Raw genomic sequence first — 144,179 nt, forward strand, 5'->3', positions numbered from 1 at the left:
AACAGCTAAGGCTGAGAACACAAACTACAGTATCAAACAAACTGACAAAAACTGACCTGACAAAATGAGACAAAGGGGAATTTAAATAGTGGTTTGGCCAAACCATGAAACAAACAAGGGGGAAACAAAATGAACACTAACTATAACTAAATACAAGTGAAGCCCCGATAACATTAAATCCCCCCCACACAGACACAGCCCATGGTTCCTTCCGACGAGGTGGCTGCAGTATATAGCTCTGCTCCACCCTTAGCCACGCCTTTTCCCCACATCAGGATGGTGCCAGGACACACCACACAGTAACTCAAACAAAAGAACCAAGGATTAATATAACAAAACAAATAATTTAATTGTCACCCTACACCACAGGTGTCAAACATACGGCCCCAGGGGCCAAATCTGGCCCGCCAAAGGGTCCAGTCTGGCCCTTGGCATGAATTTGTGAAATGTAAAAATTACACCAAGATGTTAACAATCCTTTTAGTTCAGGTTCCACATTCAGACCAATTCAATCTCCAGTGGGCAGGACCAGTAAAATACAATCATAATAACACATAAATAATGACAACTCCAAATTTTTCTCTTTGTAAATGTAAATATTTTCATCTATTTACACTAAATCAAAGTATAATTTCACAAAACTTTTGAATAATCTGAAAAAATATGAACAACCTGAAATGTCTTAAGAGAAGTAAGTACAATTTTAACAAGATTTTGCCTGTTACTAAATGTTTTGTGTATTTTTTAATATTATAATATAAATGTGTAAATGATAAACTGAGGAAGAATATTGTTAAAATTACACTTATTTTTTCAGTTTGTTAATGTTACTCATTGTTTGAAAGGATATTTGTAGATGTAAACTGTTTCATAATGTAAATTAACTTTTTTCGCTCTTAAATATAGAGGAAAGTTTGGAGTTGACATTATTTCTATATTATCTATATTATTATTTACTGGTTCGGCCCACTGCAGATGTAATTTAGCTGAATGTGGGACCTGAACTAAAATGAGTTTGACACCCCTGACCTACACTGTTAATATATGTGCACATATATTTACAATGTAAGATTAAAAAGTAAAGAAATACAAAATAAACTAAACTGTGCATGTTAAATGACTGACTGCAAATGAAAACCATGTGCTGCTAACCAAACTTATAAAAATAATATGATACGAAACTAACAAGGTGATGGTGTGTTTGTGAAGACATTATGATAATATTATAATAAATGGTGATAAATCACTTAGGAAAGGTTAAATAGAGAAAAAAAAAATCTTTTGATAACTGCCATAAAAGTAACACTGGGTCCTTATGGGTTAATAAAAAAATTGCATCACCTCTGAAATGTGAAAGGGTCAGTGAGTTCCTTATATTTTCTCTACATTCACTTATTTCTACACATTAAAGCAAAACCCTTAGGTATGTTTCATCACAAGTCTCTGAGCTATGAGACGCTTGTTGCTATGCATAAAACATACCCTCTTGTAATACTCATATGTAATGCAAACCACGTGAAATATGTCTCTATATTGTAGTTATATAATGCATATCATTGTGAGGCTTCAAACGCATGCAAACCTGTTCCTCTGAACGGAATATTTTCCCAGCGGTACCATAACAGCAGACGGCTTATTGAATTGAGAAATTCCCTGGAGAACAGTTGGTCTTCACTCCACAAGGTCATGTACATGAAGTGGTGGTCATGATTGTAATGTAAATGTTACTCCCTCATGTTCCACTGCTCCATAACAGCCTCAGAGTGCATTTAAAAAAAAAGCTGAAAAGGAAACACAGTGTTGTAGCAAGTATCTAATTATCAGCATCAGTAGTAGGTGTTACACAATCTGATATTTTAACAAAGGAAGTTGGGTTACGTATGTGTTATCCTGATCTAAAGGATGTACTCGTTCAGATGAATACACCTCACACACAGCTGTGCTCCCCCGTCTGGTTCGTGTGATTTGGGCAGACGGAGAGGCTAATGGACGTGCCAGGCCATTTCTATGACAACAGGAAGGAGCTGCCTTCATGAACCCTGCAGAGGGCATTCGAGCAGAGCCGCAGCTATAAATAGGATCAAGTAAACAAGAATGAATGGTGGGAAGAAAGAGAGGGAGATAGTGCATGTTTGTGGGAGTGTTAATTAATTTCAATGCATGATATGTAAATGTTTATGTAGACTAATAACCCAGGTGGAACAAGCATTACAGCAGGGGTGTCAAACATGTGGCCCGGGGGCCAAAACCAGCCCGCCAAAGATTCCAGTCCGGCCCGCGGGATGAATTTGGAAAATTTACACTTCAGATATTAACAATCAAGGATGTGGAACTCGTTTTAGTTCAGGTTCCACATACAGGACAATGTGATCTCAACTAAAATAATCGCATAATAACCTATAAATAATGACTCCAAATTTTCTTAGTTTATTGTGAAAAACATAATATTACATTACACCTATAAATAATGAAAACTCCATATTTTTCTCTTTGTTTTAGTGTAAAAACTTACATTAAATTATGAAAACATTAACATTTACAATCTATCCTTTAACAATAAAATCTAAAAAACCTGAAATTTTGTAAGTAAAACTTTAACATTATACTTCCTGTTATTAAGTATTTTGTGCCTTTGTAGAGACAATGCATGTATAAATGGCAAGTTGAGGTGTAATTATTGTTAAAATTGCACTTATTTTTCTCAAGAAATCTCATTTTTTTCAGGTTATTCACATCATTTTTGTTTTGATAGATTGTAAATGTACATATTTTCATAATTTTTTTATTTTGATTGCACTAAAAGAAAGAGAAAAATTTGGAGTTGTCATTATTTACAAGTTATTATGGTATTGTTTTACTGGTCGGGCCCACTTGAGAACAATTTGGGCTTAATGTGGCCCCTGAGCTAAAAGGAGTTGGACACCCCTGCTTTTCAGGATGTTCCTTTTCTTTCAGATGTAGAAGAAAAACAAGTCATTTTTAGAGTTACAAAAACACATTTTATGGCTCCTCTTGATCATTAATGTACATGGTTGCTCATAATGTTGGAATAATTAGTTTTCAGCCACATTTGTCTGTTAATTCCTGTTTCTACACATCAGTATTACCTTTGACCTGGTGCAATGATTACAAACTGAGTCCCAGTTACACTTTATCTGTCAAGAATAAATCACAGAGTCACAATCGTTTCATGAGAAGAGGCAAAAATATTCTATTCCAACTTGATGGGCAACAGTGAATTTGGACATTTGGTTCTTTTTTGCCATTTTGGAAAATACAAACACCATGCAAGATGTGTAAACCCCTGATGCTGACCTGTATCAATGCAGATCCATCAAACTGTTTTTCATGCATCAGTGCATTCAGTCATGATTTACACGATATTTCACTGATGTATATAATAATTTAGCATTTTCTATAAACCTGCTGTAAACAGAAACTTGTCAACTTGTTAATTCCAAGTTTATAGGCAGTAGCATATATACAGCTCTGTAAAAAATAAGAGACCACTGCAAAATTACCACTTTCTCCGATTTTACCACTTATAGGTATGTGTTTGAGTAAAATGAACATTTTTGTTTTATTCTCTAAACTATCGACAACATTTCTCCCAAATTCCAAATAAAAATGTTAATATTTAGAGCATGTATTTACAGAACACGACACATGGTCAAAATAAAAAATAGATGCAGGTGTTTTCAGACCTCCAATAATGCAAAGAAAACCAGTTCATATTCATTTCTAGACAACAAAATACTAATGTTGTAACTTGGGAAAAGTTGAGACATCAGTATTTGGTGGAATAACCCTGATTTTCAATGACAGCTTTCACATGTCTTGGCTCTCCTCCATTGCTGTTGGATGACTTTATGCAGCTCCTGGCAGAGAAATTCAAGAAGCTCAGTGATGTTCCATGGTTTATGACCATCCATCTTCTTCCAGAAGTTTTCAAAGTGGGTTCAGGTCTGGAAATTGGGCTGGCCATGACAGGGTCTTCATCTGGTGGTCCATCATCCACACCTTTATTGACCTAGCTGAGGCCAGGAGCATTGTCCTGATAGAAAAAAACAGTCCTCAGAGTTTGGGAACATTGTCAGAGCAGAAGTCCAGTAGTTTTCAAGAGTTATTTTTGGATTCCAGTTACTTTTGCAGTACTAACAGCACTGTTTTTGCCTATTCTGAGAAGATAGTGATGGTCACAGTAGTGGTGTTTATACTTCTCCTTAAATAAGACATGGATCAGGTGTTTATTCAGTAGAATAAGGTGTGTTTGTGTTGGAATTCAACAGACACAGAAATGGAATGGCTGTCATACATGCAGACATGCTGATTTCACTGGAAATTGCAGTGGTCTGTTGATAATTTCCAGAGCTGTATTTACGTAGACTCTGCCCCAAGAAGAGTCACTATTTTGGAGACTGATCTAACAATCTGGGTAGAACGTTAACATTACAGGACATTGTTCCTGTTTTTTTTATTATTATTATTATTATTATTATTATTATTATTATTATTATTATTATTATTATTATTACCTTTATCTAACCAGGAAAACCTCACTGAGATTAAAAATCTCTTTTCCAAGAGTGTCCTGGCCAAGATGGGCAGCATTGCATTAAATAGTTACAAAAAGATAGAAACTTTCATACACAAAAACAAAAATAAGTTTTCAATACATAAAAAACACACAAAATCAAGTCAAACCTTCCAAAGTCAACTTTGCTAAAAGTCCCCACGAGATGAAGATAAAGTGCGTCAGACAAAACATCTGTAGCCAGATGTCTCTGTCTCTAAGTCATACAACATCCTCTTGAAAGTGTCCAGCTAAACCAGATCGTTAAGTTTCAGGTCTTTTTGTAGGTTGTTCCAAGTCAATGGAGCTGCAAATCTGAAGGCCTTCTTCCCCTGTTCAGTTCTAACTTTAGGAACAGTTAAAAAGAAAAGATCCTGAGAACGAAGATTATAGGTGTCTGTGGTTCTCCGACTGGTGTTTAAGTTTAATTTTTAGAGTAATGTAACATACATACACTTTATTGTTCCTCTTGATCATTCAGCTAAAAAGTTTTGATTCTTTGGGTCGTGAACTGTTTACTTCTGCTTCTACATTAGATTTGTTCACGCCACTAAACAAGCTGGTTTCAGTCTGCAGCATGTCAGTGCACATATGTGTTGCATTCACAAGGCTGTGAAGGATACTGCCAGAACTGAGTGATTTCCTTCCCTGGGCCTTCTGAAGCTTCCTCTCCTTCTAATTAGAGCTCTGTTAATGTTTGATACTTAAACTGAGCATCTTGTACATAAAGTGTTTCACTGTATCACAAAGTGTAAAACATCCTACTTCTAGTTCATGTCAAATTCTTAGCCACACAGCCCTGCTGGACTGAAAATTGGGTTTCTAAATTTAGACAAACAATAGAGTGAGGATACACAGATAGTGTGCTACCTCAGTTGGGTAACATTTGCCTGTGTTTTTGACAGAAAATCACAAGGTAGAGCTGAGCAGCTGCTGTATGTATCCATGGCAACTTGATGACGGCACGGAGAGTATAAATTGAACTCAAAAAGAAACTTGATGCATTTCATAACTCCGTTGTGTTCTTAATAACATCTACACAATACAACAGCTGCATGTTTTCAAAAGCTGTAATAATGTATTTAAAAGCTCTGTACAATCTACTGCAAATCCATATTTTAGATATTCAGTTTAGTAGCTCACAAACTGTCCTATAATAAATGTAATAGCACCATAATTGCATTTTGATTAGATAGAAACGAATGAGGGTTTAATGAACCTCGTGGGGAAACAGATTTACTGCAGAAGCACAGTGACAGATTTAGAACAGAGTAGAAAAAATTACAATGTACTCGACTTATTACCAAATAACCCATGAAAGATATCAAAATATTACAAAAGAGACTGCACTGTGCTTTTAGTTATTTGATGTGTTTCACTTGTTTTTATCTGTTGTACTGTGTTTTTGGGGTGTGTTTTTTTTTTTTACTTTGTTTTACAGCCATGACAAAAGACAAATTTTAGTTTTTACTTGGAACAGACAAAGTTATCTATCTATCTATCTATCTATCTATCTATCTATCTATCTATCTATCTATCTATCTATCTATCTATCTATCTATCTATCTATCTATCTATCTATCTATCTATCTATCTATCTATCTATCTATCTATCTATCTATCTATCTATCTATCTATCTATCTATCTATCTATCTATCTATCTATCTATCTATCTCTCTATCTATCTCTATCTGTCTGTCTATCTGTCTGTCTGTCTGTCTGTCTGTCTGTCTGTCTGATACCAGTGTTGAATTAATGAGCCACATGTTTCACTGTATGAAACAGACTGGGGTCATTCTTTTATGTGTAAACATCAGGCTTGACTTTAAACACCGCGTTCTAATTAAATGTGACAAATAAATACATAAATGTAAAGGTGCAGACAAGCATACCGTAATACATGTAGGTTATTAAATATGTTAAATGCAAATCAGAATACCAGTGGCCACGGACTCCTGTCATTAGAAGCTGAGGGGTTTGATGGGATCAAGTGGAGATACTTCTGGATTTAATGGATTAAATTACCATTTACAGACCCACAGATAAAAATGTTCAACCTCTGTAGATCCATATGTCAAGGGAGCCCTGTACATCCTCTCTTCTTTATTTATTTATTTTTTGCCATTGAACCTTTAGCTAAGGCTATCCATCAGTCACCTGAGATTTCAGTTGTTTGTTCGGTGAAACTGAATATTTTTTCAGGTGATATTGTTTTATTTTTAACACACTTAGGTAAGTCCCTGTGAGGAATTGCCTTCTAGAGAAATCTGGAGAGTTGTCTGGCTACAGAATAAACAACAAAAAAGAAATGCTCTACTATTAATGAATAAAAACCAGAGACATAACCCACCAGTTCATTCACAATTTTCATTTACCCCATGAAGGTTTCACATATTTTGGAATTAACCCATAAAGAACTAGTGTTACTTTTGTGACAGTTCCAAATAATTATTTTTTGTCTATATTTAACTTTTCTTAAGTGATTTATCACCATTTATTATGACATTGTCCTCTATATTTAGCCTTTTTTCAGTGAACATCAGGTATTTTCCTATATTTAATTCACTGATCATGTAGATGTTCATTAAAACTCAGATTAAATTTGAGGAATATTATATCAGAAACAGAGAAAACTGAAGAAAATGTGAGTTTTTCAGTAAAATGTCATTAACTGAACATAAACCAAGTGTGTCCATCCACTGCCATTGATCCAACTCCATGGGTTTTACTGGTGAATCAATGTTATAGAAGATGATGGTGTTTCCACGTTCACTACGGAGCCTCTGAACGTCCAAATGGGTCATATCTGATGACCATGAAAAGATGACAAACTGTATTTTACAACAATTATTTACATGTATTGATAGGTTTACTGATTCAGAATGTATTAAACATTTCAGATCAGCAGATGGTTTTGGTCATCGGTGGCTGTTTGGGTCTTTATGGGTTAAAATGACACCTGACTGAACCTACCAACTTCCAACTGGAATTGGAAGTGGAATGCATTACTGATTTCAATGCTAGAATGAGGTAATATTATGAATGTGAAGTTACTGAATTATGCATCCTCACTTGAGCCATTATCGCTGATATCACTGGACAGTATCAGGCCCATATCTGATACAGATAGTTTAATCTATGCAGATATACACACAAACAGACAGTGTAATGTATGGCTAACTGAGAGGCTCATGCAGGTTTCACAGTGGTTGTCCTTGCTTGTATTTTTTCAAGTGTATGTGAAACATTGGTGTAGAGCACAGACGGCTCAATGTACAACACAAAGCAATTGATATTTGCGAGGTTTTTAACTATAACCCATGAATACGTTTGGCACAAGCACAGCTGCTTTGGAAGACAGTAATTACTCAATATTCTCATTAGTGTGCATCCCTGCTGCTGCATGCTGTATGAATTTTTTATTCCTGTGCTGCATTTAATATTTGACATTTAAGATTTCCACCACATAAAACAAACCATTAGGTATTTTCGCATTCACACACAGCGACATATCAGAGCAGTTGAGTTGTATTTCATCTCTTTATTATTAGAGAAGTTTCCAAATCCTTGTGTGAACTTGTGCCTGCAGACAAGGTTGAACTTGAATGTAAACACTGTAAACACAAATTCATCCCCGAACAAAAGTTTACTGCGCTTCTGTGATGAGTTGCCCTCCGTAGGCCTGATGGCTGTGCAGAGGCACGCTGGTTACCATAGGCTACCAGCCGACAGCAATCAGAGACTGATTAACAGCTGTGAGGTAGTGGGTAGAAGGGGAGGTAGGTAGGAGCAGAAACACTTAGTCATCTGGAGGACTGAGAAAGAACACAGCAGATGAAAGTTGGACATTTCCAGAAAGTTCTGGAAACAAAGAACACAGACAAAATATCTGTTCCAATATAAGAACATTTCACAGTATTCTCAAAAAACAATGAAGAAGAGGAGCTCACACCCAAAGTCTTTTGATGCATAGTTAACTAAAGATTTGTTTTTGTGTGAGCTTCATCTTTAAATACAATATTTCTATGGGTTTGACGAAGCCAAATTTAGGAATTTTTAAGACATTTTTCAAGGCATTTTTCATCAAATTTAAGCCTTACATAAATAAAATAAACAGTACAATAGGCCTTCTTGATACAGTCTTAATCATGTTACAGTTACATTTCTCCATAACTGTTGTTTCTCCTACTGACATTCATGTGGCTAAAGCTCATACCTGAACCCCTCCACCCATGAATGATCACTGGTGGCTCCACTCATTCCAATCTCTGTTATGCTAAACTGTACAAATCACAAATTTGACAAATTCTTCATAAAAATTTCCAAAGCATCACCATTTATTGTGTATGGGAGTTTTTAAGACATTTGAGTAGATTTAAGGTTTGAGATTTAAGGATTTATTTTAAAGTTTAAGGATAATTAAGGACTTCTTTTAGGAAAACCAAAATTAACCCTCCCTCTAATTTACTACTCTCTGGGGAAAAAGCTATAAAATCATCATATTTTGATATTTTTTCAATTTTTTTCTGCATAAATCTCTTAAACCACTTCAGCTCTGTTGAAAACAAGCAATGGCTCAATGTTTTGCAGGATTTTAACCCTTCAAATACATAATATTACTGTTGTTATTTATGAAAAACACTTACATTTCCGCTGATTAGAGTCTTCGATATTGTGAAAAGAGCAACAGCGTTGATTTTTTTCATTACTATATTTTTTTATATGAAAAATTTGGTTTCAGTGTAAGTCACACTGTCGCCCATAAAGTTGAAATAAAATATTTTTTCCTCCTTTCATGATTTACTCTTGATAGACACAGTGTAACTGAGACTCAGAATATAGTCATTGTACCTGGTCAAAGGTGATTAATGATGGGTAGAGACAGGAATAAAACAAGGAATGTGTCTGAAAACCAAATTATTATAACTTTATGTGCAAAAGTGTATCTAAAAAGAATCATTCTTGCAGAAATCAAAATGAGAGAAATGTATAAAAATGATGAATGGGTGTGTTAGGGTTAAAACTTTTTAATGAACACCCTGTTGAATTTCATTGAATTTAATTTCTTTCTTTATTTCAAACATGTAAAGAAACAAAATAAAATGAAGAAAAAAAAAAAAAAGACATAAACAAAATGACATTTAAATGAACAGAATCTATCTTCAAGTATGAGCAAGTCTGAATTTGTAAGTAAGTAAATTTTATTTATAGAGCACTTTTCACAGACAGTCACAAAGTGCTTTACGGTGCAAAATACAATTAAAATACAATTAAAATACCATTTAAAAAAATTCAATAAAGCTCAATTAAAATACAATAAATGCATAAAGTCCAATCAGTTTGTAGCAGCCCTGAGTCAGTGAGGAAATTAAAGTGCCTGAACAGAAGTGTCTTGAGATGTTTTTAAAAAGTCTCTACATGGTCGAAAAGGAGTAGGATAAGTATAAACTTATTTAATCCTACCCCTCAAATACTTACACACCTTTATTAATATAACTTAATTCATGACTCAGACAATACATTTTTCTTAATTTGACATTCAACCCAAAACTAATACTTAATACTATAATTGAATTATGCACAACAATATTATCATGGTAGTATATTCATACAAACAGACATCAACAGTTCAACAATTTTCTTCAGTAATTACATTTTATTTATCAATACTTCATTATCCATAAACAAACAGCCCTCATAGTCATTATTAAATAATGTACCTCACAAGAATCAATTCTTTATATCTTTTTAAAAAAAACTGAATTATGTTTGATATTTGTTTTATCTCCACACACTACAATAAACCTTAGTAAGTTAGATGTCACTGCTGATTATATAGCCTAACTAGCTGCTATGTCACTGCATTAGCATCCAAAACCCTACAGTATGCCATCTTAACCCTTTCATGCATGAACTGTGAGAACCTTAATCAAGATTTATTTTCCCCGAGTGTTTTTATTCCTCTTTAGGCATAAAAAAACCCCAATGCGATTGACACTTTTCTTATGAATCTATTTTTCATGGGGTTACAAAAATTTCCACTCAGCATGACACCATGCATTTAGTTTTTGAAGTAAAAAAAAAACATGTGTTTACTGATACATCATGTGAAAACTATGAAATAACAACACTTTTAATGCAGCTAATCTGATGTTTTCTCATATTTTAACATACTCTAATACTAGTCATTACTCACTTCATGGAGATAATATGCAAAAAAAAAAAAAAAACTTCATGTAAAAAAAAAAAAACAGAACTGTTTGATAATAATGATAAGCAACTGATTTACACTCAAACATGTTACTGCAGATCAGGTTTATCAAGAACAGCAAAGTTACAGTAATGGTGTGAATTGCAGTGTTTGGGATGGTGCATAAGTGTCCACTGTGTCGGCTGATATGGAACTAAAACAACAAAACCCATGAATATATAAGAGAACAGCTGTAGAATAGCTGTCCACTGTAGTGACCACTATGCATTTTTTATGTATTCATTTTATGTTTTTATGTATTCGTTTTATGTACGGAAGTCTGTGTCTGTAACTATTTAATGTACTGCTGCCCGTCTTGGCCAGGACACTCTTGAAAAAGAGATTTTTAATCTCAATGAGGTTTTTCTGGTTAAATAAAGTAAAATAATTTTTTTTAAAAATGCATGAAAGGGTTAATTACACTTTTGGTTAAAATAATTTTATTTTTTTATTGTATTTGTCTGTCTGTCATAAAACACTTTTCTTATATGTGGAACCATTTAGCTATTTGAATCTAACGTAAAATGCTTAAAATCTGCTAAATATTTTCTACAATACAGTGAAGTTCCTCCTCCCTTGTGTCTAATGGACTGTACCATGATGTGTCCCCCCCCTCCCCTGTCTCGTGCAGTGGGCCGCTCCCCCTTCTTTACCGCCCGCTTTGGTTGAAGCCAAAACAGAACATCATGGCGATTGATGGTAAGTAGGCCAATAACGTCTCTGCTTTTCTTGTAATTAACTTCAACTGGTAAATAATACATGTCACTGGTTAATTCAGTCCAATTTAAAGTGACAAGGGTTTGTGGTAAGCGGTGTTTGCTTTATGTGGAGGCAGTGAAAGTGTCTTTTATTTCTTTGAAGCGGTTTTTTTTCCTCCCTCTGAGTAAAAGAGACAGTGAAATGTTGAAGCGGCGTTCAGTCAGTGTTAGTGTCGGTGGTGCTGAAAGGACAGCTCCGATAGTTCAACACAGTCAAGTCAAACAGAAGAACTGAACCTTCTCTGCTGGGGTTCTGCTCTTTATTTTACCACAACTCTTGCTGTCATTTCGGTTTTACTGTTCGTTATGTTGCCTCGTATCATGCTGGTAGTTTACAACTTGGATTTTAGGGAGTAAACCTCAGACACACCGGGGTTTGAGGTCTGATTTTTGGCTTTTAAACAGACTACACCATTGCTGAAATGCAATAGTTTAGCTCTGAACCAGGACATTTACCACATATATGTAATTACCAACTGTTTCATCGTGCTTGATTTTAATTGGTGGGATTATTTTTTGCCTCTGGCCGTTCATGTCTTCAGCTGCAGTGAATGTGCACTGTTTACAGACAAGTGATTTTACTCTTCACCTTTCTCTGCATATGTAACTTTGCAGGTTGTAAGCAGCTTTGCTTCTTATTTTATCACAGTGAATATCATTTTTGCTTGCAGCTGTAAAGTGCATTATTTTAAATGTCACTGAATAAAGCACATTACACACTATAGCTCTATGATTAATGATCTGTTTTATAATAACACTGTAGCAGGCTTTTACGAAACAGAATGAAAAGCTTTATTCAGAAAAAAATTGTTATACCTGAACCTGAAAGTGAAACATTTTCACATCATTTCTTTGTAAACTAAAGCCAATATACACTCTTTTTTAACAAATATGTTAACATTTTTATGCTTATTTCCTTATAAAATTTAATTTGAAGCTAGCTCAAGTGCTTTTGTTTTTTTGAGTGAAATTGCTTTGGATTTCAATTGAATTAAATATTTAAGACATTTGTTTTCCTCCCAAAGTATGTTAAGGGTAAAAGTTATAAGTCCTTCCCAGTTTGTCCAGTTGGAGATGGCTGGAATGAAAATAGACCGTGAGAAATACAGGACAGCTGGGTTCACCTTTAGAATCCAGAGCGGTGAAGATACACTCTTCAATTCTTCTTGTAAACTAGGCAACTAGACCATCCACCAGCTCAGGGCCTCAGGGGTTTTCTAATCACATTTTATGTAATCGACATTAAGAAATTTGTTCACGGTGACTTGAATCGATGGATAATACTGAAGTCTGAACATACTTAACATGCATGGGCAATTTAGGTCACATGAGGAACACATGAAAAAGCAGACAACCCCAAGCAACCATGTGTAATCTACATGTACATCTTCCCTTTTGCAGTTTATCACACACTACATCTCGCCTGATTTAGATGCTTACTGCACCACACCCACTAACCTCAACTTCCCACTCCATTAGTCAGCAGAGCGCTGTTGCCCGAAACGCCATGATTATAACAGCCCCTGTCAGCAATATTTCATTGGTGCTAGTTGGCTCCGCTGAGATTTATACCACAGCTGTGGGTCTGACTGACACCTGCAGCATCCAGAGGCTGGGCTGACACAACAGCAGTGGGAGGCCGGCTGTGTTTCTGTCTGTACCTGTGATGTCTGGTTGGGTGAGCATCATGAGGTGGCACAACAGAGGGAGACATTCTAGAACAAATGCTGTATATTTTAGTTGTCTAATTAGCATTTGCAAGTAATTGTGCTGTTTAAATGATGCACGTAATTAGGTGATGCCTTTAAATACAGGGCAACTTGTCTTTTTGAGTTCGCGTTCTGTCACAGGCTCCATTAATGTCTCCAGTGACAGTCTATTAGTAATCACATCCATTTTTATTGCTATCATGCTTCATCTCTGAATCATTATCCTAAACCTCCCACAATCAAAGCATCAGGCTTTAAAAACCAAATATATCAGAGCTCCTTAAGCTTGTTAATTGGATATACCATAAGGCTGTCTGGGAAAGGATCAGTGTGTGACTGCCTAAGCTTGTGCACACAAAGGTTTTAGGTTGGAATAACTTGGATACAAATTTAAAAAACAGATAATAATAATAATTCTCTGTTGCACTATGTGTTAAATATATCCAGATTAGTGAAGATTGTTCATCAACCTGCATTTTCCTGTCCTTACTTTTGCGTAGTATGTGTGGCTGACTGAGCTCCATGCATCAGCTCCTGTGACAAGCCACAGACTGATCGACTCACAGCCCAAATGGATTTCATATATCCTGGTTAAACCCGGTTTTCGGGCCAGCAGATCGAAAACAGCCTGGCTCTCATGCTTGGTATTCTCTGTGTGTACGGTGTTTATGAAGCCTTGTTGAGTTCTCAGCTAGAGCCAAGTGCCGAGTGGGCAGCCCTGGGGGCGTCGAGCTGTGGAAATGTGTGTATTTTAATTACAACCACAAAAAAAAAAAAAAAGATGCTTTAACATCAAATACTGCTGCTATGTCTATCATGTCATTTGCATCTGGTGCCTTTTATCAACATGTTACTGTATAGAATATCTGACTCTGACCATTTCGTGTAAATCCTGTTGCTTCCTGTTAAGATGTTTTCCACCATATCTTTCTTCCCTTTCTTTCTCAATGACAAGACTGTTTGTTTTGGAGAGTTGGAAACAGGATATGAGGCGATAATAGCCAATAAGTCTCCAGACCATTTGTGCTAATGTGAGCAGTGAGGCAGTCAAGCTGGAATAGAGCAATATTTTACATGCACAGTAAATTAGTTTCCCGTGTGTGCTGTAAATCAAACAATATGATTTCACTGTCACACAGCCTAAGAGGTAGGGAGGCTTTTTGGCAGTCAAAGTTAAATAGTTGTTGCTAAGGTTGCTACAGTCAATATTTTTTTAATGCTACCAGTGCATGGCTTGACTGTAAATTACATGAAGCGATTAAGAATTAAAGGAGTGATATTTTGCCTTTTTTAAAAAAATGGAATTATTCATTTTAAAACATTTCCCTTTGGTCTACATAAACAGTCAATTCTGTACTTGGGTCTGAAGTCTTCATTAAATAAACTCCACAGGTCCATCTTAAACCCTATTTTTGAGTAATGACACCAGAAAGGTTGTTTTGAGCGCTGGTCCTTTAAATGCAAATGAGCCACTTCACGCCCCACCCCCTCCAGGCTGTTGACTGTGCTGTTCTGTCCCGTTCAACCACTTGTGTTTGTTAATACTACTACTACAAGCGCTGCTGCTGACAAACAATTATGGCGTACTCGGAGAGATGTTTGTCGGAAGTCTTGACCTTATATGTGCAAATGTCATGATGTAACTAGTTATAGATGTGACAAATTAAGCAGGAATTACAACGAGTTGTAGAAATCCACTTGATTTTTGCCAAAATAATATATTGATAGATTTGCAGCACCTGGAGGGTTCAAATTCAAACTTTTTGAACTATTACGGTCCCCAAATACACAAATAAATGTACCAAAGACTAATAAAAGTGGGTTTAGGTAAATATGACCCCTTTAAAACATACAGGACTTCTGAGTGCTTTTGCATCTTTATATATTACTTGTTTTCAAGTTTTATATTTAGTTTTTTCTACTGTTGCCATGTGTCTTGTTGTTAGCAAGAATACAAAAATAAAATATCAGCGCAAATATCATATAACTTGACAGCAGGAATGATAACATGAACTAATAATGGAGTCTGGATGGCTCGAAGACAGTCAACATTTCATATTACGCCCACATTATTTAACGTCTTACCTTGAATTTATTATTTAACACCAGAATAATCTGACATCCTGGTAGACATTGACTGAAGTTGTGGCTGTTTGTTTTTAGCCTCAGCTGTAGGCTCTGTGTGTTACACTGCTCCTCTGTGAATCAGTCCCTGTACTCTTCTGCCTCGGCTGCTGCACAGTTTGGCCTGTGGAGGTTTTGATGAGCGAGTAGATCTTGCTGTATGTGACTACTCACTGCACACACAGACACACAAACACCCAGATAGATTGTCCGCCACACAGAGCCATCAACAGATGATTAGATTAGATTTTTCTGCCACTGTCGTCCACTTAAAACAGTGAAGAATTTATCACTTGGATGATTTTTTTGTGCTGGTATTAATAAAACAGTCAGATCCTATCATCCATTTTAAAGCAGATAGAGTCTGAAAGAAACAACTAATGTGAAAATAACAATTCTGGAAGTTAAATTCAAGTTTAGTTTGTTTGGAGAACAACTTTAGAGATATTTACAAGTATTACAGGAAAAAAGATTGAACTAGTCATTGGTACTGACATATGAATTATATTTTCATCTTCATTTGACCAATCAGAAGAGGCTCCAGCTGTTTTTAATCGCAAGGTATCACTTAAGGCTGAGCAATATCAGTCCATCCATCTATCCATCCATCTGTGAGTTCATCCGTTCATCCATCCAACTATCCACCGGGCTGGGCAATATATCATATTACACTGAATAAGGTTTTGTTTTCTGAAAATCATGACGAAATCAAGATTATTCCCCTGGAGATTTTGCAACTTGTTTGGTTTTTGTAATTGTAACTTTTTCTTCAGCCAAATGTAGAATAAGGTTTTTGTAAAGACTGAGTTTTCAAGTTTAAGAATTGAAGTATTCAAGTTTTGTTTTCAATATATGTAGTCAGAAAACAGTTAATTTTATGTAGATTAAAATTTTTGGCCATATCGCCCAATTCTATGAACAATATTGTTGCACATCTTGCAGATCTTGGTCTATTCGCTGTTGATTAATGTGTTACTTTTCATGTGGAATTTTCCTACTCTAACCCAGGCACGTTTGGCTTTGTCAGTTCTAAAAATAAGGTATTAACTGCACTACTTTCAAAGTGTGTTTCCATTGCTCAGGGCTATGGATAGTGCTGCGAATATAGAGCAATGACTGGACGCAACTTCCCACAATTCTCAGTTTTCTGGTGCAGCAGTGAATGTTTTACACTTGCATTCAGAAGGAAAATGGTGATTGCTCTCTGAACTTGGAGTAGAACTGTAGGATAAGCTGGCTAATCTTTGACGTACTATATCCTCTAGGAGCTAATTGGCTTATGGTAGCTTATCCCAAAGTGACTCCCTCGTGCCATTCAGAAAGACAACACGAAAAATGTCTCACGAACAGCCTGATTAGCACCTCCCTCTGCCAAGAACCAATGAAGAGACCGAGTGATTTTAATGGAAATGGTTGTAGACAAGCAGCTGTTCTCATAAACCAATCCTAACTCATGTTGAGAGGAAATTAATAAATGTAACACTGTGATCCTCTGTTAGTGTTTAACAGCTGACGATGAGGAACACTGTATGTTTAGCCAAGGAACCCTCAGTCTAGTCCAGAAAAACAAAGCATTCTAAACAGCTTTTTCTGTTGCTTTCAGGTGACCATAAAATTCATCTAGTTTTATTTAGATTTTAAGAAAAACTCTGTAGGATGTGGTGAGTTGGAAACTTTGAAACAGGGCCAAGAGCAAAAGTTTGTTGGGTTCTTTTCTTGTCACAGCACATTCTCTTCGCTGACCTCAAACAACCAAATATCTCTGTCAGGTCAATTTCCTCAGCCCTGCTTTCTGTGTCAAGGCCTCAGTCCATTCATCTGTCCTAAACCCAGACATGTTTGTCTCTGCAGCCTGAATAGAAGGGGCAGGCAGAGGAGATTCCTCAAAGAAACTGGGACAAATCCTAAAATTGCTCCCAGCCTTGCCCCAGACTGTCTGCTGGAGGCAAGACAGTGAAGCAACAGTTCACCTTGGTTTAGTTTAGTTTACTTTAGTTTGCAGAAGTGGGACCTGCTCACCAGTGAAGCACTCGCCGGCTGCACATATTGATGACTGCAGTTGCTCCAAATTGATTTCTTTCAGCCTCAAGAGCAGAGCATGTGAACCACTACTTGTACTTTAAGTTTCAGCCAAGATACTCTCCCTTCCCCTGAACCATCTTGTTTGGTTTCAGTACATTATTTTCCCTAATGCAAAATAGTTACAGGTTAGTGTAAGCAGAGGTGTCAGAAGTATTCCCATTCATTTCTCAGGTAGAAGTATAGACACTAGGGTTTAAAAAGACTTCTGTAGAAGCTGAAGCATCAACTCAAGCTTTTTACTCAAGTAAAAGTGTAAAAGTACTGGTTTCAAAACTACTTAAAGTATAAAAGTCAATGTAAAGGGGAAAAAATGCCATTAGGACAAAATTTGCAAAAGCTTAGGTGGTGTCACAGGGGCCCTATAGTGCACTACCCCACCTCCCCAAAAAACATTTTTCTAAAGGTCATAATGACTATAATGTTATATTAAAATGTTAATGTTGAAACATTTGGGATGCACTAGGCTACCTGTTTAAGCCGCATATATGCCCATTGATAATGAACACATTTTAGTCCAATGCAAATGTATTGAAGAACCATATATGTGTACTACTGACCCCTTTAGCCCTATCGGCCTGCCCGTGGGCCGAAAAAATTATATTAATATTCATCTACTATAAAAAATATAATAAATCAGGACAATGGATGTTTTTTTCAACTTCTGCTCAAAGTTTAGACCCTAATGTTAATAAAAGTACATCAAAAGTGTATTTTAGTGCAAACGTTAATGTTCAAACATGATTTTTAATCTTTGTGGGGTGAAATATACGCTATTAAAAATCTCCGACACGAACAATTAATTATGCATATCATCGTCAATCCAGCCGAAATAAAACAGGCGAGGATAAAAAATTCTAATTTCTCTTTTAGTTTGTTACAGTTTACTCAGGCATAGTAATAGATACAATATTTTAGACAATGGGAATAGATTCTGTGAGGTCTCTAAATGTCCATAGACACCAAGAACATCCATATGAACCTTATTATTGTGAAGTAATTCTTCATTTACTTTGGGTATGTCTTTTCAGGCGTTTTTCCCCTGAAAATATGGTCAGGGTTTAACAAGTTAACATGTGTTTCATGGAGCTGAAGATATGATGACTAGTTGAATGTAAGTATTGAAATGGTGCAAAAAGTCAAACTTCAGAGGCATGTTATTAATCACCTTTATTGGAATGTAAATGTACATCCAAGCTTAGCTGCAGGAATCTGTGAGAGCAACGGATGTAAGAGAACAAAACTGGACAAGAGAATAGGTGTACCCAGGGCAGGCTTAGTAACAGTGACCCTCCTATGGTTGTCTGTGCAGTACAGTGGTTGGGACATTTGGCTCGAGTTCTCTTGAGTCTCTGCCACAGACATTTTCATACTAGACTACATACGTCTGCTGTGTTCTCACTGGGGTGTGATGGGATTTGTGTCATGTGTAGGTGTGATGGATCTCATAAAAACCAGTAGGATGTTGGAATGCTACTTCTCATCCAATCACAATCAAATTCACTCTATCCGGATGGCACGATTTATCTGGATAGTATTTTCTTATTTGAGCGATGATAAGCCAGAATGAAAACAAGCTGAAATGAAATAGAAGTAATGAGACTATTTTTAAAATGTAATGAGTAGAAAGTACAGAGAATTGCGTGAAAATGTAAGGAGTAGAAGTAAGAAGTCGGCTGAAAAATAATTACTCCAGTAAAGTATAGATAACCAAAATTTCTATCTAAGTAAGGTAACAAAGTATTTGTACTTTGTTACCTGACACCTCTGAGTGTAAGTATTTAGTTAGTTGTGAGACTTTCCATCAAGGTCAACTGGGTGTATTTTTGTACAATTACAGATCAGAGGATAGTGATAACATAGTTGCATGAGTTAACAGTGGACTTACTTTAGTCTACAAAGAAATAATGCTCAAAGTTGCATCATTATGAAGACCTACTAATGAATAATAACATAATGCATTGTAGTAGTAGCTACATAAGCTGTCTTTCACACTAATGTTGGAGGCCATGTAAGGATGGAAAATAATATAGCCTCATATTTTCATATTGTGTGCAGTTTGACCAGAAAATGAGCAGGAGTAATGGCATGAGAGCATCCCTCGGTGCATGAATCTGTTTTATTGTGCTTAGACACTTGAAAACTGGACAAATTAAAAACTGAAAGCTGAAAAATCATCTTTCATATTTTACATATTCTGCCTTTTGCCAGGCCACAGTTGTAAATAAGAGTGTTTTCTTAATTTGTCTTGCCTGGTTAAATAAAGGTTAAAAAAAACACTAAATGAAAAAACTTAATACTCAGCGCCTTTATTGATGTTGAAGCTGAAATGAGTTGAGTGTGTGCTCCCACTTAGTCTGATACACTTCATAATGTATTAATTTGCCCATTTAATGGTCTCATTTAACAGCCCTGTTATGTTTTGATAGAGCTCTTTAATTATTGCAAGACATTAGATATTATGTAGACATTATGTAACACATCCTGTAACTAGAATACGGTCTACTGTTTTGAAATACGACTAGTAGTAATGTTATAAAAACTACACAAAATAGGAAACTTTGGCATTGGTTTCAGCAATTTCCATCTTTCAGATGTTGAAAAAATAGGAGAGAAATCAAATGCAATGCAATATGAGCAACCAGTACTGTGTGCCTTATTCAAGAGCCGAAGAAAATGTTATTTTTGACGAGTATGGTGCGTACGGTGAGTGAAGGAGGAGTGAAAGAGCACGGGGAGCTTCCTCCCACACACAGCTGCTATATCGATCTGCTGGACAACACCAAGAACTCGTTTTTCAGCTTCTAGTTTGGTAAATATTGTCAGACAGCCTCATCAAGGAGAGGCAAAACTCATTTCAGTGACTGTGTTTACATGTGATAACCGCGATCAAGCATACAACGGTTCATAGACATTACTCTAATGAGCAATGGCCTCTTACGGTATGTACACAGGAGAACATTACACTGTATATACTAAATTTAAGTAGTGATGACTTCATATATTGTGAATGCAGTAGGTACTTCCTGAGAACTCACTCTCTTCAGAAACTCATATTCCAAATTCATAAATGCTCAAACACCATGTTATGCTGATTGACTGGAATAGCTTCTTTAAAACATACACCCATAAAGAACAGTATGCAACTATAAGGAGATATTCACTGAGGTTAACATAAAGTGTATGGATGGGACTCACTTGCTTCATCATTAGTACAGACAGGAATGACTGAGTACAGAAAACATGCTTCCAAATGTAACAATAACACAACAGCTATGACATTTATTGGTTGCAGTTAGATTGGTTTATACTAGCAATGTAATAACATACAAAGAGGTGACAGTTTACACAGTAACTTTGTGTTGTATTGTCTGCCTTTTTATAAAATTGACTTTTCTTATCTTTGAAGAGTTGAGACGTGTGAAAAAAGGTGTGAATTTTATTTTATTTTTTCACGATGAGGGCAGTAACTTGTTAATCAGACCTCAAAATTATTGTCTGACAATAGGAATAGATTATTATCATTTTATTACTATTGTAAAACCTGTATTAGGGTTGAAGGGCATGATATATATATATATATTTTTTGCATAATTGGTTAAAAAATCCATATTTACCATTCAGCATATTGTTATTTAAGGGGTCATTATTGAGGATACTGATGAGACGTGTTGACCACTCATGGGTGTTTTTTAGACAGGTAGTGGTTTAATAAGTGATTGACAGCTGCAATTACCAATCACTGGTCAGATTCACTTACAAGTGACTACATTGTGCTGCTTCATGGTGCAACGCTGACACATGGATGGCTATGGCTCAGTTGGTAGAGCGGGTGGTCCAATGACCAAAGGCTCAGTGGTTCGAATCCTGGCATGTTGAAGTGTCCTTGGGCAAGACACTGAGCCCTAAACTCCTCTCAGTAGGGCCTTGCATGACAGCAGCCACCCATTGGTATATTTTATATTTGAATATCGGTGTTTTTAGTTTTGGTTTTCCCTGTCTGGGAAAACCAAAATTAAAAAGACAGACAGCTGCCTGTCAGCCAGCTGAGCCCAATTAAGAAAAAAAAGAAAAAAAAAAAAAAAAAAAAAAAATTTTGGTTTTCCCCTGTAAGTCGCTTTGGAAAAAAGCATCTGCCAAATGCATAAATGTAATGTAATGTAAATGTGAGGCTTTGTAAAGCGCTTTGGGCCCTATGAAGGTGTGGAAAAGCACTATATAAGTGCAGATCATTTGCTTCCCTTTTTCGTAGTCGCAACAAACAGGATCAGTTCTTCCACATTTTGTCATTTGTTTCTTGTAAAGTGAGGGGAGAGCTGCAGAAGGAAGGTGTGCATTCTGACTTGACCTTTTTAAGATGGGACAAATAATCTCAATAAATGGTGTCATTTTTTTTTTTTTTTTTTTCGGTGTGTGTCCATAGATGATAAAACACATTTCTAAACTATATATATGTCCCCAGATGCATCTGTGCACACTCCTAGTATGAAGTTGTCTTTCCTCAGGTCTTGCATGACTGACTATATCATTACAGTGACATGAAAGAAAGGTCATGCTTCTCAACAGCCATTACACCACTATGACGCCATGTGTTTCAGTGCTTTTAGCCATTAGCGCATTGATGAAGAACTGAACAAATCTTTGAGGAGCCGTAGTTGAAAGCAGCCTGCGCTATTTGTACCTCAACCTGTAGGCACATCCCAAAGGCTGCGGCAGAGCTCAGAGACTCGGAGGCCTTCAGAAGTGTGAGTAATAGTACTGAATTACAGCGACTGTCTGGGAGCATGTCTGGCGGAAATAAAGCATACTGTAAGCTCCGTCTGAATAGCAACGCCAAGGTATTTCACGCTTGAAAGGACAAAATTCAGCGGTGAGCCCATTCTTCTTAGATACCCTCCTTACATCCAGAATGTGCTCATGGATATGGATCACTGAACTGTATTGTATTCACGCTGTAGTCACATCACACTGACATCTCCTCCTCATCTGCATTTTATGTGAGCTCCTGCTTTACTATCAGCAAGTTGCATTCATGTGCACGGTGCTCCTAACAATGACACAACGATGCACAAAAAGACAGAACATTTTCTTGTGTTTTGTGTGGATTTTAACCCATAAAGACCCAGACATCCACCGTCGACCAAAAGCATCAACTGTTGATCCACTAATCCTATCAATCCATGTAAGTAATTGGTGTAAAATGCAGTTTGTCATCTTTTCATGGTCATCAGATATGACCAATTTGGACGTTCACAGGCTCCGTAGTTACCGTGGAAACACCGTCATCTTCTATAAACATTGATTCACCAGTAAAACCCATGGAGTTTGATCAATGACAGTGGATGGACACACTGGGTTTAAGTTCAGTTAATGACATATTTTACTGAAAAAGTCACTATTTCTTCATTTTTTTCTGTTTTGATACAATAACCTTTGAATTTACTGTGAGGTTTTATGAACATCTACATGATCAGTCGATTAAATATAGAAAATAGATTATTTCCACTGGAAAAATTGCAAAATTCAGAGGATGATATTATAATAAATGGTGATAAATCACTTAGGAAAGGTTAAATAGAGAGAAAAATTCATTTGGAAACTGGCACAGAAGTCACACTGGGTCCTTATGGGTTAAATGCTAAACACAAGACAATTCTGTAAAAGTAAAACCTCTTAAAACAGAACATTAAAATACATGAATATATCATTGTTTTTTTGTTTTTTTTTTAATACATCCATAAAAAGAACAGTACGCTAACTATGAGAAGATATTCATTAAATAAAGTTCATAAAGTGTATGGATGAGAGTCACTTGCTTCATTAGTACAGATGCGAAATGTAACACAGTAACACAACAGCAATGAAATTTATTGTTTGCAATGACATTGGTTTGAGTAAATTTCTGTTATTGTCTGTCAATTCATTTTTATAATATTGACTTTGTTGATCTTTGGAGAGTTGAGAAGTAGGAAATTTGTGGGTTTTTTTTTCAGGATGAGGACACTAGCTTGTTAATCAGACCACAAAATCATCATGTGACAGTGCAAACAGTCTATTACACTGGTCAACAACAAATTTATTGTTTAAGTTTTTTGAGCTGACTTAGGATAATTCTGGTGTGCTGAATCCAAAAATCACATTAATTTTGCTCAATCAGGTCAACTTTCTGAACTATGCTACATATTAGCTTTTTAACATTTTTGCTTACATTTATGGGCATTTTCACATCATATGATACAAAATTCTTTCATATTTCTTGCAGTAAACGAGTTCTGAAGATTTTACTTTTGCCAATTTGTGATTAATGTTTTTTTTAATATTACAGGTGAATGAAATGGCTTCGACTAGAAGATCTTGCAAAAATAAGCCTGACGTATTCTGCTACATCTGTGGTGAATACACTATTGTACCTAACAGGAATCAAGTGATCAAATGATTTTTTTTCACTTAAAACCTATTTTGGGTGAGAACTATATACAAAAATCAACTGATAAAGTCACAAAAATGTAATCAATTTTGTGAGAAGATCAAATTAATTTCAAAATCAAATTAGCACAAAAACCTGACCTGATTGAAAAAAACAGATGTCATTTTTGGATTTAGCGGTGCAAAATGGTCCTAATTCAGTTGAAAAAACCAAGACAACTTGCAAAAAACATTTTTTTGTAACCCAGTGTTATCAATTTTCTAGTATTATCACAACTATAGCAAAACACAGCACAGTAACGTCAAGACAAGACAATAAGACTATTCTGCAAAAGAATAACCTCAACCATAGTGTAAGACTTTATTATTTTGGTGAAATTTTTCAAAATTTTTTATTGTTTTTTATTATTTTTTATTAATAAAGGTAAATGAAGTTACCATATTTGGCTCCTTACCCATAAGTGGCAAAAAAAATTCCAAGAAATATATATAAAAATCCAAGAAAAACACATCTAAGGTGAAAGGAACATGTATTTTAGAACATTAGAACATCACTTTTAGAGCATTACAACAACATAAGTGCTGATCCAGACCCCTGTCCACATCCACATTATTCCTTTGAACATCATTCCTTACATTAGTACCATTACTTCATGGTACCTAACAAAGCAGGTACACTCACTGTTCATGCAGAGGTGGACCTTACAGACCCTGTAGACCACATCGGACCTGAGATTGTTGACTCACTGTTCTCACCGTAACTATTGCTGTCACTGTCTTGTAATGTATTCAGAAATTACCAAAAATAGTCACTTGCCCGATAAAGGGTTAATATTTTGTTCGGATCAAATAATGAAAAAGCTTACAGAACCTTAACATACCTTCATGTACTGTTGTATTGTATAATGTGTGATTACACCTACGTTTCCCTTAGGGACTGGGTTCATATAGCCAACTAATATTTCTCTTTTCCTTTTCACTTCCTCTATGTTTGTACAAAAGGACCTAAAGTTCAGAAAAAGACTTGTTAAAGCTGAATAACGTGGAACTTCAGAAGTGATAGTTAAAATTCACCAGAGTCTCAGTGTAATCCATATGTGCATCCGGTCGGTGTTAGCACACACTTCTGCATCAATCCTGCAATGCTTCTCTGCCCACGAAGGATGAGCAGTCATGCAGGACACGCACATCTGTCGTTGGCTACTGTTTAATCATTTGGGAACCTTGTACAGGCTGAGCAGATGAATACCTACAGCTTTGTAGTTATTGTCCATTAGTGCCTCGCTGATGGCTGGATAAAGAAAAAAAAAAAGGCATCATGAAACATCAGTCTGTTTGAATATGTTCACAAGGGCTTCAGTGCCACAACAAAGCACTGTTTGTTTAAATCAAAGAAAGAAAAAATAGAAATGGCTTATAAACTGAACTCTTACATCACACTGTTGCCATCCTGTGTCTGTCTGTGTTGTATTTCTGTGTCGTTTTTGTTCCTCCCGTGGGTTTTGTCTGAATGTGAAAGCGTATTTAAGTGTTTTTCCACTATGTCTGTCGTTGCGTTCCCTCCATCACAGCGTGGCTCATTGAAACTGCATTGTCTTTCCAGGTGGCGAACGTAACTGTGGAGTACATGAGCTGATCTGCGTCAGAAAAGGTAGGGCAGATCAAAGCTCTGGGAGGTTGACCTTTAACCCCACACTTCACCTAACCTCCCGCTCCACCTTCCCATCAGCATTTGTCACCATTTAACTGTCATGTTGTAAAATGTGTCCTTGTTCTGTTGTCGCGTTTGTGTTCCCTTCGCTGTTGTTGTCGTGTGGTGTTTTATGTGATGTGTGAACATTTTGAATTTATGAGCCAAAAATATTCTCTCAAGTCAAACTAACAAATATGTTTGGTCGTGTACTATATTTATTAGATTGTTACGCTGTTGCCAAAAAGATTTAAATTCTTATTTTCTTCGTTTGGTATGACTTTTGTAATGTTTAGGATTTTTTGTGCACATTTTAGTGTTAGACTAATCTAACCATTTTTAAAAAAAATTAATCAATACTAAAAGTGCAATATTTACTATCTTACTTTATTGTAAATTTAATAATAACATTTATATTAATTCATTTTTCAACATTTTTAGTGCAACCTCATAATTTTGACATTGAATTTCCAAAAATGGCAGACAATATAAAACTACTTTTTCACATTATATGGTTCGCTGCTCATAAAGAAGTATGTGTGTTCTTAGAACTTAATGTGTCAGGAATATTTTAATGCTGAAACTGAAACCGAACAAGAGAGAAATCCCACCCCTCGCACGTATTGTAGCTTATTTTGGCATCGATCCAGCTGATGTCATCAGGTCTATGTGTGTGGTGATGTCAGCATATCAATTGCCTCTATATATGTGCCAAGTTTGAAGTAAATTGAAACAAAATTGATGTTTTTATAGACATTTGAAACTTCACCCATGATAAGTAAATGTGAGAAAAAAAAGACTAAAAAAATCATTAAAAATTTGATCTTTGACCTACTTTTCCTAAAATTTAACCACATCTGTTCTGGGTCACTGGTCATCTATAAGCCCAATTTGGTATGAATTCAACCAATAGTTTTGCTGCTACACACATTTGAATTTTTGCCCATTATAAGTAAATGGGATTTTTTTTTTTTTTAATTCATAAAAAAATTGATATTTGACTTGCTTTTCCCAAAATGTAAAGAGATCTTTTCTGGGTCACTGGCAATCTTTAAACCCAACTTGGTATGAATTCAACCGGTAGCTTTGCTGCTAGAGTGTTAACAAATAAAGAAACAAAGAAACAAACCGAACCAAAAACAAAATAAGAGAAAATAAGACAAAAGAATGAAGCAGAACATAACTATGGAAACCAGCAACACTTCAACACTTCACAGTAAATGATGAGAAAAACATTCACTCTACTTCTATGTACATAGTGTACATACTAAAGGTCATAGTGGAGGCAGTACTGCTATGTTTGATAAAAATAAGCTCTTAAAAATCAGACACATTAGAATAATAATACTCCTCATGGTCAGTTGCGTCACTCTGTTCCTCCTCTTGTTATGACATTATTCATACTCTGGATAGAAATGATGCTCTTTAAAAAAAAACAACAACCAAAAAGTGGACTCAGAGAACACTTATCACAGCATCTAATAATTGGGTTTAACTTGTTTGTGTGTGTGTTCATGAATGTGATGTCATTGTTGCTGATTAATTCCAGTGTGTGTGTGTGTGTGTGTGTGTGTGTGTGTTCAGGTTTGTAGGTACAGTGCTGTGCTTCAGGCCATTGTCTTCACATGTGTGGGAGTGTGTATGGGAGTGCTGCTGAGAGTGCTTATGGACTGTCTGTGGAGTGTGTGGGTGTCTGTGATTTTGAGGTGGTTTGTGCTTTTTAAAATTCAACACAGCAACTGTTTCCACACGGACAGTACCTAATAAAGACAGCTTTACAACAGCAGACAAATACAAACATATTTATCTTTGTTAAGGGACAAAATGAAATCACCTCCTGTCATACATCTTCCTTTGTTTTATTCATTAACCTTTCAATTAAACGTGACTGATAGTTGTCGAGACCTGGCATCAGCTTAACATCCTTAGGCTACCCATCAATTCACAGACTGTACCTGAGTCCGGTCGCCAAGGCAACAGGGTCAGCTGAGCAGCCAGGACGTCCTTTTCCCCAGCAACATCCCTTTTTCCCCTCCTGGGCCGTCTCTGTGTCTCCAAGGCATGATGGGATATGTAGTTTCCTCCTCAAGTGTATTATCTGGACATGAGAATTTTTACAGGAAACAAGAAAAATATCACATTTTTGTAATTTAAAATAATTTCATTCTTAAATTGTTCTCATTGTGCAATTTATTTTCATTTTTTATTTTTTGACTTTAACACAGGTATCAGTTTCATGTATCTTATATCCAGTTATGTAAGAGTGACAGATATTTTTGATCTTATTAGATTAGTTAACGTCTACTTTCTCATACAGTGTGGTAACATCTGTATCACTCTCATCCTTTATGAGTTAGCTGCCAAACCCTCCAGATGCCTGTTAATTTCCCATCATATTGCTCTTCATCACCTGCAAAACACCCTGTTTTCCACTGTAATAGCAGTAACATATCCAGTCAGATTCTGTTCTTGCTGAAAATGTTCATCCAAAAAATATTAGATTTAGAAACTAAATTGTCAGTAAAGCAGGCAAAACTTTCTTATTTATCATATTTTTCTTCGGTTTGGTTCTTATCTTATGTCCTTTTCACTAAAGAAGTTAACAAAAGCATCACATCTTTACTGTTCTTGGTTCTACTTGAGTGGTTCTACTCTCTGTGTGTTATTGTTGAGCATTGTGAGTCATCATTTAGTCCCTTTCACATTACCTAAGTGTTTTTTCAGCAGTGGACTACTACTGGACTGTTAATGGTAATAAGAAACTGAACTGTGCATATAGTCGAAGAAAAAATGATTAGATCATCAAAAGTCGTCAAAAAATGTTTACGCAATCAAGCACTGATTCCTGTGTGTACCATGTGACTAAAACTGAGAGAAAAGAAAACATGGAATGTCTAAAAGCACTGTTTTTGTCAGTACAATGCCATAGATATTGATGTAAGAACTGAAGTGATTTTGGTTATTATCAAGAAAACATGGAAAATGGATAGATATCAGCTCTGAAATTAAACTCTTATCAGCTAGTTTTGTTGTTATCATTTTATTTGTGAAAACAAATGTACCTTTAGTTGTACCAGGCATTAAAATGAACAAGAAATTGAAGAAAACAAGGGTGGTCTAATAATTTTGTGTGACTGTATGTCCCAAGGAGGAGAATACCAGCAATCGGATCTTTTTATTTTATTTGTCCTTTATTTATCCATGAGGGTCCCATTGAGATGCAAAAGGAAGTCCTGGTCAAAATGGCAGCAACAAATAGTTTCACATAAAAAACTAAACATATAAAACACACTAAATATATAAATGTAACATAAAACGATGGTAAGACGATAGACCATCTTAAGTGATGTCCATAACTTACACCCCTCTGCAGAGGTTTGTATGAAGAAACATGGTTGTTTGTAACACTTGAAAGTCTTTAACCCATAAAGACCCAGTGGTACTTTAGTGGCACTTTCCAACTGAATTTTTCTCTGTATTTAACCTTTCTTAAGTGATTTATCACCATTTATTGCAATGTTATCCTCTTCAATTTGAGTTTTTTCATTGTAATTCATGTATTTTCTTATTTTTGATTCACTGATTGTGCAAATTCAAAGGTTATTATATCAAAACATAGAAAACTGAAGAAAAAGTGACTTTTTCAGTAAAATATATCATTAACTGAACATAAACCCAGTGTCTCCATCCACTGTCACTGATCCAACTTAATGGGTTTCACTGGTGAATGAATGTTATAGAAGACGACGGTATTTCCACGGTAACTAGGGAGCCTCTGAACATCCAAATGGGTCATATCTGATGACCATGAAAAGATGACAAACTGCATTTTACATCAATTATTTACATGTATTGATAGAATTAGTTGATCAACAGGTATTAAACAGTTACATCAGTTGATGGTTTTGGTCGCCAGTGGATGTTTTGTCTTTAAGGGTTAAAGGTATTTAAAGATAAGAATATTTCAAGTAGATTTCTGTTTTGGAATTTATCACATGCCCATGGTGCATAAAAAACATTTTAACTGAGGTTCCAGTTCACCCTGGGAAAATTCAGAAGAATTCAAGCAGTTGATCTAGTGCTTTAGTTACTAGAATGAGAGGCTTGAGATGTAAGTAGGTAGTTTACCTTTGCAATAAAATGCAACATATACATATTCTCCTTTCATTTAGAGACAACTGTTCCATAGATTCATATGAAATACAGTGGTGAGTGCATGAACCAGCATTAGTTACAAAAAGGGACGTGCAGCATGATACATAGAGTCTAGTTTATAAAGTACGAATGAAGCTTCATGCATGTAGTAAGTAAGTAAAGTTTATTTATAAACTGCTTTTCACATATAAAAATCACAAAGTGCTGTACATAAAATGGGTGCAATAAAACAACATAAGAATAACTTCATAAAATTAATAAAAAGCATAAATCCACCGACCAAAAGCTTTCCTAAATAAAAACGACTTCAGCTGCTTTTTAAAAAACTCCACAGAGTCAACCACATGGAGGGACAGGGGCAGGTTGTTCCAGAGTCTGGGGGCTACAGCCTGAAAGGACAGGTCTCTCCAGGTTTTAAAACGAGTCTTTGGCATCTTCATGATGCTCTGGCTTGAAGACCTAAGGGTACACCCTGAGGAGCAGGGGTGCAACAAGTCAGCAGTATACTGGGGGTCCTGACCATGCTACACCCGGAAAGTCAGGATGTGATGTAAATCACATCGCTGTAGTCGAATACAGACAAAAATGAGAACTCCAAAGCAAAACAATTAAAAAAACAGACTTGGCGACAGCTTTTTCAACAGATTGTCAGTGTGGATATTAAAAACAAGCTTGTCTCTTTACATGCATCATTTAAATAGTTTTATCATTTGTATTATCAGTATCTTTGAAGGAAGTAAAGGAGATGAATGTAGTCTGAACACAGAGTTTGTTTGCAGAGTGAAAAGTGAAACTGTGTGTACTTTTCTGGTGTTGGATATTTTTCTCCCCGTTGGAGCCTTTTAGGGAATTATACAGAACAGGATTCCGTTCCATCTGTGCTGTGAATAATTCAGTCACCAGTGAGAGGCCAGTACAGTGTGATCAGACAGGCATTCCCTGAGGACAACTGCTGCTCCCACCTCACCACATGACCAAACATTGGCGGCTTCGAGCCCTTTAACAGACTGAGTACCACACAGACAAGTTTCACTGAGCACAAAACTTGCATTTTCAAACACGAGGTTGAAATAATGTCTCAGAGCAGATTATGTAACATCCTTTTGTTGATTTTCTTGGTGTGAATAATAAGTAACACTTTGTGAAGTGATCTTAAGTCGTCTGCTTTTTAAAACTGGCTGGTCTTTGTTTTTTTGTGCATTTGTGTGTTTTTGTTGCAGATTAGATTTATCTAGTCCTTCCAAAGACATAGGCCCAATCCCAATTCACCCCTTACCCCTCCCTCTTAGCCCTTGAACTTGGCACTACACCTTGAAACGGAGCTGCAAGGGCTAGGGGTTGAAACATTCCCCTATGAAATGGGACAACCCTTCACGACCTGTTATGTCATCGGCAGTCCTCGATGCCGCTATTAACAGATGCGACAACTATGTTTCCAAAAGTATTCACCATGCTGTCAGTAGCTGTAACCATCTCTGTTGCATGGGCTTTGGTCGTCTTTTTGCAGCTATCAACTATAAACTGCAGAAATGCGATCTATAACACACTGAAACAGCATTAAACGGTCAATCAAATGATTAAGTTGTTTACGAAGAAAACACGTACATTTGCGTGTTTCTTTCATCACACTGCTGCACTTTTTACTGTGTTTACCTCCATCTTGCTGCTGATTCGAACAGAATTATGGGAAATTTCTCAAACCCCTCCATTCATAGTGTGGTCCTGAAAAATCTCCGTTTCGAGGTCTATACAGTCCACCGCCTTAGCCCTTCCCCTCTGTCTAATTGAGAATCGGGACACTACCCCTTCTCGTGTACGCGCAAAACAGAGGGATAGAGGTAAGGGGGGGGGCCAAGGGATGAATTGGGATTCAACCATTGTGTAATTAGAAAGACAATCAGAAAGTACAGACCAAGGCCAGAAGATAGACAAGACAAAAAGTGATGTGATAATTATAAGAAATCACATGTATCAATGGACCGTAAAATGAGATGACTTTTCAGTGTGACCTTCCATCACAGATGAGCTCAATAACGAACATCTAACCCAACAAAACTGACTTTACACATAGAGCTTATTTTATCACTGTGAATGAGTATTAAATGTAGCCCCTAAACATCTATTGTTGCTTTTACCCTCTGTCTCCACACTCACGATCCTTACATTGTAAAGAAAGTATAATACAGTCATGGAAAAAATTATTAGACCACCAGTTTCTTGTTCATTTTAATGCCTGGTACAACTAAAGGTACATTTATTTGGACAAATATAATGATAACAACAAAACATAGCTCATAAGAGTTTAATTTCAGAGCTGATATCTAGACATTTTTCATGTTTCCTTGATAACCTAAATCACTTTAGTTCTTACATCAATAGCTATGGCATTGTACCGACAAAAACAGTGCTTTTAGGCATTCCATGTTTTCTATTCTGTCTGTTTTAGTCACATGATACACACAGGAGTTAGTACTAGATTGCAAAACCATTGTTTTTGATGACTTTTGATGGTCTAATCATTTTTTCTGCAACTGTATAAGCAAAGTGAATGTGGTGTTTTTTTTAATCAGGAGACATTTTTTTCTATCCAAGTCCCTCTTATTCCTTGTATATGCAGTCTGGTTTGTAATATATAAACCTCACCTTATACCATGAATACTAAGAAACAAAAAAAAAGCAGAGATTTCAGTTTTTAATCCATAACACACACCAGTGGATGACTCACTTTGTCCACTCTGACTGCATCCACAATGAAATACAGTCATTTAAATACAAAGCGGCTCATGCTGTTCCAGTGAAATTATTTCATTTTCCACTTATTCACAAAGACATTTCTTTAAGGTTTAATAAGAGGCTTTTAACTGCAATTACTCAGGAAATGGTTGTGCCTTAATGCCATTGATGCCATTCCCTCCCTAAGTATAGAGGACGACTGCTTTATTAGACTGTAAAAATTAATCCTTCCTACTAAGTGAAGAATAATTTCAGTAGACAGCACAGTGCAACGTCAGGTCTTTGTACAACATCTATTTCGTGACGGCTGTTTTTTTTTTTTTTTTTTTTTTTTTTTAAATGCTATACCGCCTTCACTGCCATCGTTTTAAATGGCATCAGACACACAAGTCTCCTCCGACTACATCCAATGATCAAATGACACCTCTGAGGTTGTGTTTGAAGGTCATACATGAGGTAGAAGGTCATATGGGTCGTCTTTAATTTGTTAAAACATCCTTCATACTGTATCAATCAAAGAGGTTCATCATGGCTTAACGAATCCCGCCTGCATGCCTAATGATGTTTTTCAAACCAAAAGGAGTCAGTGTCGTGTTTAATGAGATCTGACTCGCTGGTGTGTCTGGAGTCTGGTGTGATGCTGCACCTGAACCTGTTGCTATGGCAACTATATTATCGCTGTAGAGGCACAACCTCTGTCTTCATGCGCTCACTGTCATTCAGTTGTTTTCTGGCTTGCCTCCGTCTTCCACATGTGTTTTAAACAGAGGTTTGTCAGAAAAATAATGAGTCTAGGTTTTATTTATTATATCATGTTGAAATAAAAAGAACATATTTAATTTTTAATTTAATTTAATTTAATTTTTAATTTTGACAGTAATAACCACTAAAAAAATTGTTGCTCACACTGCTAGGGGAAACTAATGAAACATTAAGCCCAGTCATAAAAAAAGTTGCATGAAATATGGCTCAACTGCATTTAGCTTTGATTACAGGACAAATTTGTAGTGGCGTCATTTATGCCACAAAGTGCTTATGCAATTTCATCATAAAGTCACAAAATGTATTAAGATTTCTTCTTATTCTTTATAATTCTCAATATGTAAGATCTTGTATTGATGATAGGAAATTAAGACAACTCCATAAAGCCTTCCTTAGCATTTCACACTGATTCCAAATGGGTTTAAGTCTGGTCTCATGCTTCCCGAACCACTCTTTCACAACTTGATCCTGACAAATCCTGGTTTTGTCATGTTGGAATATTCCTGTGTCATCAGGGAGGAAAAAGTACACCGATGTCCAGTCATAACACTGCCCCCATAGGTTTGTACTGTAGGCACTAGGCATGATGGGTAAACCCTTCTTCTGCCCCTCTTCTCACCCTGAACAATCTGGACTCATTAGACCAGTGACTTTTTTGCACTGAAATACAGTCCAATCATTATGCTTTCATTCTCTTAATAACTTGCTGCAGTTGAAACATCACGACGATTGTACTAAAAATGGAAAACTCTTACCTTTTTGCTTGGACAAAACCAGTTGATGTATGTTTCCTGTTGTAATTATTTCAGTTAACAAAATAGTCTTGATCTTTTCTCAACCCATAAAGACCCAAACATCCACCGTCGACCAAAAGCATCTACTGATCTAAACTGTTGATGCACTAATCCTATCAATCCATGTCAATAACTGGTGTAAAATACAGATTTTTTCATGGTCATCAAATATGACCCATTTGGATGTTCAGAGGCTCTGTAGTTACCATGGAAACACCATCATCTTCTACAACACTGATTCACCAGTAAAACCCATGGAGTTAGATCAGTGACGGTAGATGGACACACTGGGTTTATGTTCAGTTAATGATATATTTCATTGAAAAAGTCATCTTTTTTTCAGTTTTTTTTCATTTTTTTCTGTTTTGATACAATAATCTTTGAGTTTACTCTGAACTTTTATGAACATCCACATGATCAATCAATTAAACTTAACAAAACAGATTATTTTCACTGGAAAAAATGCAAGATTCAGAGGATAGTAGTATAATAAATGGTGATAAATCACTTAGGAAAGGTTAAATTGTGAGAAAAATTCATTGGGGAACTGCCACAAAAGTCCCACTGGGTCCTTATGGGTTAATGTTGAAAGTGCTAAATAATGACAACACCTTCAATGTGATCCTGTGTGTCTCAGTCTCTCCTGAGGTTCTGGGGTTTCTGACAGCGATCGGCCTCTTCATCATCCTCATGACCCTCCTCTTCTGGTACCTCAACAACAAGTTGGCACTAGAGAACCCAGGGAGCCTTCAGTGCCTTGATGACTTCAGGAAAAACACAGAGCTGCAAGGTGAGACTCAATCTACTCACTTTACTTGACTCTCTTTATAACCTGCCGTACCGACACAGTACTTCATATTAGCGCCCACTGGAACTTTATCAACAGGATTCTTGAGAGGTCACCTATTAGTACCGGCTCACAGAAAGCTTGTCACTTTGTCCGGCCACTTGTGAAAATTATGGAGCCACACCACTGACGGCAGCATGAGGCCTGACCTCAGCATGGAGGTGTTTTCCACTGGCTCTGGCCTTTTTCAACACACAAGGGGTTTACTGTTGGTGACAGATGTAGGCCTGTTTACTTGTCATCTGTCCACAGGGCTTCAGAAGTTTAAAGGTTGGTGGCCCCAGGGAGTCTGCACAGGGAGTTGGCTTTACCCTGAGAAGCCACCGGGTAAACACCCTGTTAAAAACAAAAGAGAAGTGGAATAACGTGGTGAGGTGCAGGTGGCAGTGGTTGTTTTTGGCATCTGGGTGTTTTCCTGTTTATATCACCTTTACAGTGACTGAGGAGACTTATTAAGTTTGTTTATTGTTTATTTTTAAGTCCAGATTTCAGGCAGTCTCCCTTTTAATATGACACTGACAGATATTAAAAGACTCAATATTGTATATTTTAGAGGTGGGGGACCTCACATGACTTCACTTAGGTCAGACTTAAGTCAACTTTTGGGACTTGAGACTAGGGATGTAACGATTACCAGTATAACAATAAACTGCGGTCAAATTTATGACCGTTAGTATTACTGTTTAAATTCTAATTATCATTGAAACCGTGTTCGATTAACACACTTTGAAAACTCACGGTGGTACTGCTCATTTCCTGGAGAAACAGCGGCACTCCAGGTGTGCATGTGCAGTTTGCAATGTTTGGCCTGTGAAAACATGGCTGAAGGCACCTGCATGGACAGCACTCCAGAGAGCCAGGGGTAGTGGGCTCCCGCACGGACCGGGCCCGAGCACACCTCCGTCCCATGCATCTCTCTCTCTGTCTCATTGCGACATTCAGAATGATTTGATATGGACAATTGTCAAACAAGCTCCACTATGACCTGTCCAACTACTTTTTTTCCCACTCAAAAAAACACTCAGGAATTGAAAGGAGAGTTGATAAGGAATTGGACTGGTGAGCACAATCAACAATGGCATTGATATTGATAAAATCCTATCAATTCCCACCCCTAGTGCAGTTATCTCTTATGGCCATAAGGTGCCATCTTTAATGCACATTTGTATGTTTAATGTTTACATGTTAATATTTTAATGTTTCTGCCAACAGATAGTACATTGTGCATGTTATTTTATTTTATTTATTTATTTATTTTCAAAAATACAACTTGGTTAAATTATTTCAGTGTGTGTATAAGAACTTTTTGAACATTTTGAGCACATTTCAACAATACTGCGATAATAATGATAACGGCGATAACCGTGATAGTTTTGGTCACAATAACCGTGATATGAAATTTTCATATTGTTACATCTCTACATTTATTACAGATTCAGCTGCTATTCTTGTGGTAGATAACTCGGCAAGTCATTCTGCTCAGAAAGACATGGGGAAGTCACATTTGACTTTTGAAGCATGTTTGTGTGATTTGTAATGCAATATGAGTTTGTCGTGAAGAAATTTCCAGCTGAAATAAGAGACAGAGGAGAAATTAAGCAGAATACAGCAGGTCTATTAGTAATATATTAATGGATGGATAATACCAGTATTATCAGTATGGAATATGTTTTCATGGCTGGATGTAACAGTAATGTTAGCAGTGATGGAAAAAGTATTTACAGCACTTTTGTTTACTTCAGTACAAGTACTAGTATGACACTATGAATATACTCCACTACAAATAACAGTAATGTATTGTAAGTGTTCTTCAATAGAAATAGGCTACATACTAAGTATAATGTGTTAAATGAATCTAAAGTATAAGAAGGCAAAGTGTTTATTGTATAGTAGAGTAGTCCCTGAGTAAAAATAGGGACAGTGTCTGTGAATGTCTTAGTCCAATTTTAGTTTTGATGTAGTTGTTTCTGTGAATAAACACTGAAACAATCATTTCTATTTTCACTTCAGAGCTGTTTACACAAAGGGGTCTATGTTTTCATTTGATTGTGTAGTCACTGTTGTTCATTCAAGAGGTTTGTAAAGGATGATCATCAGATGTTTATATGACATTCCTCATCATTTTATTGACCCCATCCATGGTTTTACTTATCTTATTTGTCTTTTAGCAGGGACAACTTGATTTTCACCACACAAATTTAGCATTACTTTAGACCTAAAGGTTAAGACTGAAGACACTCGTTACTTGCACATGTACAACTTACTCCATCACTGATATACTGAATATTAATGGTCCAAGCAGTTCTAAACAGTATGGAGAGTTTTTTCCTCCAGTATGACTACAACAGCACAGCTTCACTGTCTTAAAGCTCTGCTGCCCCCTGCTGTAAGAAACATGTACCTACATCTGATCAACTAATTACCTCAGTGTAAAGCTAGACCACTACATGTAACAATAACCTCAAATTCCTAGTTAGTTAGTATATTTGCACCGGATTACTGTAGATTTATCTTTAACAAGCATTTATTCAGTAATTCATTTCTATTTAATGGCTATATGAAAAATTTAGGATGAAATATTTACTGATAATCTTTGCTGTTACAAAGCAGGGCACTGTGTTGCATAATGTATCTGATCATGGATGAAGCACCATGGAAACATGGTTGGTTAGAAGACTCTTTATTTAATCTTTAGGAGTCTGTACCATCAAGCAAAACTTAATTCAGCTCATATGAATCAATGTTCTCACTTATCTGTTGACAAGGACCAAACATACTGTGTTGGATCACTGGGGGGGCAATATCTAGAAACAAAAAAATAGAAACAGATTCCAAGATCCTGCAAGATAAATATCCAATGAGGAACAACTGATCTTTCAAGATCTTTCAAAATATTTTCTTTTGATATTTATTTACAGTAAAACAATTAAAATAAATAGCTTTTTCAAATTATTTTATATTTTTTGTGTTAAGACTATTTTAAGACTAGATTTAAGAATAGGTGGAAGTACAGCTGGGTGATAAGACCATAGTTATCATTTTTGACATATATTTTTACATTGTGATATTCATATCTGTCATGTATTTCATTTTTCTTTTGTATTCAGGACTTTTCTACATTTTCAGTTTCAGTCTTAACTCATGTGTCTTACTCATATATATTTTGATGTTGAACAAACATTTTATGTTTAGAATTGTTCTGAATGTTCTACCTCTAGGGCTTACATTTTTTTCTGTTCGATGTCATGTTCTGACTACGAACAGGAGGTTAAAAGAAGAAATAACTGTCTTGTATGTTGTATTTGTCTCAAATAAGAACTTGTTTTTTATTATTCTGAAACAGCATGTGCTTTAGGTGAGTATAATTTAACCTCCTGAGACCCAGTTAACATATATTAAATTAACATTCAATAATATTAAATAATTGCCTTGATTGGAAACAATATGATGCAACAATTTTATTTGTTTATTTATTTATTATTAATGGAAGGTCCTTTGCAGTGAACAACTTTTTCTTTTTTTAAGTAAAGCTGTAAAACTTTTGTCTACTACAGAGGACTCAGGAGGATACGAGATAAACCAAAAATCAGATTTACATTGTCTTTGTCTTTTTTTGTTTGTTTGTTTGTTTGTTTGTTTGTTCTATTATTGAAGAGCAGTTTAAAACTATAAATAAATATCTGGTTTCTTCAGTTTTCACTCAAGATTAAAAATGAGCCTTTAACCCTTTCATGCATAGTGGTCACTACAGTGGACAGTTACTCTACAGCTTTACTCTTGTATATTCATGGGTTTTGTTGTTTTAGTTCCATATCAACCAACACAGTGGACACTTATGCATCATCTCATAAACTGCAATTCATACCATTATTGTAACTTTGCTGTTCTTGGTTGGTTCTTGAGTGAAAATCAATTGTTAATATTTATTTTTTGCATATTATCTCCATGAAGTGAGTAATAACTAGTATTAGAATATGTTAAAATGTGAGAAAACATCAGATTAGCTGCATTAAACATGGTTTCATTTCACTGTTTTCATATCACTTTATGATATTGGGTTTTAAATACATGTTTCTTTGCTTCAAGAATAAAATTCATGGTGTAGCTGAGTGGACATTTTTGTAACTCCATGAAAAACAGGTTGATTTAAAAAAAAAAATTCAATCACATTGGGGTTTTTTTCATGTCTAAAGAGGAATAAAAACACTCAGGAAAAAAAATCTTGATTAAGGTTCTCATAATTCATGCATGAAAGGGTTAAACTGGAAAGAAAAACTGATTTGACATTTACTATGTTTATCAAGCTCAACTGATATGAAGATTGATTATCATGAGAACATTTTTTTCTTCTTATTGTTTGGAGACAACTTTTGACCATATAAACGACTTTGGTCTAAACCTACAGCTTGGGGGTCAGTAGATCAGTGTCACTCTACTCCATTTGAATGAACCTGTCACTCTTTGCCCCTCTTTCAGAAAAAGCCTACTCTGACGCTGACCTGCAGGGCTCATCATCGGACAGTGAGGATGAACTGATGGGTCAATATCAAGAAGCCGTCAGCCGCTCCCAGGGCCTTCGAGGAGGCGCCAAGTCAGCCTCCGCCCCCAAACACATCGGTGGTTTCAGCTGGGAAAGCCGTCAGAAGTACAGCCCCCTGACTAATGATTATGATGGATACAGCAGTGAAGCCTCAGCTGACGACGGTGAGTCCTTTATCTGTGAATCAGAAACCATTCGTAGGATGCTTCTCTGTGACTGTTTTGTATTGAGATGCGGCAGCAGTGTTCAGCACTAATTCTGTCTTAAAGATGTGCTTATCTACACAATACCTCAGTTAAAGTAAATAAATTAGCACACTCACTCCCTCTTCGTATGCTGGAGTCAAATGCACAGACTCTTCTACACCTCCCTACCAACAAACACAAGTAGGCCACAACACACAGCATACACACTGTCAGTTAATCCAGAGAGGTGATCAAAGCGAAGCTGCCGTTCAGCGCACTCTCCGTGGGAGGGTTGTGAAACAGTCAACTGTCTGTATAACGTGCACAGCCGCAGCCCAGCACTTCCCTTCTTCTTTTTGTTCCCTTTTATTTATATTTTTTGATGCATCTCTGTTTCCCATCTGCCAGACTCACCATCACAAGGCGTTTACTGTGACGGACAGAAAGCAATTTCTTTTTTTTCTTTTTTTTTTTCCATTTCAACAAGATGGAGTCAGAGGAGAACATCAGCTCTGGCCTATTTAGATGAGCTTTTGTATTCATCAGTGACATTGATGTTGAAGTGTGCAGCGGGGATTGGACATTATGAAGTGCCATGTATATATCAGCAACACCTTAGATGTGTAATAAGCATAATTGCCCATTTACTTCTGCTAATTTTTGTATTTTTTTAAATTATTATTTATTATATTAGATGCATTTGCACATTAAATAATAATAACATGATTGAGAAACTGAGAGGGTAAGTGAGTCTTAGTTTTATGTCTGTGTTCATTTTTGTATTAAATGAAGGAACAACAAGCGTCTTAGCTATGTTAGTTATTGTAGCATGAAATCTGAAACTGCAACAAAATGAAATAAGGAAATTGAGTCAATTAGTCAGGGAAAACATGATCAGGATTGAAGCCCAGATACTTGCTGCTGGTTGTCAAGAAGTGGTGTTTAAGTGGCACCTGTTTGTTTCTTTAACTAACACGTGGCGATATCCAGCAGAATTGTCACAGGGCTTTTTTTTCTGTTTGTGATGTGATGTTTGTGATATGTCTGAATTTGGCATCTTCAGGTGGGAATCAGTCATGTTTATGTCTGTCAGTGTTATTCAAAGACAAACACAGTCTCATCTCTGCCAGGGTCCTAAATTGGTGAATCATGTCTGAACCAGCTTTGTATTATATAAGACAGTGGTTTCCAAGGCTGAGTGTCTAGCACAGTCTTTTTAATGCAATGTTTGAATGTGTAGCTGAGGGATAAATAGTGCATGACAAGTTTCTGACTCCACTGGTAAAGAAAAATCACACTGTAAAAGGTTGTTGTTATGCAAGTGCTGCAAAAGCTGCATGTGTCTCCATCACCACTAGATGGTCTCTAATACTTGGAAGATTCTGGGTCTTCATTAAGGATGGTAACAGAGGAGAGGGATGAAAGACTTCATAGATTCCACTTTCATATATTCATATTTTAGACACATTTCTATTTTTGCTTTTTATTTATATTACCAGCGTCTCTGGCATTGCATCTTTTTTCAGTGATTATTTCCATGTTTGCACATGGAGGACATATTTGCTGTTGAAGGAGATGCACATCAGCGGTGTAATCTTATCTCTTTCTGCTTTTTGAGGCTTGCAGGATAAGAACTAATCAGTGATTATTAGCTGACAATAAAGTGACTCTGACACAAAAAGAGTATGAGCTCTATGATAAATTACTGATCAGCTGTTGTCCACTAAGCGCTAATTTTTCCAGAAAATCCCCAGATTATCTCCCAGTTAGCTTTGTGCTTGTCACCTGCAACATGGAGGATCATATTCAGCTCATACAGAATGACTGTATATGAAATCTTATATATTAAAACACCTGGCACTGGATTAATTTAACATAAATCCATGTTTAGCAGAAGATTTTACCGCTTTGCAGCAGGTGAACTCTTTTTTATTTCAGTGCTGCTAATTCTGTCTCAGAATATTTATTGTCTGTGTTTATTTAACATTATCAGTTCTTTCATATAAAAAAATACAAATGCAACACACATCACCTTGAAGAAACCTTGAAAAAGGGTCTTTTTATGTAAAATGCTTGAAGATATGAGCCTATTTACAAATCTCTTTTGACCTCTAACCAGACGACAAAGATTAACTTCGTCTACGGCATAGCTTCTTTTTGTCTGTGACCATAAAATTATGTTATGCTCCACGGACGCATCAATTGAGTCATGTGTGCCTGGCAGCAAAAACTTGAAATTTCCTTGGTTTATTTATAAGACAAGATTTTAGCTATGGAAGCGGTTGTGTTTGTTTTTGTATGATCCAAATACCCTTGAAGGTTTTAAAGGATTATATAGAAAATTCAGGGTTCTTAGCTCCCTATTTATTATTATTAAAAAAAAAAATTATGGTGCTAAGAAAGTTATTTATGTGAGGTGAAATTTGTATTGAGGTTTCTCTGAAACATTATGGTTCATTAAAGTAATGTATTTCAACCTGTATTCTTGTATTTCCATAAAGTAATGCAATGAATAGAGGAAGAGCAGTTTCCTCATACTAGTATTGACATAAGTTCACTTTTCCCACTTCAAAAGTAGACATTTGTAATTTTCATTATATGACAGAAGACCATTTCCATTTATAGACAGAGTGCATTTAATTGTATCACAAGCAGCCTTAAAATTTCTGAAACACTTGTGCTATTTTCTCTTGTGTTTGTGAGTATGAGCATGCTTTGTCCTCAGGACATATATTTATTATACATGAGTAGGATTGTGCAGAGGCTGCAGAATCACTGAGGTTGGGTGCCCTGGTGCCTCTCCACAGCCTCCCAAAATAGGAAGTAAGCATTAAGAAGCAGAAGATCTGAAGTCCAAAACCTCAGATGTAGGCACACTGTCATGACCGCTTGATGAGGATGTCACAAAAAAAAAGAAGGAAAAAAAAGAAGCTGACGAACCTAAATCACTGATATAAAAACACTAAGGTGGTGATGATCACATTGTAGGAGCTTCATGATCTGTTTAAAGATCATTAAAGAAATGTTGTTTCGCAGAGTGAACATGAACAGGTCATTCACAGACTGAATGAAAGAAAGTCACATTAAGAAATTGACGCAGCAATGAGTCACATTTCTTGAAACCTAGTAAATCTATACATACTGTGGATTTATTAGAGGTTTTGCTGGATCTCATCAACACATTATTATTCTTTGTCTTGTGTTGTCAGATTTTTATCACCTGGATTGAAAAAGTCACATGTCTTTTATTCTTCTTCTCACGTGCTGATTATTTCGGTGTAGGTGTGATCAAGGCACAGGTGTGTTTTTGTCTATTTTTGTCAGCGTGTCTTATTTGTTTTATAAGACCTTTAAATGCACTCACTCAGCAGGCTTTGTATAGGTGTTTAACATGATTACCTTTACACAGCTGATAAAACTGGACTGATAGTCATGATGCTTGAATATGCATGAATAATAAAATATTCAGAGAAAGGTGAGCTACAGCGTTGACAGATATACTATGATTTACCCTCTGTATGATGTATGATCAATAATGCCAAATGTACAATACTTTGATTGTACTTGGTATTAGCCAATGTAATCAGTTTTGTTTATCTAAAATGGATTAATTTCCCAAAATGGACTGTAACAGAACAGTAAATTATAGATCCTACGCTTGGTTTTACACGTGTCTTCTCACAGTATGTGTTTGGAGTCGAGCAGGCGTGTTGTGATAATGAACATGACACATAAGCATGATTATTGTTGTGTTAAATTCTCTTAAATGATCATATATTTGAGGTCATTTGTACACTGAATACAGCATTCATGGGCCAGGCTAATATTTAGAGTACAAAATTCTATTTATGACTCAAGTGCAATCATTTTCCTTATAATACAGACTTCTAGTGCGGTGATTTAACATTTCTCATCTGGTACAACTGGTCAGTTCGTTGTTTAGTTCTGTTTTGTCATGAACAAGACAATAAAATGCCGCTCCTCATTTGCCACCTGAAATATTTATACCTGAGCTTCACAGCTAAGATTCACAAAGCACAAACTGTTTCCACACTTAAATAGGTACAAGAAGGCAAAACAAGGCGACTGCCAGTACAGAGGGGTTGAAGGAAGGGTGGGTTAGATGAGGGGGAGGAATGGTAACCATTCCAATTAGCGGGCTGGAGAAAAGAGTAGTGCTTTTACACAGCAGCTTCCATCAAATCAACCGCCCCCGGCTCAGCAGGAAAAAAGCTGCTCAGAATGGATTTGCTCCTTTTATCAAGCCCTCCATGACACTTAGTTAAGACTCCTTTGCCTCCATCCTGCCACTGATATGTGCCACTTTGAGGTGGCGTCTCACTGACATTATTAAGAGTGAAAGTTTCAAGAACTTGGGAGAGAGCTGGAACAATGAGTTGGAGTGGATTACGTCATCATAGTGTTGGCTTTTCCAAAAGTTAGGAGACAGCAAAGAGGAGGATTTTTTTCCAAGTTATTTTCCTCTTCATCTTTTGTTTTCTCTCTTTTCTTTTTTTTTGTTTTGCAAGAGACGGGGTTTAAAGCACTCCTCGCCAGTGTCCCTATGGGAGTATTAGCATCGGCTGCTCAATTTTTGTGAATCCAAATTGGACAAGGGAGGCAGATTTGAGAAAGCAGCTGACAACACTATTCAAGGTTCTTTGTAAGTGCCACAGAGGCGCACAGTATAGCCTTATTCTTTGCCTTCCAGGCAACTGAATCATTTAGAAAGGTGAGAGGCATGAAATCTGTGGCAGATTAAGAAGTATTCAGTACAGCCCTTAAATGGTGCATATCTGATGTTTTATTTAGGTCGTACATTCCTTTCACATTATGCTCATAAGGACGGGCAAAGTAAGTTTCATTTGTCAAAGGGAGAATAAAATCTGCAAAAGATTTATAGGAACAGTAGAAGTTTTAATAGAAAATAAAAAGGTAAATCACTGCGTGGTATTGAGGTGTAGATACCGTTTAATCACTGACTATCAGTTAATAAAATATTGAATCAAATCATATAAAGCTGTGCAGAAGTTCACATGAATTAAGACATTCTGGCTATATCAGCCTTTAGTTGTGAATGCTCTACAGTGCTTCAGTTTAACCTTTGCTGTGGTGTTACAGGGGTTGGACAAAATAATGGAAACACCTTCACCTCAAGATGATAATGCCCCAATCCATACAGCTAGAATTGTTAAAGAATGGCATGAGGAACATTCTAATGAAGTTGAGCATCTCGTATGGCCGGCACAGTCCCCAGACCTCAACATTATTGAGCATTTATGGTCAGTTTTAGAGATTCAAGTAAGACGTCGATTTCCACCGCCATCGTCTCTAAAAGAGTTGGAGGGTATTCTAACTGAAGAATGGCTTAAAATTCCTTTGGAAACAATTCACAAGTTGTATGAATCAATACCTTGGAGAATTGAGGCTGAGAATTGCCGCAAAAGGCGGACCTACACCATATTAAATTATATTTTGTTGATGTTTTAAGGTGTTTCCATTATTTTGTCCAATTCCTGTATATGTTAATTCTGTAAAGTGCTTAACACATAGGGGAATGGCTTGTTCTCCTATTGTCATGCACTGTTTCTAAAAAAGCTTTAAAATATGTCAGCGGGTAAGTCAGCCTTCTCCTGAACAAAATACTGAAAACTGAATTAATGTATTCCCTGACAAGTAATTTAATGCTGTCTTTCCAACAGCCTATTAGTCAAATATGCAGATGCTGTTTAATTAAAAAAAAAAAAAAAAGTCATGGTGCTGTTATTTGTAGGTTTGCACAGTTAATTGTATTCTTCCCAGATGTATTATTCATATTTGTTCTTAGTTTTTACTTCAGCGGTTATTACCGGCTTTGGGTCTTATGTAATTGTAAAATAAATATTATTGTCATGTCTACAGTACACCTGCTGTGAAAGTGTCACAGAGCACTAAGCTACATACAACTATTACTGCACGTAATGTGTTGTTCAAAGTGTAGTGTATTCAGTTTAAGCAGAACAAACAGACAGCTCTTAAAAGTCCACAGCTATGCCTTAAGTAGTGTGGCTTTTTTTGTCACTGCAGAGCTCTGTTCATATTATTGTTGGGATGTTTCATTGTGATTTAAACTGATGGGATATAATGAAAACCACAGATTCAACCTGTGGATCTTGGACGTCATAGAGTCTTACTTCCAGTATTTAACCCATGAAGACCCAGTGCTACTTTTGTGGTAGTTTCCAAATGATTTTCTCTCCCTATTTAACCTTTCTTAAACAATTTATCACAATTTATCACAATATTGTTCTCTGTATTTTGTATTTTCACTGTAAATCATGTGTATTTCCTTTATTTAATTTAGATGTTCATGGAAACAGAGTAAATTCAAAGGCTATCATATCAACACATAAAAAACTAAAGAAAAAGGGACTTTTTCAGCAAACTTAATCCAGGTGTCTTCGTCCACTATCACTGATCAATCTCCATGGGTTTTACTGGTGAATCACTGTTGTAGAAGATGACGGTGTTTCCACATTGACTATGGAGCCTCTGAATGTCTTATCTGAAAATACTATTTATTATGTGACTTGCTTTACATCTGACAAAAACAACATAAAATTCCTCTCTGAAATCCACATGTAGGTGCTTAGCTAAACAAATTTCAAGAGAGACTGAAATAATTTATGAGAAGACAGAGTAGTCAAAAAGATTTTCTGGCCTGATACAGCTGGGTCTCCATTACACAGAAATAGAAAACTGGTAATAAATGTCACAAAAACTGTCAAAGATCACAAAAAAGTTTTTAAACTCACATGACACGGTTTTTGAGATGTTTCAATATTGAAGTATTGCGCAGAAGTGTAATGGAAACACATTTTGCGCATTTTCACTAGTAACAGACATGACAAATCCGGTGCCACGTGAGGTTCGATAACATAACAGTTCATTAAATGTTGCCCAGGTCATTCGGAAATTCTGGATCCACAACTCATTGGTGAATTCTGTACAATTCTCTCCCATAAATCCATTATGTGTGGCTACTGCCATATATAAGGACTTTGCTTTGGGATGATCAGGTGCGCCTGCAGAGTGAAATGGTGAGGTGCAAGAACTGCGACATATGGCGAGATGGGTAGACAGAACTTTACTAAAATCACGCTCCAGAAGCCAAACACTTTTCAATGGAAACACCTACAAGTAGTAATTATACTTTGTCGAAATTGTAGAAATATCGCTTTTATTTTGCAGAAAACTGTAATGGAAACCCAGCTACTGATAACTGAGGGCATTCTTGGGAGTAACACAAAAACATCCACACAACAAAGCACAGGCTGGGCCACAGAGTTTTTACATAAAAGGTCACATTCACACAAAAATACAATAACAGCAGCTTTCCCAAGAGGTGTCACTGAAATCTGATGACCATGAAAAAATGACAAGCTGTATTTTATTCCAGTTATGTACATGTATTGATAGGATTAGTGGATCAACAGGTATTAAACCATGTTAATCAGTCGATGCTTTTGATCACCAGTGGATGTTTGGGTCTTTATGGGTTAACTTGTCTGCATGTTATAGACAAATGTGTTCATAATAATTACAGATCATTGTATCCTTTCTTCCTTCCAACCAGCCAACTGCATCCAGCGGATGAGACGAACACCGCCACTGGATGAGCTCCAGCCTCCGCCCTATCAGGATGAGAACGGCTCCCCTCGGATGTCCTGCACACTCTCAGACCTGGGCGATGCCAAGTGTGATCTGTCCCACACCAGCGGCAGTCCTCACCTCTCTTTTGGCAAGTGCCCCAGTGAGGGCAGCGAAGGCCCGGAGACTGAGAGTTACCTCAACAAGGGCTACGAGGAGGATGTACCGAGTGACAGCACCGCCGTTCTCAGCCCAGAGGTAAAGCTCCACTGATAGAAGATGTCTGTTTTTAACGATGGAACGCTCACATTGAACTTCTGGTTGTTTCCTTTAGGACATGTCAGCCCGTGGATCAGCAGCACAGCTTCCAAAAGGATACGAACCTGATCCCATCGCAAAATACGGCACCTTGGATGTGGTGTTCAACTATGACTCAGAGGAGCAGCAGCTGGCGGTGACCATCATGGCAGTAACTGACCTTCCTCTGGTAAAACGCACCGGTAACATCTCCTGGCAGGTCCACCTGGTGCTGCTGCCCACCAAGAAGCAGAGGGCCAAGACGGGGGTCCAGAGAGGCCCATGCCCCATCTTCACCGAGACTTTCCGCTTCAGCCACGTGGAGTCAGAGATGATCAGCAACTACGCCATCCGACTGCGCCTTTATAGTATGAGGCGGATGAAGAAGGAGAAAGTGCTCGGGGAGAAGGTGTTCTACCTCACCAAGCTCAACCTCCAGGGCAAGATGTCCGTGCCCATCATATTAGACCCATGTTGCACACTCCCGGTAAGAAGAATCAAAGCAGACGCTAACTTTCAATCACTTTCCCAGAACTTCACCACATGCTCTTCCATATTGATTGATTTTTCATGTGATTATGGATCTATTTCAGAAGAAGAGCATTTTTTTTAGCTTGAGGTACTTGTTTATTGTTTTGCTGCATTGTTTGTTGGTTGAAAGCACAGGTGTCAAACATGTGGCCCAGGGGCCAAATCTGGCCCACCACAGCATTCAATCTGGCCCCTGGGATGAATTTGTGAAATGCAAAAATTACACCGAAGATGTTAACAATCAAGGATGTTAAAATCATTTTAGGTCATTTCAATCTAAAAATGATCAGACCAGTAAAATACTATCATAATAACCTATAAATTCTGAAAACTATACATTTTTCTCTTTGTGTTAGTGTAAAAAAAGTTACATTACACAAGAATATTTACATTTATAGACTAGCATTTTATAAAAAAAAAAAAAAGTGAATATCTGAAATCTCTTAAGAGAAGTGTGTGGAATTTTAATAATATTCTCCCTGTTATTAAATGTTTTGTGTATTTGTAGATCCACTGTGATCGCTAAGTTGTGATTCACATGTATAAACGATAAACTAAGGCATAATATTGTTAACATTGCACTTATTTTTGTTAGGAATTTTCAGGTTGCTCATACACTAGAAACAAAAAGTTAAGGATATTTTAAATTTTTGTGCTATTTTTTTCAGTTGGGATTCTTGCACAGTGCTTCTTACTTTTTTGTGTGTGAATTGAATTGAAACACATTTTTTTAGTGACCATAGTTTTATTTACAAATGGCAAAAATGACGAAAAAAAAAGAAGACCCAAAAAAAATGAAATATCCTTAACTTTTTGTTTGTAGTGTATTTGTTCATGTTATGTTCTAGAAAAAATTCGTAGATGTAAACATTTTCATTACGGAATTTTACTTTTTTCACTCAAAAGTTCTTATCCTGTTATTTATATTATTTTACTGGTCCGGCCCATTTTATATCATATCGGGCTGTGTGTGGCCCCTGAACTAAAACGAGTTTGACACCCCTGGTTTAAAGGAACAGTAAACTAGTTTAATATGGATGCTACTGATTAACTTAAAGCCTTATAAAGCAGAAAAAAGGCGTATGTTCTTAAAATGATCGTCTCTCTAAAAACAAGTTCAATAAGTCTTCAGTTGTGGTGTTTCTGGTCTTATTTTCCAGTTTATTATGTGGTAACAATAGTAGTGGTTGTATAAATGAATGCTTTTAATGGCTTATTTTCATTGGCGCATTTATTATGTCAGTTAGTTCATTCAGTGAGTCAACCTTTATTTTGACTTTTTTTCAGTGGGGTTCAGTAAAATATACAATACCCAAAGCACAATGAAATATTAATGTAATAAAAGGCAATATAAAAACACAGAGGAACCCTGAAAATATTTGAAATCATTAAAACACAAAACAACTGAGTTGACCAAAGAGCAAAGGACAGACATATAATGTAATAAATTTAAAGATTAAAAAAGTTGGTAAAAGTTGCTACACAGTGTCCTTCCCTTTACAAGTGTTTGCTCTATGGTTTTTGCTAATACAAAGCTACCTCTACTGTTAGAAACTATCACAGTAATAAGAATTAATAAAATGAATCTTTTATTTCATATGGTGAATTTTTGATATGTCGCCGGCAGAAGTGTTATTTCAAAGAACACTGAGTGCGACTTTTTTGTTCCTACCAGTGAACAGTTTCATAAATGGCTGCTAACGTTTTCAGGGTGGTGAGTCCCAGGTCAGCCTCTCAGATATGACATGCAGTGAAAGCGCCTCATCATTCCAGTCCGTCAGTCAGGCTTCCACACCAGAGATCCTGGTGGGTTTGGTGTACAACGCCACCACAGGGCGGCTGTCGGTGGAGGTCATCAAAGGCATCCATTTCAAAAACCTGGCTGCCAACAAGCCACCCAGTAAGTACCCTAAAACGTTTTGTCAGTGGGTGTGAACAGAGCGCTGAGCAGTGGAAAAGATTTTTATGATTCTGTGTCCAGAGTTTTCACTCAGGCAGTCTGTAAGGATCTCTCTTATCTTCTTTTCTCTCAATATTACATGATAAAATTTAGAATATTAGATTTCTATAATTGATGCTCAAAATTGTTGCATTTACAATGTGAAAAGCCCTACTTTTTATGTGTCAGTTCTATATCTCAAAGTGTCTAGTGTTGTGTTTTCTGAAATTAAAAACACATCGATATAATGAATGAAGCTTGAATTACCAAAAAATATTGTCCTCAGTTTAAACCTTGCATGCATAAAACCGTAATATTTGCAATAATTACTCCAAATGAGCCCTTTTCGGTCTAAATATAGTACTACAAAACCAAAATTACTACATGGATTGCCTGAGTAATTATTAATATATTTAAATATTAATATCCAACTCAATAAGTTTTCCTAAATCAAATATTTATGATCAAAGTTGAGTTTAAGCTATGGACAGTCAATTGTAATATATGTATCACACTCCAATGATTAATCAATTAATCGACTTGAATCGATTAAAACAATTATTTGGCTACAATTTTCCTGAATTGAAGCTTTGTTTTCCTTAATTTCGCTGCCGCTACACATTGGTTTTGCTGTGTTGTTTTACACAGACGCTTACGGTGATGCACATGACACCAGGATCAACACAAACAACATGGACAAAGCTCAGAAGAGGCAGAAAATATCTATATGTCCACTTTTCACCATCATAACATTCACTTACTCCTTTGAACTTTTAAACTTTCACATAAACATTAAAAATATAATATATACATAAATTAGTACTGAGGTGGACATATTATTTATTTTCATATTTAATATTTAATATTTATATTAGATAGATAGATAGATAGATAGATAGATAGATAGATAGATAGATAGATAGATAGATAGATAGATAGATAGATAGATAGATAGATAGATAGATAGATAACTTTGTCTGTTCCAAATAGATAGATAGATAGATAGATAGATAGATAGATAGATAGATAGATAGATAGATAGATAGATAGATAGATAGATAGATAGATAGATAGATAGATATTTTTTATATATCCTTTTACTTCTGGAATAAAAATCAAGTTGTCATTTTCAGACATGCTTTTTTACGCTTTTATTATTTGTTTCTGTCTATTCAAATTATAGTTGAATCGAATTGAATCGAATAAAATAATCAAAATTGGTCGATTACAAAAATAATCGATAGCTGCAGCTCTAATCCAATCGGACGCATTTAAGTCTTTTTTTAGTAGAAATAATCACATTCAGTTTTATAATAATTCATGCATGAAAGGGTTAATGGAAAGACATGTTACAACTGAGCCCCAGAGAAACACTGCACAGCTTGTAACCTGTGAAGCAGAGATAGTCGGATCTATCTCAGCTGCATTACCTGCTTTTCAGTTCTCCTCTGGTCCGATCCCTGGCGTCCTTCATTTCCTGTTCAGTTTCCTCCTCCTCCTCAGTCAGTTTCCAGGGATCTGAGCAGCAAGTTCAAACAAACACTGCCTCTTGTTGAACTTTGTGCGATGTTGTTGGCCTTCTGACCCTGTTTCTCTTTCCTCGTCTCTTCTGTTACGTCTGCAAGTGTAATTCTCTCACCCTACTACCTTTTGACATCTTGGTCCGTTGTTTTTCTTACTGCTGTCCAACCCTTGTTGTCAGATGGGCTGTTCTGTTGTCTAAAACACTTGATAGGCGGACAGGTTTATATTATCCGAGGTGAGTGTCTGTCCCTGATGCAAAGTGAGGTGCTTTTCATACTACCTTCATGGATGCAGCTTCTGAAATAGAACACATTTCCTCACAATTATGTGCGTATAATGCTTACAACAAAGAGAATAAATTTAAGAAAAATCACTGATGAAATCTTTCATGAAGAATAAGAAGAATTTGACTGTAAAAAAATATATATACAAGCAGAAAAACCACCAGTAGGAGTGTATCATCATCTAATTCTGATTGGGTTTGTGTTGCTTTAATAAAACCTGATTTGATTACGTGCAGTGATTACACGTCTCTATTTACCTTTTTACCATCCCCAAATGTTTACTTTATAATATTCACACTCATCCATGAAGACGACTGCTTGTGTACGTCTGGTTGTGCATGCAGCCCTGTTTCCACCTCCTAGCTCCCACTACCTGCATCGTGTCTCTCTTGTGTTTGTGCCCATGATGCCTAAAAGTCTTTCATGTTTTCACTCAGATGCACTTTTCATGCTAACTCAATCCGGTTTGCTTGGTGGCTGATGGCCAGCTCAGAGAAAATGTTGTGCGTCAGTGACTGCTGGCTTCATTTAAACACTTTGGCATGCCTTGGGTGTAATTTTACATTTTTCTGCTCTGCTCAGAGAGAACATGAAACAGCACACAGCACTTCTCTTGTTAGAGCAGAGAATAAATATTCATGCAAAAGACACACTGCACTGCCCTCTCATTAATTGATGTGTTCATGTATTCATGAGTGTATGTAACTAATGAGTAGCTGCCAGATTTTCATATTGTCTGTACTTTATTGAGCAGCATATCCACATATTGCACAGATTCCACTTAGAAAATAGTCACATCTGTTAACACCCCAAAAAAATCTTTGTGCAAAATCCTTATGAAGGCCTTGATTGACTTTGTGTGTTTCACAAAGAGGAAGGAGCGCGGTGAAAGATGCAGAGCAATTTCAAAGCTCCTTTTCTATCATTTCAAAACAGTGCCGAGCCTACGAGTCAAGTTAATCATCAGTCGCAGCCCCTCTCATTCAGTAACAATACCAAAGAGCCATGCATCACCGCTACTGACCACTTAAGACATCCACAGCTCTACAGAGCCCATTCAGCAGCAGTCAAAAAAGAAATCAAGGCTATTTTTTTCACTGTGCTTTTATGTCAAAGAGAGCAACTGAATGTGTGATTCAAGGCGGTGAGCTAGGCGTTGGAAGGCAGCTGGCACTCGACAGCATGAAAGCCTCGGCAATTCATTCCTTATACTCCTTCTCAGACAGGAACATAATACACAGCATTATTGTGGAGTACGGTTGTAGACGAGGGGCGAAACACTCTCAAAGACCCATTGTGATTGCCAGTCTTGCCTCGTTTACTTTCAGCTGGATTTGTGGCTTCAGTTTATGATTCCTGTGTGGAAATGAAGAGTGAATAAGAAAACTGTGAATGCTAAATCACTTGATAATGGCAATCACAGTTTCCTTTCTTTCATTCCTGGCTGTTTGGGGTTTGATGAATGAGATTTATTGGGAGTGATGGGGATTTTTTTTTTCTTTTTTGGAAAAAGTATCTGCTCCTCTCTAGATTTAAGGTCTTTAATACTAAAATAAAATAGTAGGTCTAAGGACTATGTTTTCTTTTGATTATAAATATCTCAAACACTTTAGGTTTCACTTTCTTATCTGTCATAATGTCATGTCATAGTCAATAAGGATTAAGCTTCAGTCATTCCGTTTATGTTTTGAACAGCGTCATCTCTGTCCTTTTGCTTTGATTCTTGCGTCTCCTCCAGAATAAGTGACTCATGTTTAGGACAGAGCACATTTTTTGGGACACTGCCCCGGGCTCTGAAAGTCTGCGCACATTTCATGTCATGACACTGACATTATGGCAAAGTCATAGAAAAAATAGCAACTCCTGGAGGGATTTCCTGATGAGGCACATTAATTTTAGCAGCATCGTCTGTTTTGAAGAGGCTTCTCATCCTTTACGCACAGGAAGATGCATTACTAACTTTTTAGTCCATTTTTATCTTCAGAGTTATCATCTACTTCAGGTTCGACATAGTTGCATAGCAACAAGACTAAAGAAACACTCTTTGAGTTCTTGCTCTCTGTTATCAGGAACGCTCACTGTTGTGCTTTGTGTTTGATCAGACGAAAACCGCATCCTATGTGGTCGTAATCTTACACATCTGCTGCAGTAACATTACATTACAAGAACAACTGCTTTGTTGGAAAATAGGCAGCGGTAGAAGAGGCACGCCTGAAGCAGGTGGTAATGTTTTAATAAAACCAGAATAAATTGGAGATGCATAAGGATTTTGCACATCTGATCCATTAATGATCACATCTGCTGGAATGTTTGATTATGTTAAAACTCCATAAATGATTTAGCATCATATATTGAGAGTTTAAAAAGACTCCATCATTTCCCCTGTAACTGTGTGCTGCACCTGTTTTCTGTCCAGATACGTATGTTAAACTCACCTTACTCAACTCCATGGGTCACGAGATGTCCAAGTGTAAGACGTCCATCTGCCGAGGTCAGCCCAACCCGACCTACAAAGAGACGTTTATCTTCCAGGTAGCCCTTTTCCAGCTCTCAGACGTCACGCTCATCCTGTCCGTTTACAACAAGCGCAGCATGAAGCGTAAGGAGATGATTGGCTGGATTTCACTCGGCCTCAACAGTTCGGGAGAGGAGGAGCTCACCCACTGGACTCAGATGAAAGAGTCTAAAGGACAGCAGGTTTGCCGCTGGCACAGTTTGCTGGAGTCCTAACACTGACAGAAGAGTAAGTCAGGAAAGTGTGTGATGGGCAGTTGTCATCCTAGATGGGCAAGAAATGGATAAAAGCAGCTGGGATGAGGTCATGTGACAGACTGAGACCAGGGTCAATGAGTTCATGAAGAACTAGAAGCATGTGTCTGCACTCTGACATAGCATAGGCATTTTTGAATCATACGTCTAAAATTACTGGCAGCCTCGACTAGTCTAGTGACGCTCTTTGTTTTTTCGCAGACCTGGTTGAGCCATACCCTGATCAAGAAGGTTTACCAACTTCATTGAAGTCTTATCCAATATTATTATGTATCCGCAGCTCCAGGTCGCACAGTTGATGTCAGGGTTATTCCTGTTGTAAATCCCAGGAAACACAGCACTTCTTTTTTCATTTTCTTACAGCATAGAACAAGTTTGTCATGAATTTAGCAAAAAACAAAAAACAAAAACAAAAACAAAAAAGCAATCCCCTTTTTAACAGCTCTTAGAATACCTTTGTGTGGGGGATATTTTAATCTAAATTTGGATGATAGCCCACAATTTTCTTCATCACTTCATCTCTGCTCAATGCTAACGACATTGTTCCTGTTTTGTATTCACCAATCACTGTTGTCCTAGAAACATGAAATGCATCACACTCTGCTGAAAACATCATAATAGGTTTCATACACTGCTTATATTTTAGGTTTCAACATGTTGCAAAACATCAAGTAACACATTTTTTTTAAACAGAAATAGGCTTTGCCAAAGTTTTTACCACATTGCAGTGATCTGCTGTGTTCAGATGTGTGCAGGTCTTTGTATACGGATGGTGAAATAGTCATTGTTAAAGGCCAGTTTGAAGGAAAACCTAGAGAGATTGGTTTGGATACTTGAGCTGGAACTGTTAACAAATCCTTCACTGTTTACGCTGCTAAGGTAGAACTTCTCAAAATAACTAAACAGAACAAAACAACAAGATAAATTCCAATGACATTGACAGATGACAGTGACGGTTGATGTTAGGGTGAATTCCTGTTGTTGTAAGTTTAAAATGTTCAAGCTATATTTGGAAGGCTCCAGTTTGCCAAAGCACCGAAAGACTGAGGTGTGTTACATATAGAAATGTGTAGTAGTTACTGTGGTGGTTTGTGGTCTTCAGTTTTTATCCACTGTTCACAAATCACACAGAATGTCCGATGCATTCAAGTGCGGTTCTTCAGCAGTAACTCACAGGTGAAAATGTACATGTCACCTTTATGGCCCCGCCCCTTTTTACCTGCTCTGGTGCTACATGTGCTGTGGCTGCACACAGGATTCCTTGCCTTATGGTTTGGTCGGTTTGTAAATTTTCTTTAAAGTTCAAAAACAGACCCGGACACACCCTCAGAGCACACAGACCCACACCCATAAATACAGCAAGCACACACAGCCCAGCACCGCTCGACCTCACAGAGGGAAATGTCAACTGTAATAAATGAAACCTTTTCATTTTCATGTATTAACAAACGTACAGAATGTTGACGGGGGGTGGGGGGGTGGGGGTGGGGTCTTTTTGCTACTGTGGCCACTTTATCGTTTAATTTCATATACAGACAACAGAAAAAACATATACTCTTTACTGTGCCTGTGGTTGTAGTGAAAGCTAACTTTGTGAAGTGTTTACCAAGTGGAAATGTGTGTGTGTGTGTGTGTGTGTGTGTGTGTGTGTGTGTGTGTGTGTGTGTGTGTGTGTGGGGTGACTGGAGAGGTACAGTAAAGGGAGCGTGGGGGGCTGTGATATAGGTAGTTATTGCTTTTCTTTAGTTGAGCGTGACAGTTTCTACATTTAATTACTCGTATTTAGAAAAAACAGAAACCCACTTTTTGATTGTCTGCCATATACTTTATATACAGTAAATGTTTCATATCTATTTTTGTAACAAAGGTGACAAAAATTGTGTTATGAGTAACAGCGACTCCGATATTAACCCTCCCTAAGAGCAATACTATTCTGGATTGCTACTCTCTGTTTAATTGATTATTTTAACATATTTGTCTGGAGAAAATAACACTTTTATGTCTTGTTATTTAGCTCTGCACCCCGTTACACCCCTTTTCTGGATTCAGAGGGTTGTAACAGAGGCCAGTGGCTCTCATCTCTAAACAAACTGTCAAGATTTTTCAGCTGATGCTTTTTAACCATGTGAAGAGAAGCACAGGCTTTACAGCACAACAGGGAAACACACCGTGTGAAAGACGGCTCTACAGTCTAATCATTGTTGGAGGAAGTTTCATAAAGTACTGTTCGTTTCTCTGATTACAAATTACCTCATTGAGGTTTTTATTCCTATAAGTCCTTACAACATTTGGCACATTTGTGTAGTTTTCAGCTTCACTAAATAAATTACTGTGCTGTTTATTTGACTGCCTGCAAACAGAAGATGTACAGGAATATAAATAGCTTTAACATATGATAATTTATAAGTGTCAAGTAGTCGCCACGCTCCATAGTTATCACTATCTTAAAGTCTGAGCCTGTTGAATTTCTCATCGAGTGATAAATGTAAAAAAAAAAAAAAAAAAAAAAAAAAAAAAAGAATGTGTGACATGCTCCTCACAGCCTCTAAACTTGATATAAATGATGCTAGAATGAAATAGTGAGTGAAAAATAGCAAAGCAGCACAAATGCTGTGATTCGATTAATGTGACACTTGCATACACTGCATAGTTAAAAAATTAATTAATTAATTAATGCCTGTAGCAACAAGTGGCGCCAGGCACAACAAACCCCGCCCCTTGCACGTATTGTAGCTTATTTTGGCATCGATCCAACTGATGTCATCATGTTTGTGTGTGCTGATGCCAGCATATCAATTGCCTCTATATATGTGCCAAGTCTGAAGTAAATTGAAACAAAATTGATGTTTTCATAGACATTAGAAATTTCAGCTATTACAATAGGAAAAGAAAAAAGATTTTAAAAATTCATGATAACTTAGAACTTTGACTGACTTTTCCCAAAATGTAACCACATCTGTTCTATATCACTGGTAATCTGTAAACCCAATTTGGCATGAATTCAACCAATAGTTTTGCTGCTAGTGTTAAAAAACAAACAAACAAACAAACCAAACCAAAAACAACACCGCTTGCTTCCCCTTTGGGGGCCGGGGTAAAAATGTTTAATAACCTAATTTAAGCCAGTAGCACTATGTGATATGTCCAATAGTGTTATCACAATAAAAAGGTTCATTCAATATGATAATATCAAGATAAATAATCATTACTTCTTTCAAATTTCAGTGTTAATTTTTGGTTTTGGATGAAAGTTGAAAAAGCCCAATCAGGAGTTTTGTTTTCAAATAATTCACAAAGATGTAAAATGACAAAAATGACGTATAAGACGTAAAGGTTATTGTTTTAAATTCGTCAGAACTTAAACTTGCCAAACTACAAAACATTTTAGAAACATAGAAGCAGAATGTTCATACAGTTCCGATGACAAAATATGCGAGAAAAAACATGAAAAACACAGTAAAACAAGAGGCAGCATAAACCAAATAAACCCAAAAGATCACAGTAAATTCTAAATTACTGTAAATTTATGTATCACAATACGAAAATATATTACAGTAATCATAGTTTAACATTTTATTGTGCAATTCCATGCTTGAGATCCATAAATTTCACATAAAAAATTGGTGGTAAGAAAGTGAATAATATAAATTTAAGTTACACAGATCATCTCCAAATGTCAAACTTTGAGTCATCATGTTCCTCAAACTGGAACTGGAAGCACTAAAATTCAAGTCGTATTCATAAATCTACAAATCTAAACATGTGGATGACATGGAATGGATCAAACCTTTGTTGTATCAACAGGTAAGAAACAAGAAACTCAGAAAAAATGTCTCAAAACTTACACAAAAACTTAAATTTACCTTTCATGTTCAGTCTTTCTGTGACTTTCAGCTGCTTGTAACCTCTATTTCAAGCTGTTTCCATCTTTTGCGTCTTTCACAAGATGTGTTCCCACTCAACGAAATCATGTCTTTATGCTTTACAGTTTCTGTTACTTTCATTTTAATGACATTTATCTAATTTCCTGGTTGTTATTACTATTATTGCTGAATTGCATTTGTTTTTCTTTTGTTTTATGAACTACCTATGCCACAGACGGCATTGGTGCCTTACTGTTTTTTCACTCAGCAACCTTGTGTCAAAGTGTCTTAATGTACTAGTAAATGTACTTTTCCTCTGTATTTTAGGCTGAGATTTATTTGTAAAATGTCTTACAAATTGATTTATGATAGAAAGAATTTATATGTGCTGATATTATTGTTTAAAAAAGACCAAAAGGAGAAAAAAATCTTGTCTTGGAGTAGTTTCTTTTACTGCTCATTACGCCTGTGCCTTTGTGTGTTTCACCGACACCTTAAATTCTAGCTGATATGAAGCTGTTTTATTTCTTCTTGTCAAGACACAGAGATTTTTTTTTTTTTGTTGTTATAACTTGCATGTTGAACTGTGAAGAACTGAGGTATTGGTATATTTTTATCCAAATATTTTAATTTAAACTAACCCTGCATTGCTATAAAACAGCCAACAGGTGGCGCAATTATTGCACATCACTGACAAATTAGATTTTTCTTCTAAACATTTGCCTTTTATTTAAAATGATTAATTTGTGCAGATTAAAACTGCAAAGATGTAGCCTGAGGGCAGATTACCTACAGTGTTAATAGGGAGTGTTTGGAGTAGCCACTTACTGTAAGTGCTAGAGGTGTGGGATGTGTTACTGAATAGGAAATGACACAAACATTTAATGTTGTCAGTTATGACATCAGCTGTATCACATCCTACATGTGAATCTGGCAGCAGCTCATTTATCACACACACTCTGATATTAACATTCAGGTCTTTGTTGTTTTTTTGTTTTGTTTTGGGTTTTTTGCATCTCACCAGAGACTTTGCTGTGGTGTAGAGCTGAATTGATGTCTCGGATTTATGTGATCTGGACAGAAACCTGAATCTTTGTTTGCCAGTTTTAGCTTTTGCAAAAAATAAATAAATAAACAAACAAACAAAAAAAATAGAAAGAAAAAACAGACAGAAAACAAGAACAGAGGAAGACTTTTTACAATTACCGAGGTTCTCCAGCACATTCCTTTGCTGAACACAGAACAAAACGCTTAGGGGGAGAAATGCTGGAAAATAAGATTCAGTGGCTGCTGCTGAATCAAAGGGGAAATGCATAACAGATGATTGGGGCTTGCTCCCTCCCCTCTTTGTCGGTCACATCCCTGCAGAGCAGATCTCCAACACACAACCAGTCTAAAATAAGTGTGAAAATAACAGAACGCCTTCAAGGGCTGTGGGAAATATCACACTCACTTCAATGCACATTTACATCGCAAATAAAGTGGTGCTGATGTGACATTGAGGTGAGCACAAAAGTGGTGGAAAAAGGTAAATTGAGATGCTGAGTAGCTAATATGCTTTTGAAATATAAACCTGGTGAAGTTGAATACAATAGAGTAGAATAGAACAGAACAGAAAAGAGGCAACTTTATTCATCTCCATGGGGCAAATGTGTCCAGCAGCCTGTGTAAAATCCTAAAATCCACAATCACAACAATACAACAAGTATGTACTGGTATATGGCTTCTTTATAATAATAAATATGCAACTAAAAACCTGTAGGGAATTAGGGATGGGTAATATGTTGAATTAATTTGATTAGTCAAGGTTTTGCTTTGTGAAATTCATGAAAAATACCCAAAATGCAAATCAAGATTAATGGATCAGAGAATTTTTTTACTCAACTAAAACTCAAAATGCAACCTGTAGGCTTTTAGTAATATATTAATCTGGAATGTGGTTCTCCAGTCATATATGGCATATAGTTTTATTAAAGATGATGTTTTGTCTTCAGTTCATATACCCAGATGATTAAAATCATAAATCATGTATGACGTTGAAAAAAAAAAGAGATAGATACATTTTTTTTTGACCAGAGGAATAAAAGCAGGTCAGTTATTAGTCAAAGAAAAATATGAGCAAATACACACAATTTTGTGGTTACTTTGACAGTCTGTTATGATGATGATTATTACCATTATTGTTATTATTATGTACTGTTAGGTTGTCAGTTGGACAAAACAAACCATGCAAATGGTAATAGGTTATTTACTAAAGCTTCTTTTAACATTTGTATACTATAACTTATTAATGGAAGTAACTGAATTTCAGAATCAGAATCATCTTTATTCGCCAAGTGTGCAAACACAAAGTTCTTCTCTGGTATTTGTTGTCTTTCTTGTAAGATATATTTACAATGTATAATAAAAAATGTAAGGAAAGTAAAATAAGAAAAAACAATATCCTCCTGAGGCCCAGTAAGTAATAAGTAACATGCTTAGGTTTTTCTTTTTTCTTTTTTACATTGCATAATTGTCTTGATTGGAAACAGCATGATGCAACAGTTTTTCATTTTATTTATTTATTTATTTATTTTTAATGGAACGTCCTTTGCAATGGACAGGAGAAAATATACATATAAGCTATACTCTATGTCCTATACATAAAAACATAGTAGCAACCTATATAGAATTATTGTGGGTTTTTTTCTTCTTTTTTCTGGATAACAATACACCGTAATTTACCTCATACTAGAAGTCATATCAACTTGCCACTTCAAGTACTATCCAAAAGGAGTAGGAACCCAAAAGCTGATAACTCAAAACCACCGATGTAACTATCAAGTTGTGTTGGTACGTGAAAATTCCGAGCGGTCCGTGAACTCCTCAGCAGTAGTTGACTGGAAGGGATGGAGCTGCGTCGCTGGTGTTGTTTTCACCGCCACACATTCACATGAACTGTCAACCCAGCCGGAACAACCCAAGCCGCTCCGAGCAGAGCCGTGTGCATGGGAAACCACCCCGAATGGACTACCGCACACCCGAGACAAGCTCACCAAAGCCCTCGGTTGATTTTGTTGTTTTTATTCCTGTCCACAAAGGGAGAAGATAAACAACAGCTGCCTACCTTTTTTTTTTTTTTTTTTTTTTTTTTTTTTTGAAGAGAAGGCGCGTGGGGATGCTGCCTCGCGCGGGTCTAGTGAGAGAAACGCGCGCGCTCCGTGATTAGTATTTAGACAAGTAGCTAATGAACTAGTAATTACATAAGTAGCGTCTAAACCGCCTGTGTGGTCTGCCTGTCTGCTACTAGTCTAGTCTAAATTTAGACCCGGGACGAAACCAGCGGAGGACGCCGTGGTATTTATTTAGCGGGAGTTTTTCTTTTTTCCTTTTTTTCCTTTTTTTTTTTTCTCCTTTTTTTTAGTTTTTTTTTTTTTTTTTTTTTTTTTTTTTGTTTAATCAGTGCACCTTGGATTTCAGAGGCTATCACAAAGCAAGTGTGGAGGCGAGGACGAGGTCAAAACAATTCGAGTCAGGTAAGGTAGCATGGTTTATCTAAAAATAGAAAACACAAACAAATAATAATAAAAATAGTATCAAGCAGAATTTTGTTATAAAAGAACTCAGTTTTTTCTTTTATAGACATTTATTTATTGTATAATTCGTGACTATACTATTAATCCTTTCTATAACAGCCTACAGCTATTTTGCACTAATCTTACACTACTGTCCCATTTGGAATGTTACCACCTATAAAATTCCTTTTTTAAAAAAAAAAAAAAAAAAAAAAAATCAATGAGGTTACTAGTTGATGCTTTGTTTCATTAAAGCATTAGTGTTTAATTATGTTTTTTTTTTTTTTTTTTAATATAAGAAACTTCCATTAATTTTGCTCAATAGGTCAAGTTAAGTTTTCTCAGAGAGTTTGATGAACATTAGCTTAACTTCTAGTAGACTGATTGGATCTAATACTGAAGGATTAATGAGAATCATAGCAGTGAATAGCTCACTACTGTGACATGACAGAGACCCTGGTCTAACACATTATGCAGGCTGACATAACCAGCCACCCTCCTGGCATCCATCCAGCTTCACTTCATTATTTTGTAGGAACTGCTCTTGGCTGCAAATCCTGAAGTGGCGGTTGCCTGTATTACCACTGCCGTCTGAAAGCAATAAGGTTTAGGCGATTTAGCTGAATTCTGAGCTTCTGTTGTAATTCCTCCCTTGATGTCATTTTTGTGGTTTCTTAGACTTAGTGTCACTGCGTCGACTCGCTCAGAGTGGACTGCTAACACCCTTTCAACCCCAGGAAGGATTTGAAGAATGCAAAATTAGCAAGTCTTACAGAGTGGGGCGATAAATAAACATCATCTCCTGTCTGAGTCTCTCCTCTTCTTTTTTTCTGCTGTTTTGGTGAAAGAAAGGCTTCAAGCACAGTGGGCTGGTAATAGGGTTGGATGCGCTTCACCTCCACTCACTGCCAACAACATTCGGAGTTACTTGCCAGGAATTCCACCTTTGCTATTTGTTTCCCTTGGAGGGGAAAGTGTGTTATATGGATATAGTGAGGCATGCAACAGGGAGGAACATCAGGCTCAGATTAAACTCACAGACCAGAGAAGAGGGGCTGTAAACAAGAGGAAGCACTCTGGCTTTGCAGCATGGTGGACTGGTTCCTGGCATCTATTTGGGGAAGTCCGATGCCAGATTCCTTCTTTTTGCCGCCTGCCAAAGCCCTCCACCCCTCCGTCTTTATCAAAAGCTCTCGCTGCGTTTCCCCTCTTCCAGTTCTGTCGCGGCGCTATCAATCATATCTTGCTCTCAGCAGACTCTTCAGCTCATTAAGAATGTGAACCTGTAGGTAGCCTGCAGCCCCCCTAGCCATTCATCTCCCTCAGCAGGGTGCAGAGACTCACATCTGGAGCAGCATTTCAAAACATGGCTCTTAGCAGAGCTGTAAAGAGATTCAATACATTTTTAAAGGCCGCCTTTCAACAGACGTGGAGCCAGCCATAAAATTTACACTACTTAAAGCGTGTTGTTCATACACAGACCTGTAATCATTTGTAACAGGCGGAGAAAAAAAACACAGAAAAGCAGGTTTAGGAGATAAGATGCGTCATAGGACAAAGCAAAGTCAGGTCCTTTGAAAGACACAAATGCTAATAGTATGTCACTGGTGATGACAGTTGGAAAGAAAAAGGCCGGCCTCACATCTCATTCCCTTTGTCTCTGGCTTTCTTTGCTCTGTTTTGTGTAAAAGGCCTCGGCCAAGACAAGTTGAGCCGCTTTAGTGTGTGTGCACATGACCGTGTACTTCAGTGTATGGGGACTGCAAGGGTGTAGCCCCAGACTTCTTTTTTCCCCTCAGGCACCGTTTCCCCATGATGAATACGCTTTTGTGCTGAAGAAAGACACACAGCGAAGGTGGGCAATGTGAGAGGCAGGAGGACACACATTTGTTTCTAAGGGAGAGTAAATATATAGGAAGGTGTGACATGACGTGTATTTATAGCAACAACCTTATGACTTCACCTCCTCTGAAAATACAAATGACACCTTAAAGATTCCTTCCAGCATTTTACAGGGCAGTGAATGAAATTCTACACAAGTGAATTCCATTTATTTTACACTATAAAAAATTTATGCAACTGCCAGAAGGTCAGATACAGTTGAACATTTACAATAGCATGTTGTATGTGTGAGTGTGGAGGATTTCAGTCACCACTGGCTTAAAAGATACTCTCCATTTTCAGAGTTCTATATTAAAAGTCTTTTAAATGTATTTGTATGCAGTGTATGTGAACAAGCTGGCACTGTTTAATGTATGTTCATGTCGTGAAAGGTAGATTCTGTCTGTTGAATAATACATAGAAGTGTCCCAGGCCTCCTGCTGGTTGTTTTAAATGCAGTACGTAACATAATATTGCTCCAATGTGACAAACAAGGATATTTCCTATAAACACATACCGATGCCCTTCTCTGTCTTTAATGTGCTGCATCCCCCTCTGGGAACATGCCATTGACTTACCCACAGAGCTATGGCCTGTTAACCCTCACAGCCAAAACAAGCCATCCCCAGATAGTCCGTAATGCAGCCCCGTACAGCTGCCCTGTCACAACACATGTGTCACCATTCAGCAAGACGAGTGCTGGGCAAAACCCCGAGGGTCCTGAACCCAGCTTAGTCACGCCACTGCGGCCATGACGGCCCTCCACCAACCGCAAGCTGCGCTGATGCCTCCTGACAGGCTGCAAGCTGGCACAAACACAATCTAAGATGCAACATTAAAAAGGAAAACAGAGGAAGTGACTCCCAGTTGGACGTTGTTTTTGGGTAACCTTTAAAACTTTAATCAGTCTCATTCATAACTGTGATTCATACATCCTCAAAATAAGTTATGTGTGGACGGATTTTTCTGGATTCGAAACAAAGAGTGTAATCAGCAGTACCGATAAGGACCGCACACACTCCACTTTTAGCATCTTATTTATATGACTTTAAGGGACATGTTGACACGTTATTATAATGAGTGTCATTTACAGTAATGTGAGCACAGGTTCATAATAACTGCCTTGAATCACGGTGCACAAATTAGCGTTTTCAGTTCAGAATCTGGGCCTTTTTGTCTGATTTGATCACAGTACTGTTCTTACAGTTTCTCTGTCACTCTGGTCCACTGTACAAGCAGGGGGCTAATTGCTTGCTCTTTCAAAGCCTCAATTTTGATTCATGGTGCACTGTGCCATGTTGTTGCTTCTCTGAAGGAGAACTTGATGTCATGAAAGCTATTATCTATTCCCTATCTGTTCTCTCTGGCTGTGTACTTCACCCTCTCACGGCACTACTCGCACACTCTCCACCCCCTCGCCAACAGGCATATTGATAACTTGGCTTAGGGTTCTCAGCTATGATAATCACCTTAAAATGATGTTCAGATTAAAACTAACATTAAGGCTGTTAGATGCATTTGGATTTTTTTTTTTTATTTTCAGTGTAGCAGCCTTAGTCTGTAGCCTTCTGTCTCTTTTCTGACAGTAATATTAATCTAAAAGGACTTACACAAGGACACACTGCTTTGTTTTAGTAAGTAAAGACAGATTTGACTTAAATGAAAAGCTAAATAATTATGTCAGTGAAAGATTTTTTTATTCATAAATTCTGATGTGAAAAGGTCAGAAAAAGGTCAGAGGCCTTTTTGTCTTGTTGAGTCTGATTAACATCCCTTTTCACAAAAATGTTCTGTCTAATTTCTTACAGTAGACAAAAATATGCACATTGAAAAAGCTTCAAGTAGAGAATGTGTGGCATTTTTTGATTAAGTAAATGGAACTTTAATCAGTTTTACATTTAAAACTGACTTTAAAACAGTTATTTCATCAGTTTATCAATAATTTAAAGAAACATGGATCTCTAATCTTGTAATATTTTTTCATGTCATTTGAAGAGGATAAAAACATTTTTTGTGTGACCATCTACAGCCTGGATAATCACTATGATTGAACATTTTTGTGCTTTACTGTTTGTATATCAGCACTGTTTTTACATCTGTACACAACTAAACATCTTGAATTAATTGTATTTGCCTGACTGAACCCTCCTCAAATCAGCTTCAAAGGGTGTTTTGTGCGTCCTCTGCAGTTACATGCAGATTTAGTGTTTTCACAGTGTCCCTGTAGAATTCACTGTGTGTCAGTGTGATGCAGGTGACCACGTAGACTCGTATGAGTACAACAGGTACTCCACATGTGACAAATTTCACAGCCCGGGCCCTGTCAAATCATATCAACATTTGGCTTCTCTGTGTGTGAGAAGGGGCAGCAGGCAACAAAGTAAAATAGAAATGCAGGGGTGCCAGGGAAGCAGTGCCACCACTCGAGTTTTCCCTTTTCCAGCGGGATTCAAAGTACCTACCGTGAGATCATAGAGCTCTGAGGAAGCTTGCTGCAGGAGCTCCTGTCAACTCAACCACAAGCAGCTCTGTCAGGGTTACGCCCACTTATCCCTCACCGTGGAGATGTATCGCTAAGATTTGGTCCACCCCACAAACTGTCACTCTGCATACACACACACACACACACGTGCACACACACACAAACACCTGCCTGTATTTGTACAGGGATAAGTACTGACATATTCAAGGGTTGACACTGACAAGAGCTGACATTGTCAAGAGTGACTTATAAAAAGGATATTTTCTCTCTATGCACAAGGTTACTGTCAACTTTTCTTCCCTAGTGCTTTATACATATGTAATACATTTCAATTCCCTTTTCTGCCAATCCCTGCACTCAAATTGGCCACTACATGTTAACTGTCAAGCCAGTGAAATGAGCTGTAATGCACAGACTACAGACATTTTAAGTGGCATTGCATCTTTCTAATGCAAGGCTATATAATAAATAGAATATTGAAATGAACTGCATGATCTGACAAAAAAACATGTAAAATATATAGTTGTGGTTTTATTTGTTAAGTGACTCACATTCCACACTTCAAAACATATTGAATTGCATTAGCTAAGGCATATTTCATTAGGCTTTGACAACTATTAATGAAGATGACAGCTAATTGTCTAGGTGTGACCTTGTTATTCTCAAATTAAGCCTTAAGAAAATTCATTTAAAATAGTCAAATATGTTGTAGGAAATTGAATTTAAACATTTATTCAGGCCAAACAAATGTTAGATGGAAAAAGAAGAGAGTTGTTACATTATTCATCTTTCTAAAAATATAGCCGTCAACAAATTGTGATAGAAAGGATGTGTTAAATTAATGTCCAGCTAAATGTATAAAAACAAAACTACAACATTTCATAGTAATTATTTTGGCCAGAAATGCCCCCAAAGTGATTCTTTTTTTATTTCTAAAATTTTAAGATTGTGAGAAGAATAAACATGAATTTCGTGTGGGTATGAACCTTACTAGCCTGTGTGTTGTTAATGCAGTGGGTGTGGACCTGCCTCATTTATAGTAATGGAATGTGGCAGTACAAAATCTCTCCAACATGTTACGTCCTCTGCAGAATCTAAATTATTTGTAAAGCCGTGACACATTGCTCGGTTGTGCGCTCTGAAGACCCTCTCAGGCGGTCTAGGATCTACATTGATGTGAAAACCACAGATATGAGCTCTTTTCACTGCTATCTGTTCCCCTGTGGCTCGGAAATACTTTGTAAAAACCTGGCAAAACGAACAGGGAGTAAACACACGTACACACCGAGCGATACACTGAAGCACATGTTGGATCGATTAGCATTTTTGAGGCCGCAGAGAAAAATACTTTGAGAGCACAAAGTACAAAGTTTATTAGAGGCATGTTTCATACTCCCCAGAGTCGCAGAACAAATGAAATCTACCCACAGTTTTGGCTTTAATATAACATTTTTCTTTCAAAAACTTTTTAATTAAATGTATGGTGAGGGCCAGTAATTGGAACTTGGAAACAATCAAAAGAGTCAACTGAAGATAACAAACAGAAAAGCTGAAAGTTTCCTCGAAGGAGACACCATTTACTGTCAACCTGTTTATTTTACAGATTGATTTTTGACACAGATGGTGGTTTTAAAGAGCAGAAGGTAGTTGTTTACTCATCTCAACATTATAAATGCTAATAAAACCTACTGTGAATTTTTTGCTGCAGTTGCAACCAGAATGTGAAATCAAAATCTGCTGGCAGCAGTACAGACTTTGCATTGAAGGATTCAGCAGGGGTTTGCATGTGCAGAGAAATGGGTTTGTTTAGTAGAACAGGAAATTGTACTTGAGTCTTGTACTGTGGATCACCTTTTTATAGAATAAAATAGTGGTGGTTGTGCTGTCCAAATAACAACAGTGCTAATATGATACTATTTAGGTTGTATAATGTTTTTACATTATATTTTATTAGAATTCTTAATCACTTGTTTTTAACATAAAGCATAAAAAAGTTGAATTTAAGGACTGTGTGTGCACTTTCACCATTTTATTGATCAAAACACACAGGTTAATAAAGTACAATTTGTGTCATTGTAGAGTCCCATGAATGCACCATGATATGCAAAGGGTTTGTGTTTGGTCATATGTTTATAAAGGTATTTGGTCTGTTAGCGTGGCACTTTTCTGGATGATGTTACAGTTGATTTTCCATAGCTACAGTTTATAAACAGTAACTTATGTCACAGTTGTGTCTTGGCTATAACTCACCAGGTCTTGATATTGTCCAGTGAAGATTACATGTACTGCAGCTGTGTCAGACAAAACATTACACGCACACACTGATGATGCAACTGAGTGAAACAGCTGTTACATGATTGGCTGTGAACAAATGTTCTTTATGTGCTTTCAGGGAAGTTTACATTCAGTACTTGAAGTGAAATATCAGTTTTTTATTGTTAATGATACAATGATACAATATCAGTTGCACATAGTATTGCTGCCTTGTACTGCCCTAAGCCTACCTCATTACAGAGCTGCAAGACACAACCTGACATACACTAAATAAATAGAAATATAGGAAATACACATTACACCTACAGCTTGTAGGACTTGTTAATTCTGTTGAGTTTAAGTTCAAAGCTGATTTTTCTTCCTGAGTGAGAGTTTTAGAAACCAGACTGTTACTTGTGATTAAAAATGATCATTTATGTTCAGAATGTGGCAAATATTAGGGCAGGTAGAACATTTAAAACAATTTTTGTGGTAAGAAAACAAACTCTGAAGAATTTATTAGAAGACAATATAAGTTAAATTAACTGTTAAGACAAAAAAAAAAAAATTATCATAACGTTTTTCACAATATGGAATTATATTATATTTGTCATTATGGTTTTGTACCCAATTAGCAAGGAAAATAAATACTTTTGCCTATATATTGTATGTAGACACAAAAAATAGATTAAAATTGTGAATCATAGGCAAATCTTTCGGCCACATCATCCAGTGTTACTCTTAAATCCACTGGAGACCATGCTACAGTATATATTGGTAGATAACATTTGAGGTGGTTAAACAACATTACCATTCTTAAACTCACACTGCTCTTTGTGAATGACGAACCGATTGTAAAAACCCATTTGCGTGTACAATGTAAGCACTTATATACAGTTGTAAACAACCTCAGATGTTCATCCAGAATATGTATGATAAGCCCAGTCTTACATTAATGGTGTGCCAGAGCATCTCAGTTGACTGTCATGGCCTGAGTTGACTTTCCTTTCAAAATATTTCAGGACACTACAAGCTGTGCATGTCTGAGTGTGTGCGCCTGTCTATCTCAGCACTGGAGGGAGTGAGTCAATCACAGCAGCAGAAATCATCCCTGCGGGCGATCTGTCTCCACTCATGACAAGGCTCCTAAGGCACTTATCTTTCCTTCCCCTGACTTATTTCATCTATCCATTCATCCATCCCTCCCTCCCTCTCCCTGTATGTAAGCCCTGCCTCTATCTCCCCATCCTCTCTTCGTGTTCTCTATCACTCTCTGTCTCCCTCCCACGGTTTGTCTAGTGCCCTGGCACTGCAATTAACTTCTCATCATCAAAGGGTGTAATGAAAAAGAAGGCGAAGATAGCGAGTCAGACAGAGGTAGTGAAACTGTGAGAGAGGGAAGATAAGAAGGATGAAGCCAGAGGAGCGGTGACTGAACAGAGGTGAAGCCGTGTCTCAAACACACATTCACACACACTCACAGATTCTTCTTTCTTTCCTCAAATACACACTCTGTTCGTCACAATCACACACGCTCACACACACAGCCTGTACTTGTTCTCAATCACTCTCACATTCCTGCGACGTGCAGACAGAAACAGAGAAAGGGAGAAAGAGAGGGATGATATCCCCTCAGGAGATTTTTCTCTCCTCGTTCCTTGTTTTTATTTCTCTCCGTTTCTCTCTTCCTCTTTCACAGACACACACACTTGTTCGCACTGTCTCCCCTCCCTTCCTCCTTCCTCCTTCCTCCTCCTCCTCGTTTTCTTTGAAGAACAAGAAGTATTGCTGTACATGCAGGGAAGCTGCTCTGTCGGTATTCTCATTGTTTTTTTGTTTTTTTCTTCACCCCCCCGGTTCAGAGAGCTGTCAACTGTGACCGCCACTGAAAGGATGTCAGCGAGAGAGAGAGGGAGAGAGAGAGTGAGATTGAGACTGGGGGATGAAAGAGATGATAAAGGAGGGGTGGGCTGTCGAGATGGAGGTCCCTAAGGAGGGCACGGGGAGTGATGGCATGCTTGTTTCTTTGTGCCCGAGCAAACGTAGCAACAGCAGCAGTGAGAGGAGGTGATGCAGAGGAAAGTAGCTAAGGGTAAAAAAGCAGCTCAGGGGGAAATGAGCAGGGCAGAGCTGCTAATTAACCATGGCACTAGTGCTCAATAGTAGTGACATAATTGGCCCTTGTTGGTGGTCCATGGTGGGGGGTGCTCAGTAGTAGAGTTTATGTTTGACCAACATGTTAACAGTCCTTGATAAAACGCTACATTGTGATGAAGCTGCTGCCTTAACTTTGTAGGTTTCAATGGACAAGGAGACAGAAACTTGTAATATGCCCAGGCAATGACATCAAAAGACACTGGCCAGTGGTGGAACTAGACTAATCATTTGTGTCTCTTTTTTTTTTGTTGTTGTAAAATTCAAATCAGCGATTTCCCAGTGTGATATGGTCCTTGTCTACCACAGTTGGCCTGAAGCAAGTACAGAGATGTGTCTCCTCTGCTGCATATGGAGTCAGCATCTGCTTCTTTTCACCCATCAGACGTAAAAGACTGCAGAGGTTGACGCTTACACATCCCGCCTCCTCTGCACGGACTCTCAGCCACCCAGTAGTAGTCACTACTGCAGCAATAAAAATGTTATCCATCACCTTCCCACCCTTGAGCATTGTTCCTACGGTTTTAAATTACTTAAAAAACTATAGGACAAATACATTTAATCATAATTTTTCCACAATGAAGAGATAAAGACACGTATTTAATGAATATAATCTATGGTCTTAAAGGAGAGCGAACTGACTGCTTATTTTTATTGCAGCTCTTTCCCTCTGAACAGGGAAAAAGTCAGGCATCCAATTACAAGGTCTGGTCCAGTGTTGTGCATAATGATGAGTCCTGCAAAGTGTAATTATTATAGGCTACTATAATTAGTGTGCAAGAATCATTGGTGAAACAGAACACTGCCATTCTTTATAGACTGCATATGGACAGTGCTTACAATTCACTTTTGTGAAATGAACATCAGACTTGCAGTTGAATTTGCCTCTACAATTACCATCTATTTCTAATTACTATCTTGGTGATAAACCTTATCCCTCTTTGATGATATGATCACATATAGTGTGCAATTACAGTATAATTGTCAATTATCTTTATGCTGTGATCACCCACCCAGTATTGACAATGATGCAAATTATGAACATAATACGTTCATAAAACACATTATGTTTCTTTAAAGTATTGGGGATTTTTGTATCAATACGATCAAATACTGTGATTTATTAAGCCTGTAATTTAGCATACACTTATATACACGTATATTTCAGTGTTACGCCTAACTTTGGAGGATTTGGAGGGTCTGCCTGTAAAAAAAATACATTTATCAATAAACATAATGGCAATTTATTTGAAACTATTAGAATTATTTCTGTACAAAATTGGAACAAATAGCGCAGTTAGTAAATAAACAACACCCTGAAAGCCCCACTGGGACCCAACTGCAACCAGTAGATCTGGGAAAACGCATTTAGTTTGATTCAGGTGGTGCCCAAAATGGGTCTGATGCTGCCCCTAAGTCTTATAATGGTCTGAAAAGACTATTTTAGCCTGTCTCCTTGAATGTTTAGGAGCAACCTTACACCCAACAACCACTGACATTATGGCTATAAGGTGCAATTTCACTGGTATGTTCTTACTTTAGGATTAAAAAATAATGAAAAAGAAGAAGTTGTACTGGACCATTCATATTAAAGTTATTAATTCCCCCCAAAAGTATTAAATGCGCTGAATGTAATGGCAGACTATGTAATCCATAACTCCCTGTGGCTGGATAGATAAGTCAGGTTAGAGCGACACTGTCTAAGGTGACGTTCCAATAGCTTTAGGTGTGTCTGATTAGTCAGTTAAAAGCAAACACTAGAAAAGCAGCGCACAGAAATGAAACTGTTCAGCCAAGCAAAGCAGGGAGCTTATTGAAGCGGACATTTTAATCAGCTACCCAACAGGGGTGAGGCTGAGATGGTGTCGCCTCAGTTTGGTCTGTCAAGAAGGGTTGCAGGCAATGATATTTGTTCACAGGGGCAGGTAATGGAGGCGGGGATAGGAGATGCTTTGAGGAGGAAAGGTGGTGACAAGAAAGTCCGGTTAGTGATGCTTGAAACAGCTGGTTGTGCATTCTGCATGAAGGGGAGGAATCGCAGTGAACCAAATGACAGCTATTCTCTGTGATCAAAAGGACGGTGCAGTTTCTCACCTCAACATAACTTATCTCTGCTTATTGAGGAAATATACTATAGGTTCACACAAACTCAGAACATTTCTGGCAGACTTTGGGTCTGTTGGACCACATACAGTCATCACAGTAGGCCTCTGTTTTGGTACAAAGAAACCCAGTAGTAGTCCTGTTGTAATGTGCCAAGCCTCACATTCCTCCTGATCTATAGGACTAGAAAACAAAAGCTGATACTTCTTCATATGTCATGTACACATTATTTGGAAACTGACAAAAACATGTTAACTGACATCACTCGAGTGCTGTGCCTGCTGGATACCTTTTGTCAAGTTATTTGCCTTGTGCACAGGACCCCCTGGCACAGTGCACGTCTCCTTTGCTTTCTAGATTACCATGCTGTTGACACAGCTTCCCAATGCAATTCAATGTGTGGGATCCATTTCACTGAACAAATTGGTGTCAAACATCTAAGTAACTCTCCTACCAACTAATCAATAGGGAATTCATGGTGTGAGTGGGTGTCATCTCTCCATCTGTGTCCTACTTGTTACAGTACCAAGCATATCACAGAGATGCCAGCCATCTGCCAATTTTTAGTGCACCATTATTGTCGTTCAGATTTGTCATGCAGCTCGGCTTGCACAGAAGCTGGATACTCCTCCACTTAACACCAACATATTTGCTTGCAACATAGATAATCATCTTGTTAACATTCAACACTTTATTGGAGGAAATATGAATAATGCTTGTGAGATTTTTGTGTTTGTAACAAATACACATGACTGATTGTTGCAACCTCCATTTTTACCTTCTGTTTCTTCTTAATTTAATATCTTCACATTTTAAAGTCATGTGTAACAATAATAATAATAATACCTTTCCATGTATAAATTTGCTTGATTGATGGACTTTTGTTTTGCTATTTCAGACCTGAATCAAAGAGAGAGATGACCCTCGTTTTGTCCATGAATCCTTTTCTGGACCCAGAGGGAGACCCTCCACTCTCCACATACCAGCCCATATGGGAATCAGAACGTTGCAAAAAGACCTGCCTGTCAAACCCTGCCCTTCCATGCAGCTCTGAAGAACAATTTACACGGGGTACAGACATATGCACAGATGTTCATTTAGTCTTTTAGACTGTCAATTCAATGTGTACACATCAGGCAAAATGTAAGATCTGACGTTACAGCAGGTGCTAATGGTGTAGTGCTATCAGCTAATGAGCAGGGTAGCAGGATGACAGTATGTGCAAGAGAACATAATGCCAACCTGTTAAACTTCTTTCCATCCATCACTGATAATTAAGGATTGAAGAAAAGGAAGAACCTGCTGTTCCCTAGGGATAAACAGCCTTTTCAGTTTACCTAAGATACTTTAGGCTGAGGTCAAGCAGGACAACGCTGGATTATATTCATTTATTAGTGTCTGCTATGCTTTTTAAACACGTTTGTTTATCAGTCCCCTCTCTGTATCTCTGTAGAGTTGAATAAAAATGCAATTGAACAAATTAAGTTTAGCGCAAATATTGTGCTTCATTAGGCAGAAAATCATGCAAAGCTGTAGTGTTTTTAAGTTTCTCTTCCATAAACAGTATGCTTTTTGTTTTTTGGAAAATGATATTGTCTAAGATGGCAGTTGATTTATGGTAATATTTTTCCTCTCTGTAGAACCCCTCTGTAGGCGGGTTCCTGACCATGTCTCAGTGTCAAGGATTGCATACTTTAAGAGAAAGTTTGTTGAAGATGATGATGACCCACCCTTCAGTTTCAGGACTTACTGCCAGACTGTAAGTATTGATACTCCAGTCCAACAAACAGCACTGTGTATCCCAGTATATAGTAACATCATGAGAGGAGTCAGACTTACAACAATAAGACCGTTTTGTGGATGAATTAATTAGTGTGATTGTTTTTATGATAAAAATATTGAGTCACCCTTTAAAGCCTATTTGCTTTCACAGTGGGTACCTCAAGGGTTTGTTTTCATCAGAAACACTGAAAAGTTATAAAACCTTTTATTTTTAAGTAATGAATTATTTTGGAGTCTGGGTTGAACTACGTGACTGAGGTTTTATGAATCAAATGGTTTAATGTCCCACAGGTTGCACCAGTTTTGGAAGAGCGTGCCCATGTGCTGCGTCTCTCCCTTGAGAAGATGCGATTTATTGATGACCCTGAGGCCTTTCTCCGGCGCTCTGTCCTTGTTAACAACCTGCTTCGGCGTTTGCGAGCTGAGATCCTGCTCCAGAGTACCGACTGGTGTTTCCCACCCAATCCAGCCTTCACCACCGGCCCCTGCGTTCTCCCACCCTCCTCAAATCCAGCTCACCAGGCACTCCATGGTGCAGTACCAACGAGGATCTGCTTAGCACCCCAGGCTGGACCACCCTTACGGAAGCGTTTCCGAATGGTCCGTGGAGGACAGGGAGATCTGCGTCCTGAATGTGCCCAGACATGTTGTTGCATCTACGCAGCAGCAGCTGCTGCAGCTGCAGGACACTACCTCCACCTCCCATTCTCCATGTACGATGCAGCACTCTCAACCTGCCCATCCACACCACACTCCTCCTCGTTTTTTCAGTTAGCTAGCCATAGTAAGCTAGGGCTGTCAGTGGCTGTAGAGGATCACGATGATGAGGATGAAGATGTTGAGGAGGAGGAGGAAAATGATGAAGAGGAAGAGAGAGAAGAAGAAGATGAAGAAGATGATGATGAAACACATCATCAAGCTGGGCCTTCCCTTGATGAAGTAATGGGTACATCAAGCCAGAAAAGCAGGACTAGGACCTTGCTGGGTCAGAAACATACTCACACAAGGACAGAGGAGGACAGCTGCATGACAGAGAGGGTAGACGAGGAGGAGGACGGAGAGCAGGATGAAGATGAGGAGGAGGAGGATGAAGAGGAGCAAGTCACAAGACCTTGTCAGTGGGACTCGAGTGCCACAGAAAGGGAGCTCCACAAGGTTAGCTATTGGCACCGTAGAGGTCACAGACAATGATGGTGCTCTCTGAAACATTACTTTTACTCCATTTGTACTAGAACGGCATTGAAAATGTAACTGATTGAAGATCCTCATCATCCTGAAGTTCTGACCTATATTGCATTAGTCTAGTTTCACAACACATACTTGCACTTAAAAGCCAGGTGTGTGTACGTGACACAAGTGCACTCAACAGTATGTAGCAGAAAACCATCCTTATGAGGGAGCAGTGCTGTGCTCTGAGCACCGCTGAGTTTTGACAGTTTGGATGAAGGGACATTGACAGTCATCAGCCTGTCTCCTGACAGTTACCCTTTGTTTTTTCAATCAAAATGAAAAACAAAGCTTATTAAATTGGTTACTGAAGTCATTTGTTTTTCTTGTACCTAACTGCACACACTAGTATTTTCTGTCAGTGTACAAAATATATCATTGATATTAGGTTTACTGTTCACTACTTATACACAATATCAGTCAAAATATCTGTTGTAATCATTTTTTCATTTTATGGTGTACAAGCCCTGAAATACAAGCACAAGTGCAGAGGCAGTACATCAACGTTTCTGTATAAACATGTACTGCTTAGGGGATGCTTTTCTCTCAGCTGTTTTTGTTATCAGTTGGCATTTAAATAACCTCACAAACCTGATTCCATAAAGATTTGTTGGAATAAATTAAACATGATGAGCTGGAGCCAGGAGTGTGGAACAGGAGCTTATGAATATCAGTCATCAAACCAAATACCCCATCAAAGGGCATGCTCAGTAAGTGACCAATGCAATAGTGAAGCCAAGATCAGCCGGTGCCTCTGCAATGTCCCCCAAAGTCTCAAAACTCAACTTGCTGAGTAAGCGTGTGTTGAGCAGTTGTACATAAGTACATAGGGAGGGTCACATTCACACTATCACAAGGCCTTGCTTAGTGGGACAGCATTTGTGCATGAGGAGCAGAAATGGAACAACACAGCGATGTTTTCCTGCTCATGGAAACTGTTGTGTGCACTTGAATCCCATGCACACACCACTTTGTCATGTTCACAGGTTTGGAAAATAGACTAAAACCACAGACTTACTGTGAAGCCACGTGAGCTTTATTTGAGCTGTTCCAGGTGGCACACAGGCAAACCTTCAGACTCCATCTCCAATACTAGTGTTACGGTCAAATAAAAAATAAACAGGTCTTGACCTCTGTTAACACTGGAAATATTTTTCAAATACTAATAAAGGTCACATATAATGGGATCTTAAATCTGAAAGGTGGATTGAAGCTTGCTATTGCACTGTCTCCAAGACCTTTTTCAAGCCCCACAGCACAAAACTAAGAGTCTAAAATAGGGCTTTACATTGGTGCAACGGTCTAATTTCAGGACCCTAAACAGGCCTATGAAATTAAGTTACGGATATAGGAGTGTGTGCTTTTGTGTGTGTTTGTATGTGTTATGCAAGATATGATGTAGCATTAAAAAAACTTGATTCAAAGCAGTTTTGTAAGGGGTTACACATAAGTTGATTTTGATGCTGTCTCAGGCAATGATAAGTGAGCGTGCTGCTGTGGCGGCACCGTGTATATTCATCAAATGACTTCAAGAAAAAACAATCATAAACATTGGAAATGTTAAATCTGTTTCCCTAAAGAAACATTTTCAAGTGCCTTAGTTTTTTTTTATAGATAAATGTATATTGTGTGTCATTGTAATTGTTCTTGTTACTAAGTAGCTATGTTGCATTCCAAGTGACTGCATTTGACTAAAAAAGGACACAAGGCATGTAGTTAAATGCAAGGATTCTTTTAAAATGTTCTTAAAAGTTAGACTTGTAAGGCAAACTAAAGTCCACACCCAAAATGTGTTTAGTTTGTTTTGACTTAAATGCATGTTTTTTTAGCACTACCTGTCTTGACAATGCACAATCTTAAAGCCAATCGTTAAGGACGGCTACAATGGCCTTGAAATGCAGTTTAAACCTCATTTCTATTACATACATTCAACCAACAGAGGCTGTTAATGGTTTGGTCGGTCTGTCCATTGATGTAGCTTTGCCAAAACCTGAACAACAAATCAAACAAACACAGCATTGTCAGTTGTTTAGCCACTCAATTGCTTAAAACAGGGTTTCCTATTAACATGTTTCAGCAACAAGCAATAGATATGCTAATTTGAATCAATACACTGACTTTTATTTAGCAGCTTTTTCGCTATAAAAGACCGGCTGGCAAAGGACATCACAAAATATATATAAATAGGCGCAGTCATAGACGCAGCTTTATATTTGGCAGGACAGAGTGTTAGTAAGCTAATCTCATTGACTGCTAGTGAGAACGAGCTCTTTATTTAGCATCTTTCATGTGAATACGCATCAGACAAAAATGCCAAGATGAACCTTGCAATGTAAACATATGCCAAAACTGAGCCACACAAAGCAAAAAAAAAAAAAAAAAATCATACTGTTTTGTGTGTGTGTATAAATTGTGAATTCCATTTTTTTTTGTCTCTCATGCTCTATTTGCTTATGACCAGCCTCTATAAATCCACATTTGGTCTCCCTGTTGTAACTTCTGACACTGAAAGCATCTATAAACCAATGCAGCCAAGATAATATACATTAGTTTTACATCACTGTCTGTACTGTTGAGCATTTATGAGGGAGTATTTTATTTGACATACTGCCTTTCGATGAGTATTTGAGCTAATCAAGGACAGATACGGTACCAAACCAGATATTTTTCACAGATCTGGGCCTGTGTGTCATGATGGCATGATAAAGTGGTTTCTTGTGTGTCATTGTGTCTTGTTCGGCACCTCTGAAGAATAGGGTTCTCACATACTGAATGCACACGCAAACCAAAGTTGTTAAAAAAATGGAGAGAGTATATCAGTCAGTAGATGACAGTGTTTTCACCTCATGGTCTCAGATGGTTTGTTAGGTAGATTACTTCTGCCTTGCCACTCGTTCTATATCTTTATTCTGATGCCCAGAAATATCAGATAGCATCTCAAATGGTATGGCATCGGAGACATTTACAGGGTACCAGCCTGTTTAATTTCATTTCTCTCTAAATGATGAAACTGTTGTGATTATAAGTGGTCTTTTTTTTTTTTTTTTTTAATGAAAGAATCTGACAAAGCAGGATTTGTTTCTGAATAAAGAACATGTAACTGCATTGTCTGTTATTAAAAACAACTAAAGAGCAAGTCAGCTCTGATTATTTTGTGTGATGTTTCGTGACAAGTGTAAAGATCAGTAAAAGAAACGTACAAAAAAAATACTGCTTGTTTATGTCTTTTTGTACCTTCCTTGCACTTTTCAGACGCAGTACGGCGTGTGTGTGTTAATATGTGTGTGAATTCCTGCTTATTGTCTTGCTTCCCGTCTTGTCTGCTGCTCAGCGAAGTGCAGCACCGCAGTGTATTGCACTTGCCAAATGTCTCTCAGGTGTCACTTTGCTGCTCAATTCTTGTTAATCTCTTTGACATTACGTTCAGAGCAGTCACCTCCACACTCCTCCCTGCACTGCTTGTCATATCTATTGTCCCTGCAATATTGTCTTGGTACAGCATACATCACACACACACACACATATGTATATATATATATATATATATATATATATATATACACACACACACACACAGACCTTTCCTCCCATGTTATACACCGGTGAGATAAGCCAACGACAATAAAAACGAGGGACAATTCTAAAAGATGCACTTCTCTTGTGATTACTTGTTATTGTGACTGTAATGCATCTAGTGTCATAATGCAGTCATCCACTGGTATTACTGGGCTTTAACTTAAATGTGCCTTTGATCCAGTAATAGCACTCAGTATGTGCACCCTAATTACTGGATTATTTCTAATACTGTGCAGATTTTGCATGACATTGCTACGGATTGCTTGAAAGCAGCTAACCCATTGTAGTGCTTACTGTAGGGCTTGTGTTTGTGTGGGCATATGTGTGTGTGTGTGTGTGTGTGTGTGTGTGTGTGTGTGTGTGTGTGTGTGCCAGGAGGATGTAACAGTGTGAAGTGGGGAGGTTAAATCACGGGTCTGAACATCTTGACAGCTCTGTTGCGAGGTGAGGATGGAAGATCATCTTTTTACGACACTTCAGCCGCAGGGGTGTGTGTATCCTGCCGCTACGCCTGCCCCCATCGTTCTGTGCTTCCACTTCAGATCCCTCTGTATCATTTTACTACTTACTATGAGCGAGCTGTGTATCATGCATCATGTGTCAGAACTGTACACAAAGTAGGAATAAAAATAGAACAAAAGAAGGTCTAATTCACACACTGCCACACTATGGTGCTCAGTTTATATTAATTATGAATATGAATTGTTACATACAACGAATAAACATGACCATTATAGTCATACATGATCTGTAATTATATGATCAGAAACCACAAAGGGCATGTTAGACACTGGAGCAGCTATTGTGTGTGTGTGTGTGTGTGTGTGTGTGTGTGTGTGTGTGTGTGTGTGTGCGTGTGTGTGTGTGTGTGTGCATGTCTGCATACATAACACAATGCTCTTTCTGTCTCTGTCTGTCCCTTCACCCCTTTTTCCCCTCATGCCTTAGGCAAAGATGGGGACTTGCCAAATAAAACACACACACCCACGCAACCACACACACACACATACACACATCACCAGGCGAGTGCTGAGGAGAGCGGAGCTGTCATTTGTCAACAAGGAACTTTGGCAGCTCACCGTTGCCATGGGAACTGTCTGTTGCCGAGGACTGGTTTTGCATCACAAGGTCCTCAAATTGGCTCCAAAGCCTCGGAGGTCCCACCCCTCCTCCACCCGGCTCACCTCACAGCTTCAAACATATTGTCAAGATTTTCTTTTCTCTTTCTCTCTGTTCTGCTGTCATTCCACCTCAGATGCACAATTCCTGTATTCGCTGTCCAGTCAAGTTTCCTCATTAGCAGCTGTTTGATTTGCAAGAAAAAGACAGATACACACATCTTCAACCAATACAAGAGTAATGATTTGGCCTTTGCCAGTGCTTATTATGCCAACATGTCCTGTAACTCAACCCCGACAAGTCGATCCCCATAGGATCAATTTGATTCAGCTTATATAACAAGCACCGCTCTCTGACTGTTGTTGATGTTTCTGGGTCTCTCCCTTCAGCATAATGCGCCTGTATTTTCAGTGCAGAAAGAGGCTGTTGGTATTTGATAAACACTTGCAGTGTGTGTAGGATGTCCCCAGCCCTTGACTGTGAAGCATCCACCCATTCCCCCTCAGTCAGGATTTCACGGCACTAAGACAAAGTGTCCCATGAATGGCATCAATAAATTTAAAGCTAAGGACGCCTGTGTTTGTAGACTGAACTCACTGCTATATCTCTGTAGGCCTTTCCTATCTCATGAAGCAATTTGGACATACTGAACAAACATTTAGTTAAGTTTCCAGATGCCTTTGGTGAATACTTTCCAGCTCTACTATGAGGATGAGGATTTGGGAGTTTAGACAAGACTGGGATTTCATATATTTACTATATGAAATGATCTATGCATTCACTTTGGAAATGTGTTAATTTTTCATTTAACGCTAATGCCAGGTTACAAATTCATCTTTAGTGATAATTATCGAGGTGTAGCGACACCTTATGAAGATGATTATGCTAAACTTTACACCTGCTAAACACACACATTACCATGATGCTACTAAGGTCAAAACACCACTACACCTATAAATAACGACCCATAGAGCTGGTAGCTTGAAATGAATCATCAGCAATGCAATGGTGGTGCAGTGGTGGAGCAAGAAGGTCTAAGGTTTGATTCCAGCACCAACCAGCATAGTTGGATGTTCTCAACACGTCTGTGCAGATTCTTTTGGCGTATTTCAGCTTCAGTGGTTGTTTGGTTGGATGTGTCAGCCCTACAATGAACATTATATGTGTAGGGTGCAGAGGTGTCAAAAGTATTCCCATTCATTACTTAGGTAGAAGTGTAGATACTTGGGTTTAAAAAGACTTCTGTAGAAGTAGAAGTATCAATTCAAGCTTTTTACTCAAGTAAAAGTACTGGTTTCAAAACTACTTAAAGTATAAAAGTAAAGGTAAGGGGAAAAAATGCCATTAGGACAAAAGCTTAGGCGGCGCCACAGGGGCCTATACTGCACTACCCCACCTCCTCAAGAACATTTTTCTAAAGGCCATAATGACTATAATGTTATATTTAACCCTTTCAGGCATAGCAGTCACTCCAGTGGACAGTTATTCTACAGCTGTTCTCTTGTATATTCATGAGTTTTGTTGTTTTAGCTCCGTATCAGCCAACACAGTGAACACTAATGCATCATCCCATACACTGACATTCAGACCATTACCGTAACTTTCCTGTTCTTTTATCTAAATCAATTGCTAATTGTTGTTAGACTGTAATTTACAGAGGTTTTTTTTTTCTTTTTTGCATATTATCTGAGTGAGTAATAACTACTATTATAGTATGTTCAAATGTGAGAAAACAGATTAGCAGCATTAACCTCCTGAGACCCAGGAAAGCAAAAATTTTAGCTTTTTTCCATTAAACAATTGTCTTGTGTGGAAACTGCATAATGCAACAGTTTTTTGTTTGTTTTTTTTTTCAAAATACATTTTATTTATTTATTTATTTATTTATTTATTTATGGAATGTCCTTTGTAATGGACAACAATTTTTAAGTGAAACTGTCACACTTTTGTCCCCTACAGAGGACAAAAATGCATTGCTGGGTCTCAGGAGGATAAAAATGTTTTTATTTCATAGTTTTCACACAGTATGTCAGTAAATGCATGTTTCTTTACTTCAAAAATTTAACGCATGGTGTTCAGCTGAGTGGAAATTTTGGTAATACCAGAAAAATATGTTCTAAAATAAATAAATAAATAAATCAATCAATCACATTGTTTTTTTTATGCCTGAAGAGGAATAAAAACACTCAGGAAAAAAAAAATCTTGATTAAGGTTCTCATAATTCATGCATGAAAGGGTTAAAATGTTAATGTGGAAACATTTGGGATGCACTAGTCTACCTGTTTCAGCCGCATATGTATATGCCCATTGAAAATTAACACATTTTAGTCCAATGCAAATGTATTAAAGAACCATATATGTGTACTACTGAGCATTAACATGTGTTTCATGGAGCTGAAGATATGATGACTAGGTGAATATAAGTACTGAAATGGTGCAAAAAGTCAGGTGCGATGGATCACATACAAACCAATAAGAAGTCGGAATGGTATATGTTTATACTTCTGGTCCAACCACAATCAAATTCACTCGATCCAGATGGCACCATTTATCTGGATTGTTTTTTGTTTTTGTTTTTTTATTTGAACTATGACAAGCCAGAATGAAAACAAGCTGAAATGAAAGAGGAGTAATGAGGCTCTTTTGAAAATGTGAGGAGTAGAAAGTATAGAGAATTATGTGAAGATGTAAGGAGTAGAAGTAAAAAGTCGGCTGAAAAATAATTACTCCAGTAAAGTATAGATAACCAAAATTTCTACCTAAGTAAGGTGACAAAGTATTTGTACTTTGTTACTTGACCCCTTTGCTAGGGTGTACCCTGCCTTCACCTGTTGGTAACAAAGGCTCCAGCTTTCCTTATGAGGACTAAGCGGTTTAGAAAATGGATGGATAATACAAATGCAGCAACACAAGCTCAACCACTGGCCAAACGTGAAAAAGTCCACGATGTCAATTTATGGACCATGAAAGAAAGCGTTAATACCTAACCATTATCGCTGACCATCTAGAAAAGCCATAGAATGAACCTGTAACACACCAGGGGTATTTTAAAGCCTGTGTAATTATCTAAAACGCTTTGAAAGCATATGAAAGCCTGTGTATAGCAATCTGTAGGTCTGCTATTACACCACAGGACACTGTTGGCGACAACCTGAAGGAGCACTTATTATCCTTGCAAAACAGTTTAGAAACCTACCAAAATCTGTTCAAAATCTCTGTTTCCAGAGGACATGGTCTGGTTTTATTAGGTCACTGGTGACAGCATCAAATATACCTCATATAGCACTTCATTATGTATTTGTTTTATTTAACTTTTATTTAGCCAGGAAAAAGCTCATTGAGATTAAAAATCTCTTTTTTAAGAGTGTCCTGATCAAGACAGCAGCAGCAGCAGAAGTTATATAAAATAGAAATCACAGCCATACAGCCGCACAAAAAATGTACATAAATCACAATAAAAGTCTGTTTTAAAACCATAAATAAAACACTAAGCTAAGAACATACATGTAAAACACCATCAATAATTTAAAAGGTACTAAAAATATAACAACAATGTTCCTTAAAAGCATCTCAGATGTACCTGGATGATTTAGAAGAACTCAAGTGTGCAAAGAGAGATAAATGTTTACTGAGATTACTCTTAGTAGTAAGTAAGAACGCCCGGACCAGAAAATGGCTGAAAAGAGACGTACCTACTATAAATGACTGGACTGATGTAGTTTAAAGTATGTATGTTATGGAGAGAATCATATTTAAACTGAGATGTGAAATTGATATCTCCGCTGAAAATTGGTTAAAATGGCTCACTTATGTTTCAACTGCAAGACCTGATTTTGTATAATAACAACATAACGTACCGTAAAAAAGAAAATTAATATGGGTATATGAGCATATTGATGTACGTGTGGACCAAAGGTTACCTGAATGTTGGATTCTCCCCCTGCTGTTTGTTCTATTACTGTTTATTTGTGTTATGTTTTTTCTCAAAATAACAATAAAAAGTAAATAAATTAAAAAAAAAAAAGCATCTCAAAGCAGAACCTGATTCAGTCAATTAAAAAAACACGTACATCTGGATTTCTCCTTTTCTCATTGATTTAGAATGACTTTGAATGTATTTAAACAGACCAGTTCCTTCAGTTTTAGCTCCTTCTGTAGGCTGAACATTTAAATGCTGTCTTTCCCAGTTCTGTTTTGACATTTGAAACTCCGAAGACTTAACTCGACTTATTAATGCCTCCGCAAAAGCTTACAAACATGACCCCAAATCTTTCCAAAATGTCTTTTTCAGAGCTCATACTTACTCCTGCTTCACTAGATGCCATCAGATATCTCACAATTAACCTTCAATGTCTTAACAATTGTCTAAAGTGCTCGGAAAACCAAAAAATTGTCAAAAATGACCATTTTCTGAGCACATTTTTTTGCTCATTTAAGAAAAAAAAAAAAAGGCTAATTCACTCCCTGTGGCAGTTTTCGCTCTTCGTTAGTCCTTAAATATAAATAGATTTTTAATCAGTCTTTATCAGCAGTGCTTTGCAAAGTAATTAAGCGAGTAAGCAAGGATACAGGCGGATCAGTGGGAATAAAGGATACCTGTAAATAAAGAAACAGGCCCAGTATAAGGCTGGACCCAACAAAAATGTTCACGTTCCTGTCAAGGGCCTGATTCACTGTCGTTGTTTGAGCATGTAGCGGCAATGAGGCTTGACGGACCTGAGAGAAAGAATGAGGTTAAATGCTGGAGCTGAGGAGAGAACAGCCCGAGAGCATCCACACCATGTCCTCTTTTAACCTTGTTCTATATCTGTCCTACCGCATCCCCTTTTTTACGCCACAGCAAACTGTACAACCCCTGGGATCAGCTGCTACACTATCTCTCCACCTATGGTCCACCGTCCTACTTCTTCCTGCAGTTATGTCCTTTTCCACCCGTCACCAGGATCTGACTGTAACATAGATACATGATCAGGGACAACGGAATGAGTGCGAAAACAGAAGGTCGAGTCGATGAAGATTAGAAGGTTTCCATCAGAGGTTTCATCGGTCCTTCTGTATGACTTTCAAATGTCATCCTTTTTTTTTTCCCTCCCCTTTTTTCCTCTTTGGATGCATTTGTCATTTGAGGCATGCCAGGTCATCTGTGTCTTATTAATGCCACTCTCCTGGTCTCTCAGCTTGTTGTCTCCAACACAAAGTGAGGGTTGACTGGGAATGCAGCAATTGTGTTGTGAAGCGCATGAGTGGTGCAGCCAGGCTGAAAGATGATGCACACAGAAGGATCTCAGAAGGACATCTTAACCACATACAAACATTAATGAATTGTAAGCAACATTTAATATAGATGCTGTTCACTGGTTAATTAATTGTTAAGCATCTCTTATTATGTAAGATCACCCTTTTAAACAGTTCTAAACAGCCAGCACCCAAAAGCATCTACTGATCTAAAATATCTAATAACTTCTGAACCACTAATCTTATCAAAACATGTAAATAATTCTGGTAAAATGCAGTTTCACAGCTTTTCATCGTTGTCAGATATGATCCATTTGGACGTTCAGAGGCTACGTCATGAACATGGAAACATTGTCATCTTCTGCCACATTCATTCACCAATAAAACCCATGGAGTTTAACAAATGACAGTAGTTTGACACTTATTACCCCTCCCCCCGGAGGGGAGGCAAGGGGTATTGTTTTTGGTTCAGTTAGTTAGTTTGTTTGTTCACACTCTAGCAGCAAAACTTTCAGTTGAATTCATGCCAAATTGGGTAATCTATAAGATTGCCAGTGACCCAGAATAGATCTGATTACATTTTAGGAAAAGTAGGTCAAAGATAAATTTTTTTATGAATTTTTAAAAATGTTTTTTCTTCTCCCATTTACTTATAATGGGTGAAATTTCAAATGTCTATAAAAACATCAATTTTGTTTCAATTTGCTTCAAACTTTCCACATATATAGACATCAGCACAGACATGATGACATCAGCTGGACTGATGCCAAAATAAGCTACAATAAGTGCGAGGGGCGGGGTTTGTTGTGCCTAACACCACTTGTTTTTATGCTCATTTATTTACTGATATAATTTGAAGAAAAAGACACTTTTTCTTCAGTTTTCTATATATTTGATATAATAACCTTTGAATTTACTCGGTGCTTTTACGAATATCTACATGGTCAGGAAAATAAATACAGGAAAGTACCTGATTTTATCCACAAAAAAAAAAAAAGCAAAATACAGAGAACAATATTAGAATAAATTGAGATAAACGGTGAAATGTCGAGAAAAATTCATTTGGAAGATATGAAAAAACAAAAATGGTTCTTGTTGTGTAAGGGTTAATACATAACTGTGATGATATGTTTGGGTGATATAATAAACGCAAGAAAAGTCTTGTAATAGGATGTTTTTTTTTCTTATTTTTGACTGCTCAAAGAGCAGTAAAGTTAAAGTTTTCTCCAGACAAACCAAGAAACTTGCTTGTGGCTATTTATCTGCCTCTTGCAGATTTTTTTCTAATCAAAACTGGTCATTCTTAGTCTGGTGCTTGTTAACTAACCAACTAAAACCCCTCCGGTCGGTGGCTTGCAGAGCACAGATACATATTTGTGAGGCATTCTCATGTCTCTGTGTAATTCAGACAATAATGAAACCAGCGCTTTCACATGTTGTAATAACTCAGCTTGTTTGTCAGTTTTATTTACGGCTAAAAAAGTTCACAAAGAGATTTCTCACGTACGATTTGAAAATTTCACACACAATTCATCCAAGTCACTACTGACAGTATCCAGATAAGTAAATAAAGTCGATCTCTCAGACTGCCAGCCCTCGTCATATTAAAGCTGTGACTCAGATTGTCCTCTGAGTCATTTCTACTTCTTCCCTCGGCCTCGAATAACCTGAAACACCAGACTTTAATTGGCACGCAGGCTAAACTCTTATTACTGGCCTTTTTTTCTCTTGAGTTTTTGTGGTTAGAGTTTTGTTAAGAATTATGGTTCCCAGTGTAACCAATTAAAGTGCAGACAAACAAGGGACAGGTCAAAGGTCCACGCTCTTTAACCCATCAAGACCCAGTGCTACTTTTGTGGCAGTTCCAAAATATTTTTCTCTTCATATTTAACTTTTCTTTGGTCATTTATCACCATTTGGCACACACTGAGAGGCCATAGCACAGGAGGTACAGTGTGTCGTCCAATAACCGAAGGGTTGGCAGTTCAAATCCTGCTCTGCCCTAGTGTGTGCCTTTGTGTCCTTGGGCAAGACACTTCACGCTGGCCATGCTTCCATCAGCTACAAACATACTTTACCACCACCAGAATGTGAGAGCAAATGAATAGTAGATCAGTAATGTAAAGTGCTTTGGGTTCCTTGAAAAGAGCTATTGAAATGTAATCCATTATTATAATTTATTATAATATTATCCTCTGTATTTTGAATTTTTTCAGTGAAGATCAGGTATTTTCTATATTTAATTCACTGATGGTGTAGCTGTTCATAAAACCTCAGATTAAAGTTGAGGGTTATGTCAGAAATAGAAAAAAAAATGAAGAAGTGACTTTTTCAGTAAAATCTATCATAAACTGAACATAAACCCAGTGTGTCCATCCACTGTTACTGATCCGACTCCATGGGTTTTACTGGTGAATCAGTGTTATAGAGGATGACTTTGTTTCCTCGATCACTACAGAGCCTCTGAACGTCCAAATGGGTCATATCTGATGACCATGAAAAGACGATGAACTGCATTTTACACCAATTACTTCAACGTATTTGTAGTTTTAGTGGTTCAGAAGTTATGAAACAGTTTAGATCAGTAGATAGTTTTGGTCACCAGTGGATGTTTGGGTCTTTATTGGTTAAAACACCCGTGAATCTGGATGGAAACACATGTCGAGTAGAGATAACTTCATGTCAAATATAGAATACATTTGCAGCTTTCTTCTTTAAGTGGGAAACATGAAAATAGATTTATTATAAAGGCCAATCATCTCATTCTACTGGTACATGTGTGTACACTCCTACACAAATGGAGTTTTTCTCCATCTGATTTCAGTTCTCCCCAACACCGTACACTTTGAAGTAAAGGGCAGGAAGTATTTAGCATTTGCTGTTATCACTATTATCACCCCCACTCATGAATAGGCTTTGAATTTATAGTGAATAAACCTCCTACATATGAATTTACCACTGAAAGTATTTGGAAAGAAAAGAAGATGAGGAGATTAAAAACAGCTCTAACATGATTTTCCAGTGGCTTCATAAAATGCATAAATAAATGGTTGTACATGCAAAAAAAAGAGGCTTTGTTGACAACAACCTCTGCAAATTCAATACAAATGCAGTTTGGTTTAAACTGTATTTCTGGGTTTTCTGGGGACGCAAATCATGTTTTTAATTTCATCAGGATGAAAACGTCTGATCTTCCCCAACTGAGTACCTTCCCACAGTCCAAACAAACACAAATTGGCCAATTTGATGGTGAAGGAAGACCAACTTTTCCCCACAATACTACATTTTTGGATTATAGTTGATGAAACCAAAACAAAGAAACCCAGTGCGAAACTTTGTCTTTGTAGTATAACTGCGTAGCAACCACAGAGTTTGAGGAAAATTATTTAATGAAAGTAATTTTTGTAGTAATGTTATATACAAAATATAGTATGACAGTCAGACATTTATTTACTTAGAATTTTCATTATGTCTCTAACATTTTGGATAACACTGGTCAACAGTTTTAAAGATATTATCTGCCTCTTCTTACATACTTTAATAAAATGAATGAGAAAATAAATGGCAAATGTGCTGGTTACCCCGCCCCCCGAAAGGGAGATAAGGGTTATTGTTTTTGGTTCCATTTGTTTGTTTGTTTGTTTGTTTGTTTGTTAACACTGTAGCAGCAAAACTGTTGGCTGAATTCATACCAAATTTGGTTTATAGATTGCCAGTGACCCAGAAAAGATGTGATTAGATTTTGGGAAAAGTAGGTCAAAGTTCAAATTTTTAAAGAATTTTTTACATCTTTTTTTTCCTCCCATTTACTATGGCCCAGTCTGGATTAGGCATTTATAATGGGCGAGATTTCACATGTCTACAAAAACATCAGTTTTGTTTCAATTTACTTCAAAGTTGGCACATATGTAGAGATATGCCGACATCAGCAAATGCATAGACATTATGACATCAGCTGGATCGATGCCAAAATAAGCTCCGATACATGTGAGGGGCGGGGTTTGTTACTTGTTAGCTGATGTTTTCAATGTATATGATTTTCCACATATACAGTATATTGACTTTATATTTAAACCTACCTTCCAGTAGAAGCAACCTGTAAAGTGAATGTGTTCTAATGTGCAGACACTATTTTGAAGTAGATCTTTCAGCTCTGAGTTAAAAATTCTTTTCCATTCTTTCATTTATTTTCAGAATTTCACATTTTGACCCAAGAATGTCTGTGAAACTGCAGCATTTCTGACTAAAATATATATTTTTTTGTGACTCATTCTTGGTAAAGTTTAACTCCTATTATTCTGGAGGCATTTTATGTGTAGACTAATATAACTCATGACCTCTCCTTGCTCTGTTATGTGTCTGAATGAATCAAAAGCTTTGCAAACTTTACATTTCTCTTATAAATACAGCTACAGTATGTAGTCTGTATGGCTACATCATTTATTTAGCAACTTCTTAACTTCTCTAATGTAATATTTAACTTTATTTCATCAACTGTTTATGACTATGAAGTAAAAAACAAACTCTGAGACAAACTGCTTTGCTGTATGTGTGAGTATTTCTTTTTTTAATTTAAGGGGAGTTCACCGTTTTCAACCACTTGACTCACTCTAATGTTTTAAAGACTCAGAGTTGAGGCTTCACCTAAATCCTTCCTCAACATTAAAACTCTGGAAACCCTGAGCTTCTGCAGGAGTGGGCCTGCCAAGAGGAAAACCTCACTCTATGAAAGTTTTATGTGATGATGGCCACACATTTGTGATTTTCTATTTGTGTGTGTGTGAGCACAATATGGTAGTCGGTCGTATATACTGCACAGCGTGTCATTAGAGGAACTCACCATGTGGTTACAGTTAGGACAATAAACCTGGTTTTACTGATGTATAGAAATGATTAGACCCCCACACACAAGAGAAATCTCCCCCCTCTTTGGACTTTACTGCTCTCTTTGGGACCCACAAAGCCTCTGAACAATAGCCTTAGTGTACTCTGGACTGTCAGTGAAATCACCACCGCAGCTGTCTCACAGTTACACCTTCCACAAAAAAAAAAAAAAAAAAAAAAATCACACTAAGTTCTTTTCTATATGCACACAGGTATGTTTGGATATGTATGTGTGTCGGCTATTTCTCCGAGAACTGAAGACACATTCTTTGAGCGGTGGGCGGCCCAGAGGAAGCAGAGGGTCTTTCAGATGCTATGACGAGGTAGTTGTTTAACTTGGATAGGCCGACTGTTATTTCTGTCGAACCTGTGGCGAGCTGGCAGCCCTGTCTGAAATGAACCTGGAGGACCGCTGGGAGGAAAACCAAGCAGAGGGCATGAATGGGAAGCCGGGTGGAGAGGCAAACAGACAGACAGACAGACAGACAGAAGGGGAGTGGGACCTCACACACCAAAAAAATTTTTAGAGTCTAACTGAAGAATAACAAACCAAACAGGGTGTTGTAAAGAGGCCTCGCTGTCATGACGCTGCCAAAAGGTGTTAGTGTATGACCCCGACTGCTCCTCTCCAAAGAACAGCCCCTTTGACAAATCTCCGGGTTACACACACTGTGCATTTGTTTTGTACTCGTGTGTGGAAATGTGTCTTCATGATGCCCTGTGTGTTCACATAAAAGGGCTGTGTGTTGGAGTTTCAGACACAGTAAAGGCCACAGTTTAAGGAGTTACTACCAAAGATCCTTCCAAGAAAATAAAAAGAAAAAAAAATCTGCAAAGCTCAGACACAGATACTCCCACACACACCTGTAGATACAGATTCTTGAATGGATAACCCAGCTTCTACTGCACAAGTGGACTCCAGAGAACAGATTCTGAACTACAGTAACCTACGAAGACAAAGCCTGTCCACTTATCCGCCTGCTCTAAAATCTGAACTCACCACTGACTGATTTACAGCTTAAATATGTTGTACCTCTGTCTGTACCTTCGTATGTGTGTGTGAGTGTGTGTGTTTGTGAAACTGAGAAGAGGAACTCTGTCATTTATTTGTTTAGGACCCAAAACAAGCTAAGCGTTGTCCAGTGGTGGGCTTTCAGCCAGAGTGCTTCCTTCACTCGCCAGGCTTTATTGTTCATCAGGCCCTCTCTGCGCAGCGGGAGGATGTTGTCTGTTTCTTGATTCTCTTACCGGCCCCTCTCAACACGCACACACACACACATACACACACACACACACGTACACACACATACACATACAGAGAGCAGACAAACACACACCATTCATGTGGGAAAGAATGGCCCAGTCTGGATTAGGCTATTCCCCTGCGTAACACTAGACAAGGCATTCAATATCTCCAGCCTTTTCTGTCCAAACACTGTCTTGGCACAGCCTGAGCTGAGGACTGGAAAATCCCAGAGCTGCTGTTGAGTTTTTGGTGTGACCCACTCTTTTATTATAATGACTCTATAAATGCTTACAGACCCTAAACTTGGCCTGTCCTGATGAGGGATTTCTAGAAAGCCCTGTCACACAAACACAGACATCATGTACACATGACAGTATACATACTTACAAACAGTTTAACCCTTTATCGGGCAAGGGACTATTTTTGGTCATTTCCACATACGTTATAAGACAGTTACAGTGAGGACAGGGAGGCAACAATCTCAGGTCCAATGTGGTCTACAGGGTCTGCATGAACAGTGAGTGTACCTGCTTTGTTAGGTACCATGAAGTAATGGTACTAATGTAAGGAATGATGTTCAAAGGGAGAATGTGGATGTGGACAGGGGTCTGGAGCTGCACTTATGTTGGTCTAATGTTCTAAAATACATGCTCCTTTCACCTTACATGTGTTTTTCTTGTATTTTTTACATATACTTTTTGGATTTTTTTTTTTGCCACTTATGGGTAAGGGAACCAAATATGGTAATTTCATTAACCTTGATTTTCTACTTAATAAAGGTTTTTAAAAATTTCACAAAAGTAATAAAGTCCTCCAATAACACACTATGGCTGAAATGTTGAATTTAGGAGTATTTCTATGAGTGCCCTGTAAAGGCTTAAATATAAGTGTGGAGTTAAAACTGCGACACACACAAACTACACGTAGTAAAATCTATTATTTTACTACGTCCATCAGGAGCTGAACAGTGGCCGCTGGGAAACAGACAGCTGGGAATCTATAGTCTTGTTCCACTCCTTCTATACACACACATACTCTCACAGGGGAATTGAAAAATGAGAGCTAGACTCTTAGTACTAAAGAATCACATGACACACACACACACACACACACATAAAAACATCATTTCTCATGCGCCCTGGAAAGAAAACCATCATCGACGTGGGAGGAAGGAGTGAAAAGAGGAGAGATGGACTGGAGGAAGGCAGTTCAGTGGGTTTACAGAAGGCTATCAGCATGTGCAGACTTTTGTTTCTGTGAGCGCTGTGAGGCTAATAGAGGGCTGTAAAGCACTTACAGGCCCTCACCTTGAAGCTTGTTCGCAGCCACTTACCTTTTTGAGGTACGTGGCTATTTGAACCAGCTTTGAAAACCCAGAGGAAGACGAATAAACCAAAAGAGAAGTGAGCTCTCTCCCTCCTCTCCCCCCCTCCCTCCCTCACCTTCCTCTTACATCTGGAAAATCATCATCTGGCAACTCACAGTGGAAGCATCTGAAGCCGGTTAGATACCGTCTGACTGTTTTCTTTTCTTTTCTCCCCACCATTCTCTCTTCTCTTTTTCTCTTTCAGCACCTCTGGAATCCTCCTGTACATTTTCCCACTTGCACTTCAACAGTTTCACTTATTTGCATACTTTCTCAGGCTTGTTCTTAGATTCTTTTTCCACTTTTGGCAAAGACATATATGTTTTATTACTTCTTCTCACTTCCCAACCTGTTCTCTCAATAACCTTTTCTAATTATAGAACGGTATCCACATGACTGTTTTTCTTCTCTCTAATTAAACTAAGATGGAAAAGTTTATTTTTAGGCTCTCGGCAATAAAACCAGACCTATGACAGTTTATTTGATGCCTGACTTTTACTTTACTCAGTTTATCTAGTACATGAGTGTCAAGCCCGCAGGCTAAAACCAGCCCACCAAAAGGTCTAATCCAGCCCACAGGATGAATCTGTGACATGCCAAAATTACACTGAAGATATTAACAATCATTTTAGTTCAGGGGCCACGTTCAGGCCAATTCAATCTCAAGTGGGTCAGACCAAAATCTATATCATAATCCTGGAAGGTCTCAGAGCGTGTGTGTGTGTGTGTGTGTGTGTGTGTGTGTTTGTGTGTGTGTGTGTGTGTGTGTGTGTGTGTGTGTGGGTGTGTGTGTGTGTGTGTGTGTCTGCACAGTTGTGAGAAATTGGGATGTTTGTAACTGGCCAATTTGGTACCTACAGTTGAGGAATACTCCCATCTCCACATTAAATATCTCAGCAAGTTGATAGGACCAATATTTTGGGAGATATTAGTCATTTTGGAATACAATAGCCTTACAATTACGTTGCTCAGAAAGCACCGAAAGCACAGTACCACGCTGTATGATGGGAAATGAAGTTAAAAATAGGAATGACGCATTTACTGACTTCAGTCCCTAAATATCAGTATTAATATGACTCATGGTTCCCCACGGGTCAACGCGCTAGTATCATCATAAAAACCTATGAAAACTCACAACAAACTCTTTGTTTTAGCGTAAAAAATGGAAAATTACATCAAAATGATTACATTTACAAACTGTCCTTTAACAATAAAATGTGAATAACCTGAACAAATATGAACAACCTGAAATGTCTTAAGAAAAATAAGTGTCATTTTATCAATATTCTGCCTGTTACTAAATGTTTTGGGTATTTGTAGATCCACTGTGATCTATAAGCTGTAATGAACATGTAATAAAACTTTAGGTTGCTCATGGTTGTTCAGGTTATTCACATTTTTAAAGGATGGTTTGTAGATTTAAACATTTTCATAATGTAATTTGATTTTTTCAGTCTGAAATCTACAAAAAAATTTGGAGTTTACATTGTATGTTATTATGCTATTAATAACAGCTGAGGCATAATATTGTTAAATTGCACTAATTTTTCTTAATAAACTTCAGGTTGCTCATGGTTGTTCAGGTTATTCACATTTTTTTAGGGACAGTTTGTAGATTTAAACATTTTCATAATGTAATTTGACTTTTTTTTAATGCAAAAACCTACAGAAAAATTTGGAGTTGACATTATTTATATATTCTTATGCTATTATTTTACTGATACTTCACATCATATTGGACTGAATGTGACCCCTGAACTAAAATGAATTTGACACCCCTTATCTGTTATATAAATCCTGTAGAATCAGTCTGTGTCAGGTGTCAAACATCATCTGATTCACTCAGTAAAAGTCAGAATTTTCCATTTACCTTAAAAAACTGCAGTAAAAATGTGGTGTTTCTTCTTATTCAGAAACTTGACATTTTAGACTCCCAAATGACTTTTTTCCCCACATCTAAGCTTTTAAGCGAAAATTAAGACATACGTGCTGCTATGAAGCCTTTGAATGTCTAGCACAGATGTATGTGGTACCACTGGAGCACAGAGGAACTCCACTTTACCTGACTATTTAATGACTACAGGCAGGATCGGTGGTTATTGAACACCGCTGTGAAATAAGCCACAGACAGTCTGAGCCTTTGAGGTATTAACTACACATACCTGTATAAACCCATTTGTCATTTAGAGCACAGGTGTCAAACATGCGGCCCGGGGGCCAAATCCGGCCCGCCAAAGGGTCCAATGTGGCCCCTGGGATGAATTTATAAAATGCAAAAATACACAAACAATATTAACAATCAATGGTGTTAAAACCATTTTAGGTCACTTCAATCTAAAGTGGGTCAGACCAGTAAAATACTATCATAATAACCTATAAATAATGAAAACTGCAAATAGTCCTCTTTGTTTTAGTGTAAAAAAAAAAGGAAAATTACACAAAAATGGTTATATTTACAGACTGGCCTTTTACAAAAATGTCTGAAATGTGGAATTTAATAATATTCTGCCTGTTACTAAATGTTTTGTGTATTTGTAGCTCCACTGTGATCTGTAACTTGTGATTCACATGTATAAATGATGAATTAAGGTGTAAAATTGTTAACGATGCATTTGTTCATATTTGTTTATGTTATGTTCAACTACAGTTCATAGATGTAAACATTTTCAGTACAGAATTTTACTTTTTTCAACCAAAAACATACAGAAATCACTGGAGTTGACATTATTTACCAGTTCTTATCCTATGATTTATATTATTTTACTGGTCTGGCCCACTTTAGATCATATTAGGCTGAATGTGGCCCCTGAACTAAAATGAGTTTGACACCCCTGACTTAGAGGAAAGGACGGAAAGGAGGGTAGTATCAAATACTGGATGGTAAATAATATTGACAGTTGTATTGGTTTCATGTCAGGTGATGTAAGAGAAAAAGGCCGAAAAGCTGCATTCTTCCGAGACAGTAATTTAATACTTACCTCTTCAGTCTTAACAGTGTGTCATTTTGGAAACAATTTCACCACTGAGGTATTTCATGGGTTTGAAGTGTAACAACTGACTATTGTGTCCTGTTAACCAAATATGTACTTGAATTTATCCAGACCTCCAAGAGCTTTACGATTTACAAGTGTGGTTATGGAAGATTAACTCCAAACAAACTGCTGTTGCTTCACTTTAGTGCAGGAGAGGATTTTTTTCTTTCTTCCAAAAATGACCAACCGTATGCAGAGAGTTTGCAGAAACAAAATTTAAAACGGCTGGATGAATGGCATATCGTGTGGAAACAACAGTGGCAAGAATGTCACAAATAAGTTCATGAGGGGGCGTATTGAAGAGCAGAACTTCTACTTCTTATCATATTCAGAAGTGAATTTAAGGTGGAAATGCCTCAAGTTATACTTCAACTAAAGGCTATGAGCTCCAAGAAAACTTAGAAATCAAAGGAAAGCATTTTGTTTTAAATACAATCTAAATTCATCGTAAAAATAGCACAACGTCTAGAGAGTTAACCTCATTCTTTTTTCTCTCTCTTAAAAGTACTGGAGTAAAATCATTATTCATCATAATTACTCATCTCCTCTTTTCCAGCCAATGTGTCTCTCTGGGCTCTGTCTGTTTTTGTTTGATTTGGCCAATGATGTGCTGCGAAAGCGATCCTCCCCAGTAAAGCCAGTCATGGTTGACCACTTTGACTCTCCTAACTAGAGCAAAGCAAAAGCAGAGCAGCCACATCTGGCAAACGGCTCTCACATCTGGTTTGTGTATTAGCGCCTCGCATGGCTGTCTACCACCGAGTCTGATAGTGTAACTGTGAGACGTGAGATGAGCTGAGCTGCAGTCACCCTGGGGAGACAGAGGAGGAGGATAGTGAGGGAGTTCATGCTCAGAGGTCACACACTCAAAGCAGGAAATGTCACTCACAGACAAAATGTCAGACAGGGAAAGTGCTATGTTTAAGAGCGTTTGGCAAAGTGGGCAGATTTCTAGTACTTTTTTTTTTTTTTTGCATTTTAATGTGTCACTGTCTGGAGGCTCCAGGCTTTTATAACATAACAAAGGGTTGAAAACTCTGCAAAAACACACATCACCTTAGGGTGCACTGTTAAATGAGTAGTTTTGGAAGTTATCACAATGAACAAAATGTCCACGACTTTCAGTTTTGCAAGTAAAATAAGTGAATCCAGGTTTATTATCAGTGAACTGCAAAGCTTTTGTGATCAAATATGTTGAGCAGAAGGAAAACAAGATGCAGTGAAGTTGGTTCACATCTGTCTTTACTGTGTTGGAAGTCAGAAAGTGTGATGTCGCCCTCTTGTGTTTAATCTGTCAGCTACACTCAGCCGGCGTTCACAGGTATTTAAGAGTTTGTAATGTAATCATGTGTTAATTACTTAGAAAAAATTAAGAAAAAAGCCCAAACGTTCCAGACTCTGTGGTCTAATTGACAAATAAATGCTGTAAAAAAAGACAACAACAACAACAACAAAAAACAACATAATTGAGAAGTTCTCTAAATATTCAGCTGTTTTCTAATGATTATATGATCAAACTCTACAAGTCCAAATGTCTGACAAAATACAACGGACACACACACACAAAAAAAAAACACAAGCATCAAAATTTAAACTGTTGTATTTTTCATGCAAAAAAAAAAAAAAGAAAAAAAAAAAAAATTCCAGATCTCTCAAACGTCAAATTTGATCATGTTTTGTACATTTTTAAAACAGTTGCGACATAAGATTTGAAATAGCTTTATCTCTCTACACATTGTAAATCAAACACACACCCTTTCTGGCTGAACCTATTGCTCATATCAAACTAATACCAAACTACCGTGTACCGTACGTTTTGTTCTGCAAAAGGCACTGGCGCATTATTCCTATGCACCATGTGGTTTTGTTCAGGCAAACAGCAGGGGATAAAATGTGATAAAAATGTGGCTTTACCCTGGTAAAGCTCCACTCACAGTTCTATGAAAAACACACTTTTTAATTTGGTATCAAAGCTTGAAAAAAACAAACTGATTTATACAGGAAAATAACGTCTGTTACGTTCCTCTTGTTATTTGAGTAAACTCAGTTATTTAAGACGATGCACAACATGTCTATACATAACTGAATAATTACACTTTATGTTTACATTTTAAGTACTTTGTTAGAAAAACAAAAGAATAAAAAAACACAATGTTTTTGGTGAATAACATTTTTTAAGAGAACTAAGTATGATGACTTCTTATGAAATGTTTAGATTTCTTTTTTTTTTTTTAACAAGATGCAAGAACAACTTTCCAGTTCACTGAATAAATGAGGGGTACTAAAACATTAGTAACACATGATGTAGTTTACTGCTTCAGTCTTTCACACTGTAGGCTCTGATGGTGAGGATCAGAAAATAAAATGTCTGTTTTTGGTTCATATGATGTAAACTTTACGTTACCTTTATGAAACCTTAAGTGAGTGGAACAAAATCTGAACTGCTAAAAGAACAAATGATCCAAATCCAAAAAAAAGCCTTGGTTTCTTTGTTGGCTTTAGTGGATTTATGGTGTTGTTTCTTAGTTTCAGATCAGAGTTCGGTGTCAGTGAGGTCTGGAGCTGATAGTCAAGGACACCTTGGGATGGAGGACGTTTGATCCTGGGTTTTTCTATGGTTCACAGATTTACAGGCAGATTAAGACTTCCTTTTGGGCCCTGTGTGATGCTACACACAGATTGAACTAATACACACCACTGTTAAATTGTCAGGTGACCCGTGGAGGGGCTACCACACTGAACCAGAATGAGAACAGGCCATAGACACAATATGCCACCCCACAAATGATTATCTGTGTTTTTAAGACTCTTGTGGTAAATTTACAAAATAGAACTGTCAGTTTTGTACATAACAGGTAATGAAGTGAACAGCAAGTGGGATAAACAGCACCATTTTAGGAAGAAAAAAAACCCAAAAAACACCAAACGTTCATGAAAACAACACAATACAGACAGGATAAAAGCAAGGTGAAGACAGACACAACAATGACACAAAAGTAGCACACAGCGTAATAAGAAGGCATCAGAAATGAGCAAAATGCTGGTCCGTTATATTATGAATCTGTTTTGAAAAATAAGACGCTTCATTCATCTTATGTAGTAAATAGATCTGTTCTATGTCGACGAATGATCTCTAGTATAATTTTAGGTTTAAGGAACGCTGTGATTTTGGTCATATTTTGCACTAAATGAATCATAATAACTCTAAAAGTATCTTTCAAAATTCTGAATTTTACTTAAAGTTTGATGTATTTTTATTTGATTATTAAAGCTCTGACAGAAAATATAAAATTAAACTATAGTTTTGCCCAAATCTAGATGACTGTAAGAGCATTTTGGGGTTGCTGAGTGCAGAGAACATTTTTAAAAATTATTATCTTTTTTTTTTTTTGATGGCATGTGTGTATCTTTGGTTGGCAGTGCTCTCAGGCTGTCTTCTTGCAGACGTGGATGAAGTAACATGGAGCCTTGGTCTGGCCGGGGACGTACGTCTGGAAATCTCCGTAGACGCTGTGTTCCAATTTGCCACCGAAGGCCTCGTTCAGCAGAGATTTGAAGCTCTCCAGACGGTGAGGATAGTAGGACAGACGGAATTTACTGTGGAATACAAACAGAGGCACATTAGAATTCCTCCAGTCGGTAAAAATACGGGTGTGTTGTGTCTAACACGGCCAGTGACCTTGACTGTAAGAGGCAGAGGAGTGTCTTCACAGGGAAAAGAAAATAAATCACAAGACTGTGAGATGAGCAGAGAGTTTAAAATGCAAAAATATTCAGTAAAGTACATTTATAGAACCTAGCGCAAAGATTGACACAACACTATTGTTTTTATACCCTGATGAGTCACATGAATATGCATGTTTGTGACACCTGCAAAACCTGATAATTTGTTGACACTGAATAATGAATTGACACGATTCCTCGTACTAAAAAGATCTAAATGTTTCCAGTTTAATGTCTCTATTTTTTTCCAAAGCCTGTTACATATATAAACCTCATTCTCCTAGTATCAGCTAGTGTTGCAGAAAATGGTCCTTTTGTAGCTTTAACTATAATAAGGACAGTATATGGCTTTGCTGCACTAAACTCTCAGTAAAAGGCGTAATGCTGGAATTTCTAGTAATTGATAAAAAAAAAAAAAAAAAAAAAAAACACCGAAAAAAACCCAAAACAAAACGTACTAATAAAAAATATATGGTGAGTTGAGTTGTCGGTTAATCTAAATTGCTCATAGGTGTGAATGTGAGAGTGATTGGTTGTTTGTCTCTATATGTCAGCCCTGTCATGAACTGGTGACATGTCCAGGGTGTACCCCGCCTTCAACCATAAGTAGCTGGGATAGGCTCCAGCGACCCCCGTGACCCTAGTGAGGATAAAGTGGGTTCAGAAAATGAATGACTGAATGAATGGTGAGTTGAGAGAGACAATCCCAATCCATAAAAGACATGACAAACTCTGAAGGTGAAACTGAAGCAGTGTGGTACTGTTTATCTTTCAAATGTTCATTGTGGTCAGTTTCAGATGCTGCAGCTCTTTCATAATTCATAGTTTGAGTTTTTGTTTTTTCAGTATTAATTGTCAGCCTTGTAAATCCAAGCTGGACTGACTGTACATATCCTGACCGAAGAAAATAAAATTCTCACTTTGTGCAGTGATCTACACCTGGCTTTTCTGCCTCCATCCATAATAACATACATTATATAGCCTAAATGTTATCTAAAATTAATGATTATTTGCAACATAGTATAGCAAACTATTACATGATCAAAAACAAATTAATTTTAGCAAAAAAAAAAAAAAAAAAAAAAAAAGAAAAGTCTCAGTTTTGAATGTCTGGGGTCGCCAGAAATTTGTGACGTTAAAATGGGGTCACGAGCCAAAAAAGGTTGGGAACCACTGGAGTAATGTGTGCCTACTTGTGACTTATTACTCACCGTGACTGACTAACTTACCTGACTTCAGGAAGGTTTTGGAGGGTTGCCTGGGGCACATGGATGGTGTAGTCCAGAGTGATCATATGAGGCTTACTGTTTACCCACAACACTGAAGTGGAGATGTCCTGAGTTAGATCGCTCTGCAACATAACACAATATAATCATGAGGCGTCCTGGCGACTACAGAATCCTTCTCCCATATCATCCCCACAAATGACCAAATGTGAGCAAAACTGAAGTCTGACTAGGAGTGACTGAACAAAAGCGGGAAGTTGCTCATACTGTTGGAGTAAATAGTTGGACCACAAGAGCAGACTGGGATTACAGTGGTATATGAAGTGGATTTTGCTCTTGCATGCCGCTGTTGACTTAGCATTTATTCTTAGGCCTTCCAGCTGGATGGATCTTACTTCGTCTGGATTAAAGAATATGGAGCTTGTTTTCAGAGAAATAAATCAAATATGGCTGACTGCCTCTCTTTCTTTATATTTGTTTTCTTTGTTTTTGGGTTTTAGATTTCCCCTATAAACTAAGAGGCAAAGCGCAGGATTTTTCATCTTATTTATATCTGACCCTAAAGATCCGTCATCACAGAAATATAGGTTTCACCTGTAAAGCGGATGCTAAAAATTAATTATACCCTGATCTTATTTTCTATTTTCCCCAATTACGCTTCCTTCTCAGCAGTGACACTATCCGTATTGCTCCACGCAGACCAAAATAGTCTTAAAACCTGATAATTTCACACACATTTCCTTCTGTTTCTCCTGAGCCAATTGCACTGGAAATCTCACAATATCCGACAGGCTCTGATAGAGATTTAAGTCTTAACTTAGCTGCTGCTGGGGATGGTGAGTATAAAGGAGCCATAAACAAAACTGTCTGTTCCAGTCCTGCTTGCAAAGCAACAAACAGCCAGGTAATGCACAAAGTTAGAGGCTTTTATGTGTCATGTCATTCAGGCAGATGATATAGACTTTGTTTTTCTTTATGTGTTCTAATAATCTCATAGTTTTGGTTCTGGGCCATGGCTCCAGTAATCGACCTGTCCATTCTACATGGTTACATACAGTTGCAGAAAAAATAATTAGATCATCAAAAGTCATCAAAAACAATGGTTATGCAATCTAGTACTAATTCCTGTGTGTATCATGTGACTAAAACAGACAGAAAAGAAAACATGGAATGCCTAAAAGCACTGTTTTTGGCAGTACAATGCTATAGATATTGATTTAACACCTGAAGTGATTTTGGTTATTATCAAGAAAACATGGAAAATGGCTAGATATCAGCTCTGAAATTAAACTCTTATGAGCCATTTTTGTTGTTATCATTATAGTTGTCCAAACAAATGTACCTTTAGTTGTACCAGGCATTAAAATGAACAAGAAATTGAACAAAACAAGGGTGGTCTAATAATTTTTTCCATGACTGTACATTAGCAAACTCATAAAGGTCAAGTGATTATTGACACCAGGACATTCACTGAAAGCCACCAGAAAATAAGGGTGCTACCTATAATTTAAGCATCACATATAAACATCTGATAATCTTTGGCTGTGATGAACAGGTGACATGTCCAGGTAGTACCCCACCTTCACCCAGTGGGAGCTGGGATCACTTCCACCCCCACAACCCTCTACAGCATGGGTGTCAAACATACAGCCACATGCAGCCCAATGTGATCTCAAGTGGGCCAGACCAGTAAAATAACAGGCATAACTTTTACGTACCTAGTAATCAAAATTTTTTTTTACTAAGTTTTACTGTGAAAGTCAAATTGCATTATGAAAATATGAACAACCTCAACAACTATGTAATATCTGACATTTGTTAGGAAAAATGGGTGCAATTTCAAGGGTATTATGCCTCATCACAGTGAATCTATTATTTTGTTAACATTGAATTTTTTTTGTTCTTAAAATATTTCAGGTTATTTATGTTTGTTCAGGTTATTCATATTTTATTGTGAAAATAATTTGTATATGTAAATATTTTCATTATGCAATTTGACAACCTTGACTGTTAATATTTTCAGAGTAATTTTTCCATATTACAAATTCATCCTGTGGGGTGGATTGGAAATTTTGGTGGGCCAGTTTTGGCCCCTGGGCCATATGTTTGACACTCCTAGAGCATTGGTGTCAATTTTAGCTCAGGGGCCACATATAGTCCAATGCCATCTATGGAAAATAATAGGAGTAATAACCATGTAATTGTCTTTGTTTTAGTTTGAAAGTAAAATTACATAATGAAAATGTGAATAACCTGAAATTTCTTAAGAAAAAACTGCAATTTCAACAACATTATGTCTCAGCTTACTTTTTATAACTTCCAACTTCATAACCTCCAGATCATAGTGGATCTATAAATGCATAAATCATTTAGTAAAAGCCATTATATTGTTAAAATTGTACTAATTTTTCTGAAGACATTTCAGGTTATTCATATTGGTTCAGGTTATTGATATTTCATTGTGAAAGGATAGTTTGTAAATGTGATAATTTCAAAATGTAATTTAAAAAAAAAATCACATTAAACCAAGAAGAATTTGTGAGTTGTCATTATTTACAGGTAATTATGCTGTTATTGTACTCAAGATCACATTGGGCTGTATATTGGCCCTTGACTGTTCATATCTTCAGTGTAATTTTTTTTCCAAATTCATCCCATGAGCTGGATTGGAACCTTTGGTGGTCTGGTTTTGGCCCACGGGTCATGTGTTTAACACCCTTGCTTTCAGAGGATTAAGCTTTTTAGACAAGGAATGAATGAATGCAGTTAATGATGCTTCATAAAATACATGTACTTCATCAGCTGTAGTACCTTGTAGTAGATATTTTTGCCTTGTGGTGCGCGTCCAGTCTCCAGTATGTAGTCATAGTTACGGTGGTCAATGATGAGGATCCCCCCCGGTCGGACCATGCTGGCAATGTTCTGAAGGGCCAACTTCTGATCACTCTGGTCCCCTGGTGGGATCAATAACAAATTAAACCAGTGTCCTTCAAATAAACCACATAAGGGGTTAGTAAGTATAACTAACTTTTACAGTTACATACAATATTTAAAATAATAGAGAAAAAAAATGATAAATATGTGACATACCTTTAAAGTCTGGTAAATGAGCAAATGAATTGCCAAGGCAGATAACAGCATCAAAGCCATCTCCTGGTTTCTGCATATCCTCTGATAACGTCAGCCAGTTGGCCTCCTCAATCACTGAAAATAAGAACAAAATAAGAAGCCAAATGAGAGAAAAGCATTTCTCAGAACACACTGACTTTGCAGCTGCTCATATGTAAACTTATAAATGAATGGAACAACAACTTACCCCACTGGTCAAAAGCTGGTTCCTTTCTCCTCTCCCATCTTGCCTTTAGTGCATATTTGAGCATTTTGTCGCTGGCATCCACGCTCACCATTTTAAACCCTTCCTCAACCAGCATAATAGAGTCCACTCTGCAAAATAAAAACCATATGTCCTGTAAACACACGTTCTAATGTCAGCATCCTGTTCTGTTTAACTTTGTTTACTCTTCATTACATACAAGTTCTGCTAATTCTTACTGTTGGAATGACAAATTTCAAGTAGTACAAGTGGAAAGTTCATGTTAAATCAAACTAATCCATAATCAATAATCAATAAGAAGTAGAAGTAAGAGCAGCAGGTAAGGGCTCAAAGCAAACTGAATTGACAGTGACCTGAGGGGAAAGTCACACACTGTAATCACTAACAGGAGATAAGTAACTAAGTAAGAAAAAGGCAAACAAATACTAGAGACAGCGGCAGTAAAAGTAAATGAACCAGCAGTAAATATAACAACCACTTGGTCAGAACTGAGATAAGAACAAAGCAAATCAAATTACCCACAATATATTACATGTTTATCTCTAACTTTGAATATCCTACTCCATAATCTGAACATTCTTATGCTCTTGTGTGCATAACTAGCTGCTAAATTTGATGACAGAACAAGTAGAAAGACTGTCCAGGCTCTGGTACATTTAGAAAGCCAAAAATAGTGGGGCCATGTGTAACCTCATTCCACTGTGAGCGTGTTTACATCACCCCAGATGGCTGTGCTACTGAGTTATGCTACTATAAGGGTTATATGGAATGGGGTCAATGTCACCATTCTGACTTACTTCATACTGCATGTCTACATCCACTCAGGCGGTGCACAACAAGATGATAAAACTTTCTGTTTACCTTTGGGATACAAATTAATGCATAAAAATAATCTCCATCGTATTGTTGTATCCTATACAGAAAAGTGAATAATTCAGTGACTCTGGCTAATGACTTATCTTTATACTTTTACACACTTGACAAATAATTATTTAATTGGTAATTCACTAACTTTATATTATAAGAAATCACTATCTTAAAAACGTAGAAGTTAAAGATTAAAGTAAGTAGGATGGAGTAGTTATAAAGTCATAGAAATGTTAAAAGTAATTCAATCTCCAGTAGAGTTTTCCTAAGAAAAAAAATAACAAGTGAGGTGAGCTTAGAGTGCAGACATTGACCTTGCAGGATTCACAGAGCACAGATACACTATCAGTGGGAGTAAACAGGACTGCAGTGAACCAGTTAAAACATGTTACAGCAGCTGAATACCAGCTCATCTGACACTTTACACAAATTACTTTCAGAAACCAGTTCCTAGTATTAACAATGTACACACCCAATACTGCACCAGCTTCTGAGTTATAACATGAAAAAACAATAATCACCATATATCAACTCACTACCTTTACTCAAAGTGAAAGTAGACACAGAGTGGCAGGGTGACTGATGCAATTCTGCACTTTCATTCATTCTGTGGCCTAATCCGGATTTTTGTCCGGAGTTAAAAGGGTCAGTGAGTTGAAATTCCAGGGAAGTCAAACTAGTTACAGTAATGCTATTGTCTATGAAGATATTTAACTCAATTAATAGAACTTGGTCTGCATACATATTGTAGCTACAGCACTGAAAACTGAATATTCACAATGTTGATGTCTGATGAATGAGGTGGTTAATAATATTAAATGTCTTAAAGTAATTCTTGCATTTTACATTTGATAAGTAGTAAGTTTTACAGCTTTAAAGGTTTACTACTACTGTTCAGGATGATCACACCCATTCACAAACTGAGAGCAAATGTAGAAACAGGGCCATTCACTGGCAAATAATGACTGTCTTCACAGTAATGCATGATTTAGACTGACATGAAAAACTTCATATTTTAAAACCATTAACCAATCAGCTTGTAGAAAGAAACGTAGTCGGCAATTTGTCTATTTTATGTAAACTTTGTAGATATGACAGCCGAATTCAACTTTAAATTAAAAAAAAAAAAAAAATACATGATATTTCTAAATATAAATTGTTTTATTAATGCATATATATCTGCAGGTATTCATTAAATCGATAAGGTTGCTGTTGAAGTTTTAGTGATGCATTCACGTTCACACAAGCCTCGTTGAAATGAAAGCTCTGTCAAAGTTGACTGTAAAACTGCTGAGTTGGCTGTGCCTCTCAGACTTGTATTATTACCCAGTTCCGCAGGCTACATCCAGCACTCTCTGCACCCCTTGCTGTTTCAGCAAAGACACCACCCAGCTTTTGTATTCTTGAGTCCTACTCTGCGTGTCTCCAATGTACAGCTCCCATACTTTGGCTGCTTTTCCGTCGGCATATTGGTCAGGAAGCCCCTCTGCGGCCACACCGAGAGAACGGGTCCTGAACACACTGTCGACCGACATGCTGCTGTCTGACAAGACTGTGAGCTAAAGAAGAAACAGGGACAGGAGTCTGCCAGAAGGCTTCTGTTAGGAAATGGAACTAACGAGCTACGTGTCAGAAGTGTACTCCCTCCACATGCTAACCCAGATTTGGATGTTATTATTTATATGCCCGACGTAGGGGGGACAAACTTTAACCCAATGACTCTGTGCTGGTGCCTAACGCCTCCTTTCTGATAGGCCGAAGCCAGGGGAGATGGCCCCACTTCCGTGTTTACGTTGACAAACCACAGTGACGCGGAATATGGAGATATTTTTCCCCCGAGGTAAACTCGCAGGATCTTTAACGCCACACTACGGCTTATAGGAACCATAACAATGTTATTCAGTCAGATAAATGTGTGACAGCACATTGATTTATTCATTAACAGTGACTTCTCTGAGGTTAAAGGTGAAAAACTCCAACTGTGACAAACCAGATGAATGCTAAGTCAGTGAACTTGTACTGCCTGTAAAGCTGTACTTTGGTAATAATAACAAAGTCGACAACGTGGAGCAGAGACCTGTCCCCTTTAAACATTTCATCATGTATTTCATCATAAAGCCAGGACACAATGATAGATCTGCAAAAATAATAATAAGTAGTATGAATATCTACGGTAAAAATGTAGCTTTTTGTGTACTTATGCAATAATCAACGTATATTCTCTCTCTCTCTCTCTCTCTCTCTCTCTCTCTCTCTCTCTCTCTCTATGCTGATTATTACATAATTATATACTATATACATTACACAATTACACACACAAACTATACACACACACACACACACACACACACACACATATATATATATATATATATATATATATATATATATATATATATATATATATATATATATATATATATATATATGTATACAGGGTGGGGATGCAAAATTTACAATATTTTGAGGCAGGGATTGAAAGACAGTGTATGACCAATTAATTTATTGAAAGTCATGAGACTTTATTTGCCACAAGAAAATGTACATAAGAGAAAATGTTTTTATTCTATGTGTCCTCCTTCTTTCTCAATAACTGCCTTCACACGCTTCCTGAAAGTTGTGCAAGTGTTCCTCAAATATTCGGGTGACAACTTCTCCCATTCTTCTTTAATAGTATCTTCCAGACTTTCTCGTAATAGTTTTGCTCATAGTCATTCTCTTCTTTCCATTATAAACAGTCTTTATGGACACTCCAACTATTTTTGAAATCTCCTTTGGTGTGACGAGTGCATTCAGCAAATCACACACTCTTTGACGTTTGCTTTCCTGATTACTCATATGGGCAAAAGTTTCTGAAAAGGTATGGATAATAGTGTTAGGTACGATTATGACATCAATATATGTTTGGTTTCAAAACAATTGATGTAGTGCCTGCTGAGAAAAAAAAACTAAATGTTCATTGTACATTTTGCTTCCCCACCCTATATATATATATATATATATATATATATATATATATATATATATATATATATATATATATATATATATATATATATGTCTGTGTGTGTTTAGTGTATGTGGAAAAGTATGAACAAACAGCACAGTGATAGAAAAAAATAAACAACTTCTCTTACAGTATGTTTGCCACACATACAAGGCAACCCACACATTTTTTCCTCCTGGCCGGTGAACTCCTCCTGTTGTGATTGGCTGATCGCAAAATCCAAAATTACGATGTAATTCCTGGCAGGGTTGAGGTTATGTCTGCTACAACCGGTGCCATCCAGGTTAGGGTCGAACCACCCAGTTTTATGAACTCAATGTTACATCACACATAGAAAAACTAAGGTCAGTGCAGCCAACACCAGCTTCTATCAGTTCCTGTTGTGGAGGCAGTTAGTCAGGAAAGTTCTGCATGGCAGAAGCAGGAATTAAGAACAGCTAATACAATGCTGTTTTAGTACTTGCTTAGGCATGAAATTAGCCAAGCTAATCACCCAATCCTAATCCAAATAGGCTTGGTGGAGGCCACACAGAAGTAATAAGAGGAAAACCAAACAGAAAGAGGGATGTGTGATAACTTTATTTATCCTTATGTTTACTGTTTACTCTTTTAATTTAAACCAAGTGAGTCACTGTTCATCCCGTTGGAACCAAAAGAAAGATAATAAATAGAACATTTTTGTTTACATTTCTATCAACAATGATCTTTGCCCTCTTTTTTTTTTTTTACTGCACTGTCTGTTCATTCACAGACTATTTTACAAATGTTTAACAACAGTCTTATTGGATGTTTATTTTCAGGGAGAAAGGAGGAAACATACTTGATTAGACCTAGGACAGAAGGAGTAGAATTCAACACTAAATAGTGTTAAAGAATCTCCCTTTCCAATTTTATTATTTGGAGTTAAAATGGGGATTTTCTGTGTCATCTTGGAGTCGATTTTCTTGACAATTCAACATATTTCTCATTTTGAGTCAGTTTGAGTGCAATGACACATGTGCAGTCAAAATTCTTAATTTACCTGGAAATAAGTCACGAATACCTGAGATGTAGCTTTACTGACTTCCCTTTTTGTTACTCTTTGCTGTGTGTAAAATAGTTTGGACGCTATTAAAAAACATGCCTCTATGCTGACATCTAGTGGTAGCTGAAAGATACTCCAACACAGCATCTGCATGAAAATGTGCCCTGAGATTTTTCTTTCTTTCTTTCTTTCTTTCTTTCTTTCTTTCTTTCTTTCTTTCTTTCTTTCTTTCTTTCTTTTTTTTCTTTTCTGTGTTCAGGCAAGTGAGGCGTAAAAACTGGGGAACTTTTCAGTGACAAAGAATTCAAGGAGATAGTGTAAGCAGAGAAATACATTTCAACAATAACATGAGTCATTAGGTGCACAAAAATCTATGTAAAACAAAAGCGTGTTATGAACATAAAGAAGATAAAGACAAAAAAGGAGAGGTCTGGAATGGTTAACACAGCGCAGAAAAATGTACTTCATATTCCCTCAGGACAGACTATTAGCATTCTTTTCTGGTACAAAACAGGAAGTAAGTATAAACTTTGAAGTCTCAGCCAAGGGAAGAATAAAAATGTTACTGTAATGGAGAAAAAAAAATCTACAGCAGGAACTGAACCAAAGCTACAGCTACTGCTAAGATGTTATAATAAGATGTTATAATGTTAATAAAAAAAACAAGGTAACATTTTGTGCCATATTAAACTGTAACATGCATGAACATTACTCTAAGGCAGATTATTGTTGTATTAAAAGCACTGATTGCACTCAGCCTCCTACAGGATGAAATATTTTACAGTAACGAACAACATGTCTATATGATGGAATTAAAGAGATCAGACTTTCAATATTACTGTCAAAGGTGGGTAGGAGTCAAAGGATAAAACCCCAAGCCAACACTGAAACATTGATTCATAAGGTGTTTTCACACTTAGAGAAAAAGAACATTACAGTGTTGATGACAAAGTAATGTATGGTGATGTGACAGACAGAAAAAGAAACATATATAAACCCCTAAAGACCCAAAAAGCCACTGGCAACCAAGACCATTTACTGATGTAACTGTTTAATACCTGTTGATCCATTAATCCTATCAATATATGTAAATAATTGGTGTAAAATACAGTTTGTCATCTTTTCATGGTCATCAAATATGACCCATTTGGACGTTCAGAGGCTCCATAGTTACCGTGGAAACACTGTCATCTTCTACAACATTGATTCATCACTATAACCCATGAAGTTGGATCAATAACAGTGGATGGAGACATTTGTTTTATGTAAAAAATCACTTTTTCTTCAGTTTTCTCTGTTTCTGACCCAACTTTTATTTGAGGTTTTATGACCATCTACATGATCAATGAATTAAATAAAGGAAAATACATGATTTACACTGAAAAAACTCAAAATAAAAAGGATATTATTACAATAAATGGTGATAAAACACTTAAAATAGTTTAAATATAGTGGAAAAATAATTTGGGAACTGCCACAAAAGTAGTACTGGGTCTTTATGGGTTAAAAAAAACAACAACCTTAAAATAAAAAAAAAAATCCAAATGTAGAATATACTGTATGTTGAGCATCTGTGTCATGAACAGGTTTTAGTGCAGTTTGTTGATTTTTACAGCAGGTGGCACTCTAGGAACAAAGATGATGACAAAAGCTGTTGCTATGGATGAATGAACACATTTTATTTTGTCATATAAATGACTGATCCCACAAAACATATCATAACACAAACTGATAATCTGAAAGAATACTCATGAGATAACCCACAGTCCCACATTAAAACACATTTCACAGGGAAAATACTCTCATAATTTATAACCAAACAGATACATGCAATGAACTAACTCTGACTCTTATAAAGACAACTCCTTATTGATTTACAGACCAGTTCCTGTACAAACAGACCATAATGCAATGAGATCAGTTCTTATAGTTATCCTGCTCTGAACTTACATTTTTAGTGACATATCTCCTTATGAGAACAAACTGTAAATGCTAACGATTCCATGGATCATATTCTTTTCATAGTATTTGTTTCTGGACTAGATTTAACATTCAATGTTGTCTACATGAGCTTGAGTTTGTTGACTTGAATTTTGTTCTCTGAGTTTTTGACGCTTAACAACATAATATCTTACCACACAGATAAACACAACCAGAGCCACAGCTATGAAGATCCACAGCCAGATGAAACCACCAGCAGCAGCAGAGGAGCCTGTCACTGTGTTATTTTTAGAAGCTGGTTTTGCTAAACCTGTGATGACAGGGATGGTAGTGGTCATAAAATGTTCACTGTCTGCTACTTTGATGCATTTTCCATTATCTTTAACAATAAATCCTTGTTTGCAGGAGCAGAAATAACTTCCAAAGGTGTTTATACAGTTTTCCTCACACAATCCTCGCTCCTCGCATTCATCCATGTCCTCACAAAAGCCTTCACTGATTATATAGCCGTCAGGACAGTCGCATGATTCAAAGTTTCCCTCACATACTGCAGGGCATTTCATTTGTCCACAGTGCATTTTACAGCGTCTTGGGTTCTTACTGTCTGGGATGTAACCTTTGAAACATGTGCATCTATATCCGTCTTTTACAGGTTTGCAGTCATGCTCACAAGGCCCATCTGAACAGCCTTTTGAACTTCTGAACATAACTGAATCAGACAAATCTTCTGCCTGGCATGCATCTTTGTGGTCTGTTTTGCACAAAAACCCTTCAATTTCATCTGTGCATGGCCTTTCTGTCCACTTTTGATCATTTGAAACTGACACACAGTGCGGGGAACAGACTTTAATGGTATCTTTCCAGTTGTTAAACAGTGGAATATGGTTCCTGCTTCCAGAAGTCCACTCATAGCCTCTCAGGGGAGCTGATATGTCGCTGCATGAGCCTGCTGGTAATTGCAGTCCAATCCAGAAGTTTCCATACACTCCTTGAGAGAAAATCTCAAGAAAGATTTCATTTGTGTCAGACTGAAATGTCAGTAGTTCCCCGTTCCTGTTACGACAGGCCTCTTCAGCTGACTTGAAATCCACTCTGTGTTGGTTTATAGTTACACAGTCACCCCCACTGCATATAGGCCTGCAGGTACCAGTCTGTGCCATGCAAAGTCCTCCCTCCATGGCCAATAAAAATATTAACAAAATAAATGATGTTACCTTTGACAGATGGCTGGATACAGTCAGATGGAAGCAGGCCATGTTGTCATGCAGTAGATTATATTCAAATGTTGATCGTCTAAAGCCAGAGAAAACTCGCTACCTACTCAGGAAGCACCCTCACCCCACCCCACCCCAGCCTCCGAACAAACCACCAAGATAAAGACAGGAAGGAAACAAGACAGAGACTCCTGTTTTTTCTAGCGTTAGTGAAGGCTGTGGTCATCATAATGCAAAATGTCCCTGCGGGGGCTGTTGTAAAATATACTGTCCAACCCCAAAAAAAACAGTCCCACATGCAAAATTTCAGGGTACCATTTTTGGTTTTGATAACAGGATACATTCACTGGCTTTAACTACTCAAATAGTTCAGATCCTTCCATGGGTCAGTACTGTCGTGGTTAATAATGTTTCAGGCGGAACAGGTTATTTAACTCTAACTGATCCAGTAAATAGACTCTCATGTCTTTAATGTCATAAAGATTGGACAATGCCAGGATGGATCAGGATCATTAGGCTTTTGATGCAATGGTTCAGGGACAATGAAACATCATTTTCACACATGGATTAGCCTCCATACAGTCCAGACTCTAATTTAGGATGTGATGAAGGCCTAATAAACCAAAACAAAACATGTAAACATGAATAAACAGAGCTACTTCAAAAATATGCCTGACCCTAAACCCCACATGGCTGATATACAAATCATGTAAACTCTTTATTTATCTTTATTTTAATGGGAGCTGACACAGACATTTTAATTATCTGAGAGTTTTAAATTATTGTCTTTAGTGTTTTTTATTTATTTTAATATTTTTCATGCATGAACCACGTGCCAGCATTATTTTATTCTATTTATTGTCTTCTACTCCTATCCTGGTTCATGATTATGTACAGCAGTTGGGGACAGTAGTGTATGTTTTTAAGTGTGTTATATAAATAAACCTTGACCTTGACCTTTATTCATGTGGATAAAGCCCCATGTCTGATTATTAAATTATCTGAGAATACTGGAATATGCTGACTACAATAGGACTGATAAGGAAATTAATCATCTTTAGGTAGATAGGCAAATATTTTTAAAATATCTTAGTAGCTATTTAGAACATTTGAATTTATTAAATATTATAATGTACATTATGTCTCTTATCACATGTTTAGGGGCCCCCATTTATAAGCTGTGGACTGCTTCTGGGGTGTCCAATTACAAAATGTATCTTGTAAATTAATTGTTGATCTTAGCTGTTTGTAATAATTTTGTAATAAATAAATAAATTGACTGATTGAAGACTTCATGCAGCAGTCTGAATCCCCATCATCAATAATCAAAAATTAATGCAACTGGATGGAAAAAATATTATGAACCTTATTGTGACACTACATAAGCATTATGTGGTAAAAAAAAAAAAAAAAAAAAAAAAAAAAAAAAGCCACATTTAATGTGTCCTGTAATCAAAACCAAAGGTGGTGCAGTCAAATATTGCATGTGCAACATTTTTTTTTTAGCTGGGCAGTCTATGTGTTGATCACAAAATGTGCACATTTTACATAAACACTTTTATTCACATACCGTTTCTTGCTATAGGCAAATTAGGCGAATGCTTAGGGCCCCCAAGCCACCAGGGGGCCCCAAAGCTGCATGTTTAGCCTCATCTGAGGAGAATTACAATGTCCTGTCTTTATCTGTAGCTATCTCATGTGTTTATGACATCCTATATACGCTTAAAATATAAATGTAGGATATAAATAAAATAAACTGCAATGCTAATCTGCGGCTGGTGTTTTTGTGTTATTATTAGGTTATATTCGTTGGAGCACACTGTTTCATAGTTAGTGATGTAGGGGGCTGCCCACAGGTATGATGGGAATGATTGACAGCTACCCACCCACCATTCCCATTAGCGAGAGTATTAAACAAAACAAACCCTGTAATGGCATCAGAAAGAAGTTATCTCAGCGATTGTTGTATTTTCTTATTTAAAGTATACATTTTTTATAAACACTCCAAATCTGTTTTATTTATTGACGTACAGAGGATTGTATTATAGTTTGTTTTTTTTATCAGTTTAACTAACCTGAGTAGCTCAAATTAAGATGTTTAATTTTAACCATAGCCTGTTTTGCTCATGAAGTGTAATAGATTGTGGCATCTTAGACCATCTGAAGCAGAGGTATCAAACATGCGGCCTGGGGGCCAAATCCAGCCCTGTCATTTTACTGTATTTACACTAAAACAAACTATCATTTCACAAAAACGCGAATAACCTGAACAAATATGAACATTTTGAAATGTCCGAAGTGCAAGTTTACCGATGTTCTGCCTGTTATTAAATGTTTTGAGTATTTGTTAATCCACTGTGATCTGTAAGTTGTAATTTACATGTGTAAATGATAAACTGAGACATAATATTGTTAAAATTGCACTTAATTTTCTTAAGAAATTTCCGTTTGTTCATGTTATTCACATTGTTTTAAAGGATAGTTGGTAAATGTAAAAAATTTCATCGCATAATGTTACTTTTTTCCTTCTAAAACATAGATGAAAGTTTGGCTTTAACATTATTTATATATTATTATGTTATTATTTCACTGGTCCGGCCCACTTCAGATCAAATTTGGCTTAATGTGGCCCCTGGAGTCTCTTCACTGTAGTCCCATCCTTACAGACTGGAATTTCATCGACAAATGGGTGTCTGTTAGTCCTGGTCTCATTTACAGCCTGTCCGCCCATGGAAGTGGATCTCTCCTTCACTGTGGTTCTCCCCGAGGTTTCTCTGTTTCCCACTGGGTTTTTTTGGAGTTTTTCCTTGGCAAGAAGGAGGGTTTAAGGACAGGGGATGGCCGGGACCATTGATCCACTTGCTTCACCGACTGTTTACTAACTGATTACTTGACTGTTTGTTCATTTTCATTATGATTATTATTTCTTTTTTTTTTTTTTATCAATTCAACAATTTCTGTAAAGCCCTGTGAGGCGACTTTGTTGTGACATTGGGCTCTATAAATAAAATTAAATTGAATTAGTTTGACAAAATAGGGGTCCTGCTGAACCGCATCATGTAATAAATTTCCATTATGTAATAAAAGTTCAAAATGTAACAAGAATGTCACGTCATCTCATAATAAAGCCACATTATGTAATAAACTGATGCATTTTGTAATAAACTACCTCAATGCATTATGTAGTAAATTTTTTTGCGTTAGGTAGTAAGTTATTACAATTTGAGAAATTTATCACAAAATGCACTTGACACATTTTTATTTTCAGGAAAATGTAATGTGCTAAATTAATCTTTAAACTGTGTGGTTAAAGTTCTGATTATTACCTTATAACTCCTGTGACTAATTTATTCTAAATTGCTCTGAAATTATATTAATTTGGAATGTTATTACATAATGAACCATGTTATTACATTTTTTAGTAAAAATGTGTCAAGTGCATTTTGTAATAAATTTCTCAAATTGTAATAACTTACTACATAATGTGAAAAAATTTACTGTAAAATGCGTTGACGTAGTTTATTACAAAATGCGTTAGTTTATTACACAATGCGGCTTTATTACAAGATGACGTGACATTCTTATCACATTTTGAACTTTTACAGCATAATGGGAATTTATTACATAATGCAGCTCAACAGGCCCCCAAAGAGCATCTTGCTTTGGGCCCCCACAAAGCTACAAACGGCCCTGCTCACATTTAAGTTATCTTATCCACGGATTCATTATCACACCACACTCTCAAAAATAGAGGTACGAGATCAGAACATTTATGTACCTATAAGTACATTTTTTAAGAATGTTCTCTCAAAAGTACAATATTGGTCTTTAGGAGGCCAGAATTGCACCTTTAGACTATGAAAAAGGGTCCAAAGTTCTGTAAAGTACACATTTGTACTATATGGTACCCTGCAGCATTAAAAAATGTGTGTAGACCATGAGAATAGGCTATAGGCTAGGATAATTTAACAGTAGGCCTAATTATAGTTAAAACATTAGGCTTAGTGCATTATTTATTATATATCATATTGTAATTACTGTATATTATATTTAATAATAATTTGTGTTTTAATTTAATAGCCCAATTAGCTCAATGATAATAGCCTAATAATTTATTTAGCTTATTAGAACCTCTGATTTTTGCCATAATCTCTGTTTTATCAAGTTTTCATTCACACCTCCATGTCTTGATGTTATATTGCCTATGCTGTTTTTTTTTGTTTGTTTGTTTTGTTTTTTTCACAATTAGGCCACTGGTTCAAACTTTAACCCTTTCATGCATGAATTATGAGAACCTTTGTCAAGATTTTTTTCTTGAGTGTTTTTATTCCTCCTTAGGCATGAAAAAAATTGCGCTTGAGTTTTTTTTTTTTTTTTTTTTTCATGTAGTTACAAAAATGTCCATGCATTTAATTTTTGAAGGAAAGGAAGATGTGTTTAAAACCCAATATCAGAAAGTGAGATAAAAACAATGAAATAAAAACATTTTAATCCTGCTAATCTGATGTTTTCTCACATTTTAACATAATCTAATGCTAGTTATTACTCACTTCATGTAGACAATATGCAAAATTAAACAAAAAAACAAAAAAAACTTTATGTCTTACAAATAACAATTGATTTACACTCAAACATGTTAGCGCAGATCAGGTTTATCATTACTGTAACCAAAGTGACAGTAATGGTATGAATGTCAGTGTATGGGATGATGCATAAGTGTCCACTGTGTTGGCTGATATGGAACTAAAACAACAAAAACCCATGAATATACAAGAGAACAGCTGTAGAATAACTGTCCACTGTAGTGACCACTATGCATGGAAGGGTTAAACATCATGGCATTATAAACTATATGAGAGTTTTCCTTCTATGTAAAGTACTTAAGATACAAAATGGACCATTTCGAAAGGGTACAGAAATGTCTCTCAAAAAAGTACACCCCCAGCGACAAGCATTTGTACCCTTTTAAGTCCAAGCTGGTACCTCTATTTTTGAGAGTGCATATTTACAGAACACTAAAATGTGCAAACTCTTCAAAAAGTCATATGTGAGATTGTGAACATGTATTCCATTTAATATGTATAGAACACTGGGTTACAAAAAAATGTCTTTGCAAGTTGTCTAGGTTTTTTCAACTGAATTAGGACCATTTTGCACCGCTAAATCCAAAAATGACATCCGTTTTTCTCAGTCAGGTCAGGTTTTTTTGCTAATTTGATTTTGAAAAATTTGATCTTCTCGCAAAATTGATGACATTTTTGTGACTTTATCAGTTGATTTTTTATATAGTTCTCACCCAAAATAGGTTTTAAGAGAAAAAAAATCATTTTTTAACAGGATGTATTTATTATTTATTATGTATTCACCGCAGATGTAGCAAAATACGTCAGGCTTATTTTTGCAAGATCTTCTAGTTGAAGCCATTTCATTCACCTGTAATATTAAAAAACCCATTAATCATAAATTGGCAAAAGTAAAATCTTCAGAACTCGTTTATTGCAAGAAATATGAAAGAATTTGTATCATATGATGTGAAAATGCTCATAAATGTAAGCAAAAATGTTAAAAAGCTAATATGTAGCATAGTTCAGAAAGTTGACCTGATTGAGCAAAACTAATGGGATTTTGGATTCAGCACACCAAATGATCCTAAATCAGCTCAAAAAACTTAAACAATAAATTTGCTGTTGACCAGTGGAATCAGCATGTTTTGAGACCAGTGGGAGATAATACTTATTACAGTCTGTGTTTATCATCAGGGAAAGTCAAATTACAGCATAAATTACATAAATAAAGAATATGTCATTTAGAAAGTCTAATATATGACTATCATGTCAAAGGTCGTCTGTTAGGATGGAGTCGTACAGTTTTTCCAGTCGTGGATCCAGACCAGAGGACACCCAGCAGTAGCCGTCAGTGGTCAGGTTTTTCTTGGCTTCTTTTTTGGATTGACTGCAGCGAAACATTGCAATAGCCAAAGTCACCCCCAACAAAATGAGCAGGGGAATGACTGAACCAAGAACACAGATTATAACCCTGGAGTTGACTGGGATGCTGAGGCCTGTTGCCATGGAGATGTTTCTGTGATGGTCCCCGTGCGTCACGTTCACCAGGTCTGACAGAGGTGCGTCAGTGTGAGGAGACTGGTGTTGGAGCTCCACTGTGGATCCGCTTAAAGACTCGGTAAAGTTTTCTTGAATGTCCTCTGGATCACGTGACGAAACAGCTGGTGTCACGCGCGGAGAGCAAGCCGTTCCGTTAAGATAAAACCCGCGCGGACACTTGCACCGGAAGCTTCCATCAGTATTGACGCATTTATATTGACAGGGATTACTACTGCATTCGTTTATATCTACACACGAGTGACCATTCTCAGATAACGTGAAACCCTCGTGACAGTAACAGGAAAAAGATCCGATACTGTTCATGCAAAAGTGCTGGCATCTTGAGCGCGCGCACTCATCCACATCACTGCATTTACCTGCGGTCATTTCATAGCCTTCTGCACATGCGCACCTGTAACTGCCCTCTGTATTTACGCATGCGCTATTTCCACACACCTGTGACTGACACTCGTCGATGTCAGAGCAGGTGCGTTGGTTCGTGTCCAGTTTGAATCCGTGCGGACACCTGCAGGAATAACCCGACTCCGTTATTACGCACAGATGCTCACAGGTGTCACGGCTGCACGCGTTCCTTATGGTGCAGGAAAATCCGTCCTCATCCAGATCGTAATCATCTTTGCACAAACAGCTGACCTCATCCGCGTCCTGTCGGCACACATGTTCACATCCTCCGTTGCTGATGGCGCAGTTTTGTTTTCCTGCGCTGCAAAATGGACCAGGTTTATTCCAGCGATAGGCTCCGTCTATGTTCATGCACAAAGAGTAATGCGGCTCTTCATTACCGCATGATATTAAAGCATATGTCCCCAGTGGAAATAATTTCATCCCATTTCTTTGTGGCTCTCGTGAGAATGGTGGAGTGTACGTGATTTGTCCGTGTCCAGACAGCGCCAGCGCTTTGCACATCCCTTTGAAATAAAACTTACAGCGTAAGACGCGTTACTTTTACAGCTCCCATCGACCCATTTTAACAAATTATCACCTGTTGAAGTGTAAGTGACACTCACACATCGCTCGGTGCATGTGTCCGCAGGGTCTTTCCCCCAGTTGGAGTACAAAGAGTCCTCCTCACCAGATATCCACTTAAAACCCCTGAGCGCCGCGTCGGCTATTACGCATTCCCCTCTGTGGAGTTTCAGTCCGATCCACAGTTTCAGAGGCTCTTCTTGACCCGTTTGGATCTGTGACACCAGGGCCCGCAGAGCATCCTCCTCTCCTCTGTCTCTGAGTGTCATCAGATAACCTCCATCCTCCTCACAGCTCCTACGGGCCTTCTCGAACCTCACGTCGGCCGTGTGTAAAGGTGAAACACTGTGTTAGAAGCGCACGCGTTTCAGTTTCCGCTCCAGACAAACTCTCCAAACTGTTGATGAGCATCAGTAGAAAAATCAACGACATAATTGCCATAGATGTCAAAAATCAAACAGTCCGGTGGAGATAGGGGGTGAAATGTGACCAATATGTGGTTGCGCATTCATGGCAATAAAACAAGTGGACTGAGTCTGAAAGTAGCGTTCGTGTTCCTCCGTCCTGTTTGGGACACATACTAAGAACGGAAAAATGTTTATGGGCAGATATGGGCTCTTTTTTTTCTCCCCTGCTGCCTAGTTCCGCTCTGAAACAGAGAACAATGGTAAGCTCCAGTGTGTTATGACTCCTTCTCCAGATGTCTCCGGCCCCAGTGGGTTTCAGACATTTACAGGCTCTCCTAATTGTAACACCTTACAATGCTATGAACATGAAGGGGTCAACAACTGGACATGGACAAATGGATGTTTTGGATGGATGCTGCATGTGGCAGGGGCCTGTGTGTGCCAGCCTGTCACTGGGTCTATGTTTAGTTTAGACGTAATCTGCGTCTGGTAGAAGGTGTATGAGAGTAAAGCAAAAAAACAAACAATACTCTACCCCTTTCACGCACAGTGGACACTTCTTCTCTGCTGTTCTCTTGTATATTCATGGCTTTTGTGTTTTAGTTCCATATCAGCCACCACAGTGGACACTTATGCACCATCCCATAATAATACACTGACATTCAACCGTTAATGTAACTTTGCGTTCTTTTCTACACAAAAAGGTTTTTTTTTTCTTCATTAAATGAGTAATAACTAGTATAGAGTATGATAAAATGTGAGAAAACATCAGATTAGCAGCATCAAAAGGTTTTTATTTCATAGTTATAGGGGCGGCCATGGCTCAGTTGGTAGAAGCGGGTCGTCCAATAACCAAAGGTTGCGGTTCGAATCCCGCTCTGTCCTAGTCAGTCCGTTGTGTCCTTGGGCAAGACACTCACTCTCCTTGCCTCCAATGCCACCCACACTGGGTATGAGTGGTGGTGTAGGCGCAAAATGGCAGCCACGCTTCTGTCAGTCTGCCCCAGGGCAGCTGTGGCTACAGATGTAGTTTACCACCACCAGAGGGAGAATGTGAGAGGTCAATAATGTAACGCTTTGGGTGTCTAGAAAGGCGCTATATAAATCCAATCCATTATTATTATTAGTTTTCACACATATCACATATCATATCACTTTCTGATATTGTGTTTTAAATACATATTCCTCTGCTTCAAAAATTAAACATATGGCGTCCAGATGAGTGGAAATTTTTGTAACTCCATGAAAAATAGATTCTTCTTTCTTTCGAAGGTCTTTTTATTGATAACAGAACATGAATCAGACATTCACTATACAGGAAGGAGATCTTTGATTTTCTAAACAACATCCACCCATGACACAACACGTAACAAACAACCACTGAAAAAAATTATGAAGAGACAGAATGAGAATTATAAAAAAAATACTAACAACCATGTTTAAACAGCATTGGTAAGTGCAGTATAAAAGAACAATATAAAAAAAGACAATAGAAAAAAGAGAGAAAAAAAAAATAAAAATAAATTTAAAAAAATAAATTAATAATAATAATACTAATAATAATACTAATAATAATAATAATAATAATAATAATAATAAATAAATAAATTAATTAATTAATTAATAAATACATTAAAATGTATTTATTACATGAAAAATAGGTTCATTAAAAAAAATGAATTGCATTGTTTTTCCATGCCTTAAGAGGAATAAAACCACTCAGGAAAAAAATCTTGACTAAGATTCTCATAATTCGTGCATGAAAGGGTTAACGTACACAGCACTGGAAAAAAATAAATAAAAGACCTCTGCAAAATGATCACTTTCTCTGATTTTACCATTTATAGGTATGTGTTTGAGTAAAATAAACATTTTTGTTTTATTCTCTAAACCACAGGTGTCAAACATGCGGCCCGGGGTCCAAATCCGGCCCGCCAAAAGGTCCAGTCAGGCCCCTGGGATGAATTTGTGAAATGTAAAAATGACACTGAAGATATTAACAGTCAAGGATGTTAAAATCATTTTTGATCATTTCAGTCTAAAGTGGATCAGACCAGTAAAATACTATCATAATAACCTATAAATAATGAAAACTGTAAATTTGTCTCTTTGTTTTAGTGTACAATAAGTAAAATTACACAAAAACGTTTACATTTACAGACTACCCTTTTACAAAAAAAAAAATGTGAATATCTGAAATGTCTTAAGAGAAGTATTTGGAATTTTAACAATATTTTCCCTGTTATTTAATGTTTTGTGTATTTATAGATCCACTGTGATCTCGAAGTTGTGGTTCAGATGTATAAATGATAAACTGAGGTGTAATATTGTTAACATTGCACTTATTTTACTAAAAAATGTTTTAGGTTCATATTTGTTCATGTTATGTTCAAGCACAATTTGTAGATGTAAACATTTTCATTATGGAATTTTACTTTTTTCACTCAAAAGTTCTTATCCTATTATTTTATATTTTACTGGTCCGGCCCATTTTATATCATGTTAGGCTGTATGTGGCCTGTGAACTAAAATGTGTTTGACACCCCTGCTCCAAACTATCGACCACATTTCTCCCAAATTCCAAATAAAAATATTGTTACTTAGAGCATGTATTTGCAGAACATGACACATGGTCAAAATAAGAAAAAGATGCAGTGTTTTCAGACCTCAAATAATGCAAAGAAAACAAGTTCATATTCATTTCTAAACAACAAAATATTAATATTTTAACTTGGTAAAAGTTCAGACATCAATATTTGGTGGAATAACCCTGATTTTCAATGACAGCTTTCACATGTCGGCTGGGATGACTTTATGCAGCTCCTGGTGGAGAAATTCAAGAAGCTCAGCGATGTTTGATGTCTTGTGACCATCCATCTTTCTTCAGAAGTTTTCAAAGTGGGTTCAGGTCTGGAGATTGGGCTGGCCATGAGAGGATCTTCATCTGGTGGTCTGTCATCCACACCTTTATTGACCTAGCTGAGGCCAGGAGCATTGTCCTGATAGAAAAACCAGTCCTCAGAGTTTGGGAACATTGTCAGAGCAGAAGTCCAGTAGTTTTCAAGAGTTATTTTTGGATTCCAATTACTTTTGCAGTACTAACAGCACTGTTTTTGTCTATTGTAAGAAGACAGTGATGGTCACAGTAGTGGTGTTTATACTTCTCCTTAATTTAGCTCTATCGGCCCGCGGGTGGCCGATATTAATATTCATCTACTATAAAATATATAAATCAGGACAATGGATGTTTTTTTCAACTTTTGCTTAAAGTTTAGACCCTAATGTTAATAAAAGTACATAAAAAGTGTATTTTAATGCAAACTTTAATGTTCAAATATGATTTTTAATCTTTGTGGGGTGAAATATACGCTATTAAAAATCTCTGACACGAACAATTAATTTATGCATATCATCGTCGATCCAGCCGAAAAAAAAACAGGCGAGGATAAAAAATTCTAATTTCTCTTTTAGTTTGTTACAGTTTACTTAGACATAGTAATAGATACAATATTTTAGACAATGGGAATAGATTCTGTGAGGTCTCTAAATGTCCATAGACACCAAGAACATCCATATGAACCTTATTATTGTGCAGTAATTCTTCATTTACTTTGGGTATGTCTTTTTAGGCATTTTTCCCCTGAAAATATGGTCAGGGTTAAACAGGTTAAATAAGACATGGATCAGGTGTTTATTCAGTAGAATAAGGTGTGCTTGTGTTGGAATTCAACAGACACAGAAATGGAATGGCTGTCATACATGCAGACATGCTGATTTCACAGGAAAATGCAGCGGTCTCTGAATTTTTTTCAGAGCTGTATATACTTTGAATATGCAGTCCAACCAATGAATAATGTAATAATTGTGAATAATGTCATAATTTGGGCCATTTTAAATGTAATACAGTCAATAACGTAACAACATTTAGCCAAAAATAGAATAGAATAGAGTAGAATAGAGTACAATAGGTCTTTATTGTCACTATTACGGGAAAAAATAAAATTGGTTTAGCAGCTCTGTGTCTGCTTAAGTAATGAATAAGTATGTAAATCAGTATCAATAATGTAATAGGTTTTTATGTAATAGTGTTTTATGTTATAAATTTTTGTTATATTTAATAATTTATTTCATTGGCTGGTTATTATCATTGGTTTTGTATTAAAAATATCCTTTGAAATTTATAATATACATAATGTAGATAACTTATTATATTATTGGCAAAGTATTATTAAGTTTTTGTTTTCATTACATTTAAAATGACCAAAATTATTACGTTATAGACCTTTGTTACATAATTGGTTGCTCGACACCCTCACACCCATAAAGTTTTCATGAGACAAACGTGTCTTTCCTCCCTCAAGACATGCTGGATTGTGGTTTTGTCATATTCTTAATGATGATGTAAACATATCTGAGTGAGGCAGCTTTACCTGTAGGCTATTCTACATAATCACTGCAAAAAAAAAAAAAAAAAAAAAAGCAAAGGCACACAAAAGCTTGATTCAGTTTGTAATTTGTTGTAAAAATGTTTGCCTTGAAGAAACTGGACAAGGGTGGTTCATTCTTACCCATAACTTTTTCTCTTTTACACCCATGGAAAGTGTTAGGACATAAAGCGTTTGAGTATCACCTATGTATGAGAATGAGCTGTTTTGTAAAAGAAATGCCAAGGACATTTATGTGAATCCAGACAACATTTCCTGTGTTTGTTTAAAGCATGGACTGCAGTTTAAACGGAGGAAGTGCCCCAATTACAATTAAAGGAAGTAGAGTAAAACACACCTCCACCCAATGAATTCAGTCCACATAGAAAGGTTTATAAAGGTTTCAGCTGGAATGTCAGTAGAAATATACCCACTCTGCAATTTATGCATAGGTCCAAACATACACTCAAACAGCAGCCTAATAGTTGATGTATTTTAATTACATTTATAATGTCCGTTTGCTTGAGTAACACAGTTTTAACATAAATACTGATGTCTGTCGGTCAGACATAAATGAAACAAGTAAGAAACTGGTTTTTCTGGATTTAGAACATATGGAACTTGTGAAAATGTTAAAGCTGAATAAAAAGGCTGAAGGTCACACACTCCCACTCCCACAGGTATGTTCACTTCTACTGTACGTTCATAAGGGCATGAGTGACAGCTCTCTCATACCTCTTATGAAAAGCAGAGTGACTGACTTTTATCAGTGTAATTAACGTAGACATAGACCTGTCAGGGAGAGAAAAACTGACACAGGGGCCTTATCTTAATACAAAGTAGTTATGTAGTTACATAACTGTGTCAAAATTAACCCTTTCATGCACAGTGGTCACTCTAGTAGATAGTTCTCTTGTATATTCATGGCTTTTGTTGTTTTACTTCCATATCAGCCAACACAGTGGACATTTATGCACCATCCCTTAATAATACACTGACATTTAAACCATTACTGTAAATTTGTTGTTCTTTTCCTAAACAAAAAGTTTTTTTTTTTTAATATTTTCTTCATGAAATGAGTAATAACTAGTATTAGAGTATGATAAAAATGTGAGAAAACATCAGATTAGCAGCATCAAAAAGGATTTTATTTCATAGTTTTCACACAGTATATCACCTTCTGATATTGCATTTTAAATACATATTCCTTTGCTTCAAAAATTAAACACATGGCATCCAGATGAGTAGAAATTTTTGTAACTCCATGAAAAATAGGTTCTTCTTTCTTTCGAAGGTCTTTTTATTGATAACAGAACATGAATCAGACATTCACCATACAGGAGGGAGATCTTTGATTTTCTAAACAACATCCACCCATCACACAACACATAACCCTACCCAGACATGAACAGATACAAACAACCACTGAAAAAAAAATTATGAAAAAACAGAATGAGAATTATTAAAAAATATATATTAATAACCATGTTTAAACAGCATTAATAAGTGCAGTATAAAAGAACAATATATAAAAAAGACAATAGAAAAAAGAGCAGGCAAAAATAAAAAAAATAATAAATAAAATAAATAATAAAATACAAAATTTATTACATGAAAAATAGGTTCAAAAAAAAAAAAAGAATTGCATTGTTTTTCCATGCCTTAAGAGGAATAAAACCACTCAGGAAAAAAATCTTGACTAAGGTTCTCATAATTCGTGCATGAAAGGGTTAATTACAGCATTGGGACAACATATGTGATCTCAGCCTCTGTTTTAAATATTAATACTTGTAACTTCAAAGTTTTTTATCCATTTACCGGCAAGATGCATAGCCTGACCTTCTGTTTTAATTCACTAAACATATAAATCAGTTGAATAGCTACAGCAATTAAAATAATGTGCATTAACAGAAAATAAAATTCAGTGAGAGGTTGTTCAGTGTATGGTAAGAGCTCATTATGGACATGTGGCAGGAAAATGGTTCTTTGCTGCCCTCTACTGGTCAAACCTGGTGGAGGCTTCATCCTAGTTTTCAATTAAATGGTCTATTTGATGATCATTTCAGAACTGCTCTAACTTTTTAATAAAATATCTGCCACAACAGCATTCCACTGAAATCAAACTGGAAATCTACTGGAAAATGTAACTTCTACATGTGTGCATGTTTATAGATGGAAAACGAATAGAAAATGTCACTGTTTATACAACATATCTGAGTCATTTTTGTACAGTATGTCATCTCTTTGGTTCAAGTATGTACCACAATGTACCTGGTTTGACCCCTTTTTTCCACTTCTTTCTACTTCTAAAACTACAGCAACAACACTAATTGATAATGTGATGACTTATCAGTTCTGGTTTTTGTGACTTATTAGAATTATTCTCTTTCCAGCAAGCCCACTGTCAGAATTCAAGGCAAAAGTCACCAAAGCAGCCTTACTGCTTAAGGTCAGCTCTGTCAAAAAAAAAATAAATAATAAATAAAATTTAAAAGTGACTGGCTTTGGGAAAAACCTTCTGCTTAGTTGCCTTGTCCTTTAAAACAAGCACAGATAGTTCCCACCTCATTTGCATAAAGTTGGTGCCTAATCCCCTGTGATATACAGTGGCAGTATTCCCCATCGGGGTATAGTTTCCTGATTCCTGCCTCTGGTGGCAGGTATACATGAGTGAGGCTGTTCCTTTGAAATATTACCATCATCTGTCATTCACCTTTAGAAATAAAACAGCTCAGGGAGTTCACGTTGCTTTACGTCTTGGTGTGAGGCCCTGTTAATCTCACATAATTTCCTCACAGGTTACTCTCCTATGTCTAAGACTCACAAAACAGGACGAACCAGTTGAAAAAGTACAAAATACAGACAGTTTCCCACAAAAGGCAATGATTTGGAAGGGTGAGATTAACCTTTTAGCATCCACTCTTATAGGTTTAACACTACTATTTGGTTCATTTAATAGTTGATGTAATACTTGTTTGTGTGAATGTTTAGGTCTACAGGTCTGTGTTCATTTTGAGAACACCGCTCATTGTTTCTATGCGGGAAAAATCGACGGCTAATAATATATTTCATTATCATTAGAAGTTCATATACCTGTTTAACCTCAGCAGTGACTTGTCTTACTTGACTTTTAGCAGGAACTTAAACTTATTTGTTTTCTACCACAGGAATGTAGAGTTTGCCGGAACTTGAAGGAGACGTCCTTGTTTCAACTTCTGTGAAGTCAGGTCGCCAGTTTTGCAGCACATACTGCACATCATTCAGATATTTCAACTCTGACAAGAAAGTCATGAGACTGAGTTTTGTAGTTGAGTATAGTATGTGCCAAGGTGATCTAAGGCAGGTTCTACAGACTGACAGACAGAGAAGGTTGTTTATACCGTACCTGTAGAAAGTAATCGCCTGTTCTGATGTTGTCTCATTTTGTTGCTTTCAAAAATCGAATCATGGTCACATTTGGACATATTTTACCACATTCTTCTTTGCAAAACTGCCCAAGCTCTGTCAGGTTCTACACTGTAAGCCTGGATAAGTAGAGTTTACTCAAAAAATTTGAGGCAAGTGATTGCACTCAAATGATTTGAGTAATGATCGACTAATCAATTGGTTTAAGTAGGTTCAACTTTAATGCTAAAAGTATTGAACTTAAACTATTAAGTAGAAAACACTAAAAGACAAGTTATTTGTACTTTAAATCTGCTGTAAAATCAACCCCACTATCCAACCATTCAACTCAGCATTTTAGGTTACACTGAGTAATTTTCTCAATTGCTGCCAGATTAATTTATCATTGATTAAACAATTTTTTTTAAAGGTAATCAAACTCAAAATCCTACTCCTGACCAAACTAGTCATAAATTCATTTAACTTATTATTGTGTATCATGACTGGAAATTAGTTCAATATCACTTGGCAGTATAGAAAGTGCTTGTGACTTGACTAGACATTATAATATCCATTGTACAATGACAGTCTGAGATGAACAGGACAGTCATTGTTCTTCCTATGGCTCTGACTCATGCTGCAGCTCTACAACATACCAAAAACAAACACAAAAAGGCCAATAACACTGCCATTACCACTCATTAAGTCAAATTAACACTAACACCACAACCCCGCCTAACCACATTTTCAACATATGCCCAATACCCACAATGCAATGCGAAGATAAAAAGGTGTTTGGCCATTCAACTTAAACTTTTTCGTACTTTCAACTATGTCTACAAATTAGTAGAATATACTGAACATTTTATAGTAACATCATAAAATTTAAATCATTTAAGTCCATTGTAATTAAAGCATTTTAGTAAATACAAATTCCAGGCTTACAGTGTATTGGGATCCTTTTCCCTATAGGCCGGGGCTTTGATACAGCTACTATCATAATACTGACCTTTTTTTTATTTTAATAAAAAAATATATATATATTGACTTTAAATTATAGCTGTTTAGCTTTCACTGTATGGTTCAGGTCATTATCTTACTGGAAAATATATCATCTCCCAAGTCATAGTTCTATTACAGACTGAACAAGTGGTCCCAGGCACAACAAACCCCTCACACATAGTGTAGCTTATTTTGGCCTCGATCCAACTGATGTCATCATGTCTATGGATGTGCTGATGTCATCATATGAATTGCCTCTATATATGTGCCAAGTTTGAAGTAAACTGAAACAAAATTGATATTTTTATAGACATTTGAACTTTCACCCATTATAAGTAAATGGGAGAAGAAAAGATTTGAAAATAAATTCATCAAAAATTAGAACTTTGACTTATGTTCCCCAAAATATAACCATGTCTATTCTGGGTCACTTGCAATCTATGAACCAAATCTGGTATGAATTCAACCAACAGTTTTACTGCTACAGACATATGACATTTCACCCATTATAAGCAAATGGGAAAAATAAAAGATTTTAAAATTCATAAAAAATTTGAACTTTGACCAACCGTTCCCAAAATGTAATGACATCTATTCTGGGTCACTGGCAATCTATAAACCAAATCTGGTATGAATGCAACCAGTAGTTTTGCTGGTAGAGTGTTAACAACAAAGAAACAAAAAAAGAAACTGAACCAAAAACCAATACCCCTTGCCTCCCATTTGGGGGCGGGGTAATAAGATTGTCCTACAAGATACCCTGATTTGTATGTTTCAGAGTAGAAATGCTGTGTTGAGGTGATGTGCAGTTGTTGGTGTCAGCCACAGTGTTTAATATGGTGGCCCAAAAGCTGCATTTTGATTCTTCAGTTTAACTTTTTTAATAAGGAAAGTAGTTGAGAACTGATTCTCATTTACAATAATGACCTAGACATGAGGCAGCACACAAACAGGATGAACAACAGAACAGATTATAGTACAACAAATCACATGATGTAACAAATAGAAGGCTCACAACAAGTGCAGTGGTCCTGAAGGGTACTCTTCTTCCAGCTGACACTGAAGGCTTAGGATGAACTCTAGTGAGATTTGTTCCACAGTGTCGTCCTTCTTTGCCACCCTCCCATAAACTTGGACTGGTGAAGAGCCTGGTCAACATTTATTTGTACTCTGTCTCCCATCTCAACCGCTGAAGCTTTTCAGTCCTTCAGTGAACTCATAGTGGTCTCGGTGTCGTACCTCAGTGGTCTCCCTTCTCACGGTTTCCCAATCTGTGAGACTGTGAAACCTGTACTAAATTTAAATTCCTTTCATTCCTTAATGAGGGATTTAACTGAACTCATGGGGATGTTCAATGACTTGGATTTTTTTTTGCATCCATCCTGACTTTTACTTTTCAACAACCTTTTCTCTGAGTTTCTTGGAGTGTTCTTTGGTCTTTATGGTGTAATTTTACCGAGGAATACTGAATAACTACACTCATGTTTCTTCATCATTTGCCCTTTTACTTGTTGAGGTCCCTGGATGTGACACCATTGTTTTGGGAAGAAGCACAGTTGCTCACACACCCACATTTACCCATAAAGACCCAAATATATGCCAGTATATCGCAGGTTTTCTCTGTCTTAGGTATGATATATTGTGATAAATCACTTAAGAAAGGTTAAATAGAGAAAAAAAAATTTTGGTTACTGACACAAAAGTAGCACTGGGTCTTTATGGGTTATCGCTCCTGCAAACCATAAACTACACAATAACAGCACAGTAGTGTTTTGGCAACATCTACAAAGTATTTCTGTGGAAGCAGAAAAATCATGTTGTGCAAGTGAAGTCGTGTCCTGATATCACTATCATCTGTAGCAGCACTTAACCCATAAGGACCCAATGTGACTTAAGTGTCAGTTCCCAAATAAATTTTTCTCTCTGTTTAACCTCTCCTAAGTGATTTATCGTGATTCCCTTACATTATTATCCTCAGAATTTTGTATTTTTTCAGTGAAAATCATCTATTTTTCTATACTTAATTTTCTGAGCATGTAGATGTTGATAACAGCTCAAGAGTAAATTCAATGATTTTTATATGAAAAAGTCACTTTTTCAGTCAAATATATCATTAACTGAACATAGACCCAGTGTCTCCATCCACTGTCACTGATCCAACTCCATGGGTTTTACTGGTGAATCAATGTTGTAGAAGATGACGGTGTTTCCACGTTCACTATACAGAGCCTCTGAATGTCCAAATGGGTCACATCTGATGACCATGAAAAGATGACAAGCAGTATTTTACACCAATTATTTACATGTCTTGATAGGATTAGCGGGTCATCAGGTGTTAAACATTTACATCAGTAGATGGACGGTGGCTGTTTGGGTCTTTATAGGTTAAATCATCATTGAATTTCATCAGAACATCACACCTGGGAGATGACTAGATAAGCCTGGCATGTACAAACAACCATCCACTCTCACACTGACACCTGCAGGTGACTGACAGTTCACCTTTTAGGTGCATGTCTTTGGAGGGTGGGAGGACACTGGGCCATATAAACTCCACACTGAAAGGCTCACAATGGCCAGATTAAACCCTGGACCATCTTGCTGTAAGGCTATGGTGCTAACCAATTCACCAGTATACTGTGCCAGTATATGCCTACATTTCATACTTAGGTACAGTCATTATTTTAATGGGTTAGTGTTTTAACACATCTGAGGTTTTGGACTGATTTTAGCTTCTCAGATAATCAACTGTTGCTCAACACAGGAACACAGATAGATCAAACTGGTACTGACAGTGTTGACATGCAGATAGCATGTGTATATAAAGCAGACAGCAGGTTATTGCTTGTCTAATTATTGACAACTAACCTACCCTCGGCAAATTTACGATGTGAACCAGGTGGTATTTCCAGTTGAATTTGTTTTGTGCCACAGTAGTTGCAGGGATATAAGACTGTGTCGCACATGACAACAGGTGCAGTTTGTCTGACAAAACAAGGAAAGACCCAAGGTGAACTTCCTGTTCCTACCTTAGACATTTACAGACATTAGAAGAGTGGAGGAGACCTCACTCTTACCTGTTGATCTGTCAACAGTCTTTACTGCACACCTCGTTTCACTTCAGCCTCTGAGGTAAGATCATGATAAAGACATTTGAAGACATATTTAGTTACTTTATTACCTCCGCCAGGAGGTATTGTGATCACTTTGCTTTGTGTGCGTGCGTGCATGTATGTTTGTTTGTTAGCAAGATAACTCAAAAAGTTATGGACGGATTTTCAGGAAATTTTCAGGAGAGGTTGATACTGGCACAAGGAAGAAAGGATAAAATTTTGGTGGTGATCGGGGGTGGGGTGGGGTGGGGGGAGGAGATCTCTCTTGGCGGTGGTCTGCGCCTCCAAGTGCTTTTCTTATTCTGCTTGATGTTACTGTTAAAAACTCTTTACATGAATACATGTTGGGTTTTGGTTTATGTAAATTATCACCATGTTTAGTATTTAACATTTTACCTCAAATTACAGGAACGTATGGTAAAGTTTCCATAAAATGCTACTCTTTAAATGTACGTATATTTATGTGTTTTCGATTTTATTGGAAAACAAGAAAACCACTCGGAGAGTGCAGACCTCCGCCAAGGCAGATCAGTGCCCACTCCCCCAAATTTAATCATTTCTTCCTTGTGCCAGTATCAACGTTTCCTGAAAATTTCATGAAAATCTGTCCATAACTTTTTGAGTTATCTTGCTAGCAAATACACAAAGCAAAGCGATCACAATACCTCCTGGCGGAGGTAAAAATAGATAATTTTCACAGAAAAAAATGCAAAATTCAGAGGATAACAGTATAATAAATCATGATAAATCACAGCCTTTGAATTTACTCTGAGACTGTATGAACATCTAAATGGGCGGTCAATTGAATATAGGAAAATACCTGCTTTTCACTGACAGGTACTAATTGCAGAGGATAATATTATAATAAATGTTGATAAATTACTTAGGAAAGGCTAAATGTAGAGGAAAAAAATCATTTTAAAGTCACCTCAAAAATAGTTGTAGGCCTTTGAGGACAAATAATTTCACTCAGATACTCCTGTTCAGTATGTAGTGGGATACCTGTGTAATGTGGACTGAAGGTATTTGAGGTTGTTTGTGCACTTGAGAAACATATCTCATCTGTCATCAGTGTTCAGTCTTGCCAAATAAATAAACTGAATCACTTACTTGGAAGTCCACTTTGGCTGGGCTCCACTTCTCATGAAATGGTATATATATACTTACAAGGCAAGGCAAGGCAAGTTTATTTGTATAGCACATTTCAGCAACAAGGCAATTCAAGGTGCTTCACACAGGACACTGAAATACAACAACAGGGGAAAAAGAAACGCATTTAAAACATTATAAAAGAGACATGTAAAAGGTGATTGAAACAGCAAGTAAGAAAACAACACATAAAATCCAAAAATATAAAAACACACAGAATAAAGTAAGAGTTGCAGCGCAGAGTTTGGAAAAAGAATATAAAATTTAAAAAGTAAAAAGCCTTTAAGTTACAAATGAGTCATCTGTTGATTTACGTTGGCTTTTAAACAGGAGCTTGTTCCTCATCTGTTATCTGTACAGAACCCAAACCCTGCGGCCATGCCTGCTCCTGGTGTGTGTCTGAACATTATCGAAGCTCGTCAAAAGCACGATGGGTACGGGAGCTTCGCCCAACCTGACAAATTCTTCAACCAAGACTACAAGCAGCTGACAGAGTACTGCAAAATCCGGGGATTGAGGTTTATTGATGAGACCTTCCCTCCAGACAAAAACTCAATTGGAGAAGGAATACTGAAGCCTTCAGATCTGGCCCGAGTGGAGTGGCTGAGGCCAGCGGTAGGTGGATTTAGATGGTCATATTTAGGTCAGGTTCATAGTTACAGTCAGAGGTGACCCTGTTCAGCTGATATTTGGCAGAATCAGTCAATTAAAAACTTCTAATAAGAATATGAGAAGTGAAATCCTTCGATGTTTTTGAGTAAAAATTGCATGTTATTGTATTTAAATGAAACCAGTGTCTTGTTATGAATGTATTAGTACATAACACAGCAAATACATAAAAGGCCTCCAGAATTAAACAGTGTTGTATGAAGTACTGAAAAGTCACCATGAGTAGAAGTACAGATACCTGACCAAAAAATGACTTTGGTAGAAGTTCAAGTCACCACCTGAAATGTTACTTAAGTTAAAGTATTTAAGTATCTAGTATTTACTGTACTTAAGTATATCAAGTAATCTACAAGTAAATGTACTCAAGTAATGAAAGCAAAAGTAAAAGTAAATGTTAATAACAACCAAAGGCAGTCAGAATTTAGAATATTATACAGTTTATCCAGGATTTCAAAACATCCATCGTCCGTCCATCCATCCATCCATCCATCCATCCATCCATCCATCTTCTTCCACTTATCTGGGGCCGGGTCACGGAGGCAACAGTCTAAGCAGGGATGCCCAGACTTCCCTCTCCACAGACACCTCCTCTAGCTTTTCCAGGGGGCTCCCAAGGTATTCCCAGGCCAGCCGAGAGACATAGTCTCTTCAGTGTGTCCTAGGTCTTCCCCGAGGCCTCCTCCTGGTGGGACATGCCTGGAACACCTCCCCTGGGGGGCGTCCAGGAGGCATCTGAAACAGATGCCCGAGCCACCTCAGCTGGCCCCTCTTGATGTGGAAGAGCAGCGGCTCTACTCTGAGCTCCTCCCTGGTGACTGAGCTCCTCACTCTATCCCTAAGGGTGCACCCAGCCACCCTACAGAGGAAACTCATTTTGACTGCTTGTATTCAGGATTTCAAAACATGGTAAATGATGCCTACATCACACACTTCAAAAACAAAGTTTCAAAAACCTAAACAGGAGTAGGATACTGCTGATTTTAGAAATGTCAGAACTAAAAAAAAAAAAAAAAAAAAAAGAAAGAAACTTACGTCCTGTCACTTCAGTTAAAAACCTCAGACCAGGCCAGGAATCTGGGTGTTGTCCTGGATTCAGGCCTGAATTTTAAAAACCACATACAAACAATTACAAAGCCAGCTTACTATCACCTCAAGAATATTTCTAGGATTAAAGGACTGATGTCGCAGCAGGACCTTGAAAAACTTGTCCATGCATTTATCTTTAGTCGAGTTGACTACTGTAACAGTATCTTCTCTGGTCTGCCTGAAAAGTCTATCAGACGACTGCAGCTGATCCAGAATGCTGCTGCTCCAGTCCTCACCAAGACCAAGAGAGTGGACCACATCAGTCCAGTTCTGAGTCCACTGGCTCCCTGTCTCTAAGGGAATAGACTTCAAAATTCTCTTGCTATCATATAAAGCACTGAATGATTTAGGCCCAAAATACATCAGAGACCTTCTAGTCCAGTATGAACCATCCAGACCGCTCAGGTGGTCTGGTGCAGGTCTGCTCTGTGTTCCCAAAGTCAGAACTAAACATGGAGAATCAGCGCTCAGTTTCTATGCTCCGTAGATCTGGAACAAACTACCAGGAAATATCAGGTCTGCTGAGAGTCTGAGTTCTTTTAAGTCAAGGATAAAGACTCACCTGTTCACTGCTGCCTTTGACTAAAAGGCTTTTGACTTTTTAAATTTTATATTCTCATTTGAAACTCCACGCTGCAACTCTTACTTTAATATGTGTGTGTTTTCATATTTTTGGGTTTTATGTGTTGTTTTCTTATTTGCTGTTTTTAATCACCTTTTACATGTTTCTTTTATAATGTTTTAAATGTGTTTCTTTTTCCCCTTTCGTTGTATTTCAATGTCCTGTATGAAGCACCTTGAATTGCCTTGTTGCTGAAACGTGCTAAACAAATAAACTTGCCTTGCCTTACGTGACACCTCAAAACATGGAGGTGACATTACACTTCATAAACAAGGAATCCAAAGTCTAAATATTGACATAATACCAACCTGTTTTTTGGTATAACTTCATTCAAGTCTCCCTCACATTAACAGATATCTGACAGGTTGAGTGTGCACCGTTCATTACGTGATTAGGCCCAATGACAAATCATCTTCCTGACTTTGTTGCAGTCACCGGTAATCTCAGCGGTGAAAACACCAAATTTCCTTTAATTTATTTTTTGTGAAGAGTAATTATACTGTGCATTAAAAATGTACGGGAGCAGAAGCATGCAAATGAGTTAGGAAACGTAGTGAAGTAAAAGTGAAAGTAAACAGAATAAAAAATACTCAGTAAAGTACAAATTCTCCCAAAACACACTTGAGTGCAGTAGTAGACAACACTGGTGAAACTTTATCAATTTTGAGTCACTAATCAAGAAAAGTCCTAAATGTTGGTTGGCTGTAGTTTCACAGATTTGAGTTGAAATGGTAAAGAATAAATGACAGAATGGATTTGACTCCGAAGAACATCTGTACATTACAATACATTCACTTTTAGCCCAAACAATGCTGAGTTATAGTCTAATAGTTATCGTCTAATCTATTCTTTGCAGGTTTGAGCATAATAAACCATAAGTCCTTTGATGTGAATGGATGTGGATCTGATATTAAAAAAGTTTGTTTCATTGACTTTACATTCCATTTCAGAAAATTGCTCCTAAACCATCCCTTGTAGTCGACGGAATCTCCAGGTTTGACTTTGGTCAAGGACAAATAGGTGGGTCAGCTGATTTCTTTTTTACTAATCCATACAGTGGTTCAGTGTTTATGTGGTTTTCTGACTTATATTTTACTCAGGAAACTGCTGGCTGCTTGCATCTATCGGCGCTCTCACGTTCCAGAAACAAATCTTGAAGCAGGTTGTCCCTCTTGAGCAGCTTTTTGACAAGGACTACTGTGGGATATTCCACTTTAGGGTAAACAACACATTATTTTTGCTTGTCTGTTTCAGTGAAATATGAACAGTGTGGAGCATCTTAAAGTGTTGACTTTTACCTTAGGGATATTTATTTAATTTTGTTTATTTAATAGGGACCATGTATATTTATGAATATTGTTGTACAAAAAATACACCCATGTGAATGTGCCAGAATTAGTAAACATAACTACTTTTCATCTGCAGTCCCTTGGCAGACATTTAACCTACATGTTCACTGTGGGTTACAATCAAACATTACATTTATATCAACAAACTTGCATGGTTTTTGCTTTTTTGCATTGCTTGAGATCTAATCCTGTCTACAACATAATTGAATAAAATGGCATTTATTTTTTTTCTACCTCAACAAACTGCTGAGGAGGGTGTATTTTATCTCATACTAAATAATATTTACCCCCCGACAGGGAGGCAAGGGGTATTGTTTTTGGTTCGGTTTGTTTGTTAACAGTCTAGCAGCAAAACTATTGGTTGAATTCATACCAAACTGGGTTTATATATCGCCAGTGACCCAGTATAGATCTGATTACATTTTGGGAACAGTAGGTCAAAGTTCAAATTTTTTAATGAATTTTTTAAATTACTTATAATGGGTGAAATTTCAATTGTCTTTAACCCTTTCATGCATAGTGGTCACTACAGTGGACAGTTACTCTACAGCTTTACTCTTGTATATTCATGAGTTTTGTTGTTTTAGTTCCATATCAACCAACACAGTGGACACTTATGCATCATCTCATAAACTGCAATTCATACCATTATTGTAACTTTGCTGTTCTTGAGTGGAAATCAATTGTTAATATTTATTTTTTGCATATTATCTCCATGAAGTGAGTAATAACTAATATTAGAATATGTTAAAATGTGAGAAAACATCAGATTAGCTGCATTAAGCATGGTTTCATTTCACTGTTTTTATATTACTTTATGATATTGGGTTTTAAATACATGTTTCTTTGCTTCAAGAGTAAAATTCATGGTGTAGCTGATACATTTTTGTAAGTCCATGAAAAACAGGTTGATTTAAAAAAAAAAAAATCAATCACATTGTTTTTTTTTTCATGCCTAAAGAGGAATTAAAACACTCAGGAAAAAAAAATCTTGATTAAGGTTCTCATAATTCATGCATGAAAGGGTTAAAAACATCAATTTTTTGGTTTCAATTTACTTCAAACTTGGCACATATATAGAGGCAGTTGATATACTGACATCAGCACACACATAGACATGATGATGTCAGCTGGATCGAAGCCAAAATAAGCTACAATATGTGCAAGGGGTGGGGTTTGTTGTATCAGGAACCACTTGCTGCAATTAATTTGGTATTAAAAAAGTGTAATTTACAAGAAAATATTTACTTTCTTCTATTTCTATGTAGTTCTGGAGATTTGGCAGGTGGGTGGATGTCGTCATTGATGACAAACTACCCACAATCAACGGCCAACTAATCTTTGTTCGTTCCAAAGATGTGAATGAGTTCTGGCCTGCTTTGTTGGAGAAAGCCTATGCTAAGTATGGACTAAAAATAACCCAGTTTCTCTGACAGACGGGTTTAGAATGTGATATCACATCTGTTTCTGTCAGGGTGTGTGGCTCGTACACGGATATGAATGCCGGAACTCCTGCCGAGGCTTTGATGGACTTTACTGGTGGCGTCCACATCTCCATCCAGCTGTTGGATCCTCCTTCGGACCTATGGGAACTGATGCTCAGAGCTGGCAAATTTAGATCCCTCATGTGTTGTGGCACCAAACAAGGGGTGAGCACTAATGTAGAGAGGATGATGCACAGAAGTTGTTTTTGGGTTTGATTAAGTGCTAATATGTGGACACATTTCAAGTTCAACAGTCTCTGTCATTTAATCAGAGTAACTTATATGCATGTTTTCTACATATTTGAGTAGGTATTTATAGGCACTTTAACATTATGTATGACAAAATTTAGGGAGATAAAATTTTTAGGTGAAAAATGTCAAATTACTGCTCTGTAACACATGGACTTGAAATGAACATCAATTTTTTAAGCTTTACGCAAACATTCAAAACATGGTTCACGACAGAAATTGAGTAAGAAGAGAAGTAGGACAAAACCTTTTAGAAATTATATTCAACTATGCTGAAAACAGATTTTAGAGTAAAATATTGAAAAGTCTCTGTTTTATTGACATGAGAATGTGGTAACGTGCGGACAGGCTGCCATAGTAACATGTGGACGACTACCATTTTATGCATCACCCAAAATGTATCAAAAGATCATTACTTTCTGAAAGTTTCACTCAAATATCTGAAATATAAGTCACTTGAAAATAAAAAATTGGTATTTTTGTGGTAACACGTGGACAGGGCCTTTTAAGCAACTCACTAATGTTCAATAATATGCACAAAATAATGAAAATCTAATATTTTAAACTTAATCATCTATATAATCAACAGACTGAATACATTTTCAAAGTTTTTAGCCTCAAATTCGAGTTATGGCTATGGTGTAAAAAGTACAATCGATCAAATCGGTTGTAACTGTTTTTCTACAAGTGGTATTTTAAAATGAATAACAGTTCCATAAAATCATAAGATCTTTAGCTAAAAAATGAGCCCACTTGATAAATGATGTGTGCAAATTTACTTTTTAATGTTGATGTTCACTTTCTCTTGATCGGACCCTTTTGCAATTTTATATTCCACGTCACTTTATTATTATTATTTTTTTTTTTTTTTGTAGGAGATGTCTGCAAACACTGTGTTACCAAACGGACTGGTTGCAGGACATGCCTATACTATCACTGGGGTCATAGAGGTAAAGAACTGCTGTAGTTTTGAAGGCATCAGGATTATAAAGAATTTATACTCAGCTAGCAGTGAGCTTATCAGGTGTCTACATAATACTTTTGAATAGTAAATTGTGTTTTAACGCTGCTATTTTTCTGGTGATTATTATTGGCTAGTTGATGTGCCAAGGAAAACTAGAGAACCTGGTGCGTTTGTGGAACCCCTGGGGCAAAAAAGAGTGGAATGGAGACTGGAGTGATAAGTATGGAAGGACCGTTACCGTTTCACAAAGGAAATGTGCATGTGCTGCTGCAGAAATATTGAAAATCCAACACCACAAGCATTAGAATATGATTTCACTGATACACATGTTCTTTTATTTTCTCCATTATGCCTTTCATCTGATGTGTGTTTTGTCCTGCTGTGATTATTCTTTCCTGCTACTTGTGGTATTTAGTTTTGTCTTGTCTTGCCTCAGTAGTTTTTTTTTTTACCATTTCACTGCAGTAAAAAACACACACTCCCACCTAATTATTCAAACTGGTTTGACCACTAAATAATCCAGTGTGTTGAAAGAACACCTGAAAGTATATATTTTCCATGTAGATTGTTTTGCAAGCATTGTGTTTGCATAGAAAGTTTAGAAGCATTTGTTGTAAACCCTGGGAAATGTGTCATAACTTGTACTTATGGCTCTGACTGTTCAAGGTCACCCCTGTGGAATACTGTGAGTCCTGAAGATCGGGAGAGGTGCCTTTCAGTGGATGATGACGGAGAGTTTTGGTAATTTTAACAGAGCATTTTCAGGCAGTATATTTACATTTATTATTCTCTTCCTCTCACCATAAATTCCTTTTTTTGAATAATGAAAATAACTGATATGACTGAATCATTATACAATTATTACCCCGCCCCCCAAAGGGGAGGGAAGGGGTATTGTTTTTGGTTTTGTTTGTTTCTTTCTTTCTTTCTTTCTTTACACTTTAGCAGCAAACCTATTGGTTGAATTCATACCAAACTGGGTTTATAGATTGCCAGTAACCCAGAATAAATAAAATTATATTTTGGGAAAAGTAGGTCAAAGTTCCAATTTTTATACTTTTTTTTTTAATCTTTTTTTTTTTCCTCCCATTTACTTATAACGGGCAGAATTTGAAATGTCTTTAAAACATCAGTTTTGTTTCAAGTTACTTCATACTTGGCACATATATAGACGCAGTTGATATGCTGGCATCAGCACATGCATAGACATGATGACATGAGCTGGGTCGATCCCAAAATAATCTACCATATGTGGGAGGGGTGGGGTGTGTTGTGCCTGACACCACTTGTTTTCTGATTTTACTTGGAAGTAATAATAATTTCATTCTGTCAGTGACCCATCCAGACTAAAAAATGTTTGCATCTTATCTGAGTGATTCTCTCATGTCAACAGGATGACGATGGGAGACTTCTGTAAGAACTACCTGGATCTTGACATCTGCTGCCTGAGTTCTGAGGTGCTTGATAGAAACTCCTCCACATGGAAAACCTCTATGTATGAAGGCAGATGGGTTGCAGGAACCACTGCAGGGGGATGCTTGAACAATCCAGGTACTTTAACCCTTTAACCACTGAGACATTAGTTCAATGAAAAGGGCTGGAATTCGGGGGGAATATCAGAAAAAGACAGAGGGGAATTGAAGTTTTACAGGTTTTTACTAAATATGGCACTCAGAATGTACATCAATAAGAGATGTAGGATGTTGAACATGCACTGTGAACTGGAACACACTGAACAACAAGTATTTGAATTTGGGTCCAGTAGTTTTTGTTTTAGGTCTCTTTTTTTTCTAAATCAGTCCAGCTGCTTTTTGGCACCTGGTTGAACTCCAAAAAGCAGTTACATGGTCAAAACTCCATAAAAATACAGTAAAAATAGATAGATAAATAGATAGATCAATAGATCGATAGATAAAGGAAAATCACCACAACACTGCAAACAACAATGAAAACAAAAAATTACAAGGAAAACGATGTAAAAAAAAAAAAAAAAAGCCCAAACCGTCGATTTCTATAGCGAGTCGGTCTTATTCACCACTCCCATTTCACAGGCAGCAGGGGGTGCACTGAGCATGCTCAGATGTCCATGGAAAGAACAAGGTCTATTCTATCAGCACATTTTGAATTTTTTCCTATTGAGCAAATGGTTGAAATTGTTTTAATATATAAAATAAATCACACATACAGAATGCTCACCACAGACACATTAGGAGTTAAAGGGTTAAAAGTATCTGTACTCCTGAATGAGAAAGCATGTTAAACTTCCAATACTGAATTAAACAGCCCATATTTAAACACTTACACACACTGTCATTAGTGCATTGGGATTTGACACTGAAAAAGACAAAATGTTTCTAAAACTGCATAAAAATGTCTCAAAAGGCAATAGGAGAGCAAAGCTGTTCCCACACCAGCAGAGGAAAACAAAAGGAATTTCTAAATAAGGCCTTGCAATGTTTTTAGTATCCACTAATTACTCTGTACCCCAAAAAGCAGAATAAATAGTCTTTCTTTTAAGACTATTTGCTTTATAAATACTCCCTTTAACATGCTATACATTAAATAACCTCTGTGCAACTAGAAGAACAAATGATCATATTAATTGATAGATAAATGCATGTGATGCATAACATGGGTTGAAAATAATCAGATTTGTTTCTTTGCTACTTAATACATGACTGTGTTTTTACTTTTCAGTTATTTTAACTTAGTTTAGATCTGATAAAAAGTAAAATCCAAGGCCTGTTTCTTTATAAGGTAGAAAAGGAAAAATGAACACAATGATTTGGTCAAAAACAATATATTCATGAAGAAAAACCACTACGAAATGACTGGATTAAAAAAAAAAAATTGAAAAAGTGCATCACATAGTTAACTATAACACTGTGATGAGGGCTAAATTCGCCACAAATGTATGTATTCTTAACAGTGTTGATCATGTTTTTTGCTGGGATAAACCTTAACTGGTCACAGAGAATGTAAGTCAAACAACATGGTATTTAACATTTTCAATGCAAACAGGAAGTTACAAATTCCAAATATTAGAGCTGAGCATTACTATGTTGCTGCAAAAGACAAGTCAGATGACAAATAACAATGACAAATAGTGAACAACAATGACAAATAGTGAGATAAGATACAATAAAATATGTCTACACAGTGCCTTATCTTACATTTAGGACTCAGACTAGTGACAAGACAAACCAGGGATCATAATATGAAGGACAGACCATGTTCTAAAGCTATAAGCAATGAAATATCAAGGCAGCAGCATGTACAGGGTTCCCATGGGGTCGTAAAAAGTCTTAAAAGTCTTGAATTTACAAATCTGCATTTAATACCTTAAAAAGTCTTTAGAAAGAATTAAATTTGATATATGTCTTAAGTTATGTTGCCATAAACTAGCTCTCTGTATTGAGTTTAACCCTGTAAAGCCTGAACCATTAAATCATTGACAGAAAATTCCAGTTCTTTGAAACTGGAGCCTTTATTGGTCCTTCTGAACAACCCCTATTTATTTTTTCAAATATCAGTTTCCATGAATGAGTTTCAATTTTGTATCATATTTGATACACGGGGTCTCAATGCTCAAATATTATATTTTTTGAACAAACAAAAACACAATATAACACAAACATGTCAAACAAATTGGTAATTCATTTTCAAAATTGGCAAAGTTCTGCCTCCTTCCTCACTAATGACAGTCTTGTAGTGACACTGGAAAGGCCTCTGGTGAACGAATTCCTCCCCCCTGGTGGATTATCTGTGTATTACATGTATCTAATTGTATACATCAGGTTTTTTAAGAAAAAAGTTGTGTTGATAAAGTTATGTTAATAAATAAATTTTCCTAAATTCCAGGCGTCACAAATTTTTGCCAGTATGGCTGTGAAATAGGCTGTGAAATGGGCGTTAAATTGTGTTCTAAGTAGTCTTAAAAAGGTCTTAAATTTAACTTGTAGAAACCTGTAGGAACCTGTAGGAACCACATCTCTCTTTTTCCTGTTGTCTTGCAGAGAGTTTCTGGACTAACCCACAGTATCGGGTCAAGATTTACAATGAAGATAAGGAGAGCGTCAGCGAAAAAAATGTACTGGTGTCTCTGATGCAGAAGCCTGACAAAAGGAACAGACGCATGGTTAAAAACCTCCACATTGGATTTTCTATATTCGAGGTAGATTTGACTCAGCATTGTTTCTGTCATCGTGCATGTACCATGAATAGACCCTCCAGCACTGGGTTATTAGAACCCAACAATGCACAGACAGATTACACATGTACTGTATCACTACTGTATCAATAAGGTATAGGGAATTAACACAGTTTGTGTCGTGGGTGAAAGGCAGTTTGACATGTCTGATCTCACATGAAGAAGCGTGGGTTGTAAGGTTGCCAACTCAACCCAAAACATCAGGTTTTACTGTCACTGGATCATATTCAATTCAGGTTCAACTGCTGAAAGTAAACATGTTATATAGACGACCACAGTCAAA

The 144,179-nt window shown here is 37.0% G+C and overlaps 6 protein-coding genes across 9 annotated transcripts in view; 3 read left to right on the forward strand and 3 right to left on the reverse strand.

Annotated features, from left to right (window-relative positions):
* The first annotated feature begins 11,478 nt into the window (after nucleotides 1–11,478).
* Nucleotides 11,479–57,257, forward strand: syt14a (synaptotagmin XIVa). Of its 3 annotated transcripts, none has more exons than XM_030126691.1 (9): nucleotides 11,479–11,523; nucleotides 25,524–25,571; nucleotides 34,692–34,844; nucleotides 39,378–39,605; nucleotides 47,242–47,513; nucleotides 47,590–48,039; nucleotides 49,794–49,983; nucleotides 51,704–51,781; nucleotides 54,247–57,257. In XM_030126691.1, exons 1-9 carry the CDS (start codon nucleotides 11,511–11,513, stop codon nucleotides 54,558–54,560), a joined length of 1,746 nt encoding a protein of 581 aa, XP_029982551.1. In that variant the 5' UTR covers nucleotides 11,479–11,510; the 3' UTR covers nucleotides 54,561–57,257. The 3 variants fall into 3 exon arrangements, with proteins under 3 accessions (XP_029982551.1, XP_029982552.1, XP_029982553.1); XM_030126692.1 differs by having other exon boundaries at nucleotides 51,725–51,781; XM_030126693.1 differs by lacking the exon at nucleotides 51,704–51,781.
* A 4,048-nt stretch (nucleotides 57,258–61,305) lies between these two features.
* Nucleotides 61,306–78,701, forward strand: sertad4 (SERTA domain containing 4). The gene is made up of 4 exons (XM_030126694.1): nucleotides 61,306–61,977; nucleotides 73,788–73,960; nucleotides 74,530–74,648; nucleotides 74,963–78,701. The coding sequence occupies exons 2-4, from the start codon at nucleotides 73,807–73,809 to the stop codon at nucleotides 75,860–75,862; spliced, it is 1,173 nt and encodes a 390-aa protein (XP_029982554.1). The 5' UTR covers nucleotides 61,306–61,977; nucleotides 73,788–73,806; the 3' UTR covers nucleotides 75,863–78,701.
* A 19,872-nt stretch (nucleotides 78,702–98,573) lies between these two features.
* Nucleotides 98,574–107,207, reverse strand: gnmt (glycine N-methyltransferase). The gene is made up of 6 exons (XM_030127452.1): nucleotides 106,834–107,207; nucleotides 104,623–104,750; nucleotides 104,397–104,510; nucleotides 104,118–104,260; nucleotides 101,310–101,431; nucleotides 98,574–99,954 (listed from the first exon to the last, which is right to left on the reverse strand). The coding sequence occupies exons 1-6, from the start codon at nucleotides 107,040–107,042 to the stop codon at nucleotides 99,783–99,785; spliced, it is 888 nt and encodes a 295-aa protein (XP_029983312.1). The 5' UTR covers nucleotides 107,043–107,207; the 3' UTR covers nucleotides 98,574–99,782.
* A 3,991-nt stretch (nucleotides 107,208–111,198) lies between these two features.
* On the reverse strand, nucleotides 111,199–114,024 carry LOC115414213 (thrombomodulin-like). The gene is made up of 2 exons (XM_030127451.1): nucleotides 113,651–114,024; nucleotides 111,199–113,409 (listed from the first exon to the last, which is right to left on the reverse strand). Exon 2 carries the CDS (start codon nucleotides 112,733–112,735, stop codon nucleotides 111,584–111,586), a length of 1,152 nt encoding a protein of 383 aa, XP_029983311.1. The 5' UTR covers nucleotides 112,736–113,409; nucleotides 113,651–114,024; the 3' UTR covers nucleotides 111,199–111,583.
* A 4,252-nt stretch (nucleotides 114,025–118,276) lies between these two features.
* On the reverse strand, nucleotides 118,277–120,343 carry LOC115413160 (complement component C1q receptor-like). Its single transcript, XM_030125903.1, is given in 3 exon segments — nucleotides 118,277–119,747; nucleotides 119,750–120,116; nucleotides 120,118–120,343. Coding segments are annotated over 3 exon segments (1,695 nt in total). The 5' UTR covers nucleotides 120,226–120,343; the 3' UTR covers nucleotides 118,277–118,527.
* An 11,608-nt stretch (nucleotides 120,344–131,951) lies between these two features.
* Nucleotides 131,952–144,179, forward strand: part of LOC115413161 (calpain-1 catalytic subunit-like) — a 20,324-nt gene continuing 8,096 nt past the window's right edge. Inside the window, exons 1-11 of one of the 2 annotated variants that reach the window (XM_030125905.1) lie at nucleotides 131,952–132,133; nucleotides 133,594–133,878; nucleotides 136,591–136,660; nucleotides 136,741–136,859; nucleotides 138,258–138,391; nucleotides 138,464–138,638; nucleotides 139,598–139,672; nucleotides 139,821–139,906; nucleotides 140,353–140,427; nucleotides 141,080–141,237; nucleotides 143,703–143,860. In XM_030125905.1, the coding sequence (XP_029981765.1) occupies nucleotides 133,642–133,878; nucleotides 136,591–136,660; nucleotides 136,741–136,859; nucleotides 138,258–138,391; nucleotides 138,464–138,638; nucleotides 139,598–139,672; nucleotides 139,821–139,906; nucleotides 140,353–140,427; nucleotides 141,080–141,237; nucleotides 143,703–143,860 (1,287 nt within the window). In that variant the 5' untranslated portion in view covers nucleotides 131,952–132,133; nucleotides 133,594–133,641. The remainder of the gene's footprint in view (nucleotides 132,134–133,593; nucleotides 133,879–136,590; nucleotides 136,661–136,740; nucleotides 136,860–138,257; nucleotides 138,392–138,463; nucleotides 138,639–139,597; nucleotides 139,673–139,820; nucleotides 139,907–140,352; nucleotides 140,428–141,079; nucleotides 141,238–143,702; nucleotides 143,861–144,179) is intronic. The other variant, XM_030125904.1, reaches the window with a different exon arrangement.

The sequence above is a fragment of the Sphaeramia orbicularis genome, chromosome 22, assembly GCF_902148855.1.
Source record: "Sphaeramia orbicularis chromosome 22, fSphaOr1.1, whole genome shotgun sequence".
In the NCBI taxonomy this organism is placed as follows: Eukaryota; Metazoa; Chordata; class Actinopteri; order Kurtiformes; family Apogonidae; genus Sphaeramia; species Sphaeramia orbicularis.

Bases quoted from the DNA above. Each gene is read 5' to 3' on its own strand.
- syt14a (XM_030126691.1), top strand. The intron at 47,514-47,589 runs GTAAAGCTCCAC...TGTTTCCTTTAG, and splicing joins CCGCCGTTCTCAGCCCAGAG to GACATGTCAGCCCGTGGATC. The intron at 49,984-51,703 runs GTAAGTACCCTA...TTTTTCTTACTG, and splicing joins GGCTGCCAACAAGCCACCCA to CTGTCCAACCCTTGTTGTCA.
- sertad4 (XM_030126694.1), top strand. From the start codon at position 73,807: ATGACCCTCGTTTTGTCCATGAATCCTTTTCTGGACCCAGAGGGAGAC. The intron at 73,961-74,529 runs GTACAGACATAT...TCCTCTCTGTAG, and splicing joins TGAAGAACAATTTACACGGG to AACCCCTCTGTAGGCGGGTT. The intron at 74,649-74,962 runs GTAAGTATTGAT...AATGTCCCACAG, and splicing joins TCAGGACTTACTGCCAGACT to GTTGCACCAGTTTTGGAAGA.
- gnmt (XM_030127452.1), bottom strand. From the start codon at position 107,042: ATGTCGGTCGACAGTGTGTTCAGGACCCGTTCTCTCGGTGTGGCCGCA. The intron at 104,751-106,833 runs GTAATAATACAA...TTTATTTTGCAG, and splicing joins GATGTAGCCTGCGGAACTGG to AGTGGACTCTATTATGCTGG. The intron at 101,432-104,117 runs GTACTACAGCTG...GTTATGTTGCAG, and splicing joins GCAAAAATATCTACTACAAG to AGCGATCTAACTCAGGACAT.
- LOC115414213 (XM_030127451.1), bottom strand. From the start codon at position 112,735: ATGGCCTGCTTCCATCTGACTGTATCCAGCCATCTGTCAAAGGTAACA.